Consider the following 144,179-nt stretch of genomic DNA (forward strand, 5'->3'; position numbering starts at 1 on the left):
AAAGAAATGGCATGATAAAAGAATCAGAAGTTCAAAAGAATTTAAAGAAGGAGACATAGTTCTTCTTTTCAATTCACGATTCAAGCTATTTCCTGGAAAATTGAAATCAAGATGGTCTGGACCATTCATAGTCAAAAGAGTTTTCCCATACGGAACAGTAGAATTAATAAATTCAAATGGGATTGAATTTAAGGTTAATGGTCACAGAGTTAAACATTACATAGATAGTTAGATGGAAGTTGACAACGAAGTTAATCACAATTTCGACACCACAGCTAACTAAGTGTGGGGAGAATCAAGTCTTTAAAGGATAATATGTATTTCTGTTAGAGTTAGATTTTCTGTTTTCGTGTAGTTCTCGAAAATGGAACCCGAATGGTCTTTCCCTAGCAGACCCTAAAGAACTAGTCTTCTCCCCCCATTCTGAATTTTTATTTTTTTAGGTTTTTCGAAATGAAGACTTCCTGTGAATAAAATCATGGTCTAATGCTACACGCTTTGATTACTAAACGTAATAATGACACACTTCCGAGTGAACTGGTATCAGTAATCAGAGAAAAATTGGACGGAGTAAGAAAAGAATCCAGATGCGAAGATAATAAGTTACAATTTGGTATAGGAAAATCAAAATCCGCAGAAGGAGAGCACGACACCTTGAAAAATGTCACAAATGCGGAAAATGGTCACACGAAGGTAAATGTTCAAATAATCAAACCTATTCAAACACCGAATTTGTTACTTTATGCAGAGACGGACCTTTCATATGTTTAGAAGAAAAAACGTTAAATGCTCGAGGTTACGCCTATGTAGCCATGGAAAATTAATTAGTCCGACTATCTTATGAATGGGCTAGAGCATATCACTAAGAAATATATTTCACAAGTAAGTTTGTACATTTTTTATTTTTATTTTTATTTTTAACCTTTTGATAATAAACGCTAATTTGTTCGCTATAAAGTATTAAATTGGTATTCAATAAAATTAGGTCTTGCGACCGAAATTATTAATATCATACAAAAATTTATTACATCACTGCGAAATTTACCGTTTATTCTTAAGGTATAAATATCTTTAATCAATCAAACCAAAATATCTCAAAAATTCGTCATGAGTTAAATTAGGTTATGAAACCGAAATTACTTTACCGAAAAGAGGGGCGTATGTTTTTGATAATATTTGATTGATTAAAGTGGGATAAAAGCCAAAAAGATTTTTAATTTTATTTTTACTTTGTTTTTATAATTAATATTAAAATAATATTGTAAACTTGTTAAAATTAATATATATTTAAAATTGTAAATATTTGAAAAATTAGTATTTTTAATATAAGTTTGTATGTATAAAAACAAAAATATAATATAAGTTTGGTGTGAATTTTTAATTATTAATATGAATTTTCAATTTTATGCATTTTAAATTTAAGTTTGGTGTGAATTTAAAAACAAAAATTTACTTTATTTCGCTAAGTTAAAAATATGATTTTTAAAATTCGTCGTAAGTTGAAGACTAGGTCGTTGAACCGAAATTGCTTTACCCGAGGGAGGGACGAGAAGTTTTATTATCATTATTTTTAACCTTATTGAATTAAAGTATGCCAAAAATAATAAAAAAAACCAAAAAAAATCTTTGCTTTTAAATCAACGCTTTGAAATGACGAAATTTTAAAATTTTGACGACAAAACGAAAAACAAATGTGATGTACCAACAGACGGAATGAACAAATGATGTGCACCATTTATCATTCAGAAAACAACCACCAATATGTTTGGAAACTTTGGTAAAATTTAATTATTTTTTCTACGCTAATCACCCTCAATAATTTAAATTGTTACTGATTTCTTGCAAATGAGGGCATTGCAAGATCTTAAGTGTGGGAAGAGGTTAAATTCTTTCGAATTTTAAAAATTTTTAACTTATACACTTGGTTACCATTAAAAATACTAGTAACGCAGTAGTTGTATTAGAATCTAGTGCTCTCTGATAATAAAGAACAGCCCTAGTCTTATATACTGACTACCCAATTCTAGTAAAAATTTTCAAAATTTTCAATTAAATGAACTCAAAATCATGTTTATACATATTTATGAACGATAAAACTAGGTGTTAACACCGAAATTATTGTTACCTCGGAAAGGACATAAATTGAGAAACAAACCAAAATGTTAGAATTCATTTAAAATGGAATAGAGGACAATAAAAAGGCAAATAAAAGAAAATAAAAGCCAAGTGTGGGAAAATTTACCAAGTTATTTTAAAACATATGTCACATATTTCTGTAACAAATAACTGAAGATACTTTTGCCTTGGACTAAATTAACTGTTTTACCCAATTTATTGTAATACTTTTGAAAGAATAGATGGATCTACACGATGAATCAATTTCATCGTTAAAAGGAAGTAAAGTCTTCCGAAAAAGAAACGCGCTTCTTGATTTAGGTCATGAAGTTGTCGTCCAGACCAGCTGTAGGTTGACGAAAAATCTAGAAAAATCATCACTAAAATCAGCAGGAAATCCACGGACCTCAGCATCAAACAGGGTCGCCAAGTGGTCAGACTTATCCTAACCATGAGAGGATCTGTCTTGTAAAATGGGGAGGACGTCGTGCAAATTAGCTGGATAAGACTAATGAATCAGATCCCCAGAAAGGATAATCTCCTTTAAAGATCAAAAATCAGCTTTTAAGACTGATATTACTCAATCCTAGAGATTGACCTTAAAGATTGAGAATTACAAACTCATGGAATTCGATGATATCTAAACTCAAGCTTGAACGAGAAAATATTTTGATCAAAATTACAAACCGATTTGTTTTCTGAAAACCTATTTTCAATGTGTTCATTACCTTTGAACGTAAAATCCTAGGAATTCACCTGGAATTCATTAGGTCACCTGAACCAGATCGGGTGTCAACCGTAAGAACGGTGGTTGCATAGCATGGTCAAAGACGGACCTTGTGCCAGACCGAAAAATTATAAGGGTGAGCTTTACTATTGCTCCTACAAAGGATAGTAATTGCATCCGACACGTTATAAGACCATAATTAAAAGCATGTCAGGGGACATTGCCTTAACAGTTGCTTGTTCAATGCTTTCCTTTACAACCGGACGGTAGTTTATCGAAAGGTAATATATGGAGCAAGTATACTGGACGTGTTGCTTTCCTAATTCAAGGTTAGCAAGTGGGTGACACAAAACCACAAGTTTTTGAGCTAAAATTTTCAAATCTGAAACCCACCAAACCCACAAAAATATTTTGCAAACACCGGAGAAGGGTTATTCCGGAAAACTTATCTAGGGTAAAAGCTAGATTTAATGTTCAAAAGATCAAATGTTTTCATAAAGATCCAATTTCCTTAAGGATCTAAATTTTATAGTCATGTGGGACTGTAAACCACATCGTTACTACCATTGTTTATACCGCCGTAAAGAAATCACTGATGTACAAAGTGTGAAAAATAAAGAAGTGATTCTCGTATATTTCAAGACTATATTGCTTGAGGACAAGCAACGCTCAAGTGTGGGAATATTTGATAATGCTAAAAAATGAACATATATTTCATAGCATTATCCCTCAAGAAAGACAAGCTTTTAGTTGCAGTTGTCCTATTTATAAGGAATATTCGTTTAAATATTAAAAGGTGAAGACAAAAGACAGATTCGACGAATTAAAGATGCAAACGACCAAAAAACTCAAAAGTACAAAATACAATCAAAGTGGTTCCAATTATTGATGAGAAACGTCTCAAAATTACAAGAGTACAAGACGCGAAACGCAAAGTACAAGATATTAAATTATACGCAAGGACGTTCAAAAATCCGGAACCGGGACCAGAGTCAACTCTCAACGCTCGACGCAACGGACTAAAAATTACAAGTCAACTATACACATGAATATAATATAACATATAATTAATTCTTAAAATTAATATATATATTATATTATATTTAAAAACCGTCGGCATAAGAAAACAAGCTCATGTGAGCTGGAAATAGAGGTCATGCGATCGCATGGCCTTGAAGAGTAATTCCCATGCGATCGCATGGCCAACAGTATCTAGCCACAGCCCTATAAATTCGCGTGTTTGGTTCAGTGTAAAAAGATATATATCCATCCATCCAACTCTCAACGTATATATATATATATATATATATATATATATATATATATATATATATTTATAATTTTAATTTTAATTTTAATTCTAATAATAAGGGTATGTTAGCGCATATTGTAAGGGTGTAAGTCGAAATTCTGTCCGTGTAACGCTACGCTATTTTTAATCATTGTAAGTTACGTTCAACCTTTTTAATTTAATGTCTCGTAGCTAAATTATTATTATGCTTATTTAAGCCGAAGTAATCATGATGTTGGGCTAAAAATACTAAAATTGGGTAATTGGGCTTTGTACCATAATTGAGGTTTGGACAAAAGAACGACACTTGTGGAAATTAGACTATGGGCTATTAGTGGGCTTTATATTTGTTTAAGTAAATGATAGTTTGTTAATTTTAATATAAAGATTTACAATTGGACATACCTATAAATAACCATATACACTCGATCGGACACGATGGGCGGGATATTTATATGTACGAATAATCGTTCATTTAACCTGACACGGGAATGGATTAATAGTCTATGGAATTATTAAAACAGGGGTGAAATTATGTACAAGGACACTTGGCATAATTGATAATAAAGTATTAAAACCTTGGGTTACACGCAGTCGATATCCTGGTGTAATTATTAAACAAAGTATTAAGATCTTGTTACAGTTTAAGTCTCCAATTAGTTGGAATATTTAACTTCGGATATAAGGATAATTTGACAAGGATACTCGCACTTTATATTTATGACTGATGGACTGTTATGGACAAAAACCAGACGGACATATTAAATAATCCAGGACAAAGGACAATTAACCCATGAGAATAAACTAAAATCAACACGTCAAACATCATGATTACGGAAGTTTTAAATAAGCATAATTCCTTTATTTTCATATTTAATTGCACTTATAATTATTGCACTTTTATTTATTGTTATTGTATTTAATTGCACTTTTATTTATTGTACTTTTTAATTATCGCAAGTTTATATTATCGCACTTTTATTTATTGCAATTTCATTATCATTATTTACTTTACGCTTTAAATTAAGTCTTTTATTTATTTAATATTTTACATTAAGTTTTAACTGCGACTAAAGTTCTTAAAATCGATAAACCGGTCATTAAACGGTAAACCCCCCTTTTTATAATAATAATATTACTTATATATATTTGTATTTTTATAAATTAAAACTAATATAGCGTTAAGCTTTGTTTAAAGATCTCCCTGTGGAACGAACCGGAATTACTAAAAACTACACTACTGTACGATTAGGTACACTGCCTATAAGTGTTGTAGCAAGGTTTAGGTATATCCATTCTATAAATAAATAAATATCTTGTGTAAAATTATATCGTATTTAATAGTATTTTCTAGTAAAATATAAGCTATTTCATATACGCCTCGCATAACATCAGTGCTTAAATTGTATCTTTTGTTATTTCATATTTCATTATATTATCTTGTAATTATTGTATATATTCTGTTTTAATGAAAATGAAATGAGTTTATCTTCAAAATCATATCAATTTATAAGATATAGGTAACTCAGCAAAAGATCCCAAAACAAACCAAAAAGGGACAAATTTACTGCATATTTTTATTAGGTCCCTTAGTGCTGGCCTTAGTGTTTTCTCTATATATCATAGGTTTTGTCATCATCAAATAGGGGGAGATTGTTGAATCCCCAATATAATTTAGGATTTAATTATGACAAAACAGAAATTTATTTGCACTAAAATGTAATGTGCAGCCAGCACAAGTTTGTTTATGTATAGACAGCAGATATTGCTGTGTCGAGTGTCTAGTATGCTGCTTAGTCTACCAGCACAAGGTAGACATTATTCTTCGATTAGTACAAGATGTGTACCAGTAATTCAAGAATATCAAGTGACTCAGCAATGAAGACCCAGCATAGCTGGAATGTAGCTTACTACACAAGACAGCTATGCTCCATTACAAGCATAGTGGTTTCCTGAGTGATCTACATCAATTGTACTATTCAACGTAAGTCAAAGACAAAGTTGAACAGAAAAAGACACGTGTCGGCGGCAGACAAGTGACCTTACAAGACCACGTGAGAATGCAGAAGTTTAACGCATGTGTAGACATGTGTTATATATGTTTTATTTTTATAAAAAATGAAGCAACTAAAAAAAATAATTTAAACAAAAATGAAAAACTAAATTAAAATGCGGGACCAATTTAACTCATTACACAATCATCACGCTTACCACTATAAACTTCATCACACCATTACCCGATCACCTTTGTCAAATCATCACTATATATACTCCACAAAAACACCCATCACACTCCATCACGTCCATCATCATTATTTATGGTCTTAGGGTTATGCTTAGAAATATCCATTTTTAAATAGTATATACGATTTTTAAGTTTGGCTGACAAACTTCGACATTATTTGCAGCTTAGTCCTTAGTTTCCATGAGTTACATAATACTCTCTCTCATTTTAACAAATTTTGGTAATTCAAGTATAAAATAGTCGGAATATCATAAATGAAGCTATAATATGTTTCTCCTTAATGTTTCAGATTACATATTGAGATGCCATCCAACAGTTTTGTTATTGTACACGTAGGCCATGTTTGTCAACAAGTATTTTGAAACTTTTTGGAGCTTTTAACTTTTAACTTTTATAAAAAAATTCCTATCGATTAAAAAGTTCCGTTTGATTGCAAGAGGTTAAAGTTTTTTGAGGGACAGATAAAGCTAAAAGCTACTAGAAGTAGCGTTTAGCTTTTAACTTCTAACTTTTAGTCATTTTACTCTTTATTTTAATAATTTCAGCTACTGCGCCAAATGACTAAATACATATAAAACGCTACCAGCAACAGCTAAAAGCTACCAGCTAGCAGCTAGTTTTGCCAAAACATACTGTTAGGCTTATAGAATTAAATATGGCATTATAAGTGTTTTCCTACGGAGTATATATATTATTATATATATATATTATAATTATAATTATATTTAATCACATTTAACAAATTGACGGCCATATACATCTCTATCGTCTGTGCATCGTTGGAGTTAAACTTTTTCGTCGGAAATCACAGATTCTGAAGGTGAGAGACGCTTCTTATTTAACATTACACATTATTATCACTGGAAAGGTTATAGTTAGAGTAGGGTTTAATTTAGTTTTACGTTAAGTTTAGGGTTTTCAATTTTTAAGTTAATTTAAGGATGTGCATCCTACGATTGTCTGTTACTTTGTTGATTTGATGTTGATAGTAATTGTGATTTTAATGTTTCATTCGTGCTCTTATTGCTCGCTTTTTTCCTGCAGTCTGAACTGAGTTATTGAAGCTGTAAAAATGGCGCATAAAGGAATTATTAGTATTCCATCTGAGTTAATTACTGAGATCCTATATCGTCTCCCGTCCAAATCTGTCGGTCGTTTCAGGTGTGTTTCAAAAGAGTGGTTATCTCTACTTTCATCTCGAGAATTCATCAAAACCCATCAAAATACCCTCAACCGAAACTACGTCTTCTTTCGTCTGAATTTCATACCATTTCATTATCATGAAGAACCAAAAGAGGAAGAAGAATTCATACCAACAAAGTTTCACTTACAAGTCCCTGATGTGAACCTCTTTATGTGTGGTTCTTCCAATGGCCTTATTTTGTTCTCTTCTTTTCGCCGTGGTATGGGTGGTCACGAGACACTCATTGTTTCAAACCCAAACACAAGAGAATTCGTGGAATTGCCAAATTGTGATTTTCAAATAGAAGGGCATAAATTTGTTCCTCATGTCTTGCACAATCTGGGTTATGATTCAGTGACTGATGATTACAAGGTTGTTACCATCAATTACTTTCTGAATCTGAATGGTCATGAAATTATGTCTGTCATGTTTATAGCCTTAGAAGAAATTCTTGGACGCGAGTGATTGATTATCCTGATATATATAATCGCATGTCTTATATACCATCCAAAGCTTTAGTTAACGGGTCCTTTCATTGGGTAGCTACAAAGGTGTCTGATCAAACAAAAGTAATCGTTTTAGTTTGGCAGATGAGAATTTCAGTGAAGTGCCATTACCTACTACGTTGGGTAATGATGTTGATAACTTTTATAAAGCTTGTAGAATTGCTGTTGTTGATGAAAAGCTTGCGATATTCTCGATGTCTGAGGGTGAGGTTTGGTTACTGAATGAGTACGGGGTGAAAGGATCTTGGACTAAAATAATACTTTGTGGACTCGAAGAAATTCCTATGTTATCTAAACCATTCATTTTCTACGTCAATGGGAAAATTCTGCTTGTTTCGGACAAGGATATTGTCGAAGTCGGGTTTACAACTCCAAAGGACGTCGGAACTCTGTCCGCGGAAGAACAAGAAAAATACAACAAAAATATTGTAAGAAATGCTGCTGCTCTTGGGTACATTCAACAAGCCTTGACACCGTCTATCTTTCCACGAATCATGGGAGCTACGACAGCCAAAGAGGCGTGGAAGATCCTTCAAGAAGAATTTCAAGGAAACTTCAAGGTAAGATCCGTCAAACTACTAACTCTAAGACGGGATTTTGAAAATTTAAATATGAAAGACAGCGAGACCGTTAAAGACTACTACTCTAGAATCAAAGAAATAGTAAATCAAATGAGAGCCTATGGAGATAATATAACTGACAAAAGGATCGTAGAAAAGATACTTATCAGTATGACCGAAAAATACGATCATGTCATTACTGCTATCAAAGAGTCGAAAGACATCGAGACTCTGTCGGTACCAGAATTAATTGGCTCTCTTGAAGCATATGAGGCTAGACTGAGTCGGCGTAGTGAAAACTCACTCGAAAGTGACTTTCAGTCTAAACTCAAAATAAGGTCTCAAAAATCTAATAATGGGGGGAAAAGAATTCTTGAAGAAAATTCGAGAGGGGGAGCAAAACCCAGAACCGGATTCGATCAAAAAAGAAAAAGCTACCCTCCATGTGATATTTGCAAAAGGACAAACCACTTGGAGAAAGATTGTTTCCACAAAGGGAAACCACAATGCAATAACTGCAAAAAGATTTGGGCATCTAGAAAAAGATTGTCGTTTAAAACAAAATCATCGAGCTAACTTCACGGAAGAAAGTGAAGATATACCGGAGAATAAAAATCAGCTATTCTATGTCTGTCATGTCGCAAATAAACAGAGGGACGATACTTGGTTGATCGACAGTGGGTGCAGCAACCACATGACAGGAGATGAAAAGTTATTTGATAGTATCAACACGTCCGTAAAGTCCCGCGTCAAACTAGGGAATGGAGCGCTTGTTGACACTAAAGGCAAAGGTACGATAACTGTTCAAACTAATAACGTCACTCGATCTGTTAATGACGTTCTTTTAGTACCAAGCTTAGCGATTAACTTGCTAAGTGTTGGACAAATGATGGAGCACGGCTACTCTTTACTCTTCGAAGACAAATCATGTGTTATTCGTGACAAGAAAAACAATTATAAATTAATAGCCGAGGTGCCAATGGAGAATCGAAATTTTCCGCTTCGTTGGCAGTATATCAGAGACACAGCCATGAAAGTTCAAGTTGAAGAATCATGGCTATGGCATCGAAGATTTGGCCACTTTAACTTTCACGCACTAAAAATCCTCCAACAGAAGAATATGATGAGAGACGTGCAAACATAGAAGAGATCACCGACACGTGTGAAAGTTGTATGATGGGCAAGCAACATCAAAAACATTTCCCTCGTGACAAAGCTTGGAGAGCGAAAGGTATACTGGAGCTGGTGCACACCGACGTTTGTGGACCAATGAGGACCCCGTCACTTAACCAAAATAGGTACTTTATTCTCTTTATCGATGACTATTCTAGAATGACGTGGGTGTACTTCATGCGTGAAAAATATGAAGTATTTACTATATTCAAGAAGTTCAAGAATTACGTAGAAAAGACTAGTGGCCATTATATAAAAACATATGAAGTGATAGAGGAAAAGAATACACCTCTACACAATTTAATAAATTCTGTGAAGATGAAGGTGTTAAACGCCAACTCACTGTTGGTTACGCCCCTGAGCAAAATGGCGTCTCTAAACGTAAAAATAGAACTGTAATGGAAATGGCCAAAACAATGATACACGAAAAAGGCCTTCCAAACAGTTTCTGGGCTGAAGCTGTATACACGGTTGTATATATATTGAATCGATGTCCAAAGAAAGCTGTAGAAAACAAGACTCCAATTGAGGCATGGAGTGGAAGGAAACCATCAGCAAAACACTTACGAGTTTTTGGATCTATCTGCTACATCCATATTCCTAAGGAGAAACGTCACAAGCTCCATGAAAAATCAGAAAAAGGAATATTCTTAGGCTATAGCACACAATCAAAAGGCTACCGAGTCTATAACCTGAAGACCAATAACATCGTGATTAGTCGAGACGTGGAGTTTGACGAACACGCTTCTTGGAACTGGGAGAAAGACAAAGTTGAAAAACAAATATATCTGCCGCGGATATCTATAGAAACTCCAGCTCAACATCCACTACAAACAGAGCATTCTGGTCATGAAAGCACAGGAGAAACGAGCCCTACTACGCCAAGTTCTCCTTCGGCAACATTACCTTCAGCGCACGAAGATTCAAGTCCGGAGTCAACACCGGGAAGAGTTAAAAAGTTAGCAGAGATGTACGAGACTTGCAACTTCACAACTATAGAACCTGAAAGCTATGAAGTTGCATCGAAAGATGAAAAGTGGGTGGCTGCTATGAATGAAGAAATAAGAATGATTGAGAAAAACAATACATGGGAGTTAGTTGATCCTCCAGAAAATAAAGAAATCATTGGAGTTAAATGGGTTTACAAAACAAAGCTCAACCCTGACGGTTCTATACAAAAACACAAAGCAAGGCTAGTAGCTAAAGGCTACTCACAACAACAAGGAGTCGACTACAACGAAACTTTTGCACCAGTAGCTCGACTAGACACTATAAGAGCACTTGTGGCATTAGCAGCTCAACGAAGGTGGAAGATTCACCAACTAGATGTAAAATCAGCCTTTCTAAATGGATTTCTCGAAGAAGAAATATACGTCGAGCAACCACAAGGGTTCATTCAGAAAGGAAAAGAAGATCAAGTCCTGAAGCTAAAGAAAGCTCTATATGGACTTAAACAAGCACCACATGCTTGGTATAGCCGCATTTGTAGTGACCCGAATTTTTCCATGTTTATATATATTAATTGAGATTGATATTTACATGATTAAATGTTTCCAACATGTTAAGCAATCAAACTTGTTAAGACTTGATTAATTGAAATATGTTTCATATAGACAATTGACCACCCAAGTTGACCGGTGATTCACGAACGTTAAAACTTGTAAAAACTATATGATGACATATATATGGATATATATATAGTTAACATGATACTATGATAAGTAAACATATCATTAAGTACTACATATGTAAAAACAAGACTACTAACTTAATGATTTTTAAACGAGACATATATGTAACGATTATCGTTGTAAAGACATTTAATGTATATATATCATATTAAGAGATATTCATACATGATAATATTATGATAATATAATAATTTAAAGTCTCATTTGATATTATAAACATTGGGTTAACAACATTTAACAAGATCGTTAACCTAAAGGTTTCAAAACAACACTTACATGTAACGACTAACGATGACTTAACGACTCAGTTAAAATGTATATACATGTAGTGTTTTAATATGTATTTATACACTTTTGAAAGACTTCAATACACTTATCAAAATACTTCTACTTAACAAAAATGCTTACAATTACATCCTCGTTCAGTTTCATCAACAATTCTACTCGTATGCACCCGTATTCGTACTCGTACAATACACAGCTTTTAGATGTATGTACTAATGGTATATACACTTCAATGATCAGCTCTTAGCAGCCCATGTGAGTCACCTACCACATGTGGGAACCATCACTTGGCAACTAGCATGAAATATCTCATAAAATTACAAAAATATGAGTAATCATTCATGACTTATTTACATGAAAACAAAATTACATATCCTTTATATCTAATCCATAAACCAACGACCAAAAACACCTACAAACACTTTCATTCTTCAATTTTATTCATCTAATTGATCTCTCTCAAGTTATATCTTCAAGTTCTAAGTGTTCTTCATATATTCTACAAGTTCTAGTTACATAAAATCAAGAATACTTTCAAGTTTGCTAGCTCACTTCCAATCTTGTAAGGTGATCATCCAACCTCAAGAAATCTTTGTTTCTTACAGTAGGTTATCATTCTAATACAAGGTAATAATCATATTCAAACTTTGGTTCAATTTCTATAACTATAACAATCTTATTTCAAGTGATGATCTTACTTGAACTTGTTTTCGTGTCATGATTCTGCTTCAAGAACTTCGAGCCATCCAAGGATCCGTTGAAGCTAGATCCATTTTTTTCTTTTCCAGTAGGTTTATCCAAGTAACTTAAGGTAGTAATGATGTTCATAACATCATTCGATTCATACATATAAAGCTATCTTATTCAAAGGTTTAAACTTGTAATCACTAGAACATAGTTTAGTTAATTCTAAACTTGTTCGCAAACAAAAGTTAATCCTTTTAACTTGACTTTTAAAATCAACTAAACACATGTTCTATATCTATATGATATGCTAACTTAATGATTTAAAACCTGGAAACACGAAAAACACCGTAAAACCGGATTTACACCGTCGTAGTAACACCGCGGGCTGTTTTGGGTTAGTTAATTAAAAACTATGATAAACTTTGATTTAAAAGTTGTTATTCTGAGAAAATGATTTTTATTATGAACATGAAACTATATCCAAAAATTATGGTTAAACTCAAAGTGGAAGTATGTTTTCTAAAATGGTCATCTAGACGTCGTTCTTTCGACTGAAATGACTACCTTTACAAAAATGACTTGTAACTTATTTTTCCGACTATAAACCTATACTTTTTCTGTTTAGATTCATAAAATAGAGTTAAATATGAAATCATAACAATTTGATTCACTCAAAACGGATTTAAAATGAAGAAGTTATGGGTAAAACAAGATTGGATAATTTTTCTCATTTTAGCTACGTGAAAATTGGTAACAAATCTATTCCAACCATAACTTAATCAACTTGTATTGTATATTATGTAATCTTGAGATACCATAGACACGTATACAATGTTTCAACCTATCATGTCAACACATCTATATATATTTCGGAACAACCATAGACACTCTATATGTGAATGTTGGAGTTAGCTATACAGGGTTGAGGTTGATTCCAAAATATATATAGTTTGAGTTGTGATCAATACTGAGATACGTATACACTGGGTCGTGGATTGATTCAAGATAATATTTATCGATTTATTTCTGTACATCTAACTGTGGACAACTAGTTGTAGGTTACTAACGAGGACAGCTGACTTAATAAACTTAAAACATCAAAATATATTAAAAGTGTTGTAAATATATTTTGAACATACTTTGATATATATGTATATATTGTTATAGGTTCGTGAATCAACCAGTGGCCAAGTCTTACTTCCCGACGAAGTAAAAAATCTGTGAAAGTGAGTTATAGTCCCACTTTTAAAATCTAATATTTTTGGGATGAGAATACATGCAGGTTTTATAAATGATTTACAAAATAGACACAAGTACGTGAAACTACATTCTATGGTTGAATTATCGAAATCGAATATGCCCCTTTTTATTAAGTCTGGTAATCTAAGAATTAGGGAACAGACACCCTAATTGACGCGAATCCTAAAGATAGATCGATTGGGCCTAACAAACCCCATCCAAAGTACCGGATGCTTTAGTACTTCGAAATTTATATCATATCCGAAGGGTGTCCCGGAATGATGGGGATATTCTTATATATGCATCTTGTTAATGTCGGTTACCAGGTGTTCACCATATGAATGATTTTTATCTCTATGTATGGGATGTGTATTGAAATATGAAATCTTGTGGTCTATTATTATGATTTGATATATATAGGTTAAACCTATAACTCACCAACATTTTTGTTGACGTTTTAAGCATGTTTATTCTCAGGTGATTATTAAGAGCTTCCGCTGTCGCATACTTAAATAAGGATGAGATTTGGAGTCCATGCTTGTATGATATTGTGTAAAAACTGCATTCAAGAAACTTATTTTGTTGTAACATATTTGTATTGTAAACCATTATGTAATGGTCGTGTGTAAACAGCATATTTTAGATTATCATTATTTGATAATCTACGTAAAGCTTTTTAAATCTTTATTGATGAAATAAAGGTTATGGTTTGTTTTAAAATGAATGCAGTCTTTGAAAAATGTCTCATATAGAGGTCAAAACCTCGCAACGAAATCAATTAATATGGAACGTTTTTAATCAATAAGAACGGGACATTTCAGTTGGTATCCGAGCGTTGGTCTTAGAGAACCAGAATTTTGCATTAGTGTGTCTTATCGAGTTTGTTAGGATGCATTAGTGAGTCTGGACTTCGACCGTGTTTACTTGAAAAATGATTGCTTAACAAATTTTGTTGGAAACTATATATTTTTAACATGTGAATATTATGTGATATATTAATCTCTTAACGCATTTGATATTATGTGATAGATGTCTACCTCTAGAACAAGTCCCATTTTCTCACCTAATAATAATGAAGAGTCAAATGTAAATTGGAATGATTCGTGGCCTGATTCACAAGTTCCCGAAGAGGTACCGGAAGAAGAGTCGGAACCGGAAGAAGAATCGGAACCGGAAGAAGAAATAGAACCGGTGGGGGAAATAATAAAATGGTTAAGTAAAAGAAAATCCTCAACCAACCGACCAAGGTTAATTATGGTCAATGGTGTTTCCACCAAGGAAGCAAAATATTGGGAGGATTACCAATTCTCCGATGAATCGGATTCCGACGAGAATTCCGATGATGTTATAGAAATTACTCCAACTGAATTTAAAAAGGCAAAAGAAAATAATAAGGGAAAGGGCATAAAAATAGAGAAATCTAATTCCAACCCCGATGAACTTTATATGTATCGTCAACCCCCGAAGTCCTTAAGTTGTAACAATGACCCGGGAACCTCTAAACCACCAGGTTTTTCTAAACCAATGTGGAAAACGACGGCTCGTATTAGGGGAACATCATATATCCCTAGAAACTTGGCAAAACGAACCAAAACCGAAGAAGAAGAAACAAGCGAGTCGGAATAAGATAGTTGTATTCGTGTGGTGTAATATATGTAATATAGTGTGCTTATGCTTTATGATATATGTAAAATTGCTTGTATTAATAAGTATTTTTTTTATGAATCTAACTCTTGTCTATTTTACAGTATAAAAACACAAAATGGATAGACAACCCAATATTTTAAGAGACCTACTCGGAGACATGATTGATGAAATCTTGTCTAGAGTCGGTCAGAATTCTTCGGCACAACTATTTATGGCGAGATCAGTTTGTAAGACATTCGAAGAACGTTCCAAGAATTCCTTGGTTTATAAAAGGCTTTCGTTCGAAAGATGAGGGATATCACATTGGGAAATCCATAAGTTACGATGTGTTTACTTTGACGCATATATTGCGGGGAACCCAAATGCTATTTTACGCAATGGGTTAAGAAATTATTTTGACTCAATATATCCGAATATTGGACTTCGTGATTTAGAAAGAGCGGCTAACATGCAACATAAAGAAGCATGTTATGCTTACGGATTAGTAATGTTCGCTTCTCACCAAAGTGAGAACAAGAACATCGGGCTACAACTATTAAACAAAACGTTCCCACAAGTGACGGAGTCGGTAATTGGGGTAAGAAATGAGGTTTTTAGATTCTTACGGGACTGTTGGACATTACGTAACCCTCGTCCCTTTGACGACGTTACAACACGCTGTCTTATCAACGGCCATAACGGTTATGTTCCACAAGACCAAGGATGGGAAGTAATCCTAGTAAAACCAGAATGCATGACTTGTTTCTGGACGTATGAATTACATGTCTTTATTGCCTTTGCTGAACGACTTGTGTACTAGCTAGAATTATCTTCACAACCATCTTGTATCAAATTTATTGTGTGCTATATTTCATGCTATATGTAAAATAAGCAGTATTGTAAGTTTGTAAAATATTGTGTAAAAGTTTGAACACGAAATATTATTATAATCAGTTTTTCATATAGAATTGTAGTAGTTGAATTGTATATTAGCTACTAAGTATGAACTTAACGGGTAGGTACTACCCGAATTTAAACTTATAAAACGCTAATATGAAGAAAAAGCTTTTATAAATGAGTTCATATTATGCTACGAAATACTATTAACTACTCTTAATATTCTGTATGATTAACTTGTTCCATTTGACTATTTTGAAGGAAATGGCACCGACTACTCGACATACCGTGAATATGAATGAAGAGGAATTCCGTACTTTTCTAGCTTCAAACATAGCCGCAGTACAGGCTGCGCTACATACCAACAATAACCTTGGATCTAGCAGTATAGGAAATCGTGTAGGATGCACCTACAAAGAATTCACTGCCTGCAAACCTTTGGAATTTGATGGAACCGAAGGACCGATCGGATTGAAACGGTGGACCGAGAAGGTCAAATCGGTGTTTGCTATAAGTAAGTGTACTGAAGAGGACAAAGTGAAGTACGCTACGCATACCTTCACAGGTTCTGCGTTATTATGGTGGAATACCTATCTAGAGCAAGTGGGACAAGACGATGCGTACGCACTACCATGGTCAGCATTCAAGCACTTGATGAACGAGAAGTACCGTCCCAGAACCGAGGTCAATAAGCTCAAGACAGAACTTAGAGAGTTACGAACCCAAGGATTTGATATTACCACGTACGAAAGACGATTCACAGAAGTGTGCCTATTGTGTCCGGGAGCATTCGAAGATGAGGAAGAGAAGATCGACGCGTTTGTGAAAGGATTACCGGAAAGAATCCAAGAAGATATAAGTTCACACGAGCCCGCCTCCATACAACAGGCATGTAAAATGGCTCACAAACTAGTGAACCAGATTGAAGAAAGAATTAAAGAACAGACTGCTGAAGAGGCCAATGTGAAGCAAGTCAAAAGAAAGTGGGATGAAAACGGTGATAAGAATCACCAATACAATAACAACAGCAATTACAACAATAATCGCAACAATTATCCCAACAATCGTAACATCAATCGCAACTACAATAAACGGCCCAACAACAACAACAACAACAACAACAACAACAACAACAGCAACTACAACAATCATCCCAACAGCAATAATAACCGCAACAACAACAACAATAATCAGAAGCAGCTATGCCAAAGGTGTGAAAAGTATCACTCGGGGTTCTGCACCAAATTTTGCAACAAGTGTAAAAGAAATGGTCATAGCGCGGCGAAGTGTGAGGTCTACGGACCAGGGGTTAATAGAACGAAAGGAACAAATGGTGTCGGAACGAGTAATGGCGGAGCAAGTAGTGTCGGAGCAAGTTATGCCAATGTAGTTTGTTATAAATGTGGAAAACCGGGCCACATTATTAGAAATTGCCCGAACCAGGAGAACACGAATGGACAAGGCCGCGGAAGAGTTTTCAATATTAATGCGGCAGAGGCACAGGAAGACCCGGAGCTTGTTACGGGTACGTTTCTTATTGACAATAAATCTGCTTACGTTTTATTTGATTCGGGTACGGATAGAAGCTATATGAGTAGAGATTTTTGTGCTAAATTAAGTTGTCCATTGACGCCTTTGGATAGTAAATTTTTACTCGAATTAGCAAATGGTAAATTAATTTCAGCAGATAATATATGTCAGAATCGAGAAATTAAACTGGTTAGCGAAATATTTAAGATTGATTTGATACCAGTAGAGTTAGGGAGTTTTGATGTGATAATCAGTATAGACTGGTTGAAAGAAGTGAAAGCAGAGATCGTTTGTTACAAAAATACAATTCGCATTATACGAGAAAAAGGAAAACCCTTAATGGTGTACGGAGAAAAGGGCAACACGAAGCTACAACTTATTAGTAATTTGAAGGCACAAAAACTAATAAGAAAAGGTTGCTATGCTGTTCTAGCACACATCGAGAAAGTACAAACTGAAGAAAAGAGCATCAATGATGTTCCCATTGCAAAAGAATTTCCCGATGTATTTCCGAAAGAATTACCGGGATTACCCCCACATCGATCCGTTGAATTTCAAATAGATCTTGTACCAGGAGCTGCACCAATAGCTCGTGCTCCTTACAGACTCGCACCCAGCGAGATGAAAGAACTGCAAAGCCAATTACAAGAACTTTTAGAGCGTGGTTTCATTCGATCAAGCACATCACCGTGGGGAGCTCCTGTTTTGTTTGTCAAGAAGAAAGATGGTACATTCAGGTTGTGTATCGACTACCGAGAGTTGAACAAACTTACCATCAAGAACCGCTACCCACTACCGAGAATCGACGACTTATTTGATCAACTACAAGGCTCGTCTGTTTATTCAAAGATTGACTTACGTTCCGGGTATCATCAAATGCGGGTAAAAGAAGATGATATTCCAAAGACTGCTTTCAGAACACGTTACGGTCATTACGAGTTTATGGTCATGCCGTTTGGTTTAACTAATGCACCAGCTGTGTTCATGGACCTTATGAACCGAGTGTGTGGACCATACCTTGAAAAGTTTGTCATTGTTTTCATTGATGACATACTTATTTACTCAAAGAATGACCAAGAACACGGTGAACATTTGAGAAAGGTGTTATAAGTATTGAGGAAGGAAGAATTGTACGCTAAGTTTTCAAAGTGTGCATTTTGGTTGGAAGAAGTTCAATTCCTCGGTCACATAGTGAACAAAGAAGGTATTAAGGTGGATCCGGCAAAGATATAAACTGTTGAAAAGTGGGAAACCCCAAAAACTCCGAAACACATACGCCAGTTTTTAGGACTAGCTGGTTACTACAGAAGGTTCATCCAAGACTTTTCTAGAATAGCAAAACCCTTGACTGCATTAATGCATAAAGGGAATAAATTTGAATGGAATGATGAACAAGAGAAAGCGTTTCAGTTATTGAAGAAAAAGCTAACAACGGAACCTATATTGTCATTGCCTGAAGGGAATGATGATTTTGTGATTTATTGTGACGCATCAAAGCAAGGTCTCGGTTATGTATTAATGCAACGAACGAAGGTGATTGCTTATGCGTCTAGACAATTGAAGATTCACGAACAAAATTATACGACGCATGATTTGAAATTAGGCGCGGTTGTTTTTGCATTAAAGACTTGGAGGCACTACTTATATGGGGTCAAAAGTATTATATATACCGACCACAAAAGTCTTCAACACATATTTAATCAGAAACAACTGAATATGAGGCAGCGTAGGTGGATTGAATTATTAAATGATTACGACTTTGAGATTCGTTACTACCCGGGGAAGGCAAATGTGGTAGCCGATGCCTTGAGCAGGAAGGACAGAGAACCCATTCGAGTAAAATCTATGAATATAATGATTCATAATAACCTTACTACTCAAATAAAGGAGGCGCAACAAGGAGTTTTAAAAGAGGGAAATTTAAAGGATGAAATACCCAAAGGATCGGAGAAGCATCTTAATATTCGGGAAGACGGAACCCGGTATAGGGCTGAAAGGATTTGGGTACCAAAATTTGGAGATATAAGAGAAATGGTACTTAGAGAAGCTCATAAAACCAGATACTCAATACATCCTGGAACGGGGAAGATGTACAAGGATCTCAAGAAACATTTTTGGTGGCCGGGTATGAAAGTCGATGTTGCTAAATACGTAGAAGAATGTTTGACGTGTTCTAAGGTCAAAGCTGAGCATCAGAAACCATCAGGTCTACTTCAACAACCCGAAATCCTGGAATGGAAATGGGAAAACATTACCATGGATTTCATCACTAAATTTCCAAGGACTGCAAGTGGTTTTGATACTATTTGGGTAATAGTTGATCGTCTCACCAAATCAGCACACTTCCTGCCAATAAGAGAAGATGACAAGATGGAGAAGTTAGCACGACTGTATTTGAAGGAAGTCGTCTCCAGACATGGAATACCAATCTCTATTATCTCTGATAGGGATGGCAGATTTATTTCAAGATTCTGGCAGACATTACAGCAAGCATTAGGAACTCGTCTAGACATGAGTACTGCCTATCATCCACAAACTGATGGGCAGAGCGAAAGGACGATACAAACGCTTGAAGACATGCTACGAGCATGTGTTATTGATTTCGGAAACAGTTGGGATCGACATCTACCGTTAGCAAAATTTTCCTACAACAACAGCTACCATTCAAGCATTGAGATGGCGCCGTTTAAAGCACTTTATGGTAGAAAGTGCAGGTCTCCGATTTGTTGGAGTGAAGTGGGGGATAGACAGATTACGAGTCCGGAGATTATACAAGAAACTACTGAGAAGATCATCCAAATTCAACAACGGTTGAAAACCGCCCAAAGTCGACAAAAGAGCTACGCTGACATTAAAAGAAAAGATATAGAATTTGAAATTGGAGAGATGGTCATGCTTAAAGTTGCACCTTGGAAAGGCGTTGTTCGATTTGGTAAACGAGGGAAATTAAATCCAAGGTATATTGGACCATTCAAGATTATTGATCGTGTCGGACCAGTAGCTTACCGACTTGAGTTACCTCAACAACTCGTGGCTGTACATAACACTTTCCACGTCTCGAATTTGAAGAAATGTTTTGCTAAAGAAGATCTCACTATTCCGTTAGATGAAATCCAAATCAACGAAAAACTTCAATTCATCGAAGAACCCGTCGAAATAATGGATCGTGAGGTTAAAAGACTTAAGCAAAACAAGATACCAATTGTTAAGGTTCGATGGAATGCTCGTAGAGGACCCAAGTTCACCTGAGAGCATGAAGATCAGATGAAGAAGAAATACCCGCATCTATTTCCAGAAGATTCGTCAACACCTTCAACAGCTTAAAATTTCGGGACGAAATTTATTTAACGGGTAGGTACTGTAGTGACCCGAATTTTTCCATGTTTATATATATTAATTGAGATTGATATTTACATGATTAAATGTTTTCAACATGTTAAGCAATCAAACTTGTTAAGACTTGATTAATTGAAATATGTTTCATATAGACAATTGACCACCCAAGTTGACCGGTGATTCACGAACGTTAAAACTTGTAAAAACTATATGATGACATATATATGGATATATATATATAGTTAAAATGATACTATGATAAGTAAACATATCATTAAGTATATTAACAATGAACTACATATGTAAAAACAAGACTACTAACTTAATGATTTTTAAACGAGACATATATGTAACGATTATCGTTGTAAAGACATTTAATGTATATATATCATATTAAGAGATATTCATACATGATAATATCATGATAATATAATAATTTAAAATCTCATTTGATATTATAAACATTGGGTTAACAACATTTAACAAGATCGTTAACCTAAAGGTTTCAAAACAACACTTACATGTAACGACTAATGATGACTTAACGACTCAGTTAAAATGTATATACATGTAGTGTTTTAATATGTATTTATAAACTTTTGAAAGACTTCATTACACTTATCAAAATACTTCTACTTAACAAAAATTCTTACAATTACATCCTCGTTCAGTTTCATCAACAATTCTACTCGTATGCACTCGTATTCGTACTCGTACAATACACAGCTTTTAGATGTATGTACTATTGGTATATACACTCCAATGATCAGCTCTTAGCAGCCCATGTGAGTCACCTAACACATGTGGGAACCATCATTTGGCAACTAGCATGAAATATCTCATAAAATTACAAAAATATGAGTAATCATTCATGACTTATTTACATGAAAACAAAATTACATATCCTTTATATCTAATTCATAAACCAACGACCAAAAACACCTACAAACACTTTCATTCTTCAATTTTCTTCATCTAATTGATCTCTCTCAAGTTCTATCTTCAAGTTCTAAGTGTTCTTCATATATTCTACAAGTTCTAGTTACATAAAATCAAGAATACTTTCAAGTTTGCTAGCTCACTTCCAATCTTGTAAGGTGATCATCCAACCTCAAGAAATCTTTGTTTCTTATAGTAGGTTATCATTCTAATACAAGGTAATAATCATATTCAAACTTTGGTTCAATTTCTATAACTATAACAATCTTATTTCAAGTGATGATCTTACTTGAACTTGTTTTCGTGTCATGATTCTGCTTCAAGAACTTCGAGCCATCCAAGGATCCGTTGAAGCAAGATCCATTTTTTTCTTTTCCGGTAGGTTTATCCAAGGAACTTAAGGTAGTAATGATGTTCATAACATCATTCGATTCATACATATAAAGCTATCTTATTCGAAGTTTTAAACTTGTAATCACTAGAACATAGTTTAGTTAATTCTAAACTTGTTCGCAAACAAAAGTTAATCCTTCAAACTTGACTTTTAAAATCAACTAAACACATGTTCTATATCTATATTATATGCTAACTTAATGATTTAAAATCTGGAAACACGAAAAACACCGTAAAACCGGATTTACGCCGTCGTAGTAACACCGCTGGCTGTTTTGGGTTAGTTAATTAAAAACTATGATAAACTTTGATTTAAAAGTTGTTATTCTAAGAAAATGATTTTTATTATGAACATGAAACTATATCCAAAAATTATGGTTAAACTCAAAGTGGAAGTATGTTTTCTAAAATGGTCATCTAGACGTCTTTCTTTCGACTGAAATGACTACCTTTACAAAAATGACTTGTAACTTATTTTTCCGACTATAAACCTATACTTTTTCTGTTTAGATTCATAAAATAGAGTTCAATATGAAATCATAGCAATTTGATTCACTCAAAATGGATTTAAAATGAAGAAGTTATGGGTAAAACAAGATTGGATAATTTTTCTCATTTTAGCTACGTGAAAATTGGTAACAAATCTATTCCAACCATAACTTAATCAACTTGTATTGTATATTATGTAATCTTGAGATACCATAGACACGTATACAATGTTTCGACCTATCATGTCGACACATCTATATATATTTCGGAACAACCATAGACACTCTATATGTGAATGTTGGAGTTAGCTATACAGGGTTGAGGTTGATTCCAAAATATATATAGTTTGAGTTGTGATCAATACTGAGATACGTATACACTGGGTCGTGGATTGATTCAAGATAATATTTATCGATTTATTTCTGTACATCTAACTGTGGACAACTAGTTGTAGGTTACTAACGAGGACAGCTGACTTAATAAACTTAAAACATCAAAATATATTAAAAGTGTTGTAAATATATTTTGAACATACTTTTATATATATGTATATATTGTTATAGGTTCGTGAATCAACCAGTGGCCAAGTCTTACTTCCCGACGAAGTAAAAAATCTGTGAAAGTGAGTTATAGTCCCACTTTTAAAATCTAATATTTTTGGGATGAGAATACATGCAGGTTTTATAAATGATTTACAAAATAGACACAAGTACGTGAAACTACATTCTATGGTTGAATTATCGAAATCGAATATGCCCCTTTTTATTAAGTCTGGTAATCTAAGAATTAGGGAACAGACACCCTAATTGACGCGAATCCTAAAGATAGATCTATTGGGCCTAACAAACCCCATCCAAAGTACCGAATGCTTTAGTACTTCGAAATTTATATCATATCCGAAGGGTGTCCCGGAAAGATGGGGATATTCTTATATATGCATCTTGTTAATGTCGGTTACCAGGTGTTCACCATATGAATGATTTTTATCTCTATGTATGGGATGTGTATTGAAATATGAAATCCTGTGGTCTATTATTATGATTTGATATATATAGGTTAAACCTATAACTCACCAACATTTTTGTTGACATTTTAAGCATGTTTATTCTCAGGTGATTATTAAGAGCTTCCGCTGTCGCATACTTAAATAAGGATGAGATTTGGAGTCCATGCTTGTATGATATTGTGTAAAAACTGCATTCAAGAAACTTATTTTGTTGTAACATATTTGTATTGTAAACCATTATGTAATAATTGTGTGTAAACAGGATATTTTAGATTATCATTATTTGATAATCTACGTAAAGCTTTTTAAACCTTTATTGATGAAATAAAGGTTATGGTTTGTTTTAAAATGAATGCAGTCTTTGAAAAACGTCTCATATAGAGGTCAAAACCTCGCAACGAAATCAATTAATATGGAACGTTTTTAATCAATAAGAACGGGACATTTCAGCATTGACAGCTACTTCACAAGTTCAGGATTCAGGAGGAGTCAAAGTGAGCCCACACTCTATATCAAAACCCAAGGTAACTCTGACACTCTCATTATTTCCTTGTATGTTGATGATCTTATATATACGGGTAACAATGAGAGAATGATACAAGAGTTTAAACAAGACATGATTAAAATGTTCGAGATGAGCGACCTTGGATTGATGCGCTATTTTCTTGGCATCGAAATTAGTCAAGAAAATGAAGGCATCTTCATTTGTCAAAAGAAATACACAGAAAACCTCCTGAAAAAGTTTAAACTATACGGTTGTAAAACCGTAGCCACACCACTAGTTGTCAATGAGAAAATGAGACAAGAAGATGGATCGGAGAAAGCAGACGCTTCAAGATTCAGAAGTCTCATTGGAAGTCTACTATATCTAACATCAACAAGACCAGACATCATGTACGCAACGAGTCTGCTATCCAGGTACATGCAAAACCCTACTTAAATACATTACGGAGCTTCTAAAAGAATACTAAGATACTTGCAAGGTACCATGGACTATGGAATATGGTACAAGCACACTATAGACTCGAAGCTTCATGGATACACTGATAGTGATTGGGCCGGATCGGTGGATGACATGAGAAGTACTTCCGGATACGCATTCACACTTGGATCTGGTGTATTCTCATGGACATCAAAGAAACAAGAAACGGTGGCACAATCGTCAGCCGAAGCCGAGTACATCGCAGCCGCTAACTCTGCTAATCAAGCTATATGGCTAAGAAGAATACTAGAAGACATGGGCGAGAAACAAGATGAAGCTACAAAAATATTCTACGACAACAAGTCCGCGATCGCGATGGCAAAGAATCCAGTGTTCCATGGTAGAACAAAACACATTGACATCAAGTATCACTTTCTGCGAGAAAGCTCAGCCAAGAAAGATATTGAATTAAAATACTGCAAGACCGAAGAGCAGATTGCAGATATTTTCACTAAAGCACTACCAAGACCCAAGTTCGAGTTCCTATGCAACATGCTCGGAGTAACACCGAAAAACATTAAGGAGGAGTGTTAAGATACTAATGTTTTTCTAGACTAATCTAGAATTAAAAGTGACATTAGATATTAATTATAAGATATTTTAGAAGAAGTTAACTAGAAGGTGATAGAAGGATAGCTAGACAAAAAAATCAGAAAATTCTAGATAAAAATGGAAGTCTCCATTGAAGCCCATTGAAGCCTATAAATAGGCTTGATGCCTTCCAAATTGTATGTACAAAAACACTAAACACAATTTCAAGTAATAAAAACTCACCTTTCAAATTACAAAGTCTTCATATACTTCTTTTACTAATTCATCCCCTCATAACATTAAACTAATATAAACCTAATCATCACATTAAATTAATCTATACCTTTACATTCTCACATTCATAAACTGTGTATGTCACTTCTGTGTTAACTTTGTGTGCGTTTGGATATTGCGATACGATGGATACGTGGGCGTTTGGTGTGTGATGACGTGGGCGTTAGTATGATGTGTGAATAACGTACACCACTTGTTTAACATATAAATGTTATATTACTAATTGTGTATATTGAAGGGTAAAGGGTCAAACAGTAAACTGAAACATATATGCGTGAGAGTGTTAGATTAAATACATGGAGTTAAAATTTGTGGTTATGGGTTGAAATTACACCCATTAAGGGCTGCTGCTAGTTGTTTCATCTGTATGGATATAGTTTGTAGAATTGTAGTTATGGGTTGAAATTACACCCATGTAGGGCTGCTGCTATTTTTCTATGTAGATTGATCTTTTGTGGTTATGGGTTGAAAATACACACATCTTTTGTGGTTATGGGTTATGCTAGTTTTTTGGTTAAGGTTTAGACTTTAGGTTATATATAATTTGGTATATGGCTGGACTACGAGTCATCTAATCACATTTTAGCAAGAACATTATACACTAGACAAGATAAATTTAGAATTAAGCTGAATTCTTCATATTACTGAAGCAGAGTAGCTATACTCCATATGTATTATTTGGTATATACATATTTATTTTTGCCAAACATACCCTATGTCATTGGAACAAGTTCTGAAGGTTAGAAAGACGCTTCTTGTTTAACATTAGAGCACAGGGAGTTTAATTTTGTTGTAGGTAAATAAATTGGGGTTTTCAATTTTTAGGTTAAATTAAAGATGTGCATAGTAGTTTGTGGATTTGATATTGATAATAATCATGTTTGTAATGTTCTATTCGTGCTCATATTGCTCTGCTTTTTTTCCTGCATTCTGAACTTAGTTATTGAAGCTTTAAAAATGGCGTCTGAAGGCATTATTAGTATTCCATCTGAGTTAATTATTGAGATCCTATATCGTCTTCCTTCCAAATCTGTTGGTCGATTCAGGTGTGTTTCAAAAGATTGGTTATCTCTACTTACATCAGCACAATTCATCAAAATCCATGAAACTACACTTAACCAAAGTCTTATCATCTATCACGTGAGCGGTTCTTACTTTTTTCATTGTTTTTTTTTTCATTTATTATATTACTTTAGTTATTATTTATTTTATTCGTATATATATAATGATTAATGCTTTTATAAATGTTTGGCAGATGAAACTTGTTATGCTCGAAAATGACCCATTCACAAGACCTAATTCTATTTACTGAGTTTTGGAAATTGATACCCATTAGACCTCTTTATCTATATTTTGTATAGGGCTCAATAGGTTAGAAGGAAACCATTTGGACATTCTTTTAAGCTTTGATTAGCATTGCCATGCTTAATTTTTCTCAAGACACAATTTACCAGAAATCTTGACCCAGTTGACCCAAATTTTAAATTATGGGTCTCAATTGTCAGGTATACTTTGATTAAATGGTAAACTCTTTTTACTTATGTGTACGCGACCTAACCAGGTTTATTACACGTGAATATTTGTGACCATTTTTTTACCACCTTAAATTATGAGGATGCCAATCACGATGTCATATATATTGTGATGGTTCAAGGTGAAACTTGAATCTCCAACGGAATTTGTTATAAATATCGTTATTACTATGTGAAAACTATTTCCTAAACAAGCACAAGATGGGATTGAAGGCCGTTCTGTTTAGAACATCACAAATGTTCCATATTCAATGAAACATAATATGGCCAATTATCAAAATCTTATATCCCATTGCCAGTTATCCATAGCAGCAATCAAAATAGTTTATAATCATCTTTCAACTCAAACTAATTATACAAAGTTAGAGTATAAGTAACGTGATTAAATTTATAAATTAAGCCAAAGCCACGACTTTGCACATGTACCTTCAATCGAACATGCCGATTTCCAACTGATTCATTCAGCTAAGTTTTGGCGAGACGAGGCTTTCTACACAAGTACCGCCAACTTTGAAATCTTCCAGGTTTTGAATATCAACACTCTTACACATAGTTCCTTCTTCTAAATCATATATCCACATTTGATCGCGTGTGACCAACAATATCTTTACGTTGTCATACAAAATCATTGGCTCAACAATCAAAATATTATCGATAAAATCTTCGTCCAAGATTCTTTCACCCCGAACTTATTCATCAACCATATCTCACCTCACACTTCAAAAGATATAGAAAGCTTTCCACCAAGATCAACGAGTCTACAATCATCAGTAGACCCGATATCAACATCAGGTGACCCTACTTCACTTCACTTCACTTCTCATCAGTTAAACTAAACACGACTATTACTTGTAAATTGTGCCAATCCTCTTCATAGAAAACCAATGAATAAATCCGTTAATGAATACACCCGGAAAACTCTTATGGTACGAATGATCATAAGGAGAATCAGTCACTTGTTTTCATGTATAATTTCTAAGGCTATAAACGTAAACTGACATACAATCAGGCGATATTCTAACTGTAAGGATATTAGGACCCAAAACAACGCAAGTGATTCAACAAGATCACTCACCGATAGTAATTCTACAAGATTACTAACCCACTTAATGAACGAAAGATTATAAATGCAAGAAATGTAAATCGACACAAGAGATAACGTGGTTATATGCAATCGTTGTGATTGCTTTAGTCCACGGACCAACTAAAGAATGTATTTACTGAATATTTGTGGTGTGTTTACAATGAGTTACAAGAGGGTCTATTTATAGAATGGTTTAAGGAGTAAGCTAAAAACAATTCCTTGAAGCTTCATGTGAGTTTCCTGACAGCTTCATGGAGGCTACATGTGAGTTTCCTGACAGCTTCGTGGTAGCTACATGTGAATTTCCTCACAACTTCGTGGAAGCTACATGTGAGTTTCCTAACAACTTCGTGGAAGCTTCATGTGAGTTTCTTGGAATCTTCCCTCTAATTGTTTAAAGTTCTCCATATCTCCAACAATCTCCCACTTGAAAACTTTGAACAAACCCAACCTTCGTCAACCCAAAATATCAACGATCTAACCAAGAACGTTAAACCACCGTTATACCGCCAAACTCCATTTGGGACACGCACACTCAACACATACTTCGGATGAGCAGACTTTCGATACAAGGTCTTCAACACTACTTGTTAGAATTGAAACATTAACTCTCTAATTCTCTAGTTGGGGTCTTCTCTCATCAATTCATTAGAAGACCAATTGAGGTAATGCAAAACCTCAATTTCTCTGTCGTAACAACCTTAGTAAACATATCAGCAGGATTCTTCGTACCAAGGATTTTCTCCAATAATAAAGTACCATCATTTATATGTTGTCGAATAAAATGATATCTTATTTTGATGTGTTTCGTACGACTATGAAACACCGGATTCATCCCAAGATGAACCGCACTTTGATTATCACAATTCAAGACGCAATAGTCTTGTCTTTTACCCAACTCACCTAAGAAGTTTTTCAACCAAACAAGCTCTTTAGAAGCTTCTGCACTAGCCATATATTCGGCTTCGGTGGTTGATAAAGCAACACTATTTTGTAGTCGAGACATCCAACTAACCGCCGTCTTCCCTATTGAGAAAACATAACCCGTAGTGCTTTTCCCCGAATTATTACATCCACCCAAATCAGCATCCGCATAACCCCTAAGTATGAGATTGTTTTTGGAGAAACACAATCCCATATTAGAAGTACCTTTCAAATAACGAAGCAACCATTTGACCGCTTCCCAATGCTCTTTCCCCGGATTAGACATATAACGACTTACAACTCCCACTGCTTGAGCAATATCGGGTCTTGTACAAACCATGGCATACATAATACTACCCACGGCCGATGCATATGGAACCTTTTCCATATCCGTTTTGTCTTTTACCGTCTTTGGTGATTGACTTTTCGATAACTTAATCGTGCTACCCAAAGGCATAGAACGAGCCTTTTAATTCTCCATATTAAACCTCTCTACTACTTTCTCAATATATTTGGATTGAGACAAGTATAGAGTACCTTTCACACGATTACGCACAATACTCATGCCAAGTATTTGTCTAGCACCACCAAGATCTTTCATCTCGAATTCACGGGAAAGTAATCCCTTCAACTTGTTAATTTCGAACATGTTGGAACCTGCAAGTAACATGTCATCAACATACAACAATAAGATTATATAAGAAGACTTGAGTTTCTTCAAGTAGCAACAGTGATCCGCTTCACATCTTAAGAAACCAATCTTCTTCATAAAATCATCAAACTTCAAGTACCATTGCCGAGGTGCTTACTTCAATCCATACAAACTTTTCTTTAGCTTACAAACCCACTTCTCTTTACCCTTTACCTCAAAGCCCTCGGGTTGCCTCATGTAGATCTCTTCAACAAGATCACCATGCAAGAATGCGGTCTTCACATCTAGTTGCTCTAGATGTAAGTCTTCGGATGTAACCATAGAAAGTACCAAATGGATAGTAGTCATTTTAACTACTGGTGAAAATATCTCTTTGTAGTCAACCCCTTCCTTTTGTTGAAAGGCTTTGACTACCAAACGAGCCATGTACCTTTTCTTGCCATCCAACTCATTCTTGATTCGATACACCCATTTACTTTGCAACGCCCTTTAATCATGAGGTAACTTCACTAGTGACCAAGTTTTATTCTTCTCAAGTGACCCCATCTCTTCTTTCATGGCAAGCTCGCATTGTATGGATTCTTTTATCTTTCTTGCCTCAAAGTAACTTTTGGGTTCACCATTCTAGGTATAGAGCAAGTAGTTTGCTGATGGAGAATACCTAGAATTAGGTTTGGGCACTCTAGTCGAGCGTCTTAGTGTAGGAGCAACCGGAATGGTTGGACCGGTTTCATTTGTGTCCTCCTCATCACTAGAACTCTCACTATATTCAGAATCATCACCCCTTTCCGAACCATCCCCATCATTAGCATTTCCGACGCCTCACCGTTCATTGGCAATTCATTATTTCCCGTACTCCCACTAGAACCTGCAAGATCATCAATAGAAACATCGTCAAAAATAACATGACCCGGTTTAGGACTCCCCGTTTTCGGTTTGCCATAGACCGAATCTTCATCAAAAGTAACATCACGAGAACGAATTACTTTTCTATCCTCGTTATCCCAACAAGGATAGCCCATTTCATCTGACCCGTAGCCTATGAAAATACACTTCTTTGACTTAGCTTCAAGCTTGTCTCTATCCGCATCTTTGGTCTTTACATATGCATTACACCCAAAGATCCTAAGGTGACCATAACTCACCTTCTTACCTTGCCATTCTTCCTCGGTAATTCGGAAACCCAACGGTGTTGAGGGTCCCCTATTTATCAAATAAGCCGCAGTGGTTACCGCATCCACCCAAAACATCTTAGGCAAACCGGCATGTAGTCTCGTACTCTTAGCCCTTTCATTTAACGTACGATTCATACGTTCGGTAACCCCATTGTGTTGCGGTGTCTCCGGTACCTTTTTCAACATTCTAATACCGTGCTTTGCACAATGGTCTTTAAACTCAAGACTACCATATTCCCCTCCATTATCCGACTTCAAGCACTTGACTTTCAAATTAGTCTCATTTTCTGCCATAGCTTTCCACTTCACAAAAGTATTAAATACATCGGATTTAGCTTTAATAAAATAAACCCATACCTTTCGAGTGGAGTCGTCAATGAAGGTGACATAATAGCGAGAACCTCCATGTGATTCTACATTGGTTGGACCAAACACATCCGTATGAACAAGCTCCAATTTCTCCAACTTAAGAGCATTTCCCGATTTCCCAAAAGTCACCTTCTTTTGCTTCCCATATACACATGGTTCGCAAAATTCAAGTTCTACCTTTTTCAAATCTGGAATTCTCCCACTCGAAACAAGCATCTTCATACCTTTCTCACTCATATGCCCGAGTCTTCGGTGCCATAGAGTTGATTCTGTAATGACCCGGGAAATTTTGACTAATTTTAAACCAAACTCTCGATACAATTTAATATCTTTGACACGATAAACAAAGTCTGTTAGGTTGAGTCTCAAGGATTTTGAACTATTTTTAGTAATGCAATTACCCTTCGACTGTTCTCGACGATTCACGAACAACTAAATGTATATATATATATATATATATATATATATATATATATATATATATATATATATATATATATATATATATATATATATATATAATAATTTGAAATATTAATTGAAATAATATATGAGTTAATTATTGGAAATAAATATGTAAAATAATATGTGAGGTAATAAAAACTATTATATTATATATATATATATATATATATATATATATATATATATATATATATATATATATATATATATATATATATATATATATATGAATATTACTTGTAAGTATATAATATTATATTTATCTGTTTAAAAAGATATAATTAATATATTTATTTATTTAATAAAACTTGTTAATTAAGATTGGATATTTATATAAAAAGTGTATATTGAAAATGAATGGTTTCGAGTAGATTTAGTCAATAGTTGTAATACTCGGTTGACATTTTGTTAGTGTTCATATAAATCTAAAACGAGTTCATGAGGATTTAAAATAAAAGTTGGACTGTAAATTGATTACGAAGATTTTAGTTTTGACAAAAATATTTTTACCTTTTTAGTTTAAATTTTAGTTCTCCGTACAAAATATTTGGAACATAAAATAAATAATTAACGAACCTTTTTGATCAGGTTTCAAACAGTTAATGGCCAGAATAAATAAATGGTCTTATTTTAAAAATTTGGGATTTTTAGGAACACTTTTATATTTTAACTGTTTAGCAATGGACACGATATAATATCCTATTACAAGTGTCGGTAATTAAACTCCAAATGAAGAGGCTGCTGAACTGTGTCATCCTTGTTTTTTTTTTGTGGCAATTATTTGATAGTTTATTATATTTATTATTATATATATTGTTATATATATTTACCTTTACATTTATATATCTACGCACATATAAGCATTAGGAGTACTACATATCTATATCTATATTTGGCTTATGAAATCAACCAACAACCCACCGATCTCTCTTTCACCATCTTCAATTCATGATCACCACCGTTACCACCTTTGATCGACAATCGCCACCATGATAAAACACCATCACTTCATCCACCACGGCTTCAAATCACCTTCCACCACCAAGAACTAAAACTATCTTCCCCATATCATAAACCGCCAACACCATGTTCTTTTGATGCTGCTGCTATGTGTCGGTTTTAAATAAAAAACAATCACACACCACCTACGATGATCACCATCTCCACCACCCCTACCATCAACAAACAGCCACCATCATCTTTTACTTACACCACCAAGACACCATTACCGACGCCACCACTGCATCAATTACCTTTTGTTTCAAACCCAACACCCACGACAACCATATCACCACTTTCATCGTGACCAATCACCAAACCACTTTCACAAACTCCAAACACCATCATCAAGTAATCACTTCTTTTCTGTTTTAAACCGTAATACAAAACCCATCATCCATGTCTTTCTTTTTCTGTTTAGTCGAGCCAAAACCAACCATAAATCACCCTTATAAGTTTGACTTTTGAAGATTGAAGCTACTGTACAGTCACAACTGGTTAGTTTTTAGATTCACAACTTTAAAACTATGCAAGATAAAGATGTAGGGCCAACTGGGTTATATCTCAGTTTTTAAATAAGGGATAATTCTCAAGACTTCCACTTCCACTTGCATATAAAATATATATATACATTAATAATAATGCATCAAGTGGATTAATAAGATAAGATATTCTAATTGTCAAATGTGGCTGCTAAACTAAAATTTGATATGACAATGATTACGATTGTGAGGTGTGCATGATGAAAACCCTTTTGATGGTCGTTGTGTCAAAACGAAACCACACCTGGACAGTTAAATTCGATGTAAGGCTGAGTAAAAACATTTGGGCCAACGTATTATTGGGTTTAGAAACTGCTTTTGGCCCGCCACCTTGTCTTGGGCCGAAATCCAACAGAAATCTGCAAAACCATCATTTTCTTTTTTCAAGTTCTTAATCGATGATAACAATCATGCATCATTCCCTTAAACTTGTTTCTTATTACGGGATCCTTAATGATGATGGTTAGGATAGAAAAAGTTGATGATAAGATATGAATATGATAATAGCGAAGATATTATGATATGTGAAATGTCCCGTTCTTATTGATTAAAAACGTTCCATATTAATTGATTTCGTTGCATGGTTTTGACCTCTATATGAGACGTTTTTCAAAGACTGCATTCATTTTTAAAACAAACCATAACCTTTATTTCATAGATAAAGGTTTGAAAAAGCTTTACGTAGATTATCAAATAATGATAATCTAAAATATCCTGTTTACACACGACCATTACATAATGGTTTACAATACAAATATGTTACAACAAAATAAGTTTCTTGAATGCAGTTTTTACACAATATCATACAAGCACGGACTCCAAATCTCGTCCTTATTTAAGTATGCGACAGCGGAAGCTCTTAATAATCACCTGAGAATAAACATGCTTAAAACGTCAACAAAAATGTTGGTGAGTTATAGGTTTAACCTATATATATCAAATCATAATAATAGACCACAAGATTTCATATTTCAATACACATCCCATACATAGAGATAAAAATCATTCATATGGTGAACACCTGGTAACCGACATTAACAAGATGCATATATAAGAATATCCCCATCATTCCGGGACACCCTTCGGATATGATATAAATTTCGAAGTACTAAAGCATCCGGTACTTTGGATGGGGTTTGTTAGGCCCAATAGATCTATCTTTAGGATTCGTGTCAATTAGGGTGTCTGTTCCCTAATTCTTAGATTACCAGACTTAATAAAAAAGGGGCATATTCGATTTCGATAATTCAACCATAGAATGTAGTTTCACGTACTTGTGTCTATTTTGTAAATCATTTATAAAACCTGCATGTATTCTCATCCCAAAAATATTAGATTTTAAAAGTGGGACTATAACTCACTTTCACAGATTTTTACTTCGTCGGGAAGTAAGACTTGGCCACTGGTTGATTCACGAACCTATAACAATATATAGATATATATCAAAGTATGTTCAAAATATATTTACAACACTTTTAATATATTTTGATGTTTTAAGTTTATTAAGTCAGCTGTCCTCGTTAGTAACCTACAACTAGTTGTCCACAGTTAGATGTACAGAAATAAATCGATAAATATTATCTTGAATCAATCCACGACCCAGTGTATACGTATCTCAGTATTGATCACAACTCAAACTATATATATTTTGGAATCAACCTCAACCCTGTATAGCTAACTCCAACATTCACATATAGAGTGTCTATGGTTGTTCCGAAATATATATAGATGTGTTGACATGATAGGTCGAAACGTTGTATACGTGTCTATGGTATCTCAATATTACATAATATACAATACAAGTTGATTAAGTTATGGTTGGAATAGATTTGTTACCAATTTTCACGTAGCTAAAATGAGAAAAATTATCCAATCTTGTTTTACCCATAACTTCTTCATTTTAAATCCGTTTTGAGTGAATCAAATTGATATGGTTTCATATTGAACTCTATTTTATGAATATAAATAGAAAAAGTATAGGTTTATAGTCAGAAAAATAAGTTACAAGTCATTTTTGTAAAGGTAGTCATTTCAGTCGAAAGAACGACGTCTAGATGACCATTTTAGAAAACATATTTCCACTTTGAGTTTAACCATAATTTTTGGATATAGTTTCATGTTCATAATAAAAATCATTTTCTCAGAATAACAACTTTTAAATCAAAGTTTATCATAGTTTTTAATTAACTAACCCAAAACAGCCCGCGGTGTTACTACGACGGCGTAAATCCGGTTTTACGGTGTTTTTCGTGTCTCCAGGTTTTAAATCATTAAGTTAGCATATCATATAGATATAGAACATGTGTTTAGTTGATTTTAAAAGTCAAGTTAGAAGGATTAACTTTTGTTTGCGAACAAGTTTAGAATTAACTAAACTATGTTCTAGTGATTACAAGTTTAAACCTTCGAATAAGATAGCTTTATATGTATGAATCGAATGATGTTATGAACATCATTACTACCTTAAGTTCCTTGGATAAACCTACTGGAAAAGAGAAAAATGGATCTAACTTCAACGGATCCTTGGATTGCTCGAAGTTCTTGAAGCAGAATCATGACACGAAAACAAGTTCAAGTAAGATCATCACTTGAAATAAGATTGTTATAGTTATAGAAATTGAACCAAAGTTTGAATATGATTATTACCTTGTATTAGAATGATGACCTAATATAAGAAACAAAGATTTTTTGAGGTTGGATGCTCACCTTATAAGATTGGAAGTGAGCTAGCAAACTTGAAAGTATTCTTGATTTTATGTAACTAGAACTTGTAGAATATATGAAGAACACTTAGAACTTGAAGATAGAACTTGAGAGAGATTAATTAGATGAATAAAATTGAAGAACGAAAGTGTTTGTATGTGTTTTTGGTCGTTGGTGTATGGATTAGATATAAAGGATATGTAATTTTGTTTACATGTAAATAAGTCATGAATGATTACTCATATTTTTGTAATTTTATGAGATATTTCATGCTAGTTGCCAAATGATGGTTCCCACATGTGTTAGGTGACTCACATGGGCTGCTAAGAGCTGATCATTGGAGTGTATATACCAATAGTACATACATCTAAAAGCTGTGTATTGTACGAGTACGAATACGGGTGCATACGAGTAGAATTGTTGATGAAACTGAACGAGGATGTAATTGTAAGCATTTTTGTTAAGTAGAAGTATTTTGATAAGTGTATTGAAGTCTTTCAAAAGTGTATAAATACATATTAAAACACTACATGTATATACATTTTAACTGAGTCGTTAAGTCATCGTTAGTCGTTACATGTAAGTGTTGTTTTGAAACCTTTAGGTTAACGATCTTGTTAAATGTTGTTAACCCAATGTTTATAATATCAAATGAGATTTTAAATTATTATATTATCATGATATTATCATGTATGAATATCTCTTAATATGATATATATATACATTAAATGTCTTTACAGCGATAATCGTTACATATATGTCTCGTTTAAAAATCATTAAGTTAGTAGTCTTGTTTTTACATATGTAGTTCATTGTTAATATACTTAATGATATGTTTACTTATCAAAGTATCATGTTAACTATATATATATCCATATATATGTCATCATATAGTTTTTACAAGTTTTAACGTTCGTGAATCACCGGTCAACTTGGGTGGTCAATTGTCTATATGAAACATATTTCAATTAATCAAGTCTTAACAAGTTTGATTGCTTAACATGTTGGAAACATTTAATCATGTAAATATCAATCTCAATTAATATATATAAACATGGAAAAGTTCGGGTCACTACAGTACCTACCCGTTAAATAAATTTCGTCCCGAAATTTTAAGCTGTTGAAGGTGTTGACGAATCTTCTAGAAATAGATGCGGGTATTTCTTCTTTATCTGATCTTCACGTTCCCAGGTGAACTCGGGTCCTCTACGAGCATTCCATCGAACCTTAACAATTGGTATCTTGTTTTGCTTAAGTCTTTTAACCTCACGATCCATTATTTCGACGGGTTCTTCGATGAATTGAAGTTTTTCGTTGATTTGGATTTCATCTAACGGAATAGTGAGATCTTCTTTAGCAAAACATTTCTTCAAATTTGAGACGTGGAAAGTGTTATGTACAGCCGCGAGTTGTTGAGGTAACTCAAGTCGGTAAGCTATTGGTCTGACACGATCAATAATCTTGAATGGTCCAATATACCTTGGATTTAATTTCCCTCGTTTACCAAATCGAACAACGCCTTTCCAAGGTGCAACTTTAAGCATGACCATCTCTCCAATTTCAAATTCTATATCTTTTCTTTTAATGTCAGCGTAGCTCTTTTGTCGACTTTGGGCGGTTTTCAACCGTTGTTGAATTTGGATGATCTTCTCGGTAGTTTCTTGTATAATCTCCGGACCCGTAATCTGTCTATCCCCACTTCACTCCAAAAAATCGGAGACCTGCACTTTCTACTATAAAGTGCTTCAAACGGCGCCATCTCAATGCTTGAATGATAGCTGTTGTTGTAGGAAAATTCTGCTAACGGTAGATGTCGATCCCAACTGTTTCCGAAATCAATAACACATGCTCGTAGCATGTCTTCAAGCGTTTGTATCGTCCTTTCGCTCTGCCCATCAGTTTGTAGATGATAGGCAGTACTCATGTCTAGACGAGTTCCTAATGCTTGCTGTAATGTCTGCCAGAATCTTGAAATAAATCTGCCATCCCTATCAGAGATAATAGAGATTGGTATTCCATGTCTAGAGACGACTTCCTTCAAATACAGTCGTGCTAACTTCTCCATCTTGTCATCTTCTCTTATTGGCAGGAAGTGTGCTGATTTGGTGAGACGGTCAACTATTACCCAAATAGTATCAAAACCACTTGCAGTCCTTGGCAATTTAGTGATGAAATCCATGGTAATGTTTTCCCATTTCCATTCCGGGATTTCGGGTTGTTGAAGTAGACCTGATGGTTTCTGATGCTCAGCTTTGACCTTTGAACACGTCAAACATTCTCCTACGTATTTAGCAACATCGGCTTTCATACCCGGCCACCAAAAATGTTTCTTGAGATCCTTGTACATCTTCCCCGTTCCAGGATGTATTGAGTATCTGGTTTTATGAGCTTCTCTAAGTACCATTTCTCTCATATCTCCAAATTTTGGTACCCAAATCCTTTCAGCCCTATACCGGGTTCCGTCTTCCCGAATATTAAGATGCTTCTCCGATCCTTTGGGTATTTCATCCTTTAAATTTCCCTTTTTTAAAACTCCTTGTTGCGCCTCCTTTATTTGAGTAGTAAGGTTAGTATGAATCATTATATTCATAGATTTTACTCGAATGGGTTCTCTGTACTTCCTGCTCAAGGCATCGGCTACCACATTTGCCTTCCCCGGGTGGTAACGAATCTCAAAGTCATAATCATTCAATAATTCAATCCACCTACGCTGCCTCATATTCAGTTGTTTCTGATTAAATATGTGTTGAAGACTTTTGTGGTCGGTATATATAATACTTTTGACCCCATATAAGTAGTGCCTCCAAGTCTTTAATGCAAAAACAACTGCGCCTAATTCCAAATCATGCGTCGTATAATTTTGTTCGTGAATCTTCAATTGTCTAGACGCATAAGCAATCACCTTCGTTCGTTGTATTAATACACAATCGAGACCTTGCTTTGATGCGTCACAATAAATCACAAAATCATCATTCCCTTCAGGCAATGACAATATAGGTGCCGTAGTTAGCTTTTTCTTCAATAACTGAAACGCTTTCTCTTGTTCATCATTCCATTCAAATTTCTTCCCTTTATGCGTTAATGCAGTCAAGGGTTTTGCTATTCTGGAAAAGTCTTGGATGAACCTTCTGTAGTAACCAGCTAGTCCTAAAAACTGGCGTATGTGTTTCGGAGTTTTCGGGGTTTCCCACTTTTCAACAGTTTCTATCTTTGTCGGATCCACCTTAATACCTTCTTTGTTCATTATGTGACCGAGGAATTGAACTTCTTCCAACCAAAATGCACACTTTGAAAACTTAGCGTACAATTCTTCCTTCCTCAATACTTCTAACACCTTTCTCAAATGTTCACCGTGTTCTTGGTCATTCTTTGAGTAAATAAGTATGTCATCAATGAAAACAATGACAAACTTGTCAAGGTATGGTCCACACACTCGGTTCATAAGGTCCATGAACACAGCTGGTGCATTAGTTAAACCAAACGGCATGACCATAAACTCATAATGACCGTAACGTGTTCTGAAAGCAGTCTTTGGAATATCATCTTCTTTCACCCGCATTTGATGATACCCGGAACGTAAGTCAATCTTTGAATAAACAGATGAGCCTTGTAGTTGATCAAATAAGTCGTCGATTCTCGGTAGTGGGTAGCGGTTCTTGATGGTAAGTTTGTTCAACTCTTTGTAGTCGATACACAACCTGAATGTACCATCTTTCTTCTTGACAAACAAAACAGGAGCTCCCCACGGTGATGTGCTTGGTCGAATGAAACCACGCTCTAAAAGTTCTTGTAATTGGATTTGCAGTTCTTTCATCTCGCTGGGTGCGAGTCTGTAAGGAGCACGAGCTATTGGTGCAGCTCCTGGTACAAGATCTATTTGAAATTCAACGGATCGATGTAGGGGTAATCCCGGTAATTCTTTCGGAAATACATCGGGAAATTCTTTTGCAATGGGAACATCATTGATGCTCTTTTCTTCAGTTTGTACTTTCTCGACGTGTGCTAGAACAGCATAGCAACCTTTTCTTATTAGTTTTTGTGCCTTCAAATTACTAATAAGATTTAGCTTCGTGTTGCCCTTTTCTCCGTACACCATTAAGGGTTTTCCTTTTTCTCGTATAATGCGAATTGCATTTTTGTAACAAACGATCTCTGCTTTCACTTCTTTCAATCAGTCCATACCGATTATCACATCAAAACTCCCTAACTCTACTGGTATCAAATCAATCTTAAATGTTTCGCTAACCAGTTTAATTTCTCGATTCCGACATATATTATCTGCTGAAATTAATTTACCATTTGCTAATTCGAGTAAAAATATACTATCCAAAGGTGTCAATGGACAACTTAATTTAGCACAAAAATCTCTACTCATATAGCTTCTATCCGCACCCGAATCAAATAAAACGTAAGCAGATTTATTGTCAATAAGAAACGTAACCGTAACAAGCTCCGGGTCTTCCTGTGCCTCTGCCGCATTAATATTGAAAACTCTTCCGCGGCGTTGTCCATTCGTGTTCTCCTGGTTCGGGCAATTTCTAATAATGTGGCCCGGTTTTCCACATTTATAACAAACTACATTGGCATAACTTGCTCCGACACTACTTGCTCCGCCATTACTCGTTCCGACACCATTTGTTCCTTTCGTTCTATTAACCCCTGGTCCGTAGACCTCACACTTCGCTGCGCTATGACCATTTCTTTTACACTTGTTGCAAAATTTGGTGCAGAACCCCGAGTGATACTTTTCACACCTTTGGCATAGCTGCTTCTGATTGTTGTTGTTGTTGTTGCGGTTATTATTGTTGTTGGGATGATTGTTGTAGTTGCTGTTGTTGTTGTTGTTGGGCCGTTTGTTGTAGTTGCGATTGATGTTGCGATTGTTGGGATAATTGTTGCGATTATTGTTGTAATTGCTGTTGTTGTTGTATTGGTGATTCTTATCACCGTTTTCCTCCCACTTTCTTTTGACTTGCTTCACATTGGCCTCTTCAGCAGTCTGTTCTTTAATTCTTTCTTCAATCTGGTTCACTAGTTTGTGAGCCATTCTACATGCCTGTTGTATGGAGGCGGGCTTGTGTGAACTTATATCTTCTTGGATTCTTTCCGGTAATCCTTTCACAAACGCGTCGATCTTCTCTTCCTCATCTTCGAATGCTCCCGGACACAATAGGCACAATTCTGTGAATCGTCTTTCGTACGTGGTAATATCAAATCCTTGGGTTCGTAACCCTCTAAGTTCTGTCTTGAGCTTATTGACCTCGGTTCTGGGACGGTACTTCTCGTTTATCAAGTGCTTGAATGCTGACCACGGTAGTGCGTATGCATCGTCTTGTCCCACTTGCTCTAGATAGGTGTTCCACCATGTTAACGCAGAACTTGTGAAGGTATGCGTAGCGTACTTCACTTTGTCCTCTTTAGTACACTTACTTATGGCAAACACCGATTCGACCTTCTCGGTCCACCGTTTCAATCCGATCGGTCCTTCGGTTCCATCAAATTCCAAAGGTTTGCAGGCAGTGAATTCTTTGTAGGTGCATCCTACACGATTTCCTGTACTGCTAGATCCAAGGTTATTGTTGGTATGTAGCGCAGCCTGTACTGCGGCTATGTTTGAAGCTAGAAAAGTACGGAATTCCTCTTCATTCATATTCACGGTGTGTCGAGTAGTCGGTGCCATTTCCTTCAAAATAATCAAATGGAACAAGTTAATCATACAGAATATTAAGAGTAGTTAATAGTATTTCGTAGCATAATATGAACTCATTTATAAAAGCTTTTTCTTCATATTAGCGTTTTATAAGTTTAAATTCGGGTAGTACCTACCCGTTAAGTTCATACTTAGTAGCTAATATACAATTCAACTACTACAATTCTATATGAAAAACTGATTATAATAATATTTCGCGTTCAAACTTTTACACAATATTTTACAAACTTACAATACCGCTTATTTTACATATAGCATGAAATATAGCACACAATAAATTTGATACAAGATGGTTGTGAAGATAATTCTAGCTAGTACACAAGTCGTTCAGCAAAGGCAATAGAGACACGTAATTCATACGTCCAGAAACAAGTCATGCATTCTGGTTTTACTAGGATTACTTCCCATCCTTGGTCTTGTGGAACATAACCGTTATGGCCATTGATAAGACAGCGTGTTGTAACGTTGTCAAAGGGACGAGGGTTACGTAATGTCCAACAGTCCCGTAACAATCTAAAAACCTCATTTCTTACCCCAATTACCGACTCCGTCACTTGTGGAAATGTTTTGTTTAATAGTTGTAGCCCGATGTTCTTGTTCTCACTTTGGTGAGAAGCGAACATTACTAATCCGTAAGCATAACATGCTTCTTTATGTTGCATGTTAGCCGCTTTTTCTAAATCACGAAGTCCAATATTCGGATATATTGAGTCAAAATAATTTCTTAACCCATTGCGTAAAATAGCATTTGGGTTCCCCGCAATATATGCGTCAAAGTAAACACATCGTAACTTATGGATTTCCCAATGTGATATCCCCCATCTTTTGAACGAAAGCCTTTTATAAACCAAGGCATTCTTGGAACGTTCTTCGAATGTCTTACAAACTGATCTTGCCTTAAATAGTTGTGCTGAAGAATTCTGACCGACTCTAGACAAGATTTCATCAATCATGTCTCCGGGTAGGTCTCTTAAAATATTGGGTTGTCTATCCATTTTGAGTTTTTATACTGTAAAATAGACAAGAGTTAGATTCATAAAAAAAATACTTATTAATACAAGCAATTTTTACATATATCATAAAGCATAAGCACACTATATTACATATATTACACCACACGAATACAACTATCTTTTTCCGACTCGCTTGTTTCTTCTTCTTCAGTTTTGGTTCGTTTTGCCAAGTTTCTAGGGATATATGATGTTTCCCTAATACGAGCCGTCATTTTCCACATTGGTTTAGAAAAACCTGGTGGTTTAGAGGTTCCCGGGTCATTGTTACAACTTAAGGACTTCGGGGGTTGACGATACATATAAAGTTCATCGGGGTTGGAATTAGATTTCTCTATTTTTATGCCCTTTCCCTTATTATTTTCTTTTGCCTTTTTAAATTCAGTTGGGGTAATTTCTATAACATCATCGGAATTCTCGTCGGAATCCGATTCATCGGAGAATTGGTAATCCTCCCAATATTTTGCTTCCTTGGCGGAAACACCATTGACCATAATTAACCTTGGTCGGTTGGTTGAGGATTTTCTTTTACTTAACCGTTTTATTATTTCCCCCACCGGTTCTATTTCTTCATCCGGTTCCGATTCTTCTTCCGGTTCCGATTCTTCTTCCGGTTCCGACTCTTCTTCCGGTTCCTCTTCGGGAACTTGTGAATCAGTCCACGAATCATTCCAATTTACATTTGACTCTTCATTATTATTAGGTGAGTCAATGGGACTTGTTCTAGAGATAGACATCTATCACATAATATCAAACGCGTTAAGAGATTAATATATCACATAATATTCACATGTTAAAAATATATAGTTTCCAACAAAATTTGTTAAGCAATCATTTTTCAAGTAAACACGGTCGAAGTCCAGACTCACTAATGCATCCTAACAAACTCGATAAGATACACTAATGCAAAATTCTGGTTCTCTAAGACCAACGCTCGGATACCAACTGAAATGTCCCGTTCTTATTGATTAAAAACGTTCCATATTAATTGATTTCGTTGCGAGGTTTTGACCTCTATATGAGACGTTTTTCAAAGACTGCATTCATTTTTAAAACAAACCATAACCTTTATTTCATAGATAAAGGTTTTAAAAAGCTTTACGTAGATTATCAAATAATGATAATCTAAAATTTCCTGTTTACACACGACCATTACATAATGGTTTACAATACAAATATGTTACAACAAAATAAGTTTCTTGAATGCAGTTTTTACACAATATCATACAAGCATGGACTCCAAATCTCGTCCTTATTTAAGTATGCGACAGCGGAAGCTCTTAATAATCACCTGAGAATAAACATGCTTAAAACGTCAACAAAAATGTTGGTGAGTTATAGGTTTAACCTATATATATCAAATCATAATAATAGACCACAAGATTTCATATTTCAATACACATCCCATACATAGAGATAAAAATCATTCATATGGTGAACACCTGGTAACCGACATTAACAAGATGCATATATAAGAATATCCCCATCATTCCGGGACACCCTTCGGATATGATATAAATTTCGAAGTACTAAAGCATCCGGTACTTTGGATGGGGTTTGTTAGGCCCAATAGATCTATCTTTAGGATTCGCGTCAATTAGGGTGTCTGTTCCCTAATTCTTAGATTACCAGACTTAATAAAAAAGGGGCATATTCGATTTCGATAATTCAACCATAGAATGTAGTTTCACGTACTTGTGTCTATTTTGTAAATCATTTATAAAACCTGCATGTATTCTCATCCCAAAAATATAAGATTTTAAAAGTGGGACTATAACTCACTTTCACAGATTTTTACTTCGTCGGGAAGTAAGACTTGGCCACTGGTTGATTCACGAACCTATAACAATATATACATATATATCAAAGTATGTTCAAAATATATTTACAACACTTTTAATATATTTTGATGTTTTAAGTTTATTAAGTCAGCTGTCCTCGTTAGTAACCTACAACTAGTTGTCCACAGTTAGATGTACAGAAATAAATCGATAAATATTATCTTGAATCAATCCACGACCCAGTGTATACGTATCTCAGTATTGATCACAACTCAAACTATATATATTTTGGAATCAACCTCAACCCTGTATAGCTAACTCCAACATTCACATATAGAGTGTCTATGGTTGTTCCGAAATATATATAGATGTGTCGACATGATAGGTTGAAACATTGTATACGTGTCTATAGTATCTCAATATTACATAATATATAATACAAGTTGATTAAGTTATGGTTGGAATAGATTTGTTACCAATTTTCACGTAGCTAAAATGAGAAAAATTATCCAATCTTGTTTTACCCATAACTTCTTCATTTTAAATCCGTTTTGAGTGAATCAAATTGCTATGGTTTTATATTGAACTCTATTTTATGAATCTAAACAGAAAAAGTATAGGTTTATAGTCGGAAAAATAAGTTACAAGTCATTTTTGTAAAGGTAGTCATTTCAGTCGAAAGAACGATGTCTAGAAGACCATTTTAGAAAACATACTTCCACTTTGAGTTTAACCATAATTTTTGGATATAGTTTCATGTTCATAATAAAAATCATTTTCTCAGAATAACAACTTTTAAATCAAAGTTTATCATAGTTTTTAATTAACTAACCCAAAACATCCCGCGGTGTTACTACGACGGCGTAAATCCGGTTTTACGGTGTTTTTCATGTTTCCAGGTTTTAAATCATTAAGTTAGCATATCATATAGATATAGAACATGTTTTTAGTTGATTTTAAAAGTTAAGTTAGAAGGATTAACTTTTGTTTGCGAACAAGTTTAGAATTAACTAAACTATGTTCTAGTGATTACAAGTTTAAACCTTCGAATAAGATAGCTTTATATGTATGAATCGAATGATGTTATGAATATCATTACTACCTTAAGTTCCTTGGATAAACCTACTGGAAAAAAAATGGATCTAGCTTCAACGGATCCTTGGATGGCTCGAAGTTCTTGAAGCAGAATCATGACACGAAAACAAGTTCAAGTAAGATCATCACTTGAAATAAGATTGTTATAGTTATAGAAATTGAACCAAAGTTTGAATATGATTATTACCTTGTATTAGAATGATAACCTACTGTAAGAAACAAAGATTTCTTGAGGTTGGATGATCACCTTATAAGATTGGAAGTGAGCTAGCAAACTTGAAAGTATTCATGATTTTATGTAACTAGAACTTGTAGAATATATGAAGAACACTTAGAACTTGAAGATAGAACTTGAGAGAGATTAATTAGATGAAGAAAATTGAAGAATGAAAGTGTTTGTAGGTGTTTTTGATCGTTGGTGTATGGATTAGATATAAAGGATATGTAATTTTGTTTTCATGTAAATAAGTCATGAATGATTACTCATATTTTTGTAATTTTATGAGATATTTCATGCTAGTTGCCAAATGATGGTTCCCACATGTGTTAGGTGACTCACATGGGCTGCTAAGAGCTGATCATTGGAGTGTATGTACCAATAGTACATACATCTAAAAGCTGCGTATTGTACGAGTACGAATACGGGTGCATACGAGTAGAATTGTTGATGAAACTTAACGAGGATGTAATTGTAAGCATTTTTGTTAAGTAGAAGTATTTTGATAAGTGTATTGAAGTCTTTCAAAAGTTTATAAATACATATTAAAACACTACATGTATATACATTTTAACTGAGTCGTTAAGTCATCGTTAGTCGTTACATGTAAGTGTTGTTTTGAAACCTTTAGGTTAACGATCTTGTTAAATGTTGTTAACCCAATGTTTATAATATCAAATGAGATTTTAAATTATTATATTATCATGATATTATCATGTATGAATATCTATTAATATGATATATATACATTAAATGTCTTTACAACGATAATCATTACATATATGTCTCGTTTAAAAATCATTAAGTTAGTAGTCTTGTTTTTACATATGTAGTTCATTGTTAATATACTTAATGATATGTTTACTTATCATAGTATCATGTTAACTATATATATATCCATATATATGTCATCATATAGTTTTTACAAGTTTTAACGTTCGTGAATCACCGGTCAACTTGGGTGGTCAATTGTCTATATGAAACATATTTCAATTAATCAAGTCTTAACAAGTTTGATTGCTTAACATGTTGGAAACATTTAATCATATAAATATCAATCTCAATTAATATATATAAACATGGAAAAGTTCGGGTCATTACAATATGATTATGATTATAATATGATTATGATTATGTTATGATTATAATTATGTTATGATTATGATTATGTTATGATTATGATTGTGATTGTGATTATAATTAAGATGATAAAGATGATGGATGTTAAGAAGATTAGGATGATGATTAAAATAAAAACGATGATGATTTATGGTTATGATAAAATGATTGAATGACGATGAGGGTTAGATTAAGTAATGATGGTTAAGATTGATACTAGTTGATGATGTTATATTATGATGATAATAAAGGATGATGAGGAACATGGAAACTGTTAAGAATACCGGTTATAAAATTTTAGATTGCATACAATTCAGAATAAACGGCTAGCGTAGGTGGTTTAGTTGTGTGTTTGTGTACCAAGGGGTCTTGGGTTCGATTCTCGCCTGCATCAGATTATATTTTTTTTCCCACAACAACTTGAGTCACTAGGATTTTAAATGGATTTGCATCTTGGGCCAGCTACCTTGGGCTTCATTGTCATGTTGGGCCGAGAACATGTATACTTGCTTAATTAAGAGGTAGTGTTATTACATATTATTATTATTATTATTATTATTATTATTATTATTATTATTATTATTATTATTATTATTATTATTATTATTATTATTATTATTATTATTACTAAAATTATTATTTTTAACATCATTATTAAATCTAATTAATAGTATTATTATCATTATTTTAGTATTACCATAACTATTATTTTGACAAACAAAAGATATTTATAAAATTATTACATATATCATAAGTATACCTAATTCACTATTTTAATATGAAAATAAAATATATAGATATATATATTGTATTGAAAATAATAAATACATTAATATTTGTAACAAGTAATATAATTTATAATTAATATATATAATATATACTTTAAGATATAATAAATTTGTTCGATTACAAATATATGTGTTAATATGTGACGACCCGGGAATTTCTGACCAAATTTAAACTTAATCTTTATATGTTTCCGTCACGATAAGCAAAGTCTGTAATGTTGAGTCACAAAAATTTTGAACTATTTCATATATTCGTTTGACTTTCGACCATTCCCGACAATTCACGAACAACTATTTGTAAATAGATAACATATATATTTAAATTGGTATTTATAATTTGAAATATAATTTAGAATATTATATAATTTAATTATTAGAATTTATATTATAAAATAAATAAAATGCGATGTAATGGAAACTATATTTAATTATATACAGATAAATATAAATATTATATAAATATTACTTGTAAATATATAAGGTTAAATTAAAGCGATTTGTTTAAAAATATATAATATTATTGTTTTAGTAATTAAACTTGATATTTTAAAACTGTTTATATATATACATAGTGTATATTAAATATAATTAATTTTGAACTTAAATTGTAAATGTCTGTAACTTTCGGTTGACGTTTAATTATCTTAAAATGGGTCTAATATATATATATGAGGTTTTAAAATAAAAATTTAACTGTAAATCGATTACGAAGATTTTAGATTTGTTAAAAGTATTTTTACCTTTTTAAGTTTAAATATTAGTACTCCGTATATATAAATCGGAACAGAAAATAAATAATTTTCGAACGTTTTCGATCAGGTTTCAAACTGTTAATGAGTGAAATAATTAAATATATTTAATCTAAAAATATGAGATCTTTCCGAATTAAATTAGCCGTAACTGTTTAGCAATGGACACACCCCGTGAAAATTGTCGGTAACTAAATAAAAAATCATCTCATCCGTGCACTGTACTTAATTGAGAAAGTTGGCATTAGTACTGTTTTCATTTGACTTCCACTTGAAGATTTTTTTATTACTTTACTATTATTATTATTAATTATTAATTATAATTATCATTAATTATTATTAATGTTATAATCATTATATGTAATGTAATATACATATATATTACTTATATATACATAGAGATATATGGTGAGAACCAGGGGACACCAACCATCATCTCTTTCCCCTTTCTTGCCCCGGCCACCATCTTCAACCTTGAATCATCACCTACGGTCACCGTCGACTACCACCATCACCGTAAACCATCACTACGAGCCACCACTTTGTTCATCTACAAACCGTGGGCACCTTCCACCCTTGCTTCGGCAACCATGGCCACCATTCGCTAACCAAGTCACCTCTTTCAATTTCCATCACCATCACCTAGAATCACCAAGACTCTCACAACCACCACACCTTGATAACTCTTGCTATTTTTTTTTTCTTTCTTTATCATGAACACCATGGAAAACTCGTCATTTTGGAACCCATCATTTAACCACTTCTCTTACTCCTTCTTTCTTTCTCTTTCCGTGAATTCAACATCATACCCATCATAATTGCTGCGTATTTAACAGCTACATCGTGCTTGTCTTCTGTTAGATCGAGACTTAAACCATACCATGAAACTTCTAATTTACTGCTACGTTTTTTTTTTTTTTTTTTTTTTTGTTTTAGTCCCGTACAAACGTAAACCAACATCACACAAATAACCAAACTCCATCGGAGAAAAAGGATGCTACAACTTCATTTTTCTTCTATTTTTCGTTCACTGTTACGAAGTGTATGAATTGAAGATGGGATGAAATGAATGAATGATGATGAGGATCATACGTGTTACAGCAGAGAGACGATGATGAAAATGATGGCGGATAATAATGGTAACGAGGATGATATTGCTCGACGATGAAAATGTTTAATGATGACCGTTGATGGCGGTTATGAATGTAAGTATGATTATGATTATGATTATGATAATTATAATAATAGATGATGATGATGATGTTAACATATGATAATGATGATAATAAAACCATATGATGATGATGGTTAGTATGATAAAAATGATGATCATTTTTTTTTAAAAGGCGAAATGATGATGATCATTTTATGATGATACGGATGAAAATGGATGATCATCTTATGATGATACGGATGAAAATAATTATTATTATGATTAGGAAAAATGCGTATGATGATAGAAGAGAGTAGGAATGATGATAAGAAAAGATGATGATGGAAAGATAATTTTGGGTTTTATGAAGGGGAATATAGAGTTAGTGGTTAAGTAAATTTTATGTTTGAGTTAAAACAGAAAACAGATGGCAGAGCAGTGGTTTATAGTGTTGGATTTAACTTAGAGGTCATGGGTTCGAACCCAGGCCACTGCAATTTTTTTTATATAAAAAAAAAGTATCAAGAGAAGCTGTGGGCCGTGATTTGTTATGATTGCTGGGCCGTATATAGTGTGATGATTGGGCTTGTGAATTGTTGGGCTGAATGTGTTAAATTGTTGGGCCGAAACGAAACCAGTTGGGTTAAGTATATTTGGAATGCAATTTAAATCAGAAAAATAAAGTTGGATGAGTGGTAAGGAGTGTTTGTACGTGTGCGAGAGGTCATGGGTTCGAGCCCGAGCAAAGGCACTTATTTTTTAGACTTATTCTTGAGGTATATTTCCATTAATATTATCATTATTATTATTAGTAATAAGTATAAGTATTATTATTATTATTATTATTATTATTATTATTATTATTATTATTATTATTATTATTATTATTATTATTATTATTATTATTATTAATGTTGTTATTATTATTATTATTATTAATTAGTGTTATTACAAATATTATAATTATCACAATTATTATTAGTATCATTATAGTTATTATTAATATTAGATATGAACTAATAATTATTATTATTATTATTGGTATAAGTATTAGTTATCATTTAAAATCATAATTTTCCATTATGGTAATTATTATTACTAATATTATTACCATTAGTAGTATTAGTATGTAGTATTATTGTTATTACTACTAAAAGTATCATTACGTGTAAATCTATCATTTCTTTTAACATTATTATTTTACTATCATTATTATTAGTATCTGTATTATCTATATCAATATTGTTAAAATAAATATGACTAATGAAATAAAAGTTCTACTGACGTTATTAAGGTCATAAGTGTAAAAATAAAGATATTTTATATAAATATACTTAGTACACCAAAACATAAACTATATTAACAATTATATATAAATATAAAATGGAAATATATAAAAAAAAAATAATGAAACTTGTAAATTATTAAAGATATAAACTAAATCACTAATAATAAAAGATATATATTTATTAGATTACAAGTATATGTTTTAATATATATATATGAATTATATAGGTTCATGAATCCGAGGCCAACCCTGCATTGTTCAATGTCGTCAAATGTATTTTTACTACAAAATACAGTATTGTAAGTTTCATTTCTCCCTTTTTAAATGCTTTTGCAATATATATTTTTGGGACTGAGAATACATGCACTGTTTTTATAACTGTTTTACGAAATAGACACAAGTACGTGAAACTACATTCTATGGTTGAATTATAAAACCGAATATGCCCCTTTTATTAAGTCTGGTAATCTAAGAATTAGGGAACAGACACCCTAATTGACGCGAACTCTAAAGATAGGTCTATCGGGCCCAACAAGCCCCATCCAAAGTACCGGATGCTTTAGTACTTCGAAATTTATATCATGTCCGAAGGAGGATCCCGGAATGATGGGGATATTCTTATATGCATATTGTGAATGTCGGTTACCCGGTGTTCACCATATGGATGATTTTTGTCTCTATGCACGGGACGTATGTTTATGAGAATTGGAAATATGAAATCTTGTGGTCTATTAAAATTATGAAATGATTCTTTATGATAAACTAATGAACTCACCAACCTTTTTGGTTGACACTTTAAAGCATGTTTATTCTCAGGTATGAAAGAAGTCTTCCGCTGTGCAATTGTTCATTTTAAAGATATTACTTGGAGTCATTCATGACATATTTCAAAAGACGTTGTATTCGAGTTGTTGAGTTCATCAAGATTATTATTAAGTCAATTATAGTTAGATATATTATAGAATGGTATGCAGGTCGTCAACTTTCGTTGTAATGAAAGATTGTCTTTTCAAAAACGAATGCAATGTTTGTAAAATGTATCATGTAGAGGTCAAGTACCTCGCGATGTAATCAACTATTGTGAATCATTTATAATCGGTATGGACTTCGTCCGGATGGATTAGGATGGGTTTCTACAGTTGGTATCAGAGCGATGGTCTTAGCGAACCAGGTCTTGCATTAGTGTGTTTAACTGATAGTTGTTTAGATGCATTAGTGAGTCTGGACTTCGACCGTGTCTGCATGTCAAAAGTTTTGCTTATCATTTCGTGTCGAAAATTACCTACTCATCATTCTTAGTTTTGACACATCTTACTGAATTGATTGCATGAATAGTGTATAGACAAAATTCATATCTTAGCGTATCTGTTATTGTTACCTTTGCCTGACAGATTCTGTAGATTCCTTCGTAACTTATGGGATTTTAGTATTATATATGCATATGTAAATTATGTATTGCAGGGTACTAATCTACATCCTATAATCTAATTCTTATCGAAAATCCTTAATCTGATTGTACGAGTTGAATCCCTCAACCAGTTCGAATTTCTCGGATTCTGACAGCTATTCCGATATGAAGTTTCATCTAAGCTCCGAAAGCAGTGTCACCAGAATGAATCAACCAATTTATTTGATGGGTTCGTAGTCTACTTAATCACCGGAGACTCGAAGAAGGCGATTCCTTCCACCAACCGAATTCACCTCTTGACAATGAACCTGAAGCGTTTACCGGCGAACCTGTTCGAGACACCATTTTCTCTCATTTCCAGAGTATCTCATCACGATCATATACCATCTCAAATTCAAAACCTCATTCATCAGCTCGTTCCGACCGACAATCATCCCGGAGTAATAGCAAAAGTCAACGAGCTTCGCGCCCGAGTTGTAGTCTTGGAAAATATGGTGCAAAACATACCAGCTTCCGCAACATCACTGGCACCAACAGTACCACCAACATCAACATCAGTACCACCAATAACCCAAGTTTCAACATCACATGCCTCAACATCTCAATCTGTACCTCGAGCATAATCATCGTTCTACATGACGTTCTACATCATCTACCTTCGTTCGACATGACGATTATGTAATCTCTAATATTTTAGAAATTATATATTCTTGTTCTAACGGTAAATCAAATGAGTTTAATATCATATTAACTCATTAAATCCATGATTACGTCTGAAGAAAATATATATGTATATATATTTTCATAAAGATTGTAATTAAAAATTCTTTCGTACAAACTGTTAATGGTGAAAATATTTTAACGGGTAGGTAATACCCGAGGAATATTTAGATTTCACGTTAATAGTTAATGGTGAAAATATTTTAACGGGTAGGTAATACCCGAAGTATATTTAGATTTCACGTTAATAAGTCACACTGTACATTCTTCTAATCTGATTCAACATTCATTTACTATCCTACTTACATCTACAAAGATACGAATCCGTTCACCGCAGAATAACCATTTTCATTCAATTTCATATTTGGATTTTGACCTATTAGAATCCAACAAGTGGCATAATGAAGAAAACATTGGAAAAAAAAATGTTAGAAACAAACTATTTAACTATGAAAAGAATTTTGTTAAGAATCCACGCTAACTGTTCCTAGCTAACTGGTTACATTTTATTTATCGCAATTTACATTCTCGCAATTTTATTTATTGTCATTTAATTTCCGTTATTTATTTTTACGCACTTTAAATATCGGGACACGTATACAAGGTTTTGACATATCATATCGACGCATATATATATATATATATATATATATATATATATATATATATATATATATATTATTTGGAATAACCATAGACACTCTATATGCAGTAATGATCGAGTTCTCTATACAGGGTTGAGGTTGATTCTATAATAATATATGTACTTTGAGTTGTGATCGAGTCTGAGACGTATACGGGTCACGCTACGCATTAATTAATTTGGATATTATATATTAATCTATATATGAATTATCGGACTGTTAATTGTGGACTATCAACTGTGGACTGCCGACATTGGACAATTAAAATGAATTAAAATATTTATTATAACATATGAAACTAAACATTTCTTCAAGTTTGCCACGTGATTTCATCTTAAACCTCATTTGTACCTTGACAATTACTATCCGCGTTCAAACCTTTCATGATTCTTGAAAATACCTCAATCGTGAGGATGAACCAACCGCACTTTATCTACGGAAGAAAAGATTGATGCATATAGCTATTCACCTGAGAAACTCTCGGAAACTGAGAAAACGTTTAAAATGTAGCTATGCTAATTTCTTAGTGTTATTATTACCTAAAATAACTTTGCAATCTCTTTCCAAATTAGTAAATTTTGTCACAGCTCCAGCAAGTCAACTTCGACTTTTCGTACGAAACAACCTTATTATAACGTTGATATATACGCGTGCTCTTTTATTGTTACCAGGGAACCTTTCATATTCCACCATATTACCATCAGCGTTTAATCATCTAAAAACACAATTTTCCTGAAACCACCTCGGATTAATAACCGATGATTCAGATATCATAGCATTAAATGCAGAGGAAACAGAAAAATGGTAGATGGTCTAAACGACCAAAAGTTTGATGATAAAGAAAGGAGTGTTAGGAACGCTAAATAGAAATTTGGGTATTGAAAAACAGATTGAGCTACCCATGAAGGAGACCAAGGACAAATACAAGGATCAAACCCTATATTCAAAGGATTCAGGTAATTCTGGATCCGTTGAAATCTTTAGAGAATATCTTGCTCCGAAGTCATGTTAAAATCTTGCGGAAAATCTTTCTCCATCAACCATCGAACTTAGAAATTCCAAAATATCATCATCAATATCTTCGATATTTCTGAGGATATTTTCATAAATATTCTCGTCCAAAATTATATACCTCCTCGTGCTTCCTGTGTATCATTATATTAGAAACATTCAATAGAAAATTTAGTACCAAAAGGCGGATTATGTGAAACTATGAAAGAAGCCGTGGATAAATCACAAAGAATAAATTTGACTTCAAAGAATCTAAATGATTCAATGTCTGCTGAAGTCTTTAGCGAATATCTTGCTCCTTACTCTAAACCCTTGCGGACAATAGTCTCCATCATCCTTTGATCTTAGATATTCAAAGATATTATCGTATCTTTCATTATAAATATCCTCCATATTTCTGAAGATATTTTCATAACTATTCTTATCTGAAATCATTAATCTCTTCGTGCTATCAGTATTACATCATATAGAAACTGTTAGTTTCTATATTCTATAAACTTTCGAGCTTAAAATATGAATGATATTGAAGTAATGTTGGGAACTGATGCATGAGTTAGTATAATATAATGACACTTGATCAACGTGATTATATTACAGTAAGTCATGCTGAGTTTCTTATGGGACATGATGATTCACAGACCATAACGTCACCACGTGCCATGTTACATAACTCTTTCATTCTGCTTAACTTCTGAACATATCAAGAAAGTATGTTCTTGATAGTTCTATTCTCAGTGACTCAGGTAATTTGACAAGTCAAATTGTGCTATTACCGTTTCTTTCTTAGGACATTGACAATGTTTGTTCTGAAACTTATATCTATGAATTCTGGACCATTATTCGCTTGACTTGGAGTCGGGAAGAGGAAACAAAGCATGGAGCTCCGAAAAATAAAGAAAAATGTAAAGCCGATCACAAACACATGAATTACAAACCGTGTATATCAATATTTATTGCAACATAAAGACACGGGAGAATTAAAAACATTATAACCCCAAGGGCGAAGTAGAAGAAAATAGATTCCTCAGGCGGAAGTTGGAAAAGGAGAATGATTGTTGCGATATTAAGGATAAGGATAAGGATCAGAACTGAATTAAGCATTTTCACAATCCTTTGAATTTGGAAATTGAGTATAGAAGTGGTGAAGACTACTGGCACGGAAAAGGTAAATTTATAAGGGAAATATCAGATAGAGCAATCGAGGCAGATCATCGCATTTAATTAAAGAGATCCTAATTTCCTCATTTACCGAAGAATCATATCTTATTTAGATTTCAAAGATTTTCTTTAAATCCCTTGAATTCCGGAATTCAACCAGGACAACGTCAAAAGTTAAGATGCATCTTATCTTCTGAATTCCACAGTGACTACATCAAAAGTTAAATCCCTATCTCAAAATTTTGTGATAGCTTCACTCGTACGCCTCGAGTAATCAAATTATTTTATCAATATTACTCAATGTTGATAAAATTCTATTTATCGACTCATAATTGTCATGAAAACATCTTTATTGTTAGCCATGACCACCTCACTCAAATTTTGGAAATTTCTTTAACGGGTAGGTACTGTGACGATCCGGGAATTTCTGACCAAATTTAAACTTAATCTTTATATGTTTCCGTCACGATAAGCAAAGTCTGTAATGTTGAGTCGCAAAAATTTTGAACTATTTCATATATTCGTTTGACTTTCGACCATTCCCGACGATTCACGAACAACTATTTGTAAATAGATAACATATATATTTAAATAGGTATTTATAATTTGAAATATAATTTAGAATATTATATAATTTAATTATTAGAATTTATATTGTAAAATAAATAAAATGCGATGTAATGGAAACTATATTTAATTATATACAGATAAATATAAATATTATATAAATATTACTTGTAAATATATAAGGTTAAATTAAAGCGATTTGTTTAAAAATATATAATATTGTTGTTTTAATAATTAAACTTGATATTTTAAAACTGTTTATATATATACATAGTGTATATTAAATATAATTAATTTTGAACTTAAATTATAAGTGTCTGTAACTTTCGGTTGACGTTTAATTATCTTAAAATGGGTCTAATATATATATATATATATATATATATATATATATATATATACACACACACACACATATATATATATATATATATATATATATGAGGTTTTAAAATAAAAATTTAACTGTAAATCGATTACGAAGATTTTAGATTTGTTAAAAGTATTTTTACCTTTTTAAGTTTAAATATTAGTACTCCGTATATATAAATCGGAACAGAAAATAAATAATTTTCGAACCTTTTCGATCAGGTTTCAAACTGTTAATGAGTGAAATAATTAAATATATTTAATCTAAAAATATGAGATTTTTTCGAATTAAATTAGCCGTAACTGTTTAGCAATGGACACACCCCGTGAAAATTGTCGGTAACTAAATAACAAATCATCTCATCCGTGCACTGTACTTAATTGAGAAAGTTGGCATTAGTACTGTTTTCATTTGGCTTCCACTTGAAGATTTTTTTATTACTTTACTATTATTATTATTAATTATTAATTATAATTATTATTAATTATTATTAATGTTATAATCATTATTTGTAATGTAATATACATATATATTACTTATATATACATAGAGATAGATGGTGAGAACCAGGGGACACCAACCATCATCTCTTTCCCCTTTCTTGCCCCGGCTACCATCTTCAACCTTGAATCATCACATACGGTCACCGTCGACTACCACCATCACCGTAAACCATCACCACGAGCCACCACTTTGTTCATCTACAAACCGTGGGCACCTTCCACCCTTGCTTCGGCAACCATGGCCACCATTCGCTAACCAAGTCACCTCTTTCAATTTCCATCACCATCACCTAGAATCACCAAGACTCTCACAACCACCACACCTTGATAACTCTTGCTATTTTTTTTTCTTTCTTTATCATGAACACCATGGAAAACTCGTCATTTTGGAACCCATCATTTAACCACTTCTCTTACTCCTTCTTTCTTTCTCTTTTCGTGAATTCAACATCATACCCATCATAATTGCTGCGTATTTAACAGCTACATCGTGCTTGTCTTCTGTTAGATCGAGACTTAAACCATACCATGAAACTTCTAATTTACTGCTACATTTTTTTTTTTGTTTTAGTCCCGTACAAACGTAAACCAACATCACACAAATAACCAAACTCCATCGGAGAAAAAGGATGCTACAACTTCATTTTTCTTCTGTTTTTCGTTCACTGTTACGAAGTGTATGAATTGAAGATGGGATGAAATGAATGAATGATGATGAGGATCATACGTGTTACAGCAGAGAGACGATGATGAAAATGATGGCTGATAATGATGGTAACGAGGATGATATTGCTCGACGATGAAAATGTTTGATGATGACCGTTGATGGCGGTTATGAATGTAAGTATGATTATGATTATGATTATGATAATTATAATAATAGATGATGATGATGATGTTAACATATGATAATGATGATAATAAAACCATATGATGATGATGGTTAGTATGATAAAAATGATGATCATTTTTTTTTAAAAGGCGAAATGAGGATGATCATTTTATGATGATACGGATGAAAATGGATGATCATCTTATGATGATACGGATGAAAATGATTATTATTATGATTAGGAAAAATGCGTATGATGATAGAAAAGAGTAGGAATGATGATAAGAAAAGATGATGATGGAAAGATAATTTTGGGTTTTATGAAGGGGAATATAGAGTTAGTGGTTAAGTAAATTTTATGTTTGAGTTAAAACAGAAAACAGATGGCAGAGCAGTGGTTTATAGTGTTGGATTTAACTTTAAGGTCCTGGGTTCGAACCCAGGCCACTGCAATTTTTTTTTATATAAAAAAAAAAGTATCAAGAGAAGTTGTGGGCCGTGATCTGTTATGATTGCTGGGCCGTATATAGTGTGATGATTGGGCTTGTGAATTGTTGGGCTGAATGTGTTAAATTGTTTGGCCGAAACGAAACCAGTTGGGTTAAGTATATTTGGAATGCAATTTAAATCAGAAAAATAAAGTTGGATGAGTGGTAAGGAGTGTTTGTACGTGTGCGAGAGGTCATGGGTTCGAGCCCGAGCAAGGGCACTTATTTTTTAGACTTATTCTTGAGGTATATTTCTATTAATATTATCATTATTATTATTAGTAATAAGTATAAGTATTATTATTATTATTATTATTATTATTATTATTATTATTATTATTATTATTATTATTAATGTTGTTATTATTATTATTATTAATTAGTGTTATTACAAATATTATAATTATCACAATTATTATTAGTATCATTATAGTTATTAATAATATTAGATATGAACTAATAGTTATTATTATTATTATTATTGGTATAAGTGTTAGTTATCATTTAAAATCATAATTTTCCATTATGGTAATTATTATTACTAATATTATTACCATTAGTAGTATTAGTATGTAGTATTATTGTTATTACTACTAAAAGTATCATTACATGTAAATCTATCATTTCTTTTAAAATTATTATTTTACTATCATTATTATTAGTATCTGTATTATCTATATCAATATTGTTAAAATAAATATGACTAATGAAATAAAAGTTCTACTGACGTTATTAAGGTCATAAGTGTAAAAATAAAGATATTATATATAAATATACTTAGTACACCAAAACATAAACTATATTAACAATTATATATAAATATAAAATGGAAATATATAAAAAAAAATAATGAAACTTCTAAATTATTAAAGATATAAACTAAATCACTAATAATAAAAGATATATATTTATTAGATTACAAGTATATGTTTTAATATATATATGTATGAATTATATAGGTTCGTGAATCCGAGGCAAACCCTGCATTGTTCAATGTCATCATATGTATTTTTACTACAAAATACAGTATTGTGAGTTTCATTTCTCCCTTTTTAAATGCTTTTGCAATATATATTTTTGGGACTGAGAATACATGCGCTGTTTTTATAACTGTTTTACGAAATAGACACAAGTACGTGAAACTACATTCTATGGTTGAATTATAAAACCGAATATGCCCCTTTTATTAAGTCTGGTAATCTAAGAATTAGGAAACAGACACCCTAATTGACGCGAACTCTAAAGATAGATCTATCGGGCCCAACAAGCCCCATCCAAAGTACCGGATGCTTTAGTACTTCGAAATTTATATCATGTCCGAAGGAGGATCCCGGAATGATGGGGATATTCTTATATGCATATTGTGAATGTCGGTTACCCGGTGTTCACCATATGGATGATTTTTGTCTCTATGCACGGGACGTATGTTTATGAGAATTGGAAATATGAAATCTTGTGGTCTATTAAAATTATGAAATGATTCTTTATGATAAACTAATGAACTCACCAACCTTTTTGGTTGACACTTTAAAGCATGTTTATTCTCAGGTATGAAAGAAGTCTTCCGCTGTGCAATTGTTCATTTTAAAGATATTACTTGGAGTCATTCATGACATATTTCAAAAGACGTTGTATTCGAGTTGTTGAGTTCATCAAGATTATTATTAAGTCAATTATAGTTAGATATATTATAGAATGGTATGCAGGTCGTCAACTTTCGTTGTAATGAAAGATTGTCTTTTCAAAAACGAATGCAATGTTTGTAAAATGTATCATGTAGAGGTCAAGTACCTCGCGATGTAATCAACTATTGTGAATCATTTATAATCGGTATGGACTTCGTCCGGATGGATTAGGACGGGTTTCTACATAATATATATAATTGATATAGGTTCGTGAATCTGAGGCCAACCCTGCATTGTTCAATGTCATCATATGTATTTTTACTACAAAATACAGTATTGTGAGTTCATTTGATTCCCTTTTACTCTTTACATTTTTGGGACTGAGAATACATGCGCTGTTTTTACAACTGCTTTATTAAATGCTTTTGAAATATATTTTGAACTGCGAATACATGAAATGCTTTTATAAATGTTTGACGAGATAGACACAAGCAAAACATTCCTCGAATGAATTATGTGGACATGATAATTGCCACCGTTGAATTATGTGGACATGATATTTGCCACCGTTGAATTATGTGGACATGATAATTGCCACCATTGAATTATGTGGACATGATAATTGCCACCAATTGATGTGAATGTTATGTATCGAGAGAATGATTTTTATACACAGGTTATGTGTACTAGTTTTTGTGCACGAGATATGTGTACGGTTACTAAGATTTATGAAAATGGTTTCGTACACGAGAAAAGTGTACTGTATTTAAAAGATATCGCATGTACATTACAGGTGGGCATAGGATTCGGGCCCATTTGTACCATGCAGCATTTAAATCTTGTTTTCTATCAAAATTACTGAATTTTATTGTTTTATGATAAACTTATGAACTCACCAACCTTTTGGTTGACACTTGAAAGCATGTTTATTCTCAGGTATGAAAGAAATCTTCTGCTGTGCATTTGCTCATTTTAGAGATATTACTTGGAGTCATTCATGACATATTTCAAAAGACGTTGTATTCGAGTCGTTGAGTTCATCAAGATTATTATTAAGTCAATTATAGTTGGTTATATTATGAAATGGTATGCATGCCGTCAACTTTCGATGTAATGAAAGTTTGTCTTTTAAAAACGAATGAAATGTTTGTAAATGTACCATATAGAGGTCAAGTACCTCGCGATGTAATCGTATGTTATTGTATTCGTCCTTATGGATTAGGACGGGTCGCTTCAGATTCGGACTCAACATTAACCGTAGAAACTACCGTGTCTTCATCAAACACTTCAACCATATAAAGAGTTCCCCTTTTTTGTCCACAAGCTACGACACAACTACCCTTAACCACCTTCCATTGGTGGTTTTCAAAAGTAACCGCGTTACCTTCATCATCTAATTGACCAACCGAAATAAGTTTCTTTTTTAATTTTGGAATGTACCTTACGTTTTTCAAGGTCTAATTAGAGCCAAGAGTAGTCTTCAATACAACATCTCCAATGCCCTCTATATTGAGTTGTTTGTTGTCCGTCAATCTCACCTTGCCTTGATATGAACGAAAATTCTTCATCATGCTTTTGACATGAGTAGCATGAAACAAAGCTCCCGAATCCAAAATCCAAGACTCCATAGAATTTTCAACACTACATAAAAGTGCATCATCACTTTCTTCCTCGGTCAAGTTCACACCTTTCGCCGGACCATTTTTACAATTCCTTTGAAAGTGTCCTTTTTGATTGCAACCCCAACAAATAGCTTCACTTCTATCTTTCGATGGATACCTCTTCTTGGACTTCTCTCTACCCTTCTTCTCACCGAGATCAAATTTCCTACCACGGTTGTCGGTACTTAACAAAGAACCGAATGTCGATTCCCTCGAGTTTCTCCTACGCGTATCTTCACCAAGAATCAAATCCCTTATTGCTTCAAACGCTAGCTTAGTAGTTCCCGTAGAGCTACTAACCGCGGTAACCGTACCCGACCAACTTTCCGGTAATGATGAAAGCAAGATTAGTGCTTTTAGTTCATCATCAAACTTAATCTCTACCGATTCAAGCCTTGAAACGATATTATTAAATTCATTGATATGATCCAATGCACTCGTACCTTCCTTCATCTTTGTATTGAACAATTGACGCATGAGAAATACCTTATTAGAAGCGGTAGGTTTCTCATACATGTTAGAGAGTGCTTTCAAGCAAGCAAACGTCGTCTTCTCATTCACAACGTTGTATGCAACGTTCTTAGCAAGTGAAAGACGAATAGCGCCTAAAGCTTGACGATCCAAAAGCGTCCAATCGGTATCGTTCATGCTTTTAGGCTTGGTCTCTAACAAGGGTTGGTGTAGCTTCTTTTGATACAAGTAATCTTCAATTTGCATCTTCCAAAAGCCAAAGTCTCTCCCATCGAATCGATCGATTCTAAATTTCCCATCTTCTGCCATCATTCCCTTAACGAAACCTTGTGCTCTGCTACCAATTGTAAGGATATTAGGACCCAAAACAACGCAAGTGATTCAACAAGATCACTCACCGATAGTAATTCTACAAGATTACTAACCCACTTAATGAACGAAAGATTATAAATGCAAGAAATGTAAATTGACACAAGAGATAACGTGGTTATATGCAATCGTTGTGATTACTTTAGTCCACGGACCAACTAAAGAATGTATTTACTGAATATTTGTGGTGTGTTTACAATGAGTTACAAGAGGGTCTATTTATAGAATGGTTTAAGGAGTAAGCTAAAAACAATTCCTTGAAGCTTCATGTGAGTTTCCTGACCGCTTCATGGAGGCTACATGTGAGTTTCCTGACAGTTTCGTGGAAGCTACATGTGAGTTTCCTAAAAACTTAGTGGAAGCTACATGTGAGTTTCCTAACAACTTCGTGGAAGCTTCGTGTGAGTTTCTTGGAATCTTCCCTCTAATTGTTTAAAGTTCTCCATATCTCCAACAGTTGTAAGGATCGCATAGCCCAAACAAACCTCCCCTCAAACCTATACATACATTTCCCTTATACTTATATAATTGTTTCTCTAATTGTTTCGTGTGACTTTCCCTTATACTTATATACATACATTTGTTTTGTCCCATGACCGATGTGGGACTTTGGTTTGCACCCTTACAAACCTCCCCTCAAACCCAAGTCCATCTGGGCCTCCCCTCCGACGATAGTCCGGATCCATCATTCACCGACGCCAACTCGGAACTCTCAACCTGGTGGGAGGGCAGGGAGATTTCGATACAAGGCTTCTAGGATCAACTCATCGTGCCAGGGTCCCCTCGAACGATAGCTGGGTCCACTCATCGCTGACAACACCGAGGGGTGCGCCACGTCACATCGTGCGCTCAGGGGTGCGCCCTACTGCGCCGTCCACCACATCGGGGCTATAGCCTAGCTGGCTAGCTCTGATACCAGTTGTAAGGATCGCATAGCCCAAACACAATGTCCTGCGATATAAGCTCAAGAGTCCATCCTTTTCTAAAACCAATTGGTGATAGAATGACTTTTCCTTATACTTATATACATACATTTGTTTTGTCCCATGACCGATGTGGGACTTTGATTTGCACCCTTACACTAACAACCTTGTAATCATCACTGAGTGAATCATTACCAAATGCATACGTTAAATCGTATACTAAAAAATCGCCTGACACATCAAAACCAGACGCCAGCTGTGCAACATGTTCCCTAGTTATCGGTTTGAAAACGATAACTGTATGTTCATAGTTCATATCACCATAAGAAGCTAATACAAGACCATTACAAGAACTTAGGAAAATGAAAAAACTGAGGAGTAATCCCAAACGAAGCTTATTCAGTGATCATGAAAGTTCATTTTCATGGTGATTAAAATGGAGTGAACAGAGTGAATTATCAATTGTGAAGATGAATATGATCTGGTTTTGGTTGAGGGTTTTTTGATGGGTTTTGAATTTTGATGAATTGTGGTGATGAAAGGAGAAACAGCCAGTCTTTTGAAAAGCACCTTAAACGACCAACAGATTTGGCCAGAATACAATATAGGATCTTGGTGAACGCAGCTGAAACTCCAAAACTACCCAAACATAGGTTGAACGCTACTCAACATTAACAATATTAGTGCAACACATCACCCCCATTGAAACAATAACAATAGTCAGCTAGCCCTGAGTCAATTCATGACACGGGAAACAAGGAAACCCACCTGCAAATCAAAGAACGCCCGCCCGATCAACGAGAGTTCACAGCTCCCGTGCCCATTACCCAAACCACTAGTACTTCCCCAATTACTAATTAAGTTCTGGAGAAACAAGGCTTTCAACATAAGTGCCTCTTCTTATTTTCTTCAACTCATCAAATGAATTAATCTCACCGTTCATCAACCAAATCGTACCTTCATCATTCAACAAGAATATACTAAGCTTTTACCGAATCAACATGAACTAAACAAAACGCTTTTAACAAGGCTGCCTCTTATTTTCTTCAACTGACCAAATGAATGCTCACCGGTTTGAGAAAGACGTCTTCCTTTGTGGATCTCATCAATTTGTTGAAGAATGGAAAAATTTATGAGTACGTTGCGCGTTTGGATTTAGATTTGTATCGGTATTTAGATTTGGATATGAATTTGGAATTTGGTTAGAGTGTTTGATAAGAAGCACGTGTGTTTGATTTTGGATTTCGTTAGGGGGTATCTGCAGTAGGGTGTTCATAATATCCGAATCCGCAATCCGAATAAGCCGAAAATTCGATCCGAAAATATCTGAAAAATCGGATATCCGATATCCGAATTCTTCGGATTCGGATAGCAATTTTCAAAATTTTCGGATATTCGGATATCCGAATATCCGAAAATATATATATGAATAATTAAATAATTTTTATAAATTTATAGTTATAAGGGTGTAATAGGCCATTGGGCCGTAGTACACAATTTTTTTACTATGATAATATCTTTTTTCCTGTCCATTATACGCAGTATGCAAAATGTGAAAGGAACCCCAATTAGTCATTAGTAATTACGCCTCTTTTTTTCTGTCCATCATGTATATGTTGTATATAAATTATATGATGAATAAAAGTTATCTACTTTAAGAACAGTTGATAGAGTAAGAGCATGAGGTAATTGTATTTGATTTCAAATTGAAAATGAAAGTTCGGATATTCGGATAATCCGATATCCGAATCCGAAATTTCGGATATCCAAAAGTCGGATATCCGAAATTTCGAATTCGGATTCGTATATCGGATGGCCAAATTCACTATCCGAATTTTCGGATATCCGGTTTTGAACACCCTAATTTGCAGGTGTTTATTGTTTTTGAGGAAGATGGAGATGAATTGTGTACGAATGGACGAAAATATCCTCATGTGATTGGCACATTGGGGTGATTTAACGGAATTAAATGACGAGGACCAACCAGGTCAAAATAAAAGTTTAAGGGTAAGTTTGCAATAAAGTACAACCTCAGAGACCAACGGAATAAATATGTTCTAAATTTAATACAGTAACATTTAACCGATGATTGACGGCCATAAATCTCTCTATCTTTTTTGCATTGCTTGAGTTCAACTATGTCGTTGGAAATCACAGGTTTTGAAGGTGAGAAAGATGCTTCTTGTTTAGCATTACACATTATTATACCCGGAAAGTTATATTTAAGAGTAGGGTTTAATTTCGCTTTATGTAAAAAAAATTAGGGTTCTCAATTTTTTAGGTTAAATTAAAGATGTGCATACTAAGATTATCTGTTAGTTTGTGGATTTGATTTTTGATGTTGATAGTAATTGTGATTTTAATGTTTTATTCGTGCTCATATTGCTCTTTTTTTTTTTTTTTTTTTTCCTACAGGCTGAACTTAATAATTGAAGCCCTAAAAATGGCACCTAAAGGCATTATTAGTATTCCATCTGAGTTAATTACTGAGATCCTAAAAATTGGTCGTTTCAGGTGTGTTTCAAAAGAGTGGTTCTTTCTACTTACATCACCAGAATTCATCAAAATCCATGAAACTACACTTAACCAAAGTCATATCGTTTATCACGTGATCGGTTCGGAGAAGAAGAGATAGTACCGATAGAGTTTTGCTTAGAATTCCCTGATATGAAAACGGTTTTCTATGGTTCTTGCAATGGCTTTGTTTTGATGTCTATTTATCACCATGGTTGTGTGCCTGATATGCTGGTAATTTTAAACCTTACAACTAGAGAATATGTGCCTGATATGCTGGTAATTGGATTCTTTTATGATGCTGTGACTGATGATTACAAGGTTGCTATAATTTGCTCTATTCCTAGTCATGACTGTGTTTATGTTGATATTTATAGTGTTAGAACTAACACTTGGACGCGGATGACCGGTTAACCTTATAAGCATGGGTGGACATCTAAACCAGATGGTCTTGTTAATGGTTTTTTACATTGGATAACTAAGGGTTTTAATGATCTACCGATTATCGTTGCCTTTTGTTTAGCAAATGAGAAATTCAGTGAAGTGTCGTTACCTAATGATTTAGATATACTGATCAAGTGCAGCGTTTGTGAACTTGTTAATTTTGATGGAAAGCTTGCTATTTATGTGGATCGTGAAATTTGGTTGATGAAGGAATATGGGGTAAAAGAATCTTGGACTAAGATTATACTACATGGACTAGATGGAAATCTTATATCACTTAATAAACCAAGGATTTTTAATTACAATGAAAAAATTCTGGTGGTAAGTGACAATCAAATGTTGATGTATGACATTGAAGAAGTAAAGTTATGCAAACATATATGTGCTTCTCAGAATCTCAGGAACTTGCAAATTAGGGGCCAGCTAATGTTTGTTGAAAGCCTTATGTCACTGAAATCAATTGGGGCCAGCTGCTAGAAATTTTCATATCGAGTACAAGTTAAGGTATATGTGTAGCAGTACGCTTAGTTTGTATTTTACAATTCCCCTTATCAATTCATATGATGGGGAGATTGTAAATTTCGTATTCTTGATGAAACACAGAATTTGAATATGTTTTTGGTGGTTTCAATATTTTTTACCCATGAACTTTTTTGTATGCATATCATTATTACTATGTTTTGTGTTTACTGATGTGTGTGTGTATATATATATATATATATATTGGTAGGATCAAGAGGGAAGTAACCATTCGGGGGGAAGCGGGGGAAGCAAATTATTTTTTTTTTTCGTTTTTTGAAAAAACTTTGTTCACGAACATTATAGATGAGATGAAAATATGAACATTTAGTAGAGACACTTTGTGATAAATGTTTTTATTTTGGCGGGAAAACGCTCGAAGAAATAATATACAACAATTATCGTGTTTTTCGAGCGTATTTTGAGGTTTTAGCTATTGGGTTTTAGATATTAGAGTTTAGATATTAGGGTTTATAGGGTTTAGATATTAGGGTTTAGAAATTTAGGGTTTAGGGTTTAGATTTAGGGTTTAGATTTAGGATTTAGATTGAGTTTTTAACACGAACGGTTTAGAGTATAGGCTTTAGGGTTTAGGGTTTAGAGTTTGGTGTTTTGGGTTTATGGAATAAACCCAAAACACCAAACCCTAAACCCTAAACCCTAAACCCTAAACTCTAAATCGGGCTAAATTTTACTTCCCAAAACATGGAAAAAAAACGTTCATATTCTTCACGAACAATATTATCTTGAATGTTATTTTTGTCGATCGTTTTTCCGCCTAAATAATAATATTCATTACGAAGTGTCTCTTCTAAATGTTCATATTTTTGTGTGATCTTGATGCCGGAAAAAAAAAATTTTAAAAAAAACGAAATTTTTTTTTTTTACTTCCATCCGATTGGTTACTTCCACATTGATCCTGCCCATATATATATATATATATATATATATATATATATATATATATATATATATATATATATATATATATATATGCCGGTTTCAGGCTTTCGCCCCCTAGTCATGTAGCAATTGTTGTTTAAGCAGTGAACTACGACGTACTAATGTTACATGAGAATAGTCATACCAGAATTCTTAAAATCTTATTTATGTGTTGCTATTAATTAGTTAAGTCAACCATCCATCCAATAAAATCAGCACCCGTTACATACTATCATAACACACAAGATTTGAGCTGCGATGGATTTATGAAGTTCTTTTCTTTGAATCGGAAGATCAAGATCTTGTTACTTAATTTGATTTATTCACTCTGAACTTGTAAACATTTCATGAAGCTTTTAAGGTATCACAATTTGCATATTATGCGTAACTTACTACATGAAGTTCCATTCAATTTATATCAGTTCATAAAAATATAAATTGATGGAAATTTGTAAGAGCCACAAAATAGGAAATACTTGTGAGGCAACCAAACCCGCTTAAACACTCATTCATTCCCTTGACGATCTACACACTAAGAATTTGTCTCTTTACCTTTTCTTTATAAAATCATCCCCTGTTAGTATTCACTCAATGTGAATTGAGATTTTTCTGATTCAACATGAACTAATTAAACAAAAGGCTCACAGTAGCATTTACTGATATACTGAGTGCATAAACCATAATGTCAACAAACAGTAGTTTTTTGGCATTGAGATCAAAACGATATAAATTAGTAACAAAACGTTAAGATGGTTCAACGTCAAGATGGTTTTCTAAGTTGATTAGCGGATCTTCAGGAGAATATGATGCAATGGCTATGCAGATTCATATTTGTTTAAATTTAAATAAAGCATTGAAATTGACAATGTATCAAAGGTAGAGTATAATTAACATGCTTAGAATAATACATACTTCATAATCTAATAATCAGAATTTTTTTTTTAAAATAGTAATATTTGGTAACATGTTTACAAAACTAGAAATTTTGAATTTTTTTTTACAAAACTAGTAAAACCGGAGTTTCAAACTCCGGTTTGGCCAAATCGGTGTTCCAAAGTCCGGTTTCAATCTACTTTGTCCACATGGCAGAGTGACATGGCAAACCGGACTTTGAAACACCGGTTTGCCACGTGGTTTTTTTTTTTTTTTTAGGGATTCTGAGATGAGCTCATTTTTTGTTTAGAAAAAAGTTTTCATTGTTTTTGCTAGATTTAAGGGATGAATATCAATTATTAATAAGCTAATCTGAAACTTCTTTTATGTAGTTTGAGAAGTGAAAGTTTAGATAGTTATTACTCCTTAATACGTATGAATTTGTTTGAAATCTTGTGTAATCAAGTTGGGAAATGAAATAAACATGATTGTAATGTTGAGAAATGGAATGGACTCTGAGCTGTGTGATTTGGCTCTGTGCATGAGTAAATATAAGTTGAGAAGTCATCATGTCATCTACGCATTATTTAACTATATATATATATATATATATATATATATATATATATATATATATATATATATATATATATATATATATATATAACTTTTAAAACAATTAAAAAAAAATTTTAGACAAATAAATGAACTCATCTCAGAATTCTTAAAAATATAAAACAAAAATGCCACGTGGCAAACCGGTGTTTCAAAGTCCGGTTTGCCATGTCGCTCTGCCATGTGGACAAAGTAGATAGAAACCGGACTTTAGAACACCGGTTTGGCCTAAACCGGAGTTTGAAACTCCGGTTTTACTAGTTTTATAAAGATTTTTTCAAATTTCTAGTTTTGTAAACATATTAAAAAAATATTACTATTTTAAAAAAAAAAAAAATCCTAATAATCATCCTATAGATTTCTATTTGATTTTTGGGGAAACAAGGCTTTCAATATAACTACCTATCAACTCATCAAATGAAATCTCACCGGTTTCAGAAAGACGTCTTTCTTTAATATCATATATCAACAGTCGGTTCAAGTGATCAGCCACTAGAAATTTTCCTTTGTCGTAAGAAATCATGGGTTGAAAACTCATCGAATGTCTATCGAAACCATGGAGTAAAATCTTAGTCCAAGATTCTTTTACCCCATATTCGTTCATCAACCAAATCGTACCTTTAGCATTCGAAAATATACCAAGCTTTCCACCAACATCAACAAGCTGGCAATGATATTTAATATCAACATCATTAGGAAATATAGGAATAGATACTTCACTGAATTTCTCATTTGTTAAACTTAAAGCAACAATTACTGGTAAATTATCAGAAAGCTTTTTGCCAAACCAATGAAGAATACCGTTAACAAAAACAGCTGACGTTAGAGAATCCTTTATTAATATCGAATAATCGCTACTCGTAGCATCACTCAAGCGCGTCCAATTCTTTGTTCTAAGGCTATAAACATAAACAAACTTTTTTCCAGCAGAAAAATTAGTATCGTAATCATTATATAAACGGATTGTAACCACCTTGTAATCATCGGTTAATGAATCATAGCCAAATCCAAACAAATCACTTGACGTCTGATTATAAACTACTTGCGGCAGTCGGATTAAGTCCCTAGTTGTTGGGTTCAAAACACTCAGTGTACGCGTATATCTCAAGTTAAAATTATAAAAAGACAGTAATACAAGGCCATTGCAAGAACCATGGATAGTGTACCAAATAGTATCGATAGTAAATCCCAATCTAAGCTCTGTTGGTGATCTTGAAACTTCGAGGGAATGGTTACTGAATGGGATCGAATAGAGTGAAGATTTGACAAGAACGAAGTGTTTTTGGTTGAGGGTGTTTTGATGGGTCATGATGAATTGTGGTGATGAAAGTTGAGATAGCCAATCTTTTGAAACGCACCTGAAACGACCAACTGATTTGGCAGGAAGACGATATAAGATATCGGTCATAATCTCTGGTGGAATATTGATGGACGACATTCTTTCTGTGTCTTCACACGGATCTTTTGTTTTGTAGAATTTATATTTATATATTTATAAAATATATAATATTGTGATGATTTATTCGGGTATCTTTTGTTTTGTAAATGAGTTATAAATGCTAAGATTGAGTTTCAGTTTTGAGATATATACATAAAACATTTAAGTTAATTAATTATACATATAATCAATCAATAAGGTAGATGCTAAATACTAATACTACACGAAATATCACTATAATTATGGACTAAAATCTCGATGTAAATCATTCATATAAATATTGTTTCTTGTTTCCTTAGTATGATATCAACAAAAAAAGTTGTTTTTATTTTACATAGTGAAAACCCCCAAAATGCAAAATTACATATGTAGACAATGTCTTACACTTAGTTCCTTCTTCTAAATCATACATCCACATTTGATTGAGTGTGACCAGCAATATCTTTCCGTTATCATACAAAAATCATTGGCTCAACAATCAAAATATCATCGAATCCATGGTGTAAAATCTTCGTCCAAGACAATTACTATATGAAACTTCACCTTGAAATAACAATGTGTGCGACCAAAAAACATATTTGGAGTACCAACACAATTTCGAAGCTGATCCAAATAGTACGAGTACCAGAGGTGTTTTCGAGCATAGGCAAGATAGGCAATCGCTTAGGGCCCAAAAATTTAGAATAGTTCAAAATTTTGAATATGTAAATATTTTTCTTAATATATTTAATTAAATCAAATAAAAAATTGTCAATTAAAGTTAGAATACATTGTTTTTAATAGTTAAATACAATATAAGTAAATAAATAGATAAACTGGAGTAATAATTTTTTATTCGTAGTAAAAAAATTTAACCTATATGTAAGCCCAGGTTTTTTTTTTTTTTTTTTTTTTTTTTTCTAGGGCCTTTAAATTGTTGAGACGACCCTGACGAGTACTTATCTAGTGAAATACCAGTGAAAGCACACAACAATATCAAAGCGAAAACTGTATATTTAAGACAAATTTAACAAGAACATGGTATGTTAGTGAACGATGTGTCAAATGCAAAGTGTAAACAAACAAGTTAGGAGATATATATTAGCTAAGTGCTCATTCTGTATATGCATTTAAATCACTTGAATAAACAATTTATCTAAGATCATTCTGTCTCTTACCCTATCTTTACAAGATCATCATCAGCTGTTGGTATTCACTCAAACTGAAGTGAGATTTTTGGCATTAATTATTAATGATACGCATGCCCGAACCTATCGTGTAGCGTATCACACATGCTGCTCACGTGTTAAAATTATTTGATGAACGAATAAATGCGCTATCAAAAGTAGCGTTTACAAAACAGGCTCAAGAACATTGAGCGTAGCCAAGAACCAACATGCGCTGACACATGCCGATCATGGAAGACATTAACCTGCAAACTACAGATAAAGTGAAGAAGCGGAGCACGATCCCAACATTGTACGATTGTTCGTTGGCAATATACTCAACGCAAGCGACCAGAACAAACTAATAGCATACCAGACGGGATGCTTTTACTTTTGATAGTTTTCGCCGGTGAAATAATACAACCACGATTAGGCACGATCTCATTGTTCTATTACGTGACACTAATGAACAAATGGATTCCAACTATAAATAAAGGACTGACCTCTGAATACAGGAAGATGATCTAGCTCTTAGTCACACCAGAAGTTACACCTGCGCTACCAGATAAACCAACTTCTCAACCCGTGCTGCCGGTCTCATAGCTTTACCATATTCACTCTCACGGTTACAGGTAATATTCCATGAACATAAATTGTAACACCTTCCTTGAGCCATCAACCGGTTACCCCAACGATAGTGGGTCGACGTTTAACCTCCCCTTCTGAGGTCATTCACGGTACTTCGGAACGGAGAGTTAAACTCTAAAAGACCCCTAAATCCCTTTAGTTTGTTGTCAAGTATGGACCGGAACTGAATCAGATATACTATGCTTGATCAAATGGTGCCATATGTGGGAGATCAAGTTAAAAGGTTTAATTAATCTTGATCAAATGGTGCCATCTGTGCATACTAAGATTCTCTGTTAGTTTGTGGATTTGATTTTTAATGTTGATAGTAATTGTGATTTTAATGTTTTATTCGTGCTCATATTGCTCTGTTATTTTCCTGCAGGCTGAACTTATTTTTTGAAACCCTAAAAATGGCGCCTAAAGGCATTATTAGTCTTCCATCTGAGTTAATCCTGAGATCCTATATCGTCTTCCATCCAAATCAATTGGTCATTTCAGGTATGTTTCAAAAGATTGGTTATCTCTACTTACATCACCACAATTCATCAAAATTCATGAAAATACACTTAATCAAAGTCATATCATATATAACCTGAGTGGTTCTATTATACCTTATATAATTCCGTTTCATCTATTCGAAGTAGAAGAGACAATACCAGTAGAGTTTCACATAAAATTGGCTTTTTTCAAACCCATTGTTTATGGTTCTTACAATGGCCTTGTTTTGATGATGTCTATTTATCACCATGGTTTTGTGCCTGATATGCTGGTAATTTCAAACCCTACAACTAGAGAATATGTGGAATTGCCAAAATGTGATTATGGTTCAGGAATTATGTTTCGCAGATATAAGATTGGGTTCAATTATGATGTCGTCACTGATGATTACAAGGCTGTTGCAATTTGCTGTGTTGTTTGTTCTTATAATGTTTATTCAACCTGTACTTATGTTGATGTTTATAGTCTTAGAACTAATACTTGGAAGCGGGTGACTGATTATCCTTATAAGCATCATCGGTGGACGAATAAACCAGATGGTCTTGTTAATGGTTTTTTGCATTGGGTAACTCAGGGTCCTAATGATCTACTGGTTATCGTTGCCTTTTGTTTAGCAAATTAGAAGTTCAGTGAAGTGTTGTTACCAAATGGTTTAGATATACCGTTAAAACACATTGTTTGTCAACTTGTTAATTTTGATGGAAAGCTTGCTATTTTTGTGGAAGGTGAAATTTGGTTGATGAAGTAAGATGGGTGAAAGAATCGTGGACTAAGATTATGCTACATGGACTAGATGCAAAACATATGTCACTTAATCAATCGAGGATTTTTAATTACAATGAAAGGATTTTGTTGGTAAGCATCAATCAAATGATGTTGTATGACACTGAAGAAAGTAAGTTATGCAAACATATATATCCATCTCGGAATCTCGAGGACCTGAAAGTTAGGGCTATGTGTGTTGAAAGCCTTATATCACTGAAATCAAGTTAAGGTATATGTGTAGTTGCAGGCTTAGTTTGCATTTTACAATTCCCTTTATCAAATCAATTCATATAAGGAGAATTTGAATATGTTTTTAATGTTTGCATTCATATCATTATTACTTTTTTGTTTACTGATGTTTGGTGTTTATTGATGTATATATGCCAATATCAGGCTTTCAGTCCCTAGTCGTGCAACATATCAATGTTACATGAGAATAGTGATACCAGAATATTTAATTTAATATCCTATTTATGTGTTGCTAATATTAAGTTAAAGTCAACCATCCATCCAAGAAAAACAGCACCTGTCACATACTATGAAAACGCACTCAGACTCGAACGTGATGGAGTGGATGGCTTTCTATAAAGTTCTTGTCTTTGAATAGCAAGATCAAGATCTTGTTACTTACTTTGCTCTAAGCTATTGAATTGCTACAAAATGTTGATTAAAAGTATATATGATGCTGTAGCACCCACTAGCATCTCAAACTCGTACAATTAAGTCAAATCGTAAACAAAATGTATATTGTATTCCCGGTCTGCTGTAACACCCGTTTTTCAATCACGCGTTATTTCGAACGTCATTCGAAATACGAGGCATGTAAGCGTATATTTAGATCCTAAATAAATTTTGTGTTGATGTTCTAAAACCTTACCATTGGATAGTAAATCTCATTACGTTTCCAACGATATTTGATTCATCGAAAACGGAGTTACGGTTTAAAAGTTACGACCAAAACAAGTTCAGAAAACTGAGTCAGTTAATCTGGACGCCGTCCAAGCTTTTTGGATGCCGTCCAAGAGGCCTGACGGGCCAGCAACTCTATTTTACTCAAATTAAAAGGGCTACTTTGGTCTTTTCACTTGGGGTCGGTTTGGGATCATCAAAACTAGTCTAGAACTCCATTGGAGCTCATTCTCACTCACACAAACACTCCCAACATATTCTAGTGAGAGAGGGTGATTTTAGTGTGAGAAAGCTCTGATCTAGGAGGAAGAAGCCCGGTTCTCGCCAAAGCTCGAGAGTTAAAGTTGTTCCTTTCGTTCTCGGCTACGTTTTGATTGTTATGGTAAATTCTAAATCCGAATTTCATTGTTAAGATTCTTGTGTACATTTAGGGTTTGAGCTTGTTTAGTTGTGAAACCCGTTTAGATGACGAAGTGGGTTTATTGTGACTTGTTATTTTTGATACTTGGTGGGTTAGGGTTGATGATGATTTTGGTCATGGTTTTAGGTGTTAATCACTAGTTTTTAAATATGTTAGTGTATAGATGTTCATAAGAACATATTAGTTGGTCAAAAATGGGTGTTGACTTTGATTTAGTGTCAAACTAAGATTCGAGTTAAGTTTTTGTGAATCGAGTATGCAAATACTTGATTTAAGTGTTAATTGGTGTTTTGGAAGTAGAATCACTAGTCGTTAGTGATTTTGGGCGTTTTGAGACTTATGTCAAATGGGTTGACTTTGAATTGGGTCAAAATTAATGAAGACACTAATTTTGGATTAAATGGATGTTAAGCACTTTTGTAAAGTGTAAAATGGCGTTTTTGGAATGGATGTAATCGTGGGAGGTGATTTTGGGTTAAAATGACATTTTAACAAAAGTCAAAGGTAGTCAAAAGCAATATGGGTCAATATTGCACGTGTTGGGGTTTTTGATGTAAATGACATTTGAAATGGTCACTACCTAAGTAGTAACCTAGTGTCAGGACCTAGGTTGGTCTAATTGGTGTTAAGTATAATTTGAGTTAAATTGTACTTTGTAGATTGGGTACGAATTACCACCCGAAGTGGTAATCGGCTTATGTCCATTAGGTGTTAAATGGGCGGGTTTTGGCGAGCAAGGTGTGATCCCTCGGCTAAGAGATGTTTGTGTCGGGTTCTCTTTTAGAGAATGGCTATTTATGTGTGTTTTGTGCCTATGTGTAATATAGGTGATTACTTGTTCGGATTCAAGGACGAGGATCATGTTGTACATGACTTGTGCGGGCATTTCGAGATGAGTGGAATAATTATATGCGTAGGTATATAATGTATTTATTTGTTGTAGCGTGAGATGTGAAGTGTCGATGTGCTAAGACACCACATTTCACGTGACGAGTGAAGTGTCGATGTGCTAAGACACAACTCAAAGTGATATGACGGGTGAAGTGTCGATGTGTTAAGACGCCACCCGGGGTGAAGTGTCGATGTGTTAAGACACCACCCGGAGTGAAGTATCGATGTGCTAAGATGCCACTCCAAGAAAGTAAAGGATGAAGTGTCGACGTGTTAAGACGCCATCCGGGGTGAAGTATCGATGTGTTAAGATGCCACCCCAAGTAAGTTGAAGGGTGAATTGCCGATGTGTTAAGGCGCCACTCGAGGTGAAGTATCGACGTGTTAAGATGCCACCTCAAGTAAAATGAAGAGTGAAGTTTCGATGTGTTAAGACACCACTCAGAGTGAAGTATCGACGTGTTAAGATGCCACTCCAAGAAATGACGAGTGAAGTGTCGACGTGTTAAGACACCACTCGGGGTGAAGTGTCGACGTGTTAAGACGCCACCCAGGGTGAATTATCGATGTGTTAAGATGCCACCCATGGGGTTAGTGTACGACGTGTTAAGTACACTAATGGATGTTATGAACTCCGACGGTCTTTTAAATACCGTCCCCTCGTTCGATTGGTTAACCATGGTTATTGTGTTGTAGCGTAAGCATTTTATATTGTTCGGGATATATATATATATATATATATATATATATATATATATATATATATATATATATATATATATATATATATATATATATATATATATATATATATATATATATATATATATATATATATATATATATATATATATATATATATATATATATATATATATATATATGATAATGCTAAAAACGAACATATATTTCATAGCATTATTCATCAAGAAAGACAAGCTTTTAGTTGCAATTGTTCTATTTAAAAGTGATATTCGTTTAAATAATAAAAGGTGAAGACAAAAGACAGATTCGACGAATTGAAGACGCAAACGACCAAAAAGCTCAAAAGTACAAAATACAATCAAAGAAGTTCCAATTATTGATAAGAAACGTCTCGAAATTACAAGAGTACAAGATTCAAAACGCAAAGTACAAAATATAAAATTGTACGCAAGGACGTTCGAAAATCCGGAACCGGGACCAGAGTCAACTCTCAACGCTCGACGCAACGGACTAAAAATTACAAGTCAACTATGCACATGAATATAATATAATATATAAATAATTCTTAAAAATTATATATATATTATATTAATATTTAAAACCGTCGGCAGACTAAGATCCAATTTGGAGTGAGCTGTATTTTCAAACTCCGCGACTCGCGGAGTTTGAAGGCAAAAAATGCCGCGAGTCGCGGAGTATCCCTGAACTCAATTCCCGATAAAGCCAACCGAATTCTGATCATTTTTCACAACATATATCCATCCTCTCTATATCTATACGTAAATATTTATATTTATATTTTAATTTTAATTTTAATTTTAATCCTAATAATAAGGGTATGTTAGCGAATGTTGTAAGGGTGTAAGTCGAAATTCTGTCCGTGTAACGCTACGCTATTTTTAATCATTGTAAGTTATGTTCAACCTTTTTAATTTAATGTCTCGTAGCTAAGTTATTATTTGTTTTATATTTGTTTAACTAAATGATAGTTTGTTAATGTTAATATAAAGATTTACAATTGGGCGTCCCTATAAATTACCATATACACTCGATCGGACACGATGGGCGGGGTATTTATATGTACGAATAATCGTTCATTTAACCGGACACGGGAATGGATTAATAGCCACTAGAATAATTAAAACAGGGGTGAAATTATGTACAAGGACACTTGGTATAATTGATAACAAAATATTAAAACCTTGGGTTACACTCAGTCGACATCCTGGTGTAATTATTAAATAAAGTATTAAAATCTTGTTACAGTTTAAGTCCCCAATTAGTTGGAATATTTAACTTCGGGTATAAGGATAATTTGACGAGGATACTCGCACTTTATATTTATGACTGATGGACTGTTATGGACAAAAACCAGACGGACATATTAAATAATCCAGGACAAAGGACAATTTACCCATGGGCATAAAACTAAAATCAACACGTCAACCATCATGATTACGGAAGTTTAAATAAGCATAATTCTTTTATTTCATATTTAATTTCCTTTATTTTATATTTAATTGCACTTCTAATTATCGCATTTTTATTGTTATTGTATTTAATTGCACTTTTAATTATCGTATTTTTTAATTATCGCAAGTTTATTTTATCGCACTTTTATTATTCGCAATTTCATTATCGTTATTTACTTTACGCTTTAATTTAAGTCTTGTATTTATTTTTAATATTTTACATTTGGTTTTAACTGCGACTAAAGTTTTAAAATTGACAAACCGGTCATTAAACGGTAAAAACCCCCCTTTATAATAAAAATATTACTTATATATATATTTGCATTTTTATAAAAGTAAACTAATATAGCGTTAAGCTTTGTTTAAAGATTTTCCCTGTGGAACGAACCGGACTTACTAAAAACTACACTACTGTACGATTAGGTACACTGCCTATAAGTGTTGTAGCAAGGTTTAAGTATATCCATTATATAAATAAATAAATAACTTGTGTAATCTGTATCGCTTTTCGTATCAAAAATATAATACTATTTCCTAGTACACCTCGCACACATCAAGTATTTTTGGCGCCGCTGCCGGGGAATCGCTTAAAAGCCGGAAGCGCAACGCTAACAGAAAAAAAAAAAAATTTTAGTTTACTTTTATTAAAATTCGTTTTTATAAAAATACATTTTAAATATTCGAAAATATAAAAAGAAAAACAAAAATATAAGTATTTTTAAGATTTTATTAAATATTTAAGTTTTATAAAGTTTCTTTATTTTTATATAAGTTTTATTTAAGTATTTTGTTTTTATTTAAAACATATAAAAAATTTAATATATATAAATCTATTTTTAAGATATTTATAAAATTGTAAAGTAGTTCTATTTTTATTCTAGTTTTTAAAATATAAGTTTTTATTATATAAAAAATTTTAGATTATAAAACAGAAAATATAAATAAAAAAAAACCCGTCAAATTTAAAACTGTACCAGAGTTGAATTTTGGAACCCCGCGACTCGCGGGTTTGCTGCTTGAAATACCGCAACTCGCGGAGATACCTTGACACCGACAGAAACCCTAATCTGCATTTAATTACGGGTAATTATTAATTATTATTATTATTAACCCTAATTAATTATTATTATTATAATTAGTTTTACTTTTTATTTAATTTATATTTTAGTTAAATTAGTTTAATTAAATTGTAAAATTAATAGTTTTAATAAATAAATAATATAAAAATAATATTTTTATAAAAATTGTACTTTTTACAACTTTTTGTATATTTTTATATTTTGTCCTTTTTAATCGTTTTAGAGTAATATTTGTATTTTTAGCTCATATTTAGTTTTAAACTTAGTTTTTGCCATAGTTATTTTTACTTCTAGATTTTTAGGCTTTGCCGTAGAATTCCTTAAGTGCTTTTTCTTTAGACTAAGATTTAGGTGCTTTAGAATTTTGCGACGCCTTTTTAAGTTTTAGTTTCTTTTTAAGTTATTTCTATTTGGGATATAGTTTTTCCTGTAAGCTTTAATATTTTTAGACGACTTTTACCTATGCATCAATTATCATTCCAATTAGTAATCTCAATTTGCGATTATAATTTTAAGTTAGTTGTAGTAATAAGGTTAGGTTAGTCAAGTATTTTTAAGTTTTATAAGTTTCTTTTATTTTTCCGTCACCTTTTATTTTTCAACCATTTTTCTTTTTCGACCTTTTTCGACGCGCTCTTTTTCTTTCTTATTTCTCGCTATTCTAGTTTTAGGACATAGATTTTTATTCTACTTCTTATCTAAATTTCTTAAAATTACGAAAATTTATTTTAAGTGGTTAAATTGATAGACATCAAAATTTTCTGGTTCGTAGTAATAGTTAGATTTGTACGTGGACCGGGTTATTGGAGCCAAACAGTCCTCAATTATATTGAGACCAAACGAATCCTGCCCCTCTGCTGCATCTTTTGGCTATTCGAAACGTGGGCAAAATCAGAAAAGTTTATTGATTGGATAACTTATTATAATTTTTCTTTCCTTTTAAAAACTAATAGGATATTCAGTGAATGCACCGAGCAAGACGTTCACCACCTTTTGTACGTTCACCACCTGTAACTAGATCAAGACATTTAGCAAATATTACCACCGTTGATTTTTCTTTAGAATCGTCATCCAGTCGACCAAGTACTCCAGTTCAAATTTCCGAAAATCCATTTTTTGAACCCGACCTCACAATTGAGAATCCGGAGAATATTCAGGAACGATTCGTAGATCCTGAACCATTAAATTTTCCTCCGGAACCACCAATTATTCAAACAGAGATTGTTGAGGAATGAACCATTAAATCAGAATCCTCTAATGATTCCGATTCAACAAATTCAATTATGGAGAATCTGGAACCTTTAAGTATGGAAGACCGAATGAGAGCTAAACGCACTGGCCAAGGTTACGCAATTACTCATCCAGACATTAATGCGCCAGATTATGAAATCAAAGGACAAATTCTACACATGGTGACTAATCAATGCCAATTTAGTGGTGCGCCGAATGAAGATCCAAATGAACATCTACGTACCTTTAATAGGATCTACACACTATTTAAAATCCGAGAAGTGGAGGATGAACAGATATATCTCATGTTATTTCCCTGGACTTTAAAGGGAGAAGCCAAAGATTGGTTGGAATCGTTACCTGAAGGGGCGATTGATACATGGGACGTTTTAGTTGAAAAATTTCTTAAACAATTCTTTCCTGCATCTAAAGCCGTAAGACTTCAAGGAGAAATTGTTACGTTCACACAGAAGCCAAATGAAACTCTATATGAGGCGTGGACTAGATTTGGAAAGTTATTAAGAGGATGTCCGCAACATGGTTTAGACACCTGTCAAATAGTACAAATATTCTACCAAGGATGCGACATCACTACAAGGAAAGACATAGATATAGCAGCTGGTGGTTCTATTATGAAGAAAACCGAAACTGATGCTTACAAAATTATTGATAACACTGCTTCCCACTCACATGAGTGGCACCAAGAAAAAGATATCGTTAGATCATCTAAAGCAGCTAGAGCCGATTCTAGCCATGACTTAGATTCCATTTTCGCAAAGATAGATGCTGTGGAGAGATGAATGGAAAAGATGACTAAAGATATTCACTCAATACGAATTAGTTGTGAGCAGTGTGGAGGACCACATTTGACAAAAGATTGTCTCAGTATTGAATTAACAATAGAACAAAGAGAGAATATTTCATACATAAACCAAAGACCTGGAAATAATTATCAGAATAATTATCAACTGCCAAGACCGATTTACAATCAAAACCAGAATTATAACCGAAATATTCCATACAACAACCAACAAGGTCCTAGCAATCAACAAGTATCCAATAATAATTACAATCAGCAAAGACCTAATTTCCAAAACAAACCACCACAACAAACCGATGATAAAAAGCCGAATTTAGAAGATATGATGACGAAGCTAGTTGAAACTCAAACGCAGTTTTTCACATCTCAAAAACAAACCAATGAACAAAATGCTCAAGCATTTAGAAATCAACAAGCTTCTATTCAAAATTTGGAACAAGAAGTAAGTAACCTAGCAAGGTTAATAGGTGAAAGAAAACCGGGAAGTCTACCTAGTGATACAATGCTAACCCCCGGAATGAAACAGCTAAAGCCATTACCACAAGAAGTGGTACAACACTTAAACCACCTGAAATACCTGTAACTTCTGATGAAGCTATTCCTACTCCACAAGAACCACAACCTAATCAAGATAAGGAAAAAGAACCGGTAATTGAAAAGATTAATGAAGATAACACAGTTAAGGCTAAACCTTATGTTAAACCATACCAACCACCACTTCCTTACCCGAGTAAAATGAAGAAAGAGAAACTTGAAGTCGAGCAATCCAAATTCTTGGATATGTTTAAACAGATAAATGTAAATCTTCCTTTCATTGATGTGATTTCAGGAATGCCTAGATATGCTAAATTCTTGAAAGATCTAATCTCAAATAGAAAGAAAATGGAAGAACTCTCGGCTGTTACCATGAATGCTAATTGTTCAGCAGTGTTGTTGAATAAGATACCAGAAAAACTATCTGATCCAGGAAGTTTCACAATTCCATGTTTTCTGGGTAGTCTTAGTTCAATAGAAGCATTGGCAGACTTAGGTGCTAGTATAAATCTAATGCCGTATTCACTATACGCTAAACTAGACCTTGGAGAATTGAAACCAACCAGAATAAGCATACAACTAGCCGATAGATCAATAAAATATCCTAGAGGGATAATGGAGAACATGCTAGTTAAAGTTGGTACTTTAGTATTTCCAGTAGATTTTGTTGTTTTGGACATGGAAGAAGATTCTCAAGTTCCTCTCATATTAGGAAGACCATTCTTAAACACGGCTAAAGCAATGATAGACGTGTTCGGTAAGAAATTGACCCTAAGTATAGAGGATGAGAGTGTTACCTTTTCAGTTGATCGAGCAATGCAACAACCACAATCTGCAGATGATACATGTTATTATATTCAAACCATAGATGCACATGCAGAATTATTAGAAGAATTTCCAGAATTACAAGGAACAGGAGAATGTTCTTTAGGAGAAGGTAATGAACCAATTCATGAAGCTGAAATGTTAGCTACACTTATAGCTAATGGATATGAACCAACAACAGAAGAAATTCAAATACTAAAAGAAGAAGACAGATATCGATACAAATCATCGATAGAAGAACCTCCGAAATTAGAGTTAAAGCCACTTCCAAACCATTTGGAATACGCTTATTTACATGGTGAATCTGAATTACCTGTAATAATATCATCTTCTCTTACTAAAAATGAGAAATCACAACTCATTTCTGTGTTGAAAGCTCATAAACCAGCCATTGCATGGAAGATTCATGATATTAAAGGAATAAGTCCTTCGTATTGCACACATAAAATCCTTATGGAAGAAGGTCATAAAACGTATGTGCAACGCCAACGAAGACTAAATCCTAATATGCAAGATGTAGTTAAGAAAGAGATTATTAAACTGCTAGATGCAGGTTTGATATATCCAATCTCTGATAGTCCATGGGTAAGCCCAGTTCAATGCGTACCTAAGAAGGGTGGCATGACTGTCATTACAAATGAGAAAAATGAGCTTATTCCTACTAGGACTGTAACAGGATGGCGTGTGTGTATTGATTATAGAAAATTAAATGACGCCACCAGAAAAGATCACTTTCCCTTACCTTTCATAGATCAAATGTTGGAAAGATTAGCCGGAAATAGTTACTATTGTTTTCTAGATGGATTTTCCGGATATTTTCAAATTCCAATAGCACCCGAAGATCAAGAGAAAACCACATTCACGTGCCCTTATGGTACTTTTGCTTACAAACGCATGCCATTTGGACTTTGCAACGCCCCTGCAACCTTTCAAAGGTGTATGATGGCGATTTTTCATGACATGATAGAAGAATGCATGGAAGTTTTCATGGATGACTTTTCAGTCTTCGGTGATACATTTGAATCATGTCTAGTTAATCTGGAACGAATGCTTATTAGATGCGAACAATCAAATCTAGTACTTAATTGGGAGAAATGCCATTTCATGGTTAAAGAAGGCATCGTTCTTGGTCATAAAATTTCAAAAGAAGGAATTGAAGTGGATAGAGCTAAAGTAGATGTAATTGCTAAACTTCCACATCCCACCAATGTTAGAGGAGTTAGGAGTTTTCTAGGGCATGCCGGTTTTTACCGACGTTTCATAAAAGATTTTTCTAAAATTGCCACTCCTATGAATAAACTCCTAGAAAAAGATGCTCCATTCATCTTTTCAGATGAGTGTATCAAATATTTTAATATTCTTAAAGAGAAACTCACTAATGCGCCAATCATGATAACACCAAATTGGAATCTACCATTTGAACTAATGTGCGATGCAAGTGATTTTGCAATGGGAGCCGTTTTAGGACAAAGGATTGAAAAACGATTTCAACCTATATATTATGCTAGTAAGATGTTACAAGGAGCACAAACGAACTATACAACTACTGAAAAAGAACTCCTTGCTATTGTCTTTGCTTTTGACAAATTTCGATCATATCTCGTTCTAGCAAAAACGGTGGTCTATACCGACCATTCTGCTCTTAGATACTTATTTTCGAAACAAGATGCTAAACCAAGATTAATCCGTTGGATCTTACTCTTACAAGAGTTTGATATTCAAATCCGAGATAAAAGAGGAGCAGAAAATCTCGCCGCTGATCATCTTTCTCGTCTTGAAAATCCTGAGTTAGAAGTTCTAAATGAATCGGCCATACAAGACAACTTTCCTGATGAATATCTATTGAAGATAGATTATAAAGAAATTCCATGGTTTGCAGACTATGCAAACTACTTAGTTTGTGGATTCCTTGAAAAAAGATTATCGTACCAAAGACGAAAGAAATTCTTCAGTGATATAAAACACTATTTTTGGGAAGATCCACATCTGTTTAAAAGTTGTCCCGATGGAATAATACGCCGATGTGTATTCGGAGATGAAGCCAGTAAAATATTAAACCATTGTCACACAGGACCAACAGGAGGGCATTATGGGCCTCAACTAACAGCAAGAAAAGTTTATGATGTTGGATTCTATTGGCCTACAATTTACAAAGACGCACACCTTCTTTGCAAATCCTGTGATGCTTGTCAAAGGGCCGAAAAAATAAGTCAACGTGATGAAATGCCACAAAATGTCATTCAAGTATGTGAAGTGTTTGACATTTGGGGTATTGACTTTATGGATCCATTTCCAAAATCTCATAATAATCTATATATACTCGTAGCCATTGATTATGTATCTAAAAGGGCGGAAGCACAAGCTCTCCCAACTAACGATGCACGAGTTGTAGTCAACTTTTTAAAACGTCTTTTTACAAGGTTTGGAACACCAAAAGCTTTAATAAGTGATCGGGGTACTCATTTCTGTAATAATCAACTTGAGAAAGTTCTTAAAAGATATGGAGTAACTCATAAAATCTCCACCGCATATCATCCACAAACAAGTGGACAAGTTGAAAATACCAACCGAGCTTTAAAATGTATTCTAGAGAAAACCGTAGGATCAAATCTGTGATGACCCGGAAATTTCTGACCAAATTTAAACTTAATCTTTATATGATTTCGACACGATAAGCAAAGACTGTAATGTTGAGTCTCAAAATTTTTGAACTACTGTTATGAAATAAATTAACCTTTGATTAATCCCGACGATTCACGAACAACTGTTTGTAAATAGATATGAATATATAAATACATGTGTATATATTATAACTTGAAATATGGTAACAAAATATTATATGATTTTATTATTAGAATTAATTATGTAAGATAAGTTATAAAATAATTAAGTGTACTCAAAATGAATTTATATATATATATATATATATATATATATATATATATATATATATATATATATATATATATATATATATATATATATATATATATATATATATATCATATGCTTAAGAGAATCCATCTACAACTCCACGATATTTGTGTATGGTATGTTTCAATCATCAAACACTCATGACATTCGTTATATATAGTATACATATTTATACATACAATGCACACAACACTTTCTTTATTCATATTATCTATCGACCACTTGATCCACCACTAACCACTACTTCTAAAATTACATGCCTTCTTTTTCTGTTTCTAATTTGACTTACAAAGCCACAACACATATCATCAACATTACAAATCCTTTTATGCTGTACATCTGTCCATTTCTTTAACGATCAACAAATCAATCACCATAATAATTAAAGACCACCTCTTTTCTTTATATACACATACAAATGGCATGGTCACGAGAACTTTACTATTGTTAAAAGTTTCATCCTCTTGTGTAATTTATTATTATTATTAATTATTATTAATATTATAATTATAATTTATAGATATATATAACGTTACATTAGGGAATGCAGTCTTCAATTCTTTCTTTCCCTCTCTCATTCTTGTTCAAAGATCATTTAAAAACCGCCATCCTCATCGTGCTATTACTATGTCTATGCTATTATCATCGTTGCAGCCAAGAACCACCACAACAACCACCAGCTGCCACAACTACCGCAATCATCCTCCATTCCTCTACTCTCTACAATCTTTCATGGTGAAACCCACTTTCGATCACCACCCATCACAAACACACTCCATCACCAATACAAGCACCGTCATCCGCCATCAATCATCACTATATTGTTTTGCGTTTCATATAAACCATGACAAATCACACCACCTCTCCTCCTTCATCGACAATCTTCGCAAACCACCACCAAACCCCGCCATCATTCCCGGCTCATCTTCAAACCGAACACCACCATTTCACTTCCATTAAACCATTCGCATCACCATTCATCTATCATCTTCTTCGGTTCCTAACCAACTCTTGTTCGTTAAATCTCTATAACCTGCCACCTTCTCATCCTCTCTCTCTAAATTCTTGTATCCAAAACCTGTTTTATTTCATTTTATTTCCTGTATCCTGTGTGGCTGGTTACTGCTGTGAGTCACTCCCAAAATACTATCACAAACCAACATGTTGATTGAGATTTTATCACAATATTGTTGCCACAGCTGCTACGGTTTTTTTTTTCACATTTAAACCAAAACTACGAAGTCTTTCCACTATATATTGTTTTTATTCAATCTCAAGAGGTGATGCATAATAATGGTGGGCCGTAATAAATCGTTAACCACTCAATGCAAATTCTTTTGTGTTACATTTAAATTAGTATTATATCTAAAGTGTCGGCCAATTATGCTATGATTAGATTATGGATTGTGACGTGTATGTGGGAATATCCATGCTACAAATCGAACTCCTTTTAATCGGGTAATACCACAGAAGTTCAGACAATTGGACTGATGGGTTATTTTGGGTCGAAATCTACAATTTGTTGTTGGACCGAAACCTAGCTTCTTCTTTGGGCCGTAATTGCTAGTGGACCGAGACTTGTTCATTTGGTTGGGCCAAAAACCAAGGTATTCCTGCTACTTGTGTACTGAATGACAACGATGATGAGGTTTTATCATGTTGGATATTGATAATTCCATGTATGTGACGGATGATGATGAGGTGCGATGATACCGGATGATGATTATATGTGACATAATGATGAATAACGTTTAGTGTTTATGTTGTTAACTGGGTTTTTAGAGAGGAAGAAAACGAACAGTTTTATATCCATTAAGTAAATAAATGAACGAGATTTAAGTAGAAAAGTAACGGCAGTGGAATGGTTTGGGTGTGTTGCGAGTTAGCGGGAGGTCATGGGTTCGAGTCCCCTCCCTGGCAGTTTATTTATTTTTATACTTCTAAGGTATAAATTGATATTTTATTATTATTATTATTATTATTATTATTATTATTATTATTATTATTATTATTATTATTATTATTATTATTATTATTATTATTATTATTATTATGATTGTTGTTGTTATTATTATTATTATTATACTAACATAAATATTATACTTATTATTATTATCATTAAAATAAGTATTATGATTATCATTACTATTATTATTATCATTAATACCATTATTAGTATTATCATCAAAATATTATTTTTTATTATTATTAACAAAGATATTTTTATTAAAATTATCATCTTCATTATTATTATAAGTATGATTATCATTAAAAACTATCATTATTGTTATTATCAACATTACTACTAATATTACTATCATTATAAGTATTATTATTTTTAGAATCATAATTATTATTATTATCACTATTAAGTATATTTACTAATATTATTATTATAAAACAATACAACTTTTTATTTAATATTATTAGTATTATTTTATCAAATGATTTTTAGTTATATAAAAATTATAGTAATACATATAATATATCTATATTAACATTTTATAATAAATCCTAATTATTTAGTTAAAATACATAAAATATAAATATTTAAATTATTTATTGATAAAACATATAATTTATTAAAATAACAATTAAATCACTAAATAAAATATAAAATTGTTCGATTACCATTACATGTGTTAATATACATAATTGAATATAGGTTCGTGAATCCGAGGCCAACCCTATACTTGTTCGATGTCATTCTATGTATTTTTACAACAAAATACATTATGGTGAGTTTCATTTGCTCCCTTTTTAATTGTTTTTGCAATATATATTTTTGGGCTGAGAATACATGCGCTGCTTTTATAAATGTTTACGAAATAGACACAAGTACTTAAAAATATATTCTACGTTGAGTTGTACCACTGGCATACTTCCCTGTAGCTTGGTAACTACTATTTACATGGGTATTGTAAACGCGAATCCTGTTGATAGATCTATCGGGCCTGACAACCCCAACCGGACTGGACGACTAGTATTCAACGGTTGCACAGTACTTTGTTTCGGTGACTACACTTGGTACGGTGTAGTGAGATTTCATAATAAAGGGAATATGCGACGTGTTTAAATGTTAAGTATGGTTACCAAGTGCTCAACCACTTAGAATGCTTTACATACACTTGCGAGTGTATTATGTTTATGATTATGAAATCTTGTGGTCTATTGAAAAATTGAAATGATTGTTATGATAAACCTATGAACTCACCAACATTTTGGTTGACACTTTAAAGCATGTTTATTCTCAGGTATGAATTAAGTCTTCCGCTGTGCATTTGCTCAATTTAAGGACATTACTTGGAGTCGATCATCGCAATGGGACCAAATGTTGATGACTTCGTCCAGGTGGATAAGGACGGGTTGTTACAGTTGGTATCAGAGCGGTGGTCTTAGTGAACCAGGTCTTGCATTAGTTTATCTAACTGATAGTCGTTAGGATGCATTAGTAAGTCTGGACTTCGACCGTGTCTGCATGTCAAAAGTTTTGCTTATCATTTTTGTCAGAAATCATCTGTTTATCATCCTTAGGAAATTACCTGCTTATCATTCTTAGTCTAGATACATCTTACTGCAATGATTGCATGAATAGTGTATAGACAAAATTCGTATCTTAGCGTATCTGCTAATTCATATCTTGGCATATCTGTTACTGTAGACTTTGCCTGACAACTTCCGTAGATTCCTCCGTAACTTATGGGATTTTAGTATTATATATGCATATGTAAACTATGTATTGCAGGGTACTAATCTACATCCTATAATCTATTTCTTATCAAAAATCCTTCATCTGATCGTACGAGATGAATCCCTCAACCAGTTCGAATTCCTCGAATTCCGACAGCTATTCCAATATGGAGTTTCACCTAAGCTCCGAAAGCAGTGTTACTAGAATGAATCAACCAATCATCCATCCCCAATTCATCTGATGGGTTCGTAGTAGATTTAATCAATGGAGACGCACAGAAGGTGATCCCTTCCACTAACCGAATTCACCTCTTGATGAAGAACCTGAAGCACTTACTGGCGAACCTATTCGTAACACTATTTTCACCCTCATTTCTCGAATATCTTGCCACGACTATATCATAACTCAGATTCTAAACCTTATTCATCCGCTCGTTCCGACCGACAATCATCCCGAAATAATAGAAGAAGTTAGCGAACTTCGCGCTCGAGTAATCAATTTGGAGAATATGGTGCAAAATCTACCAGCTTCAGCAACATCACCGGCACCAACAGTACCATCAATAACAGCACCAGTACCATCAACAATCCATGCCTGAATATCACCATCTGTACTTCGAGTATGATCTTCGTTCTATGTATCGTTCTACCTCATTTATCTTCGTTCGACATGGCGAATATGTAATCTCTAAAGTTTTAGAGATTATTTATTCTAGTTCCAACCAAAAACTAAATGAGTTTAATATTATGTTAACTCATTAAATCCATGATTACATCTGAAGAAAATATATATGTATATATATGTTTTCATAAAGATTGTAATTAAAAATTCTTTTGTACAAACCGTTAATGGTGAAAATATTTTAGCGGGTAGGTAATACCCGAGGAATATTTAGATTTCACATTTATAAGTTACATTGTACGTACTTCGAATCTGATTCAACAGTCATTTACTATCCTACTTACATCCACAGATATACGTATCTGTTCATCGCAAAATAACCATTTTTATTCAATTTCATATTTGGATTTTGACCTATCAGAATCCAGCAAGTGGCATAATGAAGAAAACATCGGACAAAATAAAATTTGTTAGAAACAAACAAATTAACTATGAGAAATTTTGTTAAGAATCCACGCTAACTGTTCCAGCTAACTGTTCCTAGCTAACTAATTACATTTTATTTATCGCAATTTAATTATCGCAATTTACATTCTCGCAACTTTATTTATCGTTATTTAATTTCTGTTATTTATTTTACGCACTTTAAATATCGGGACACGTATACAAGGTTTTGACATATCATATCGACGCATCTATATATATTATTTGGAATCTCCATAGACACTCTATATGCAGTAATGATCGAGTTCTCTATACAGGGTTGAGGTTGATTCTCAAATAATATATATACTTTGAGTTGTGATCGAGTCTGAGACATGTACACGGGTCACGATACGTATTAATAAATTCGAATATTATATATTAAATTATATATGAATTATTGGACTGATAACTGTGGACTATCGACTATGGATTAATGACATTGGACAATTAAAATGAATTAAAATATTGATTATAACATATGAAACAAAATAATTCTTCAAGTTTGCCACTTGATTTCATCTTAAACCTCATTTGAATCTTGACGATTTCAATCCATGTTCAAATCTTTCATGATTCTTGAAAACACCTCGATCGAGAGGATGAACCAGCCGCACTTCATCTACGGAGGAAAAGATTGATGCATATAGTTATGCACCCGAAGAACCCTCGAAAACTGAGTAAACGTTTAACATGTAGCTGTGCTAATTCCTTTAGAGTTATTATTACCCAAAATAACTTTGCAGTTCTTCTTCAAAGTAGCAAATTTTGTCACAGCTCCAGCAAGTCAACTTCGGCTTTTCAGTCGGACTAACCTTATTATAACCTTGATATATACATTGTATTTTCGCCTTCGTTACCGGAAAACCTTTTATATTCCATCCTACTACCATCAGCGTTTAATCATCTAAAAACACAATTCTCCTGAAACCACCTCCGTTTGATAACCGATGACCCAGATCTGTTAACTTTGAAAATACTGATGAAGCAGCATGTTGTAGATGGTCTTAATGGCCAAAAGTTGATGATAAAGAATGGAGTGTTGGGAATGCTCGATAGAAAATTTGGTACTGAAAAACGGATTGAGCTAACCATGAAGGAGACCAAGGACAAATACAAGGACCAAACCCTATATTTAAAGAATCCAGGTAATTCTGGATCCGATGAAATCTTTAGAGAATATCTTGCTCCGTAGTCATGTTAAAAATTTTGCGGAAAAATTTTCTTCATCAACCTTCGAACTTAGAAATTCCAAAATATCATCATAAATATCTTCGATATTTCTGAGGATATTTTCATAAATATTCTTGTCCGAAATTATCTACGTCTTCGCGTCTTCTGTATTCCATTATATTGGAAACTTCCGTAAAATCTAAGTATAAATTATGAATGAATTCTGGAGAAATGTAAGGAATTAAAGTATGAGTTAGTATAATATAATGACACTTGGCCAATGTGATTATATTACAGTAAGTCATGCTAAATTTCTAATGTAACGTGATGATGATTCACAAACCTTATCCTCATCATGTGCCATGTTACACGGCTCTTTCATTCTACTTAATCTCTAAGCATATCATGGAAATATTTCCTTGATATATCTGTTCTTCCGTAATTTCAACAGTTGCTAATAATTCGTGCAATTACATTTTCTTTCTGATTAGAAGATTTCTTTAAATTCGTTGAATTCCGAAATTCAACAGTGACTACAACAAAAGTCAAGATGAATCTTTATTTCTCATTTCATTTTTTTTAGATAGCTTCATTCGTACTCTTCGAATAATCAAATTATTTCATCCTTATTACTCAACGGTAATAAAACTCTAATTATCAGCTTATATGAGTAATGAAAACATACTTATTATTATTCATGACCAACCCACTCAAATTTCGGGACGAAATTTCTTTAACGGGTAGGTACTGTGATGACCCGGAAATTTCCGACCAAATTTAAACTTAATCTTTATATGATTTCGACACGATAAGCAAAGACTGTAATGTTGAGTCTCAAAATTTTTGAACTACTGTTATGAAATAAATTAACCTTTGATTAATCCCGACGATTCACGAACAACTGTTTGTAAATAGATATGAATATATAAATACATGTGTATATATTATAACTTGAAATATGGTAACAAAATATTATATGATTTTATTATTAGAATTAATTATGTAAGATAAGTTATAAAATAATTAAGTGTACTCAAAATGAATTTATATATATATATATATATATATATATATATATATATATATATATATATATATATATATATATATATATATATATATATATATATATATATATATATATATATATATATATATATATATCATATGCTTAAGAGAATCCATCTACAACTCCACGATATTTGTGTATGGTATGTTTCAATCATCAAACACTCATGACATTCGTTATATATAGTATACATATTTATACATACAATGCACACAACACTTTCTTTATTCATATTATCTATCGACCACTTGATCCACCACTAACAACTACTTCTAAAATTACATGCCTTCTTTTTCTGTTTCTAATTTGACTTACAAAGCCACAACTCATATCATCAACATTACAAATCCTTTTATGCTGTACATCTGTCCATTTCTTTAACGATCAACAAATCAATCACCATAATAATTAAAGACCACCTCTTTTCTTTATATATACATACAAATGGCATGGTCACGAGAACTTTACTATTGTTAAAAGTTTCATCCTCTTGTGTAATTTATTATTATTATTAATTATTATTAATATTATAATTATAATTTATAGATATATATAACGTTACATTAGGGAATGCAGTCTTCAATTCTTTCTTTCCCTCTCTCATTCTTGTTCAAAGATCATTTAAAAACCGCCATCCTCATCGTGCTATTACTATGTCTATGCTATTATCATCGTTGCAGCCAAGAACCACCACAACAACCACCAGCTGCCACAACTACAGCAATCATCCTCCATTCCTCTACTCTCTACAATCTTTCATGGTGAAACCCACTTTCGATCACCACCCATCACAAACACACTCCATCACCAATACAAGCACCGTCATCCGCCATCAATCATCACTATATTGTTTTGCGTTTCATATAAACCATGACAAATCACACCACCTCTCCTCCTTCATCGACAATCTTCGCAAACCACCACCAAACCCCGCCATCATTCCCGGCTCATCTTCAAACCGAACACCACCATTTCACTTCCATTAAACCATTCGCATCACCATTCATCTATCATCTTCTTCGGTTCCTAACCAACTCTTGTTCGTTAAATCTCTATAACCTGCCACCTTCTCATCCTCTCTCTCTAAATTCTTGTATCCAAAACCTGTTTTATTTCATTTTATTTCCTGTCTCCTGTGTGGCTGGTTACTGCTGTGAGTCACTCCCAAAATACTATCACAAACCAACATGTTGATTGAGATTTTATCACAATATTGTTGCCACAGCTGCTACGGTTTTTTTTTCACATTTAAACCAAAACTACGAAGTCTTTCCACTATATATTGTTTTTATTCAATCTCAAGAGGTGATGCATAATAATGGTGGGCCGTAATAAATCGTTAACCACTCAATGCAAATTCTTTTGTGTTACATTTAAATTAGTATTATATCTAAAGTGTCGGCCAATTATGCTATGATTAGATTATGGATTGTGACGTGTATGTGGGAATATCCATGCTACAAATCGAACTCCTTTTAATCGGGTAATACCACAGAAGTTCAGACAATTGGACTGATGGGTTATTTTGGGTCGAAATCTACAATTTGTTGTTGGACCGAAACCTAGCTTCTTCTTTGGGCCGTAATTGCTAGTGGACCGAGACTTGTTCATTTGGTTGGGCCAAAAACCAAGGTATTCCTGCTACTTGTGTACTGAATGACAACGATGATGAGGTTTTATCATGTTGGATATTGATAATTCCATGTATGTGACGGATGATGATGAAGATGCGATGATACCGGATGATGATTATATGTGACATAATGATGAATAACGTTTAGTGTTTATGTTGTTAACTGGGTTTTTAGAGAGGAAGAAAACGAACAGTTTTATATCCATTAAGTAAATAAATGAACGAGATTTAAGTAGAAAAGTAACGGCAGTGGAATGGTTTGGGTGTGTTGCGAGTTAGCGGGAGGTCATGGGTTCGAGTCCCCTCCTGTGATGACCCAGGAATTTCTGACCAAATTTAAACTTGAATCTTATATGGTTTCGACACGATAAGCAAAGTCTATTAGGTTTAGTCTCAAAAATTTTGAACTATTCCATATATTCATTTGACCATCGACCGTACCCGACGATTCACGAACAACTAATTGTAAATAGATATGTACATATTTATTATATATGTTATATAATCCAATTATTTGAATTTACTGTGTAAAATAAAATAAAATATGATATTATAATAATTATTATTTAAAACCTAACTATATATAAATAAAGTATATTAAACATAAATATTGAATGATTGTAATAACCATTTGTCATTTCGATTGATATTAAACTAGTAAAAGACGAGCTTGTGAGTATATTAAAATAATTAATTAATGAATTTTTTTTTATCAGACTTTATACATTCAATGACTGGAAATGAATAAATGGATTTAACTTTAAAATATAGGATTTTTTTTTTTAAATCTATCCGTAACTGTTTAGCAATGGAACACGATATAGCACTCCGTAATTAAACGATGGCATAAAAAAAATATAATTAGAACGGCTGCTTACCTATTGAATAATGGTTAAAATGATTCAAATCATCTTTGAATGTTAAGTATTATTATATTACATTATTTACTACTATATGTATATGTGTGATTATATTACATATTACCCTACCATCACTTTTATCAAACAACTACAATTAGTCAAAAATTAGTTAGCTTACTATTGAATTTACTATTATGATTACTATGCTAAATTGGATGATTGGCTACTGTGTTTAATTGATTGATGTCTACTGTTCTTGATTCATTCTATTAATCTATCATATATATATCCTGCCAAATTTACACATGGTCCGAATAGATATATATCAAAGATACATACATATAGAGTTAGAGTAGAAAACTAGCAAATGGAACCCACCTCTTTATCCTTTCTTTTAATTGCCATTGAAAACTTGACATCTATTATTACATTTCATGTTTTCACCTTTTAACATACATACATCACATTCCATTACCAACCCCCACTAGTGCTTTTGTTTTCTGCCTTTTATTTTGATCGATATTCATCACCATCACCATTTTTCATTGATCATGCCCAACACTTTTATCATGTCAAACCACATCACAACCGACACCGTAAACCACCTACAAAACCACGACTACTATACCTATGTTTATGTTTGAATGGACTGTTAAACTGCTGCTATGTTCTGGGTTCTAGTCGATAAACGCCATCCATGAAGTCCATTATCTGCTGCAACTATACGAACTCCACTTTCTGTACCATTTGATATTTTGATCAAAACACAAACTACAGATACACCTTCCTATGTTTCTGTTCCAGCTGTAAATAACCTCCATACTCCACCACTCCATCTCCTTGTTGCTGCAGCTTCAACCACCAACCACTGCCACAGTGACTATTTCTGATTTGTCACTTAATTACTGCAGCTGCTTCTGTCCTCTTTCTGTCAACGCAAACAACCCTAAAACAACCACCAAATAAACCTACAAATCACCACAGTTTTACCCATTTAATAATGATGATGACATAAGGCGATGATGATGATGATCACGGTATTATAAAGATATTAATGGTACGGTTTTTGCCTTCTATTTAATAACTTGAATGTCACCCAAAGTATCATCATTCGGTTCATGATCTTAGCCGTAAACTCCATCTTCTATCACCACTATGTTTATTACTATTCCGATCAATTCAGAACCATAATCACTTTTGTCACTATCCATCGATGCTTTAATGATGACGAGAGTTATGATATATATTGATCGTATAGATTAGGGTATTAAGATCATGATTTTATGTTGTAATTAAACATATGATTGTATGGATGATAATATTGACGAGTTAACGAGATAGATGATAGGATTTTATGAAGATAAATAAATAGGGGAATGATAAGGATGCTAGGGTTAAATGATAGTGATTTTCCAACCGATTAGATTTTGAAAAGATGAAGAGGGAGAGTGTGTAAAACGAGTTAATTAGATTAAAACCCTACTTATAAAAAAAAAACGTGACAGATCAGTTGGTTAAGGGTGGTTGTGATTATCGAGAGGTCCTGGGTTCGAATCTAGACAACTGCAAGTATTTTTATCAAAATTAAAAATCGGATTGGGCTTTGAGTTGGGCTTCTGTTATTGCTCTATTAAAAATTGGGTCGAATTCAGGTTGGGCCGAAAATCAAAGTGATTGCTGGGCCGAGACCCACTAAGCAGTTGGACTATTCGGATTGGAAGCCGAAAATGGGTTATCTTTAAATGGATACGATTTAATTCAGGAGGACAAACTTAGAGTAATGGTTTAGTGTGTGGTTGGGTGAGCGAGAGGTTTCGGTTTCGAGCCCTGGTAGCGGCAGTTATTTTTTTAAAAGCTAATTTGATAAGGTAGCCTATTTTCTTTCATTTATTATTATTATTATTATTATTATTATTATTATTATCATTATTATTATTATTACTGAAATGATTTTTATATAAAAACATTAGTATTTTTATATTATTATTATTAAATTACATTATTATTAAAAACTATCATTATTATTATCATTACTATTTTAATTATCATTATTATCTAAATTATCATTTTTACTATTATTTTTATAACAAATAAATATTATACTTATATTATATATAATTATATACTAAACTCATTAGCATTACTTTTATAATTATTACAAATAATAAATTATTAATAAAATACTAATATACATATTAAGATATCTACATATATAAATATTAATCATTTTAAATATATACAAATTAAATACATATAACATATAAACTAAAATATAATATAAACAAGTTTGTTCGATTACAAATATATATGTTAATATACATTAATAATATAGGTTCGTGAATTCGAGGCCAACCCTGCATTGTTCAAAATAGTCATATGTATTTTTACTACAAAATACAGTATTGTGAGTTCATTTGATTCCCTTTTACTCTTTACATTTTTGGGACTGAGAATACATGCGATGTTTTTATAACTGTTTTATTAATTGCTTTTGCAATCTATATTTTGAACTGAGAATACATGCAAATGCTTTATTAACTATTTTACAATATTTATATGCGTGAGTTTCATTTGCTCCCTTTTTCAATGCTTTTGCAATATATATTTTTGGGACTGAGAATACATGCGCTGCTTTTATAAATGTTTTACGAAATAGACACAAGTAATCGAAACTACATTATATGGTTGAATTATCAAAATCGAATATGCCCCTTTTTATATAGTCTGGTAATCTAAGAATTAGGGAACAGACACCCTAATTGACGCGAACTCTAAAGATAGATGTATCGGGCCCAACAAGCCCCATTCAAAGTACCGGATGCTTTAGTACTTCAAAATTTATATCATGTCTGAAGGAGGATCCCGGAATGATGGGGATATTCTTATATACAAATTGTGAATGTCGGTTACCAGGTGTTCAATCCATATGAATGATATTTTTGTCTCTATGCATGGGACGTATGTTTACGAGAATTGGAAATATGAAATCTTGTGGTCTATTAAAATTATGAAATGATTATTTATGTTAAACTAATGAACTCACCAACCTTTTGGTTGACACTTGAAAGCATGTTTATTCTCAGGTATGAACGAAATCTTCCGCTGTGCATTTGCTCATTGTAAAGACTTTATTTGGAGTCGATCATCGCAATGGAACCAGATGTTGGTGACTTCGTCCAGACGGATTAGGACGGGGTCTGACATGTGGTATCAGAGCGGTGGTCTTAGCGAACCAGGTCTTGCATTAGTGTGTCTAACTGATAGTTGTTTAGATGCATTAGTGAGTCTGGACTTCGACCGTGTCTGCATGTCAAAAGTTTTGCTTATCATTTAGTGTCGAAAATTATTTGCATATCATCCTTAAAGTCTAGACACGTCTTACTACCTCTATTGCATAGACAGTGTATAGATAAATTCATATCTTAGCGTATCTGTTATTGTTACATTTGCCTGACAGATTCTGTAGATTCTTCCGTAACTTATGGGATTTTAGTATTATATATGCATATGTAAATTATGTATTACAGGGTACTAATCTACATCCTATAATCTATTTCTTATTGAAAAATCCTTCATCTGATTGTACGAGATGAATCCCTCAACCAGTTCGAATTCCTCGAATTCCGACAGCTATTTCGATATGGAGTTTCACCTAAGCTTCTAAGGCAGTGTCACCAAAATGAATCAACCGATTCATCTGATGGGTTCGTAGTCGACTAAACCAATGGAGACAAGAAGAAAGTGATCCCTTCCATCCACCATCTTTCCCTCTTGATAAAGAACCTGATGCACTTACCAGCGAACCTATTCGAAACACCATTTTCTCTCTCATTTCCAGAGTATCTCGCTACGACTATATCATAACTCAAATTCTAAACCTTATTCATCCGCTCGTTCCGACCGACAATCATCCCAGAATAATAGAAGAAGTCAACAAACTTCGTGATCGAAAAAAATAAATTTGGAGAATATGGTGCAAAATGTACCAGCTTCAGCAACATCACCGGCACCAACGGTACCATCAGTAACAGCACCAGTACCATCAACAATCCATGTCTCAACATTTCATTCTGTATCTCGAGTATAATCATCGTTCTATGTATCATTCTATATTGATTATCTTCGTTCTTCATGGCGATTAAGTAATCTCTAAATGTTTTAGAGATTATGCATTCTAGTTCTAACGGTAAACCAGATGAGTTTAATATCATATTAACTCAATGAATCCATGATTACATTTGAAGAAAATATAAATGTATATATGTTTTCATAAAGATTGTAATTAAAAATTCTTTCGTACAAAGTGTTAATTGTGAAAATATTTTAACGGGTAGGTAATACCCGAGGAATATTCAGATTTCACATTAATAAGTTACAATGTACATTCTTCGAAGCTGATTCAACAGTCGTTTACTATCCTACTTACATCCACCGATATACAAACCGTTCACTACAGAATAACCATATTTATCCAATTTCATATTTGGATTTTGATTTATCAGAATCCAACAAGTGGCATAATGAAGAAAATATTTGACAAAATAAAATTTATTAGAAACAAACAAATTAACTATGAGGAATTTTGTTAAGAATCCACGCTAACTGTTCCTAGTTAACTGTTCCTAGCTAACTGATTTCATTTTATTTATCGCAATTTAAATTCTCGCAATTTTATTTATCGTCATTTAATTTATGTTATTTACTTTACGCACTTTATTTATTGTCATTTAATTTCTGTATTTATTTTTCGCACTTTAAATATCGGGACACGTATACAAGGTTTTGACATATCATATCGACGCATCTATATATATTATTTAGAATAACCATAGACACTCTATATGCAGTAATGCAGGAGTTAGCTATACAGGGTTGAGGTTGATTCTACAATAATATATATAAGTTTGAGTTGTGATCGAGTCTGAGACGTATACGGGTCACGACACGTATTAATTAATTCGAATATTATATATGAATTATTGAAATGCTAACTGTGGACTAGTAACTATGGACTATCAACATTGAACAATTAAAATGAATTAAAATATTGATTATAACATATGAAACTAAACAATTCTTCAAGTTTGCCACTTGATTTCGTCTTAAACCTCAGTTGTATCTTCACGATTACATTCTGCGTTCAAACCTTTCATGATTCTTAAAAACACCTCAAAAGAGAGGATGAACCAACCGCACTTCATCTATGGAAGGAAAGATTTATGCATATAGTTATGCACCTGAGAAACTCGCGGTAACTGAGTAAAAGTTTAACACGTAGCCGCGTCAGATCCTTGGGCATTTATTAGCAAAAAAAAGAACCTGGCGATCCCTTTTCAAGGTAGCCAATTTTGTCACAGCTCCAGCAAGTCAACTTCGTCTTTTCATTCGAAGTAGCCTTACTATAATCCTGATATATAAGATTACCCTTTTGATACCGGAGAATTCTTTTATATTCCACCACATTACCAGCAAATGTACCAGCAACCTTGTCGCTCCTTAGTTTAAATCCCTCCGACAAATCACTATATTTATCTATGGAAGTCTCGTCATGTACTCATCTGCATTTTGCAACGAGAACTGCCATAACAATTACCGGGAATCAGCAATCAGTACTTTAAAAACTCACAGCATATCTACATCAACAGTTATATGTATGACATTTATCTCTTAGAATTATGATCTTCTATTCTGAAATTCTGAAAAGCAACCAGCCTGCGAATTAATGCTCTGCATTTTGAAAAGTTGAATGAAGCAACAAAAACTGTAAATGACCTCAACAGCCAAAAGTTGATGATAAAGAATTGTATGTTGGCAAAGCTCAGAAAAAGTTTGAAACTGAAAAACTAATTGAGCAAACTACGAAGGAGCCTCTGAACAAATCACAAGGACTAAACTTGTACATTAAGAATCCTGATGATTCTGTTCTGATGAAATCTTTAGCGAATACCTTGCTTCTGAATCTAAACCCTTACGGATAAATCTTCTTCATCATCCATCGATATTAGAAATTCTAAGATATCATCGTATCTTTCATTATAAATATCCTCCATATTTCTGAAGATATTTTCATAACTGCTCTTATATGAAATCATTAATCTCATCGTGCTATCAGTGTTACATCATATAGAAACTGTTAGTTTCTATATTCTGTAAACTTTCGAGCTTAAAATATGAATGTTATTGAAGTAATGTTGGGAACTGATGCATGGGTTAGTATAATATAATGACACTTGATCAACGTGAATATATTACAGTAAGTCATGCTGAGTTTTTAATGGAACGTGATGATTCACAGATCATAACGTCATCATGTGCCATGTTACATAACTCTTTTATTCTGCTTAACTTCTGAACATATCAATAAAATATGTTCTTGATAGTTCCATTCTCTGTGATTCTGGTAATTTGACAAATCAAATCGTGCTATTACGTTCTTTCTTGTTTAGAACATTAAGTTCATTCGAAACTCCATACTTACGAATTCTGGACCATTATTCGCTTGATTTAAAGTCGGGAAGTGAAAACAAGAGCATGAAGCTCCGATATATAAGGGAAAATATAAAGCCCAACAACAACACTGAAATTACAAACGGTGGATATCAGTGCGTATAGCAATATAAAGACACGGGAGAATTATAAATACAATAATCCCTAGAGCGTAGTAGAAATAAACAGATTCTTCCGGTGGGAGTTGGAAAAGAAGAACGATCATTGCGATAGTCAGAATAAGAACAAGGATTAGAACCGGATTAAGCATTATTATAATCTTTTGGATATATGAACTGAGAAAGAAGGTATAGAAGTGGTGGAAACTAATGGAACGAAAAAGGTAAATTTATAATGGAAAGATCAGACAGAGTAATAGAGGCAGATCACCGTATTTAATTATAGAGATCTTAATTCCCTTATTCGCCGAAGAATCAAATCTTTTAGATTTCGAAAATTTTCTTAAAATCTCTTGAATTCCGGAATCCAACCCTGTTTACGTCAAAAGCTAAAAAAAAAAAAAAAAAATATCTTACTTTCTTCAATTCACTCTTTTGCGATAGCTTCACTTGTATTCTTAGAATAATTGAATTATTTTATCATTATTATTCAATGATGACAAACCTCTAATTATCAACTCACATTGGTTATGAAAACATTTTTATTGCTAGCCATGATGACCACACTCAAATTTCGGGATGAAATTTCTTTAACGGGTAGGTACTGTGATGACCCAGGAATTTCTGACCAAATTTAAACTTGAATCTTATATGGTTTCGACACGATAAGCAAAGTCTATTAGGTTTAGTCTCAAAAATTTTGAACTATTCCATATATTCATTTGACCATCGACCGTACCCGACGATTCACGAACAACTAATTGTAAATAGATATGTACATATTTATTATATATGTTATATAATCCAATTATTTGAATTTACTGTGTAAAATAAAATAAAATATGATATTATAATAATTATTATTTAAAACCTAACTATATATAAATAAAGTATATTAAACATAAATATTGAATGATTGTAATAACCATTTGTCATTTCGATTGATATTAAACTAGTAAAAGACGAGCTTGTGAGTATATTAAAATAATTAATTAATGAATTTTTTTTATCAGACTTTATACATTCAATGACTGGAAATGAATAAATGGATTTAACTTTAAAATATAGGATTTTTTTTTTTAAATCTATCCGTAACTGTTTAGCAATGGAACACGATATAGCACTCCGTAATTAAACGATGGCATAAAAAAAATATAATTAGAACGGCTGCTTACCTATTGAATAATGGTTAAAATGATTCAAATCATCTTTGAATGTTAAGTATTATTATATTACATTATTTACTACTATATGTATATGTATGATTATATTACATATTACCCTACCATCACTTTTATCAAACAACTACAATTAGTCAAAAATTAGTTAGCTTACTATTGAATTTACTATTATGATTACTGTGCTAAATTGGATGATTGGCTACTGTGTTTAATTGATTGATGTCTACTGTTCTTGATTCATTCTATTAATCTATCATATATATATCCTGCCAAATTTACACATGGTCCGAATAGATATATATCAAAGATACATACATATAGAGTTAGAGTAGAAAACTAGCAAATGGAACCCACCTCTTTATCCTTTCTTTTAATTGCCATTGAAAACTTGACATCTATTATTACATTTCATGTTTTCACCTTTTAACATACATACATCACATTCCATTACCAACCCCCACTAGTGCTTTTGTTTTCTGCCTTTTATTTTGATCGATATTCATCACCATCACCATTTTTCATTGATCATGCCCAACACTTTTATCATGTCAAACCACATCACAACCGACACCGTAAACCACCTACAAAACCACGACTACTATACCTATGTTTATGTTTGAATGGACTGTTAAACTGCTGCTATGTTCTGGGTTCTAGTCGATAAACGCCATCCATGAAGTCCATTATCTGCTGCAACTATACGAACTCCACTTTCTGTACCATTTGATATTTTGATCAAAACACAAACTACAGATACACCTTCCTATGTTTCTGTTCCAGCTGTAAATAACCTCCATACTCCACCACTCCATCTCCTTGTTGCTGCAGCTTCAACCACCAACCACTGCCACAGTGACTATTTCTGATTTGTCACTTAATTACTGCAGCTGCTTCTGTCCTCTTTCTGTCAACGCAAACAACCCTAAAACAACCACCAAATAAACCTACAAATCACCACAGTTTTACCCATTTAATAATGATGATGACATAAGGCGATGATGATGATGATCACGGTATTATAAAGATATTAATGGTACGGTTTTTGCCTTCTATTTAATAACTTGAATGTCACCCAAAGTATCATCATTCGGTTCATGATCTTAGCCGTAAACTCCATCTTCTATCACCACTGTGTTTATTACTATTCCGATCAATTCAGAACCATAATCACTTTTGTCACTATCCATCGATGCTTTAATGATGACGAGAGTTATGATATATATTGATCGTATAGATTAGGGTATTAAGATCATGATTTTATGTTGTAATTAAACATATGATTGTATGGATGATAATATTGACGAGTTAACGAGATAGATGATAGGATTTTATGAAGATAAATAAATAGGGGAATGATAAGGATGCTAGGGTTAAATGATAGTGATTTTCCAACCAATTAGATTTTGAAAAGATGAAGAGGGAGAGTGTGTAAAACGAGTTAATTAGATTAAAACCCTACTTATAAAAAAAAACGTGACAGATCAGTTGGTTAAGGGTGGTTGTGATTATCGAGAGGTCCTGGGTTCGAATCTAGACAACTGCAAGTATTTTTATCAAAATTAAAAATCGGATTGGGCTTTGAGTTGGGCTTCTGTTATTGCTCTATTAAAAATTGGGTCGAATTCAGGTTGGGCCGAAAATCAAAGTGATTGCTGGGCCGAGACCCACTAAGCAGTTGGACTATTCGGGTTGGAAGCCGAAAATGGGTTATCTTTAAATGGATACGATTTAATTCAGGAGGACAAACTTAGAGTAATGGTTTAGTGTGTGGTTGGGTGAGCGAGAGGTTTCGGTTTCGAGCCCTGGTAGCGGCAGTTATTTTTTTAAAAGCTAATTTGATAAGGTAGCCTATTTTCTTTCATTTATTATTATTATTATTATTATTATTATTATTATTATTATTATTATTATTATCATTATTATTATTATTACTGAAATGATTTTTATATAAAAACATTAGTATTTTTATATTATTATTATTAAATTACATTATTATTAAAAACTATCATTATTATTATCATTACTATTTTAATTATCATTATTATCTAAATTATCATTTTTACTATTATTTTTATAACAAATAAATATTATACTTATATTATATATAATTATATACTAAACTCATTAACATTACTTTTATAATTATTACAAATAATAAATTATTAATAAAATACTAATATACATATTAAGATATCTACATATATAAATATTAATCATTTTAAATATATACAAATTAAATACATATAACATATAAACTAAAATATAATATATACAAGTTTGTTCGATTACAAATATATATGTTAATATACATTAATAATATAGGTTCGTGAATTCGAGGTCAACCCTGCATTGTTCAAAATAGTCATATGTATTTTTACTACAAAATACAGTATTGTGAGTTCATTTGATTCCCTTTTACTCTTTACATTTTTGGGACTGAGAATACATGCGATGTTTTTATAACTGTTTTATTAATTGCTTTTGCAATCTATATTTTGAACTGAGAATACATGCAAATGCTTTATTAACTATTTTACAATATTTATATGCGTGAGTTTCATTTGCTCCCTTTTTCAATGCTTTTGCAATATATATTTTTGGGACTGAGAATACATGCGCTGCTTTTATAAATGTTTTACGAAATAGACACAAGTAATCGAAACTACATTATATGGTTGAATTATCAAAATCGAATATGCCCCTTTTTATATAGTCTGGTAATCTAAGAATTAGGGAACAGACACCCTAATTGACGCGAACTCTAAAGATAGATCTATCGGGCCCAACAAGCCCCATTCAAAGTACCGGATGCTTTAGTACTTCGAAATTTATATCATGTCTGAAGGAGGATCCCGGAATGATGGGGATATTCTTATATACAAATTGTGAATGTCGGTTACCAGGTGTTCAATCCATATGAATGATATTTTTGTCTCTATGCATGGGACGTATGTTTACGAGAATTGGAAATATGAAATCTTGTGGTCTATTAAAATTATGAAATGATTATTTATGTTAAACTAATGAACTCACCAACCTTTTGGTTGACACTTGAAAGCATGTTTATTCTCAGGTATGAACGAAATCTTCCGCTGTGCATTTGCTCATTGTAAAGACTTTATTTGGAGTCGATCATCGCAATGGAACCAGATGTTGGTGACTTCGTCCAGACGGATTAGGACGGGGTCTGACACCTCCCTGGCAGTTTATTTATTTTTATGCTTCTAAGGTATAAATTGATATTTTTTATTATTATTATTATTATTATTATTATTATTATTATTATTATTATTATTATTATTATTATTATTATTATTATGATTGTTGTTGTTATTATTATTATTATTATACTAACATAAATATTATACTTATTATTATTATCATTAAAATAAGTATTATGATTATCATTACTATTATTATTATCATCATTAATACCATTATTAGTATTTTCATCAAAATATTATTTTTTATTATTATTAACAAAGATATTTTTATTAAAATTATCATCTTCATTATTATTATAAGTATGATTATCATTAAAAACTATCATTATTGTTATTATCAACATTACTACTAATATTACTATCATTATAAGTATTATTATTTTTAGAATCATAATTATTATTATTATCACTATTAAGTATATTTACTAATATTATTATTATAAAACAATACAACTTTTTATTTAATATTATTAGTATTATTTTATCAAATGATTTTTAGTCATATAAAAATTATAGTAATACATATAACATATCTATATTAACATTTTATAATAAATCCTAATTATTTAGTTAAAATACATAAAATATAAATATTTAAATTATTTATTGATAAAACATATAATTTATTAAAATAACAATTAAATCACTAAATAAAATATAAAATTGTTCGATTACCATTACATGTGTTAATATACATAATTGAATATAGGTTCGTGAATCCGAGGCCAACCCTATACTTGTTCGATGTCATTCTATGTATTTTTACAACAAAATACATTATGGTGAGTTTCATTTGCTCCCTTTTTAATTGTTTTTGCAATATATTTTTTTGGGCTGAGAATACATGCGCTGCTTTTATAAATGTTTACGAAATAGACACAAGTACTTAAAAATATATTCTACGTTGAGTTGTACCACTGGCATACTTCCCTGTAGCTTGGTAACTACTATTTACATGGGTATTGTAAACGCGAATCCTGTTGATAGATCTATCGGGCCTGACAACCCCAACCGGACTGGACGACTAGTATTCAACAGTTGCACAGTACTTCGTTTCGGTGACTACACTTGGTACGGTGTAGTGAGATTTCATAATAAAGGGAATATGCGACGTGTTTAAATGTTAAGTATGGTTACCAAGTGCTCAACCACTTAGAATGCTTTACATACATTTGCGAGTGTATTATGTTTATGATTATGAAATCTTGTGGTCTATTGAAAAATTAAAATGATTGTTATGATAAACCTATGAACTCACCAACCTTTTGGTTGACACTTTAAAGCATGTTTATTCTCAGGTATGAATTAAGTCTTCCGCTATGCATTTGCTCAATTTAAGGACATTACTTGGAGTCGATCATCGCAATGGGACCAAATGTTGATGACTTCGTCCAGGTGGATAAGGACGGGTTGTTACAAAATCCGAAGGAATGGTCCATTAAATTGGAGGATGCACTCTGGGCTTTTAGAACAGCCTACAAACCTCCAATTGGAACCACACCTTTTAGACTTGTTTATGGAAAAGCATGTCATCTTCCAGTAGAAATTGAACACAAAGCATTTTGGGCTTTGAAGACATGTAATCTTGATTTACATGAAGCCGGACGTCTACGATTAAGTCAACTAAACGAATTAGAAGAATTAAGACATGAAGCATACGATAATTCGTTAATCTATAAGGAAAGAACAAAGAAATGGCATGATAAAAGAATCAGAAGTTCAAAAGAATTTAAAGAAGGAGACAGAGTTCTTCTTTTCAATTCACGATTCAAGCTATTTCCTGAAAAATTGAAATCAAGATGGTCTGGACCATTCATAGTTAAAAGAGTTTTTCCATACGGAACAGTAGAATTGATAAATTCAAATAGGATTGAATTTAAAGTTAATGGTCACAGAGTTAAACACTACATAGATATTCCGATGGAAGTCGACAATGAAGTTAATCACAATTTCGACACTACAGCTAACTAAGTGTGGGGAGAATCAAGTCTTTAAAGGATAATATGTATTTCTGTTAGAGTTAGATTGTCTGTTTTCCTGTAGTTCTCGAAAATGGAACCCGAATGGTCTTTCCCTAGCAGACCCTAAAGAACTAGTCTTCTCCCCCCATTCTGAATTTTTATTTTTTTTTAGGTTTTTACAAAATGAAGACTGCCTGTGAACTAAACCATGGTCTAATGCTACACGCTTTGATCACTAAACGTAATAATGACACACTACCTAGTGAAATAGTATCAGTAATCAGAGAAAGATTGGACGGAGTTAGAAAAGAATCCAGATGCGAAGATAATAAGTTACAATTTGGTAAAGGAAAATCAAAATCCGCAGCGAAAAGAAGAGCACGCCACCTAGAAAGATGTCACAAATGCGGAAAATGGTCACATGGAGGTAAATGTTCAAATAATCAAACCTATTCAAATACCGAATTTGTTACTTTATGCAGAGACGGACCGTTCATATGTTTAGAAGAAAAGACACTGAATGCTCGAGGTTACGCCTATGTAGCTATGGAAAACCAATTAAACCGACTATATTATGAATGTGATAGATCATATAACTAAGAAATCTATTTCACATGTATGTTTGTACAGTTTTTATTTTTTTATTTTTTATCCTTTTGATAATAAACGCTAATTTGTTCGCTATAAAGTATTAAATTGGTATTGAATAAAATTAGGTTTGGCGACCGAAATTATTGATATCACTCAAAAATTTATTACATCACTGCGAAATTTAACGTTTATTCTTAAGGTATAAATATCTTTAATCAATCAACCCAAAATATTTCAAAAATTCGTCATGAGTTAAATTAGGTCTTGGAACCGAAATTACTTTACCGAAAAGAGGGACGCATATTTTTGATAATATTTGATTGATTAAAGTGGGATAAAAAGCCAAAAAGATTTTTAATTTTATTTTTACCATGTTTTTAAAATTAATATTTAAATCTTAAATTAATATTGTAAACTTTGTAAAAACAATATTTTTAAAATTGTAAATATTTGAAAAATTAATATAAGTTTGGTGTGAATTTATAATATGAATTTTTAAATTAAGTTTGGTGTGAATTTTTAATTTTTAAAATATGAATTTTTAATTTTATGCATTTCAAATTTTAAGTTTGGTGTGAATTTTTAATATTAATTTTGAATTTTATATTTAAATTGTGTGAATTTAAAAACAAAAATTTACTTTATCTCATTAAGTTAAAAATATGATTTTTAAAATTCGTCGTAAGTTGAAGACTAGATCGTTGAACCGAAATTGCTTTACCCGAGGGAGGGACGAGAACTTTTATTATCATTATTTTTAATCTTATTGAATTAAAGTATGCCAAAAACATTAAAAAACCCAAAAATCTTAGCTTTTAAAACAATCGCTACAAAAAGACAAATTTTAAAATTTTGTCGAGGGACGGACTAGGACATCGATCCGAAACGACCTCGTCCTAAATAACAAGGGAAACAAAATTTTAAAATTAATTACTTAATTGTTTTAATTAGTATAAGATATAAAAAAAAATAAAAAATACAAACTCCGCGAGTCGCGGAGTTTGAAAGAGAAATCCACCGCGACTCGCGGAGGATGAAAAATCCAGAAAAAAATATATACTGATCGAACTGATCAGTTGCACACCACACACGAAAAATACTGCGAAATACTGCCAAAAAACCCGCAAAAACACCCCCAAAATCACAATTTTTAACCGTTAATCATCAAATCTTTTACTAAAATCATGTTGAGAAGGATGCTATCAAGGAATTACTCAAGAAAAACGGTAAATTTCTACACCTAAACACCATTTAATCCGAAAATTAGTGTTCTTGAGCAATTTTTTCTCCAATTTGATTTTGATGCTTTTAGTGTAATTATGCTTAAATTGCTTATGTATTATGCTTGTATAACCTAGATTGATGCTATTTAACATGATTAGAAGCCTTAAACTTCAAATTTTGAGTAATCTAGGGTTTGTGTTCTTGAGCAAATTTGGGGCTTTTTGATATAAACAGGTTATGGCCGATTTTTGTCATGAATTGTTGCTAAATTAAGTAGTGTAACATGTTTAGGTAGTTAAATGATCCAAACTTTGAGCCTAAACATGATTTTGAGAATTAAAGTGGATTTTTTCAAGTCTAAAAATTCATAAACTTGATTTTTGAGAGATAATGCCATTTAAAACTTGTTTAATTGCTAGTAATGATTATTTTGACATGTTATTTGAGTTGAATGCTTATGAACTTGGCGAACATTTTCGTATATGCTTATTTGAAAAAGTGTAGATTTGATGAAAATATGAAAATGAGCTTAAGTTTGATATAAATTGATCATGTCATTGTAATTATTTTGATTGAGGATTTTGCTGACACTAATGCATATTTGGATGCACAAAAATTGTGTTTGATGTGTTTTGCAGACTGAAAAGGGTGAATCTTCATCCCAAGCTCGCAATGCTCCTGCTGAGAATGCGGAACAACAGGAGGTGGATAACTTCTACAAACAAGATATACCTTATCCAGTCATGACATTTTCTGATATGCACTTGGAAGATTTGCACCCGAACCTGAGATTTGACAGACTTTGGATAGATTATCCAAAATACCAAAGGGGTTTGCATACTCTTCATTCTAAAGTTGTTGAGGTACCTAGAGTCATAGAATGGGGACCATTAGAAGCTGTAGAATTGGCCGGGCCAATTAGGGAATTACTTGCACAGAGGTATGATAATTCTACTTTTAACGACTGGGTACGTTTATTCACCATGCGTAGACCTGTATATAAAGTATGGTGTGAAGAATTGTTGTGTAGTATAGAATTAAATGATCGGGTAGCTAGTTTAACCGATCGATCTTTTATTAGATTTTTGTTAGGAGGTTCGATGTGCCACATGTCTTTACTAGACATGGCTCAGGCTTTACGTATATATACGCCTGAGGAGTTAGCATCTGCAGATTGTAGAGGGTTGATACTAAATGGTAGAAAGATAGATGAAAATTTTGATACACATGGTGTATGGAGTCAAATGACAAGCCATCACCGATTCAAAGGGGGAAATTACTCTTATTTGGATATAGATAGAGTTGAATTAAGAGTGATTCATAGGTTTTTAGCTAATTCGATTACACAAAGAGGTAAGAACAAGGAAAAGGTAAATGAACAGGATTTGTTTTACCATATGTGTATTCGAGACCCACAAAGCGCTGTAAGTATACCTTATTGTGTGGGTTATTATTTATCAGCTATGGTTAGGGGGATGAGACCGCATAGCATAATAGGAGGTGGTATTTTTATTACTTTGATTGCTGAATATCTCGGTGTGGATATAAGTCGGGGGGGATTATTAGTCGAAGAACCAGAACCCCGCGATACAATAGGTTTAAATGTATACCATGGTGCGAAAGTTTTGAAGAGGCGAAATAACGCCGCAGTACAATACCATGGTAGACATCCACAGGTTGAGAGAAACCAACAGCAAGGTAATGTAGGAGGGGGAAATGAAATGCAAGAAATGCAAAGGTTTATAGCTTCACAGGAGTACGAAAATGCTAGACAGAGAGCATTTGAAGATTGGCAAGTTCATCAAAACCAAATCATAGCTCATTGCCAACATATAGGTAGAAACTATATTCCTACTCCAAAACCCATATTCCCTCCCTGGTCTATAGAGATGCAACCACCGTATCCTACGTATAACCCAGCCGAAGCATTCTATAGCACCTATGGTTATGCATGGAACCCCTATTGGTATCAGTATCATCCCTAGTCTACTTAGTTTTATTTAGACAAAATTTCATTCCTTATCCTTGTACTTTACATCGATTTTGACTCCCTATCCTTTTTCTTTTTTTTGTGCATTCCTCGTCCCTAAACTATCAAAAGAGTACATCCCTCGTCCCACCATCTACTTTCTGTCAAAACTTTCCGTTACTCCTTATCACATGCATGTCATGTGAGGGTATTTTAGTCTTTTTAATGTTTTTTCCCCAAAGTGATCTTCTTTCTCAAATAAAATATACTACTACTAAAACACATAATACAAGTACTCAATTCATCTTCAATTCATCTTTATCTTCAAGCTACACATGAACAAATCCAAATACAAATACAAACACACTCAAATACAAACCACATTAAACGATTAAATCTAATAAATTTACAAATATTCCATTAAAAATATCATCTCTCTTTTCAAGCATCAAATACGCTAATTCCACAATCGAGTATCCATCCCTATGTTTTGAGTTTAGTTCAAGCATCAATTTCGCTAATTCCACAATCAAGTATCCATCGCTTCCGTACACTGTCCTGGAGATCCAACTCCATTTTGAAAGTTCTTCACCTGCAATGAAGAACAAAATTGAACAAAAGTACTTGCCTTGAAGCTTCATAAAATTACTTACCTGCAAGGTTCTTCACCTACACTGTTCATGTAACCCTAATTCATAAAAGTACTTACCTTGAAGCTTCATCTTCCTCATTCATCACAAAATATAAACCCGAATATCTAATTAAATCCAAACTAAACAAATACGAGTAAACCCTAACTAAATTACAATCAAAATTCTTAAACGAAACACACTTTCGAAAAAAACTTAAATCAAAATTTCTTTTTCATTTTTTCTTTCATCACCTACCTGCAAATTCTTGCTTTTTCTTCAATAACCTCATCATCAAAGACCCAAATCGAAGACCCAAATCGAAGATTGATAGAAGACCTAAGTCGAATACCCAAATCAAAGGCTCAAAAACCAATTCGAAGATCCCTTGCAATTGATCGAAGACCCAAAATCGAAGGTTCAAAACCCATGAAGATCCGATTGCCTGTTCCCCATGAAGATTTAATATGTGGTTGCCTAACAGGAGAAATGATATATGAGATTGAATATGTGGTTGCCTAAAGATCTTGTGGTTTGATTTGATTTTCAATTACACCCATTTAGGTGATTTTTAATTGAGTCAGTGATTGTAAATGAAAGTTTTAGAGAGATGAAAGTTTTAGAGAGAGGTTTTAGAGAGATGCTAGTGACTGTGGTTTAAATATTTAATTGGGGGTTTATACAAACAATGACAAAAATACCCTCACATGACATGCACGTGATAAGGGGTAACGGTAGGTTTTGACAGAAAGTAGACGGTGGGACGAGGGATGTACTCTTTTGATAGTTTAGGGACGAGGAATGCACAAAAAAAAGAAAAAGGACAGGGAGTCAAAATCGATGTAAAGTTCAGGGACGAATAATGAAATTTTGTCTTTTATTTATTTTGTAATTTGTAATGTTGATACGTTTAATACTTATGTTAATATTGTAATAGTTTTTATAATTTTCTAACTTTTATTCTTAGATTTTAATAATTTTTGAATGTGGGGTAATATACCAAACTTTAAAAATATGTATATATGTTTGCAGTTTATCTTATGTACACAACAGGGTAAAACAACGCATTTTCAAAGACTGGCATTAAGTTCAGCAAAAGCAACTAATTTTGACGACAAGATGCAAAATATATGTGAAATAACAACAAGACGGAATGAACAAATGATGTGCACCATTTATCATTCAGCAAACAAACGCCAATATATTTGGAAACTTTGGTAAAATTTAATCATTTTCACACAAATCACCCTCAATAATTTAAATTGTTACTGATTTCTTGCAAATGAGGGCATTGCAAGATCTTAAGTGTGGGAAGGGGTTAAATTCTTTCGGATTTTAAAATTTTTATCTTAAACACTGGGTTACCATTAAAAATACTAGTAAAGCAGTAGTTGTATTAGAATCTAGTGCTCTCTGATAATAAAGAACAGCCCTAGTCTTATATACTGACTACCCAATTCTAGTAAAATTTTTCAAAATTTTCAATTAAATGAACTCAAAATCATGTTTATACATATTTATGAACGATAAAACTAGGTTTTAACACCGAAATTATTGTAACCTCGGAAAGGACATAAATTGAGAAACAAACCAAAATGTTAAAATTCATTTAAAATGGAATAGAGGACAATAAAAAGGAAAATAAAAGCCAAGTGTGGGAAAATTCTCCAAGTTATTCAAAACATATATCACATATTTTTGTACAAATAACTGAAAATACTTTTGCTTTGGACTAAACTAAAAAGTTTTACCTGATTTACGTAAGAAAAGATGGATCTACACGATGAATCAATTCCATCATTAAAAGGAAGTAAAGTCTTCCGAAAAAGAAACGCGCTTCTTGATTTAAGTCAGGAAGTTGTCGTCCAGACCAGCTGTAGGTTGACAAAAAATCTAGAAAAGTCATCACTAAAATCAGCAGGAAATCCACGGACCTCAGCATTAAATAGGGCCGCCAAGTGGTCAGATTTATCCTAACCATGAGAAAGATTTATCTCGTACAATGGGGGGCACCATGCAAATTAGCTGGATAAGACTAATGAATCAGATCTCCAAAAAGGATAATCTCCTTAAAGATTAAAAATCAGCTTTTAAGACTGATATTACTCAATCCTTGAGATTGACCTTAAAGATTGAGAATTCAAACTCATGGAATTCAATGATATCTAAACTCGAGCTTGAACGAGAAAATATTTTGATTAAATTATAAACCGATTTGTTTTCTGTAAACCCATTTTCAATGCGTTCATTACCATTGAATGTAAAATCCTAGGAATTCACCTGGAATTCATTAGGTCACCTGAACTAAATCGGGTGTCAACCGTAAGAACGGTGGTTGCATAGTGGTCAAGGACAGGACCTTGTGCCAGACCGAAAAATCATAAGGGTGAGCTTTACTATTGCTCCTACCAAGGATAGTAATTGCGTCCGACACGTTATAGACCATAATTAAAAGCATGTCAGGGGACATTGCCTTAACAGTTGCTTGTTCAACGCTTTCCTTTACAACCGGACGGTAGTTTACCGAAAGGTAATATACAGGACAAGTAAACTGGACGTGTTGCTTTCCAAATACAAGGTTAGCAAGTGGGTGACACAAAACCGCAAGTTTTAAGCTAAAATTTTCAAATTTGAAACCCACCAAACCCACAAAAATATTTTGCAAACACCGGTGAAGGGTTATTCCGGAAAACTTATCTAGGGTAAAAACTAGATTTAATTTTCAAAAGATCAAATGTTTTCATAAAGATCCAATTTCCTTAATGGATCTAAATTTTTATAGTCATGTGGGACTGTAAACCATATCGTTACTACCATTGTTTATACCGCCGTATAGAAATCACTGATGTACAAAGTGTGAAGAATAAAGAAGTGATTCTAGTATTTCAAGACGATATTGCTTGAGGACAAGCAACGCTCAAGTGTGGGAATATTTGATAATGCTAAAAATGAACATATATTTCATAGCATTATTCCTCAAGAAAGACAAACTTTTAGTTGCAATTGTTCTATTTAAAAGTGATATTCGTTTAAATAATAAAAGTTGAAGACAAAAGACAGATTCGACGAATTGAAGACGCAAACGACCAAAAAGCTCAAAAGTACAAAATACAATCAAAGAAGTTCCAATTATTGATAAGAAACGTCTCGAAATTACAAGAGTACAAGATTCAAAACGCAAAGTACAAAATATAAAATTGTACGCAAGGACGTTCGAAAATCCGGAACCGGGACCAGAGTCAACTCTCAACGCTCGATGCAACGGAATAAAAATTACAAGTCAACTATGCACATGAATATAATATAATATATAAATAATTCTTAAAAATTATATATATATTATATTAATATTTGAAACCGTCGGCAGACTAAGATCCAATTTGGAGTGAGCTGTATTTTCAAACTCCGCGACTCGCGGAGTTTGAAGGCAAAAAATACCGCGAGTCGCGGAGTATCCCTGAACTCAATTCCCTATAAAGCCAACCGAATTCTGATCATTTTTCACAACATATATCCATCCTCTCTATATCTATACGTAAATATTTATATTTATATTTTAATTTTAATTTTAATTTTAATTTTAATCCTAATAATAAGGGTATGTTAGCGAATGTTGTAAGGGTGTAAGTCGAAATTCTGTCCGTGTAACGCTACGCTATTTTTAATCATTGTAAGTTATGTTCAACCTTTTTAATTTAATGTCTCGTAGCTAAGTTATTATTATGCTTATTTAATTCGAAGTAATCATGATGTTGGGCTAATTACTAAAATTGGGTAATTGGGCTTTGTACCATAATTGGGGTTTGGACAAAAGAACGACACTTGTGGAAATTAGACTATGGGCTATTAATGGGCTTTATATTTGTTTAACTAAATGATAGTTTGTTAATGTTAATATAAAGATTTACAATTGGGCGTCCCTATAAATTACCATATACACTCGATCGGACACGATGGGCGGGGTATTTATATGTACGAATAATCGTTCATTTAACCGGACACGGGAATGGATTAATAGCCACTAGAATAATTAAAACAGGGGTGAAATTATGTACAAGGACACTTGGTATAATTGATAACAAAATATTAAAACCTTGGGTTACACTCAGTCGACATCCTGGTGTAATTATTAAACAAAGTATTAAAATCTTGTTACAGTTTAAGTCCCCAATTAGTTGGAATATTTAACTTCGGGTATAAGGATAATTTGACGAGGATACTCGCACTTTATATTTATGACTGATGGACTGTTATGGACAAAAACCAAACGGACATATTAAATAATCCAGGACAAAGGACAATTTACCCATGGGCATAAAACTAAAATCAACACGTCAACCATCATGATTACGGAAGTTTAAATAAGCATAATTCTTTTATTTCATATTTAATTTCCTTTATTTTATATTTAATTGCACTTCTAATTATCGCATTTTTATTGTTATTGTATTTAATTGCACTTTTAATTATCGTATTTTTTAATTATCGCAAGTTTATTTTATCGCACTTTTATTATTCGCAATTTCATTATCGTTATTTACTTTACGCTTTAATTTAAGTCTTGTATTTATTTTTAATATTTTACATTTGGTTTTAACTGCGACTAAAGTTTTAAAATCGACAAACCGGTCATTAAACGGTAAAAACCCCCCTTTATAATAAAAATATTACTTATATATATATTTGCATTTTTATAAAAGTAAACTAATATAGCGTTAAGCTTTGTTTAAAGATTTTCCCTGTGGAACGAACCGGACTTACTAAAAACTACACTACTGTACGATTAGGTACACTGCCTATAAGTGTTGTAGCAAGGTTTAAGTATATCCATTATATAAATAAATAAATAACTTGTGTAATCTGTATCGCTTTTCGTATCAAAAATATAATACTATTTCCTAGTACACCTCGCACACATCAATATATATATATATATATATATATATATATATATATATATATATATATATATATATATATATATATATATATATATATATATATATATATATATATGCTATTGTTGTGCTAGCTTGTGGTATTGGAGGTTTAGCTTTGTACTTGTGATGATAAGCTAATTGTGTTGCTAGCATGTATGCGGTATGTGAGTAAGTGTTTGCAAGTAGGTATATTATATGTGTATGTGTATAATTATTGCATTCACTAAGCTTTATGCTTACCTGTGATGCCCCGTACAAAACCATCGTGTACGAATCATCAACAACAGGATCATTACAAGGTTAAGTACTATATGCGTTTTCAAAAAGAGTTTGCATTCAATAATAAAGTGATGTCTAAACCAACATCGAATGTTTTACAATCCAAAAGCATGCTTCACTAAGTAGAAGCAAATAATAAGTGTATGTGACCACAATGGTCGTTACAAGTCATAGTTCAAAAGTACGAATGTTTGAATGCAAAGTAAAGTAGTTCATGCGTGGACAACTCTAAGCAGCGGGTGTCTACAGCACAACAAGTAAGACAGCGGAAGCAACCTCAAGCACCTGAGAAATACATGCTTAAAAACGTCAACACAAAAGTTGGTGAGCTATAGTTTAAGTATAACAGTATGTAAGGTAGGCCAAGAGATTTCAGTGCTACAACGAGCGTTTCAAAACAGTATGATAAAGTATATGTTAACCGTGGGCACTTGGTAACTAACTTAACGTTTATACCCCCTGAAAGTACACTTGGCAAGTGCGTATGTCTACGAAGTATTAAACACTCGTTAAATGCTAGCGCGACTAGCCCGAGTGGGGATGTCAAACCCTATGGATCCATATCTAAGATTCGCGTTCACGGTTCAAAAACCGATGATTAAACGTTACCGAGCTAAAGGGAATGTTTATGCCGTTGTATAACCCACACATATATAAGTTTAAGTACTCGTGCCTAGTATGTAAAACATAAAATTCGCATGTATTCTCAGTTCCCAAAATAAGTTAAAGTAAAAAGGGAATGCTATAACTCACAATGATAATGTAGTCGTAAAGTCGGTTCGGAAAAGGTGTGCAAGTAATCGGTCCGAAGGTCCTCAACCTAAGGAAAATAGTACTAAGTCAGTAATTCATCTTAATAAGTTTAAAAGTATGTAAATAAGGTCTTAAGGGTCATCATCATTCATCATTAAACAAAAGGCGTAAAGTAGGTTTCGTTTATGAAAGTAGTTTAAAACAAAGTCTGACTTCAGTCAGTCACCACGGCCTCTACCCTTACTGAATTAAGGTGAGACCAGTGGCCATGGCTCCGTCTATGAGTCCCTTAAGTGTGGTAAAATTTACAGAAGCAAACTCGTCTTGGTTTGACCGTGGCGACGGTCTAAGTGCGAGTAGGTCAGAAATTTCTGCACAACGTTAAAGGACATAGTGACGATCAGAGGGCCATAAATCCTAAACCGTAACTCGGATTAAGATGAGTCCTATATGAAAAGTTATCTACTCGAAAAGTTCTATCTAAAAATAAAGGTTAGAACAGCCCAGGTCTACTGGTATGTTACCGAAACATCAGATCAGTAGCTTTTGGACAGAAACAGTAAGTTTAAAAGGGTTCCGGTGGTCTTGGTGCTTGATGTTCATCATGGTTCTCGTCCTTGATTCATATAGCTTCAAGTGTACAAATCATTGATGTATCTACATCATCTTAACTAAGTCTTGACCATCATAACCCTAGTGCAAGTCTAAGACATGAAGCACAACTCACTTAAGAGTTGCATGTAGTTTGATGAACCAAAGTTACATCAAAGTCTTAGGTTTGACACTTACATGAACTATAAGACTAATAATAAGTTACAAACTTGAAATAAGTTACAAACTTGAAAATAAACTAGCTAATCAAGATCTTAAGATGTAGAACATAGTTCTTTAGTTAGATCTTGAAGATCCAAGACCTAAAAGTCTAGATCAAGCATAAATATACAAAGTTATGTTTAAAGAAAACTTATTTGTATGTTCTTGAACTTTCAAGTTAATTTTTAGTTCCAAGAGATATGAGATCAAAGTTAACTAGTAACATTTGACCAATAACAACCAACAAACATAAATTAAAGTGCATGTAACTAAATAAACAAGTAAATAAGTTCATGGGTTGTTCATACTTTTAAAGATTCAACCAAGGTTTGATCTTTAAGTAAAGTAAACTTTAAGTTTACTTCAAGAACTACAAGTATGAGTTACAACACAAGAATTTAATCTTTGAAACATTATATGTAGAACCTAAACTAGAGAGTTTAGTTCTTGAATGTTCTTGTTAATACAAGATAAAATGAAGAATCAAACTAGAAAGTTTGGTTCTTGGAAACTAGTAAGTAAAGTAACTAACAAATACATGTAACAAAGTAACAACAATAAGTAATCAAACTACAAGTAACAAAAGATGAATCAAACAAAGAATGATGATGATTATGTGGGTGATATGCTAAGGTTTTGAGGGAGGAAAAAGGAGAGAACATCTTGGTTACTTACAATAATTAGAGAGAAAAGATGAGAGTAAAATGAAAGTAAGTTTGAAGTGTGTTTTGAATGAGAGAATGAGAGTGAGTAAGTAATGCATAAAATGAAACAAAACTCCCCCACCCATGCAATAAGGCCGACGGTTTGGGCATCCAAATGGGGAAGGGAAGAGTCCACTAGATCAAGCATGGTAAAGCCTTACAAAAGTTGGTTAATGGATGGTTGTTCATGGGGATAACAAGCTAACTAGATTCTTTCAAGTATTAACTAACAAGTTCCATTCAAATTAATACTTACAAGTGTAACATGGGCTAGTTTATCCATTAACATAAGTAGGGTGGGCTTGGAAGCCCAAGTTCAAGAGTCCATAACACTAATAAAGCCCAAGTACAATTAATAACAAGTTAAGCCAATTAAAGCCCAAGTAACTAACTAATAGTCTTAGTTAATTAAAATGATTAATAAATTTAATCATGAATGTAAATAATACTTGAAAATATTATTCGTGAAAGTTCCGGGTGTCACAAAGACGTTTCGGGCACTTAAAAGTCAAGTACGGGCAATCATAGCAACATGTAAATGTAATAACATACATTCGTTTAATCACATGTATTAATAATAGTAATTATTAATAAATAAATGTTGGAAATTCCAGGGTCGTTACATTACCCCTCTCGTTGTTTATCTTTTTACAGGTATTGTGTTATGAAGCTAGCTAGTTGTTAGACTAGATGCGTAGGAGCGCTTGGGCTCGAAGGGGTAGCTTTTGGTTATATGGACGCGGATTGGGGATTTGGTACTCTCCGGGATTATGCTCTTGGTATTGGGTTGGGTTATAGAGTCCTAATGCGTCTAAAGAGATAAATGGGTCGAAATCGCTACATTATTTGTAAAATGGATCATTGTGGGCCCGGTGTTGTAAAACTTATTTTCATTGCGGAAATCTCTTAGTTTTACTTAATATGATGTGTTGTGAAAGTTGTTTCGTTTAAAAGTGTCAGGAAGCGAGTTTTTCGCTCGCGTGAATTTGAAAAACTGATCAGGAACTTTTAGTTCATTTGGACGCCATCCCAAGGGCTTCGACGCCGTCTAGTCCTTCATAGCTGGACGCCGTACAGATAACTGGACGTCGTCCAGATGTACTGTCCCCGAAAAATTTTTTTAGGGCGTGTTTTTGGTGAAACGAAGTCGGGTTGTTACAAGTGGTATCAGAGCATAGTCTAAGGGAATTAGGTGACCTTGAAATAGGTGCCTAGTCTTAGACTTATTGGCAGTTATGTATTATTTGCGGGACTTGTAGGAATACGGGTCGGATTGAGATTTGTTAGTGCCTTAGAGTAGGTGACTAACTAGGACTTGTGTTTGTCCAATGCGGGATTATGTGGGGCCTTATTTCGTGAGTAAATTAGTGCCTTAGATTGCTAGTTCCTAATGTAAGTAGGCGAACTTGGACGTTGTTTTAGTGATAGTCGCCTAGGTTGTAGGTTGACTTGTAGTTACGGTGTACTTGTGTACGTTTATTACTATGTTTTATATTGGTGTATATATACAGGTATCTATTGGTGTGGTGTCCTAGGGACGAATCTATTGGAGAGATTCGTATGTTTGGCGGTTTTGAGTGATCAAGTTCACGATAAGGACTTTGGTCATTCGGGTACTAGGAGTTATCGCGTGTTGTTTTGTGTGAATGTTGCGTCAGTCCGGGTAAAGTACTTTGTGTGACCATGTGGAAATGGTAAGGTACGCATTTGTAATAGTGAATGATCACCATTATTACGAAACTGTATCTTGACACTAAGCATGACATGACGAGTACCGAACGGAGGAAACGTGGCATGGTTGGGGTAGAATCGGGACGAGTTAGGAATCTTTTAATGGTTCCTAGGTTATAGTAGTCTCGGGTGATGTGCTTGTTGTCACATTGGATTCGTTGTGAGTCAAAAATTGTTACGGTGGATTCGGTTAGTTAAGTGAGTGAGCCAACTCATGAGTTCGGCACGTACTTAGTCACCCTACGTGGTGGGTGCATTATTGAGATTGTCATTGTTTGTAGTTACCCATCGTAACTAGGATAACCGATTAGTGTGTATGTGTGTTTGCGACGAGGACTTGAATCCCGTAATGGGACGTAGCAAGTCTAATGATTGTAGAATTGGGTTACACTCCGTAGAGTGTGTGGTTAGAGGATCGTGTAAGGATTCTAGTTGTGAGTCGCCTTGGAATCGGAAAACCGAGGAATCTTTGGGTCATTAAACTCATGAGAGTGGGACCCGTATGACGATGATTGCGTTAGTGTGTTAGCATGTTGTGGATTATAGGGTGCCATTCCTAACGGAGTACCCTTGTTGATGTGGTTGTGTCGTTGTGCGAAAGAGTGTAAGACTTGGCGTTTCCAAGCATCTCTTTAGTGTTAGATGAAAGGTTTCGTGAGGCTATATCGTTTGGCCTTGTGGAAATTGCGGGTAGCGTGTGATCGGTAGAAACTTTTGATAAGATAATAAACCGTAAGGTTTTTCGGGAAGGTATGACCTCAAGTCATTATTATCGAGAGATAGGTGATATCGGGTGTGTATGAAACCCAAGGATCGAGTTCCTAAATCTCGATAGGCTGCGGTGGGAGTTTGCATGACACTGCGTCAGGTACCTTTTTATACCTGCTAGTGTAATGTTCAACTCCGGTAGTGGTGTGATCACTTTGTGCTTAGGGTGCCCGTGAAATACTCTTGGAAGCATCGGAGATTATAATAGTGATCGACGGGTGATAGTAATTCGACGGTTGCGAAAGTCGAAGTTCAAGAGCATTGTGATGAATACTTCTTATGAAGTGACGGATGAGTGAATCTTGTTGCTCTTAAGTGATGGATGGGTAAGATGACCGATGAGCCGGTGATGTACTTAATCTTCGGTTAGGCTGAAGATTTCGATAAATTGTTGATATTGCGGTCGACGCAATTATCGTGTCGGATTGGTCACTCTTCATCATGAGAGTGAGCCATTGTTGTTAAGGGTTTCGTTGAGTGGAAGGTCGGGTGATCTCGACTGAGATGCACGACTGATTAAGCGGAGTGGCATATGCCTAGGCTTAGAGGCGTATGTGGGACTTTGGTAGAGTTCGCTTTGTGAACGATTAAGGCAGTTGAAGGTTAATTGTAGTATGAAGGTGTGATGTTATTGCGTGTACGACATTCCAAGCGAATGTGGATGTCGGCTCTGAGAGCCTGAAGTGAATTTGGAGTAATGTGGAGTATGTGACCAACGATGAGAATGGTCATGTGTTCCGTGGAACGGCAATTTCGCGGGATGTTATCATCTTGGCGGTGAGAATATGGAGCTGAATCCTTAGTGGCAGAGTTTTTACTGCCGCCCGAAGAAGCTTCAGTGGTGTTTGTATAGTGAAATGTTGGGGTGTACCGTTCTAGGCCTCAGCAGGAATTCAGATTTCGTAATGAGGAAGAGTGACGGGCTAGTGATGTCGACTCGAGATCGTGCATTTACGATTGTGAGTTACGATTCCGGAATGATATGTGTAGAGATTGTGATGATAGAATCGAGCGTGGTGTAAGATTTCTTACGTAAGGTGGTCCTGTGGTACCAAAGGGCGGTATGAGACCAAGTATGCAGTTGGAGACCACGGAAGTGAGAAAAGGAAGATGTCATTGCGGGTGCTCTCTTAGTGAAAAATCTGGGTTGTCATGAAACCCGGATAGGATTATTGGATGGGAACGAGTTCGATATCGTGGCGAATGCTGTATTTTTCCCTGTCGGGAAAAGTGATCTTAGAAATTGTCAGTGGATCATTCCACTTTATGGACGATTGTGAGGCGGAGAGTGTCGGTTCTGACTGTCTCCCGTAGAGACACGCGGATGTTGTTTGGTTGCGAGAGTGTGTACCCTAGTGATGTGACCCGTAGATTGCATTAAAATGTCGAGACCAGCCTTAACGGACGGTCTAGGTAGGAAGGTTCACCCGGCGTTGGTAAATATTCTGTGAGTCGTGTGGCGAATTGCGGAAATTTCGTGATGATAATTCGCCATTGACGGATTCTAGTATACGATTAGTCCCATGCTAGTACTAGGAAGCCGTATTATGTGGTTGTGTGGTAGGGTTTAGAGGAGGAACCCTGCGTCGAGTGTTGAAGTTTTGCTCAGCACATGGTGTATTATTGTTGTCCTGGAATAATCCAGTGACGGATGGTCGTGTGCGGATCGATTGATTGAGTGATATGGTTACGGATGTAGCTTGTGGCGAGTAGTAGCCGAGAGAACTTGAAGGGATATGTAGTGTTTTTTATATTTTCATAAATGGAAATTCTGGACGTGAGAGTATGAGATATCGCTTTTTGCGGTAGTGCACGCTAGTGACTATTAGCGTGTGATGAGATCTTAGAATTCACGGAAGATGTTATGAATGTCGGGCTTGGTTGTGTTTCGCAGGATTGAAAGGAACGACGACGGTGGTCGTCGGTGAATTGCTTTACTTTTAAGACGATTTTGAAGTATATGGTACGAGTTTGGATACTCGGCGTAGGAGCAAACGGTTGCAGTTGTTTTGACTCGAGGGTTGATTGCCCGTTATCGTTGTAATATGATGCATTAGAGCACGAAGTGGGAATTCAGAGGCGTGATTAATACGTGTGTGACTCCGCGTTGGAAGCAGAAATGTTCGAGGGAGAAGTGCTTACTACTAGTGTTGGTGCGGATCACGAGGACGTGACCAATGTAAGTGAGGGAGAGTTGTAACACCCGTTTTTCAGTCACGCGTTATTTCGAACGTCATTCAAAATACGAGGCATGTAAGCGTATATTTGGATCCTAAATAAAGTTGGAGTTGATGTTCTAAAACCTTACCATTGGATAGTAAATCTCATTACGTTTCCAACGATATTTGATTCATCGAAAACGGAGTTACGGTTTGAAAGTTACGATCAAAACAAGTTCAGAAAACTGAGTCAGTTAATCTGGACGCCGTCCAAGCTTTTTGGACGCCGTCCAAGAGGCCTGTCGGGCCAGTAACTCTATTTTACTCAAATTAAAAGGGCTACTTTAGTCTTTTCACTTGGGGTCATTTTGGGATCATCAAAACTAGTCTAGAACTCCATTGGAGCTCATTCTCACCCACACAAACACTCCCAACATATTCTAGTGAGAGAGGGTGATTTTAGTGTGAGAAAGCTCCAATCTAGGAGGAAGACGCTCGGTTCTCGCCAAAGCTCGAGAGTTAAAGTTGTTCCTTTCATTCTCGGCTACGTTTTGATTGTTATGGTAAATTCTAAATCCGAATTTCATTGTTAAGATTCTTGTGTACATTTAGGGTTTGAGCTTGTTTAGTTGTGAAACCCGTTTAGATGACGAAGTGGGTTTATTGTGACTTGTTATTTTTGATACTTGGTGGGTTAGGGTTGATGACGATCTTGGTCATGGTTTTGGGTGTTAATCACTAGTTTTTAAATATGTTAGTGTATAGATGTTCATAAGAACATATTAGTTGGTCAAAAATGGGTGTTGACTTTGATTTAGTGTCAAACTAAGATTCGAGTTAAGTTTTGGTGAATCGAGTATGTAAATACTTGATTTAAGTGTTAATTGGTGTTTTGAAAGTAGAATCACTAGTCGTTAGTGATTTTGGGCGTTTTGAGACTTATGTCAAATGGGTTGACTTTGAATTGGGTCAAAATTAATGAAGACACTAATTTTGGATTAAATGGATGTTAAACACTTTTGTAAAGTGTAAAATGGCGTTTTTGGAATGGATGTAATCGTGGGAGGTGATTTTGAGTTAAAATGACAAGTCAAAGGTAGTCAAAAGCAATATGGATCAATATTGCACGTGTTGGGGTTTTTGATGTAAATGGCGTTTGAAATGGTCACTACCTAAGTAGTAACCTAGTGTCGGGACCTAGGTTGGTCTAATTGGTGTTAAGTATAATTTGAGTTAAATTGTACTTTGTAGATTGGGTACGAATTACCACCCGAAGTAGTAATCGGTTTATGTCTATTAGGTGTTAAATGGGCGGGTTTTGGCGAGCTAGGTGTGATCCCTCGGCTAAGGGATGTTTGTATCGGGTTCTCTTTTAGAGAATGGCTATTTATGTGTGTTTTGTGCCTATGTGTAATATAGGTGATTACTTGCTCGGATTCGAGGATGGAGATCATGTTGTACATGACTTGTGCGGGCATTTCGAGGTGAGTGGAATAACTATATGCGTAGGTATATAATGTATTTATTTGTTGTAGCGTGAGATGTGAAGTGTCGATGTGCTAAGACACCACATTTCACGTGACGAGTGAAGTGTCAATGTGCTAAGACACCACTCAAAGTGATATGACGGGTGAAGTGTCGATGTGTTAAGACGCCACCCGGGGTGAAGTGTCGATGTGTTAAGACACCACCCGGAGTGAAGTATCGATGTGCTAAGATGCCACTCCAAGAAAGTAAAGGATGAAGTGTCGACGTGTTAAGACGCCATCCGGGGTGAAGTATCGATGTGTTAAGATGCCACCCCAAGTAAGTTGAAGGGTGAACTGCCGATGTGTTAAGGCACCACTCGAGGTGAAGTATCGACGTGTTAAGATGCCACCTCAAGTAAAATGAAGAGTGAAGTGTCGATGTGTTAAGACACCACTCGGAGTGAAGTATCGACTTGTTAAGATGCCACTCCAAGAAATGACGAGTAAAGTGTTGACGTGTTAAGACACCACTCGGGGTGAATTGTCGACGTGTTAAGACGCCACCCAGGGTGAAGTATCGATGTGTTAAGATGCCACCCATGGGGTTAGTGTACGACGTGTTAAGTGCACTAATGGATGTTATGAACTCCGACGGTCTTTTAAATACCGTCCCCTCGTTCGATTGGTTAACCATGGTTATTGTGTTGTAGCGTAAGCATTTTATATTGTTCGGGATATATATATATATATATATATATATATATATATATATATATATATATATATATATATATATATATATATATATATATATATATATATATATATATATATATATATATATATATATATATATATATATATATATATATATATATATGCTATTGTTGTGCTAGCTTGTGGTATTGGAGGTTAATAGCTTTGTACTTGTGATGATAAGCTAACTGTGTCGCTAGCATGTATGCGGTATGTGAGTAAGTGTTTGCAAGTAGGTATATTATATATGTATGTGTATAATTATTGCATTCACTAAGCTTTATGCTTACTGATGTTTTAGCAGAGTGGTATAAAATAGTTATTAATTTTAGCAGGAAATACTATTAAATACGATACATTTTTACACAAGATATTTATTTATTTAGAGAATGGATATACTTAAACCTTGCTACAACACTTATAGGCAGTGTACCTAATCGTACAGTAGTGTAGTTTTTAGTAAGTCCGGTTCGTTCCACAGGGAATCTTTTTAAACAAAGCTTAACGCTATATTAGTTTACTTTTATAAAAATACAAATATATATATAAGTGATATTATTATTATAAAGGGGGGTTTTTACCGTTTAATGACCGGTTTGTCGATTTTAAAACTTTAGTCGCAGTTAAAACCAAATGTAAAATATTAAAAATAAATACAAGACTTAAATTAAAGCGTAAAGTAAATAACGATAATGAAATTGCGAATAATAAAAGTGCGATAAAATAAACTTGCGATAATTAAAAAGTATGATAATTAAAAGTGCAATTAAATACAATAAAAATAAATAAAAGTGCTATAATTAGAAGTGCAATTAAATATAAAATAAAGGAAATTAAATATGAAATAAAAGAATTATGCTTATTTAAACTTCCGTAATCATGATGTTTGACGTGTTGATTTTAGTTTTATGCCCATGGGTTAATTGTCCTTTGTCCTGGATTATTTAATATGTCCGTCTGGTTTTTGTCCACAACAGTCCATCAGTCATAAATATAAAGTGCGAGTATCCTCGTCAAATTATCCTTATACCCGAAGTTAAATATTCCACTAATTGGGGACTTAAACTGTAACAAGATTTTAATACTTTGTTTAATAATTACACCAGGATGTCGACTGAGTGTTACCCAAGGTTTTAATATTTTGTTATCAATTATACCAAGTGTCCTTGTACATAATTTCACCCCTGTTTTAATTATTCTAGTGACTATTAATCCATTCCCGTGTCCGGTTAAATGAACGATTATTCGTACATAAAAATACCCCGCCCATCGTGTCCGATTGAGTGTATATGGTAATTTATAGGGACGCCCAATTGTAAATCTTTATATTAACATTAACAAACTATCATTTAGTTAAACAAATATAAAGCCCATTAATAGCCCATAGTCTAATTTCCACAAGTGTCGTTCTTTTGTCCAAACTCCAATTATGGTACAAAGCCCAATTACCCAATTTTAGTAATTATCCCAACATCATGATTACTTCATTTTAAATAATCATAATAATAACTTAGCTACGAGACATTAATATAAAAGGTTGAACATAACTTACAATGATTAAAAATAGCGTAGCGTTACACGGACAGAATTTCGACTTACACCCTTACAATATTCGCTAACATACCCTTATTATTAGAATTATAATTAAAATTAAAATTAAAATATAAATATAAATATTTACGTAGTATTATGAGAGAAGAAGAAAAAGATGATTAAAAATGCTCAGAATTCGGTTGGCTTTATAGGGAGTTTCAAAACTTGGGGCTCCGCGACTCACGGCATTTTCGGCCTTCAAACTCCGCGAGTCGCGGAGATTGAAAATACAGCTCACATTCTTTGGAGTCTTTCTTGCCGACGATTTATTTATAAATATAATATATATATAATTAATATAATTAATTATATATTATATTATATTTATATACATAGTTAACTTGTACTTTGTAGTCCGTTCCGTCGAGCGTTGAGAGTTGACTCATGTCCCAGTTCCGGATTTTCGAACGTCCTTGCGTACAATTTAATATCTTGTACTTTGCGTTTTGAATCTTGTACTCTTGTAATTTCGAGACGTTTGTTATCAATAATTGGAACCTCTTTGATTGTCTTTTGTACTTTTGAGCTTTTTGGTCGTTTGCGTCTTCAATTCGTCGAATCTGTCTTTTGTCTTCACCTTTTATTATTTAAACGAATATCACTTGTAAATAGAACAATTGCAACTAAAAGCTTGTCTTTCTTGAGGAATAATGCTATGAAATATATGTTCGTTTTTAGCATTATCAAATATTCCCACACTTGAGTGTTGCTTGTCCTCAAGCAATATCGTCTTGAAATACTAGAATCACTTCTTTATTCTTTACACTTTGTACATCAGTGATTTCTTTACGGCGGTATAAACAATGGTAGTAACGATATGGTTTCCAGTCCCACATGACTATAAAAATTTAGATCCATTAAGGAAATTGGATCTTTATGAAAACATTTGATCTTTTGAAAATTAAATCTAGTTTTTACCCTAGATAAGTTTTCCGGAATAACCCTTTACCGGTGTTTGCAAAATATTTTTGTGGGTTTGGTGGGTTTCAGATTTGAAAATTTTAGCTCAAAACTTGCAATTTTGTGTCACCCACTTGCTAACCTTGTATTTGGAAAGCAACACGTCCAGTTTACTTGTCCCGTATATTACCTTTCGGTAAACTACCGTCCGGTTGTAAAGGAAAGCGTTGAACAAGCAACTGTTAAGGCAATGTCCCCTGACATGCTTTTAATTATGGTCTATAACGTGTCGGACGCAATTACTATCCTTTGTAGGAGCAATAGTAAAGCTCACCCTTATAATTTTTCGGTCTGGCACAAGGTCTTGTCTTTGACCATGCTATGCAACCACCGTTCTTACGGTTGACACCCGATTTGGTTCAGGTGACCTAATGAATTCCAGGTGAATTCCTAGGATTTTACGTTCAATGGTAATGAACGCTTTGAAAATATGGTTTTCAGAAAACAAATCGGTTTGTAATTTTTTTATCAAAATATGTTCTCGTTCAAGCTCGAGTTTAGATATCATTGAATTCCATGAGTTTGTAATTCTCAATCTTTAAGGTCAATCTCTAGGATTGAGTAATATCAGGCTTAAAAGCTGATTTTTAATCTTTAAGGAGATTATCCTTTCTGGGGATCTAATTCATTAGTCTTATCCAGCTAATTTGCATGGTGCCCCCCCCCATTTTACGAGATAAATCCTTCTCATGGTTAGGATAAATCTGACCACTTGGCGACCCTGTTTAATGCTGAGGTCCGTGGATTTCCTGCTGATTTTAGTGATGACTTTTCTAGATTTTTTTGTCAACCTACAGCTGGTCTGGACGACAACTTCATGACCTAAATCAAGAAGCGCGTTTCTTTTTTCGGAAGACTTTACTTCCTTTTAATGATGGAATTGATTCATCGTGTAGATCCATCTTTCTTTTCTTTCATCGGGTAAAATAGTTTAGTTTAGTCCAAAGCAAAAGTATTTTCAGTTATTTGTTACAGATATATGTGACATATGTTTAAGATAACTTGGTAAATTTTCCCACACTTGGCTTTTATTTTCCTTTTTATCGTCCTCTATTCCATTTTAAATGAATTTTAACATTTTGGTTTGTTTCTCAATTTATGTCCTTTCCGAGGTAACAATAATTTCGGTGTTAAAACCTAGTTTTATCGTTCATAAATATGTATAAACATGATTTTGAGTTCATTTAATTGAAAAAAATTTTTAAAAATTTTACTAGAATTGGGTAGTCAGTATATAAGACTAGGGCTGTTCTTTATTATCAGAGAGCACTAGATTCTAATACAACTACTGCTTTACTAGTATTTTTAATGGTAACCAAGTGTTTAAGATAAAAATTTTAAAATCCGAAAGAATTTAACCCCTTCCCACACTTAAGATCTTGCAATGCCCTCATTTGCAAGAAATCAGTAACAATTTAAATTATTGAGGGTGATTTTTGTGAAAATGATTAAATTTTTACCAAAGTTTCCAAATATATTGGCGTTTGTTTGCTGAATGATAAATGGTGCACATCATTTGTTCATTCCGTCTTGTTGTTATTTCACATATATTTTGCATCTTGTCGTCAAAATTAGTTGCTTTTGCTGAACTTAATGCCAGTCTTTGAAAATGCGTTGTTTTACCCTGTTGTGTACATAAGATAAACTGCAAACATATATACATATTTTTGAAGTTTGGTATATTACCCCACATTCAAAAATTATTAAAATCTAAGAATAAAAGTTAGACAATTATAAAAACTATTACAATATTAACAAAAGTATTAAACGTATCAATCATTACAAATTACAAAATAAAAAAAAATAAGTAGACTAGGGATGATATTGATACCAATAGGGGTTCCAGGCATAACCATAGGTGCTATAAAATGCTTCGGCAGGGTTATACGTAGGATATGGTGGCTGCATCTCTATAGACCAGGGAGGGAAGATGGGTTTCGGTGTAGGAATATAGTTTCTACCTATATGTTGGCAATGAGCTATGATTTGGTTCTGATGAACTTGCCAATCTTCAAATGCTCTCTGTCTAGCATTTTCGTACTCCTGAGTAGCTATAAACCTTTGCATTTCTTGCATCTCATTCCCCCCTCCTACATTACCTTGCTGTTGGTTTCTCTCAACCTGTGGATGTCTACCATGGTATTGTACTGTGGCGTTATTTCGCCTCTTCAAAACTTTCGCACCATAGTATACATTTAAACCTATAGTATCGCGGGGTTCTGGTTCTTCTACTAATAATCCCCCCGACTTATATCCACACCTAGATATTCACCAATCAAAGTAATAAAAATACCACCTCCTATTATGCTATGCGGTCTCATCCCCCGAACCATAGCTGATAAATAATAACCCACACAATACGGTATACTTACAGCGCTTTGTGGGTCTCGAATACACATATGGTAAAACAAATCCTGTTCATTTACTTTTTCCTTGTTCTTACCCCTTTGTGTAATCGAATTAGCTAAAAACCTATGAATTACTCTTAATTCAGCTCTATCTATATCCAAATAAGAGTAATTTCCCCCTTTGAAACGGTGATGGCTTGTCATTTGACTCCACACACCGTGTGTATCAAAATTTTCATCTATCTTTCTACCATTTAGTATCAACCCTCTACAATCGGCAGATGCTAACTCCTCAGGCATATATATACGTAAAGCCTGAGCCATGTCTAGTAAAGACATGTGGCGCATCGAACCGCCTAACAAAAATCTAATAAAAGAACGATCGGTTAAACTAGCTACCCGATCATTCAACTCTATACTACACAACAATTCTTCACACCATACTTTATATACAGGTCTACGCATGGTGAATAAACGTACCCAGTCATTAAAAGTAGAATTACCAGACCTCTGTACAAGTAATTCTCTAATTGGCCCGGCCAATTCTACAGCTTCTAAGGGTCCTCATTCTATGACCCTCGGTACCTCAACAACCTTAGAATGAAGAGTATGCAAACCCCTTTGATATTTTGGATAATCTATCCAAAGTCTGTCAAATCTCAGGTTCGGGTGCAACTCTTCCAAGTGCATATCAGAAAAGGTCATGACTGGATGAGGTATATCCTGCTTGTAGTAGTTATCCACCTCCTGTTGTTTCGCATTCTCAGCAGGAGCATTGCGGGCTTGGGATGAAGATTCACCCCTTTCAGTCTGCAAAACACATCAAACACAATTTTTGTGCATCCAAATATGCATTAGTGTCAGCAAAATCATCAATCAAAATAATTACAATGACATGATCAATTTATATCAAACTTAAGCTCATTTTCATATTTTCATCAAATCTACACTTTTTCAAAATAGCATATACGAAAATGTTTGCCAAGTTCATAAGCATTCAACTCAAACAACATGTCAAAATAATCATTACTAGCAATTAAACAAGTTTCAAATGGAATTATCTCTCAAAAATCAAGTTCATGAATTTTAGACTTGAAAAAGTCCACTTTAATTCTCAAAATCATGTTTAGGCTCAAAGTTTGTATCATTTAATTACCTAGACATGTTACACTACTTAATTTAGCAACAATTCATGACAAAAATTGGCCATAACCTGTTTATATCAAAAAGCCCCAAATTTGCTCAAGAACACAAACCCTAGATTACTCTAAATTTGAAGTTTAAGGCTTCTAATCATGTTAAATAGCATCAATCTAGGCTATACAAGCATAATACATAAACAATTTAAGCATAATTACACTAAAAAGCATCAAAATCAAATTGGGAAAAAAATGGCTCAAGAACACCAAATTTCGGATTAAATGGTGTTTAGGTGTAGAAATTTACCGTTTTTCTTTAGTAATTCCTAGATAGCATCCTTCTCAACATAATTTTAGTAAAAAATTTGGTGATTAACGGTCAAAAATTGTGATTTTGGGGGTGTTTTTGGGTGTTTTTTCGGAGTATTTCGCAGTGTTTTTTTTGTTTTGGGGGTGTGGACTGATCAGTTTGTGCGTTTATATTTTTTTTCTATATTTTGGTCCTCCCGCGACTCGCGGTGTTTGGACCCTTCAAATTCCGTGAGTCGCGAAGTTTGGTATATATATATATATATATATATATATATATTTTATAATCTTTAACTTATAAAATAATTAAGTAATTAATTTTAAAATTTTGTTTCCCTTGTTATTTAGGACGAGGTCGTTTCGGATCGATGTCCTAGTCCGTCCTTCGACAAAATTTTAAAATTTGTCTTTTTGTAGCGATTGTTTTAAAAGCTAAGATTTTTGGGGTTTTTTTAATGTTTTTGGCATACTTTAATTCAATAAGATTAAAAATAATGATAATAAAAGTTCTCGTCCCTCCCTCGGGTAAAGCAATTTCGGTTCAAAAACCTAGTCTTCAACTTACGACGAATTTTAAAAATCATATTTTTAACTTAATGAGATAAAGTAAATTTTTGTTTTTAAATTCACACAATTTAATTATAAAATTCAAAATTAATATTAAAAATTCACACCAAACTTAAAATTTGAAATGCATAAAATTAAAAATTCATATTTTAAAAATTAAAAATTCATATCATAAATTCACACCAAACTTATTTTAATTTTTCAAATATTTACAATTTTAAAAATATTGATTTTACAAAGTTTACAATATTTATAAAGGGTTCAAATATTAATTTTAAAAACATGGTAAAAACAAAATTAAAAATCTTTTTGGCTTTTTATCCCACTTTAATCAATCAAATATTATCAAAAATATGCGCCCCTCTTTTCGGTAAAGTAATTTCGGTTCCAAAACCTAATTTAACTCATGACGAATTTTTGAAATATTTTGGGTTGATTGATTAAAGATATTTATACCTTAAGAATAAACGTTAAATTTCGCAGTGATGTAATAAATTTTTGAATGATATCAATAATTTCGGTCGCCAAACCTAATTTTATTCAATACCAATTTAATACTTTTTAGCGAACAAATTAGCGTTTATTATCAAAAGGTTAAAAATAAAAAAAATAAAATAAAAACTGTACAGACATACCTGTGAAATAGATTTCTTAGTTATATGATCTATCCCATTAATAAGATAGTCGGTTTAATTGGTTTTCCATAGCTACATAGGCGTAACCTCGAGCATTCAGTGTCTTTTCTTCTAAACATATGAACGGTCTGTCTCTGCATAAAGTAACAAATTCGGTATTTGAATAGGTTTGATTATTTGAACATTTACCTCCATGTGACCATTTTCTGCATTTGTGACATCTTTCTAGGTGTCGTGCTCTTCTTTTCGCTGCGGATTTTAATTTTCCTTTACCAAATTGTAACTTATTATCTTCGCATCTGGATTCTTTTCTAACTCCGTCCATTCTTTCTCTGATTACTGATACTAGTTCACTTGGTAGTATGTCATTATTACGTTTAGTGATCAAAGCGTGTAGCATTAGACCATGGTTTAGTTCACAGGCAGTCTTCATTTTGTAAAAACCTAAAAAAATAAAAATTCAGAATGGGGGGAGAAGACTAGTTCTTTAGGGTCTGCTAGGGAAAGACCATTCGGGTTCCATTTTCGAGAACTACACAAAAATAGACAATCTAACTCTAACAGAAATACATATTATCCTTTAAAGACTTGATTCTCCCCACACTTAGTTAGCTGTGGTGTCGAAATTGTGATTAACTTCGTTGTCAACTTCCATCGGACCATGTATGTAATGTTTAACTCTGTGACCATTAACTTTAAATTCAATCCCTTTTGAATTTATTAATTCTATCGTTCCGTATGGAAAAACTCTTTTGACTATGAATGGTCCAGACCATCTTGATTTCAATTTTCCAGGAAATAGCTTGAATCGTGAATTGAAAAGAAGAACTCTGTCTCCTTCTTTAAATTCTTTTGAACTTCTGATTCTTTTATCATGCCATTTCTTCGTTCTTTCTTTATAGATTAACGAATTATCGTATGCTTCATGTCTTAATTCTTCTAATTCATTTAGTTGACTTAATCGTAAACGTCCGGCTTCATGTAAATCAAGATTACATGTCTTCAAAGCCTAAAATGCTTTGTGTTCAATTTCTACTGGAAGATGACATGCTTTTCCATAAACAAGTCTAAAAGGTGTGGTTCCAATTGGAGTTTTGTAGGCTGTTCTAAAAGCCCAGAGTGCATCCTCCAATTTAATGGACCATTCCTTCGGATTTGATCCTACGGTTTTCTCTAGAATACGTTTTAAAGCTCGGTTGGTATTTTCAACTTGTCCACTTGTTTGTGGATGATATGCGGTGAAGATTTTATGAGTTACTCCATATCTTTTAAGAACTTTCTCAAGTTGATTATTACAGAAATGAGTACCCCGATCACTTATTAAAGCTTTCGGTGTTCCAAACCTTGCAAAAAGACATTTTAAAAAGTTGACTACAACTCGTGCATCGTTAGTTGGGAGAGCTTGTGCTTCCGCCCATTTAGATACATAATCAATGGCTACGAGTATATATAGATTATTATGAGATTTTGGAAATGGACCCATAAAGTCAATACCCCAAATGTCAAATACTTCACATACTTGGATGACATTTTGTGGCATTTCATCACGTTGACTTATTTTTCCGGCCCTTTGACATGCATCACAGGATTTGCAAAGAAGGTGTGCGTCTTTGTAAATTGTAGGCCAATAGAATCCAGCTTCATAAACTTTTCTTGCTGTTAGTTGAGGCCCATAATGCCCTCCTGTTGGTCCTGTGTGACAATGGTTTAATATTTTACTAGCTTCATCTCCAAATACACATCGGCGTATTATTCCATCGGGACAACTTTTAAACAGATGTGGATCTTCCCAGAAATAGTGTTTTATATCACTGAAGAATTTCTTTTGTCTTTGGTACGATAATCCTTTTTCAAGGAATCCACATACTAAATAGTTTGCATAGTCTGCAAACCATGGAATTTCTTTATAATCTATCTTCAATAGATATTCATCAGGAAAGTTGTCTTGTATGGCCGATTCATTTAGAACTTCTAATTCGGGATTTTCAAGACGAGAAAGATGATCAGCGGCGAGATTTTATGCTCCTCTTTTATCTCGGATTTCAATATCAAACTCTTGTAAGAGTAAGATCCAACGGATTAATCTTGGTTTAGCATCTTGTTTTGAAAATAGGTATCTAAGAGCAGAATGGTCGGTATAGACCACCGTTTTTGCTAGAACGAGATATGATCTAAATTTGTCAAAAGCAAAGACAATAGCAAGGAGTTCTTTTTCAGTAGTTGTATAGTTCATTTGTGCTCCTTGTAACGTCTTACTAGCATAATATATAGGTTGAAATCGTTTTTCAATCCTTTGTCCTAAAACGGCTCCCATTGCAAAATCACTTGCATCGCACATTAGTTCAAATGGTAGATTCCAATTTGGTGTTATCATGATCGGCGCATTAGTGAGTTTTTCTTTAAGAATATTAAAAGATTTGATACACTCATCTGAAAAGATGAATGGAGCATCCTTTTCTAGGAGTTTATTCATAGGAGTGGCAATTTTAGAAAAATCTTTTATGAAACGTCGGTAAAAACCGGCATGCCCTAGAAAACTCCTAACTCCTCTAACATTGGTGGGATGTGGAAGTTTAGCAATTACATCTACTTTAGCTCTATCCACTTCAATTCCTTCTTTTGAAATTTTATGACCAAGAACGATGCCTTCTTTAACCATGAAATGGCATTTCTCCCAATTAAGAACTAGATTTGATTGTTCGCATCTAATTAGCATTCGTTCCAGATTAACTAGACATGATTCAAATGTATCACCGAAGACTGAAAAGTCATCCATGAAAACTTCCATGCATTCTTCTATCATGTCGTGAAAAATCGCCATCATACACCTTTGAAAGGTTGCAGGGGCGTTACAAAGTCCAAATGGCATGCGTTTGTAAGCAAAAGTACCATAAGGGCACGTGAATGGGGTTTTCTCTTGATCTTCGGGTGCTATTGGAATTTGAAAATATCCGGAAAATCCATCTAGAAAACAATAATAACTATTTCCGGCTAATCTTTCTAACATTTGATCTATGAAAGGTAAGGGAAAGTGATCTTTTCTGGTGGCGTCATTTAATTTTCTATAATCAATACATACACGCCATCCTGTTACAGTCCTAGTAGGAATAAGCTCATTTTTCTCATTTGTAATGACAGTCATGCCACCCTTCTTAGGCACGCATTGAACTGGGCTTACCCATGGACTATCAGAAATTGGATAAATTAAACCTACATCTAGCAGTTTAATAATCTCTTTCTTAACTACATCTTGCATATTAGGATTTAGTCTTCGTTGGCGTTGCACATACGTTTTATGACCTTCTTCCATAAGGATTTTATGTGTGCAATACGAAGGACTTATTCCTTTAATATCATGAATCTTCCATGCAATGGCTGGTTTATGAGATTTCAACACAGAAATGAGTTGTGATTTCTCATTTTCAGTAAGAGAAGACGATATTATTACAGGTAATTCAGATTCACCATGTAAATAAGCGTATTCCAAATGGTTTGGAAGTGGCTTTAACTCTAATTTCGGAGGTTCTTCTATCGATGATTTATATCGATATCTGTCTTCTTCTTTTAGCATTTGAATTTCTTCTGTTGTTGGTTCATATCCATTAGCTATAAGTGTAGCCAACATTTCAGCTTCATCAATTGGTTCATTACCTTCTCCTAAAGAACATTCTCCTGTTCCTTGTAATTCTGGAAATTCTTCTAATAATTCTGCATGTGCATCTATAGTTTGAATATAATAACATGTATCATCTGCAGATTGTGGTTGTTGCATTGCTCTATCAACTGAAAAGGTAACACTCTCATCCTCTATACTTAGGGTCAGTTTCTTACTGAACACGTCTATCATTGCTTTAGCCGTGTTTAAGAATGGTCTTCCTAATATGAGAGGAACTTGAGAATCTTCTTCCATGTCCAGAACAACAAAATCTACTGGAAATACTAAAGTACCAACTTTAACTAGCATGTTCTCCATTATCCCTCTAGGATATTTTATTGATCTATCGGCTAGTTGTATGCTTATTCTTGTTGGTTTCAATTCTCCAAGGTCTAGTTTAGTGTATAGTGAATACGGCATTAGATTTATACTAGCACCTAAGTCTGCCAATGCTTCTATTGAACTAAGACTACCCAGAAAACATGGAATTGTGAAACTTCCTGGATCAGATAGTTTTTCTGGTATCTTATTCAACAGCACTGCTGAACAATTAGCATTCATGGTAACAGCCGAGAGTTCTTCCATTTTCTTTCTATTTGAGATTAGATCTTTCAAGAATTTAGCATATCTAGGCATTCCTGAAATCACATCAATGAAAGGAATATTTACATTTATCTGTTTAAACATATCCAAGAATTTGGATTGCTCGGATTCAAGTTTCTCTTTCTTCATTTTACTCGGGTAAGGAAGTGGTGGTTGGTATGGTTTAACATAAGGTTTAGCCTTAACTGTGTTATCTTCATTAACCTTTTCAACTACCGGTTCTTTTTCCTTATCTTGATCAGGTTGTGGTTCTTGTGGAGTAGGAATAGCTTCATCAGAAGTTACAGGTATTTCAGGTGGTTTAAGTGTTGTACCACTTCTTGTGGTAATGGCTTTAGCTGTTTCATTTCGGGGGTTAGCATTTGTATCACTAGGTAGACTTCCCGATTTTATTTCACCTATTAACCTTGCTAGGTTACTTACTTCTTGTTCCAGATTTTGAATAGAAGCTTGTTGATTTCTAAATGCTTGAGCATTTTGTTCATTAGTTTGTTTTTGAGATGTGAAAAACTGCGTTTGAGTTTCAACTAGCTTCGTCATCATATCTTCTAAATTCGGCTTTTTATCATCGGTTTGTTGTGGTGGTTTGTTTTGAAAATTAGGTCTTTGCTGATTGTAAGTATTATTGGATACTTGTTGATTGCTAGGACCTTGTTGGTTGTTGTATGGAATATTTCGGTTATAATTCTGGTTTTGATTGTAAATCGGTCTTGGCGGTTGATAATTATTCTGATAATTATTTCCAGGCCTTTGGTTTATTTATGAAATATTCTCTCTTTGTTCCATTGTTAATTCAATACTGAGACAATCTTTTGTCAAATGTGGTCCTCCACACTGCTCACAACTAATTCGTATTGAGTGAATATCTTTAGTCATCTTTTTCATTCGTCTCTCGACAGCATCTATCTTTGCGGAAATGGAATCTAAGTCATGGCTAGAATCGGCTCTAGCTGCTTTAGATGATCTAACGATATCTTTTTCTTGGTGCCACTCATGTGAGTGGGAAGCAGTGTTATCAATAATTTTGTAGGCATCAGTTTCGGTCTTCTTCATAATAGAACCACCAGCTGCTATATCTATGTCTTTCCTTGTAGTGATGTCGCATCCTTGGTAGAATATTTGTACTATTTGACAGATATCTAAACCATGTTGCGGACATCCTCTTAACAACTTTCCATATCTTGTCCACGCCTCATATAGAGTATCATTCGGTTTCTGTGTGAACGTAACAATTTCTGCTTGAAGTCTTACGGCTTTAGATGCCGGAAAAAATTGTTTAAGAAATTTGTCAACTAAAACGTCCCAGGTATCGATCGCCCCTTCAGGTAACGATTCCAACCAATCTTTGGCTTCTCCCTTTAAAGTCCAGGGAAATAACATGAGATATATCTGTTCATCCTCCACTTCTCGGATTTTAAATAGTGTGCAGATCCTATTAAAGGTACGTAGATGTTCATTTGGATCTTCCTTCGGCGCACCACTAAATTGGCATTGATTAGTCACCATGTGTAGAATTTGTCCTTTGATTTCATAATCTGGCGCATTAATGTCTGGATGAGTAATTGCGTGACCTTGGCCAGTGCGTTTAGCTCTCATTCGGTCTTCCATACTTAAAGGTTCCAGATTCTCCATAATTGAATTTGTTGAATCGGAATCACTAGAGGATTCTGATTTAATGGTTCGTTCCTCAACAATCTCTGTTTGAATGATTGGTGGTTCCGGAGGAAAGTTTAGTGGTTCAGGATCTACGAATCGTTCCTGAATATTCTCCGGATTCTCAATTGTGAGGTCGGGTTCAAAAAATGGATTATCGGAAATTTGAACTGAAGTACTTGGTCGACTGGATGACGATTCTAAAGAGAAATCAACGGCAGTAATATTTGCTAAATGTCTTGATCTAGTTACAGGTGGTGAACGTACAAAAGGTGGTGAACGTCTTGCTCGGTGCATTCACTGAATATCCTATTAGTTTTTAAAAGGAAAGAAAAATTATAATAAGTTATCCAATCAATAGACTTTTCTGATTTTGCCCACGTTTCGAATAGCCAAAAGATGCAGCAGAGGGGCAGGATTCGTTTGGTCTCAATATAATTGAGGACTGTTTGGCTCCAATAACTCGGTCCACGTACAAATCCAACTATTACTACGAACCAGAAAATTTTGATGTCTATCAATTTAACCACTTAAAAAAATAAATTTTCGTAATTTTAAGAAAATTTAGATAAGAAGTAGAATAAAAATCTATGTCCTAAAACTAGAATAGCGAGAAATAAGAAAGAAAAAGAGTTCGTCGAAAAAGGTCAAAAAAGAAAAATGGTTGAAAAATAAAAGGTGACGGAAAAATAAAAGAAACTTATAAAACTTAAAAATACTTGACTAACCTAACCTTATTACTACAACTAACTTAAAATTATAATCGCAAATTGAGATAACTAATTGGAATGATAATTGGTACATAGTAAAAAGTGTCTAAAAATATTAAAGCTTACAGGAAAAACTATATCCCAAATGGAAATAACTTAAAAAGAAACTAAAACTTAAAAAGGCGTCGCAAAGCCTAAAAATCTAAAGCACCTAAATCTTAGTCTAAATAAAAAGCACTTAAGGAATTCTACGGCAAAGCCTAAAAATCTAGAAGTAGAAATAACTATGGCAAAAACTGAGTTCAAAACTAAAAACTAGCTAAAAATACAAATATTACGCTACAACGATTAAAAAGGGACAAAATATAAAAATATACAAAAAGTTGTAAAAAGTACAATTTTTATAAAAATATTATTTTTTATATTATTTATTTAATAAAACTACTAATTTTACAATTTAATTAAACTAATTTAACTAAATAAAACAAATTAAATAAAAAGTAAAACTAATTATAATAATAATAATTAATTAGGGTTTAAAATAATAATTATTAATAATTAATCGTAATTAATACTGAATTAGGGTTTCTGTCAGCGTGTCAGGTTTACTCCGCGAATTGCGGTATTTAAAGCTGTAAACCTCCGCGAGTCGCGGGGTTCAAAAATTCAACTGACAGCTTTAAAATTCGACGCGTTTTTTTTTTTTTTGTTTTCTAATTTTCTGTTTTTAAATAAATAAAAGATATTTAAATAAAACTTTATATCTTTATAAACTAAAATAAAAATAAAGAAACTTATAAAACTTTTAACAAACTCTTAAAAATATATAAATTTTTGTTTTTCTTTTTATATTTTCGAATATTTAAAACGTATTTTTATAAAAACGAATTTTAATAAAAGTAAAATAAAAATCTTTTTTTTTTTCTATTAGCGTTGCGCTTCCGGCTTTTAAGAGTAGTTCCCCGGCAGCGGCGCCAAAAATACTTGATGTTTCGCGAGGTGTATATAAAATACTATTAAATTTTACAAGGAAATACTTATTAAATACGATACATTTTTACACAAGATATTTATTTATTTAGAGAATGGATATACTTAAACCTTGCTACAACACTTATAGACAGTGTACCTAATCGTACAGTAGTGTAGTTTTTAGTAAGTCCGGTTCGTTCCACAGGGAATCTTTTTAAACAAAGCTTAACGCTATATTAGTTTACTTTTATAAAAATACAAATATATATATAAGTAATATTATTATTATAAAGGGGGTTTTTACCGTTTAATGACCGGTTTGTCGATTTTAAAACTTTAGTCGCAGTTAAAACCAAATGTAAAATATTAAAAATAAATGCAAGACTTAAATTAAAGCGTAAAGTAAATAACGATAATGAAATTGCGAATAATAAAAGTGCGATAAAATAAACTTGCGATAATTAAAAAGTATGATAATTAAAAGTGCAATTAAATACAATAAAAATAAATAAAAGTGCTATAATTAGAAGTGCAATTAAATATAAAATAAAGGAAATTAAATATGAAATAAAAGAATTATGCTTATTTAAACTTCCGTAATCATGATGTTTGACGTGTTGATTTTAGTTTTATGCCCATGGGTTAATTGTCCTTTGTCCTGGATTATTTAATATGTCCGTCTGGTTTTTGTCCATAACAGTCCATCAGTCATAAATATAAAGTACGAGTATCCTCGTCAAATTATCCTTATACCCGAAGTTAAATATTCCACTAATTGGGGACTTAAACTGTAACAAGATTTTAATACTTTGTTTAATAATTACACCAGGATGTCAACTGAGTGTAACCCAAGGTTTTAATATTTTGTTATCAATTATACCAAGTGTCCTTGTACATAATTTCACCCCTGTTTTAATTATTCTAGTGACTATTAATCCATTCCCGTGTCCGGTTAAATGAACGATTATTCGTACATAAAAATACCCCGCCCATCGTGTCCGATTGAGTGTATATGGTAATTTATAGGGACGCCCAATTGTAAATCTTTATATTAACATTAACAAACTATCATTTAGTTAAACAAATATAAAGCCCATTAATAGCCCATAGTCTAATTTCCACAAGTGTCGTTCTTTTGTCCAAACCCCAATTATGGTACAAAGCCCAATTACCCAATTTTAGTAATTAGCCCAACATCATGATTACTTCGTTTTAAATAAGCATAATAATAACTTAGCTACGAGACATTAATATAAAAAGGTTGAACATAACTTACAATGATTAAAAATAGCGTAGCGTTACACGGACAGAATTTCGACTTACACCCTTACAATATTCGCTAACATACCCTTATTATTAGAATTATAATTAAAATTAAAATTAAAATTAAAATATAAATATAAATATTTACGTAGTATTATGAGAGAAGAAGAAAAAGATGATTAAAAATGCTCAGAATTCGGTTGGCTTTATAGGGAGTTTCAAAACTTGGGGCTCCGCGAATCGCGGCATTTTTGGCCTTCAAACTCCGCGAGTCGCGGCATTTTTGGCCTTCAAACTCCGCGAGTCGCGGAGATTGAAAATACAGCTCACATTCTTTGGAGTCTTTCTTGCCGACGATTTATTTATAAATATAATATATATATAATTAATATAATTAATTATATATTATATTATATTTATATACATAGTTAACTTGTACTTTTTAGTCCGTTG

At 33.4% G+C, this 144,179-nt stretch overlaps 3 protein-coding genes and 1 pseudogene across 3 annotated transcripts; 2 read left to right on the top strand and 2 right to left on the bottom strand.

Annotated features, from left to right (window-relative positions):
• Positions 1 to 27,689: 27,689 nt before the first annotated feature.
• LOC139860245 (F-box/kelch-repeat protein At3g06240-like) lies at positions 27,690 to 64,718 on the bottom strand (annotated as a pseudogene).
• A 792-nt stretch (positions 64,719 to 65,510) lies between these two features.
• LOC139860246 (F-box/kelch-repeat protein At3g06240-like) lies at positions 65,511 to 67,265 on the top strand. Its single transcript, XM_071849015.1, has 4 exons — positions 65,511 to 65,515; positions 66,246 to 66,344; positions 66,602 to 66,722; positions 66,828 to 67,265. The coding sequence occupies exons 1-4, from the start codon at positions 65,511 to 65,513 to the stop codon at positions 67,263 to 67,265; spliced, it is 663 nt and encodes a 220-aa protein (XP_071705116.1).
• Positions 67,266 to 70,098: 2,833 nt separating this feature from the next.
• LOC139860247 (F-box/kelch-repeat protein At3g06240-like) lies at positions 70,099 to 71,175 on the bottom strand. The gene has a single exon (XM_071849016.1). The coding sequence runs from the start codon at positions 71,173 to 71,175 to the stop codon at positions 70,099 to 70,101; it is 1,077 nt and encodes a 358-aa protein (XP_071705117.1).
• A 2,185-nt stretch (positions 71,176 to 73,360) lies between these two features.
• On the top strand, positions 73,361 to 74,070 carry LOC139860248 (F-box/kelch-repeat protein At3g06240-like). The gene is made up of 2 exons (XM_071849017.1): positions 73,361 to 73,448; positions 73,592 to 74,070. The coding sequence occupies exons 1-2, from the start codon at positions 73,361 to 73,363 to the stop codon at positions 74,068 to 74,070; spliced, it is 567 nt and encodes a 188-aa protein (XP_071705118.1).
• Positions 74,071 to 144,179: the final 70,109 nt, after the last annotated feature.

Source organism: Rutidosis leptorrhynchoides, chromosome 7 (genome assembly GCF_046630445.1).
Source record: "Rutidosis leptorrhynchoides isolate AG116_Rl617_1_P2 chromosome 7, CSIRO_AGI_Rlap_v1, whole genome shotgun sequence".
NCBI lineage: Eukaryota > Viridiplantae > Streptophyta > Magnoliopsida > Asterales > Asteraceae > Rutidosis > Rutidosis leptorrhynchoides.

What these genes read in the sequence shown, in the direction of transcription:
- LOC139860247 (XM_071849016.1), bottom strand. Translation starts at nt 71,175, where the DNA reads ATGTCGTCCATCAATATTCCACCAGAGATTATGACCGATATCTTATAT.
- LOC139860248 (XM_071849017.1), top strand. Translation starts at nt 73,361, where the DNA reads ATGGCGCCTAAAGGCATTATTAGTCTTCCATCTGAGTTAATCCTGAGA. An exon ending in AAATCAATTGGTCATTTCAG is followed by an intron (nt 73,449 to 73,591) that starts GTATGTTTCAAA and finishes ATCTATTCGAAG; the next exon opens with TAGAAGAGACAATACCAGTA.
- LOC139860246 (XM_071849015.1), top strand. An exon ending in CTAAAAATTGGTCGTTTCAG is followed by an intron (nt 66,345 to 66,601) that starts GTGTGTTTCAAA and finishes CCTTACAACTAG; the next exon opens with AGAATATGTGCCTGATATGC. An exon ending in TTTATGTTGATATTTATAGT is followed by an intron (nt 66,723 to 66,827) that starts GTTAGAACTAAC and finishes TGGATAACTAAG; the next exon opens with GGTTTTAATGATCTACCGAT.